The sequence below is a fragment of the Bombina bombina genome, chromosome 8, assembly GCF_027579735.1.
Source record: "Bombina bombina isolate aBomBom1 chromosome 8, aBomBom1.pri, whole genome shotgun sequence".
NCBI classification, from domain to species: Eukaryota; Metazoa; Chordata; class Amphibia; order Anura; family Bombinatoridae; genus Bombina; species Bombina bombina.
In genome coordinates this window covers 166,726,108-166,870,286 of record NC_069506.1, presented here as the reverse complement: position 1 = coordinate 166,870,286, position 144,179 = coordinate 166,726,108, and the positions used below count along the sequence as shown (strand labels likewise).

The 144,179-nt window shown below is 38.8% G+C and overlaps 1 protein-coding gene across 1 annotated transcript; it reads right to left on the bottom strand.

Moving 5' to 3' along the window:
* Nucleotides 1-84,933: 84,933 nt before the first annotated feature.
* Nucleotides 84,934-125,945, bottom strand: LOC128638061 (neuronal pentraxin-1-like). The gene is made up of 5 exons (XM_053689931.1): nt 125,130-125,945; nt 114,426-114,588; nt 110,332-110,579; nt 85,515-85,694; nt 84,934-85,367 (listed from the first exon to the last, which is right to left on the bottom strand). Exons 1-5 carry the CDS (start codon nt 125,943-125,945, stop codon nt 85,158-85,160), a joined length of 1,617 nt encoding a protein of 538 aa, XP_053545906.1. The 3' UTR covers nt 84,934-85,157.
* Between the last annotated feature and the right edge of the window lie 18,234 nt (nt 125,946-144,179).

The window sequence follows — 144,179 nt, the reverse complement described above, 5'->3', positions numbered from 1 at the left end:
AAACGTTTTAAGCAATTATATCCTGTGCCGTCTGACAGATTAGAATTTTGGGACAAGATCCCTAAAGTTGATGGGGCTATTTCTACCCTTGCTAAACGTACTACTATTCCTACGTCAGATGGTACTTCGTTTAAGGATCCTCTAGATAGGAAAATTGAGTCCTTTCTAAGAAAAGCTTATCTGTGTTCAGGTAATCTTCTTAGACCTGCTATATCTTTGGCTGATGTTGCTGCAGCTTCAACTTTTTGGTTGGAAACTTTAGCGCAACAAGTAACACATCGTGATTCTCATGATATTATTATTCTTCTTCAGCATGCTAATAATTTTATCTGTGATGCCATTTTTGATATTATCAGAGTTGATGTCAGGTTTATGTCTCTAGCTATTTTAGCTAGAAGAGCTTTATGGCTTAAAACTTGGAATGCTGATATGGCTTCTAAATCAACTTTACTTTCCATTTCTTTCCAGGGTAACAAATTATTTGGTTCTCAGTTGGATTCCATTATTTCAACTGTTACTGGTGGGAAAGGAACTTTTTTACCACAGGATAAAAAATCTAAAGGTAAAAACAGGGCTAATAATCGTTTTCGTTCCTTTCGTTTCAACAAAGAACAAAAGCCTGATCCTTCATCCTCAGGAGCAGTTTCAGTTTGGAGACCATCTCCAGTCTGGAATAAATCCAAGCCAGCTAGAAAGGCAAAGCCTGCTTCTAAGTCCACATGAAGGTGCGGCCCTCATTCCAGCTCAGCTGGTAGGGGGCAGGTTACGTTTTTTCAAGGAAATTTGGATCAATTCTGTTCACAATCTTTGGATTCAGAGCATTGTTTCAGAAGGGTACAGAATTGGTTTCAAGTTGAGACCTCCTGCAAAGAGATTTTTTCTTTCCCGTGTCCCAGTAAATCCAGTAAAAGCTCAAGCATTTCTGAAATGTGTTTCAGATCTAGAGTTGACTGGAGTAATTATGCCAGTTCCAGTTCCGGAACAGGGGATGGGGTTTTATTCAAATCTCTTCATTGTACCAAAGAAGGAGAATTCTTTCAGACCAGTTCTGGATCTAAAAATATTGAATCGTTATGTAAGGATACCAACGTTCAAGATGGTAACTGTAAGGACTATCTTACCTTTTGTTCAGCAAGGGAATTATATGTCCACGATAGATTTACAGGATGCATATCTGCATATTCCGATTCATCCAGATCATTATCAGTTCCTGAGATTCTCGTTTCTGGACAAGCATTACCAATTTGTGGCTCTGCCGTTTGGCCTAGCTACAGCTCCAAGAATTTTTACAAAGGTTCTCGGTGCCCTGCTGTCTGTAATCAGAGAACAGGGTATTGTGGTATTTCCTTATTTGGACGATATCTTGGTACTTGCTCAGTCTTTACATTTAGCAGAATCTCATACGAATCGACTTGTGTTGTTTCTTCAAGATCATGGTTGGAGGATCAATTTACCAAAAAGTTCTTTGATTCCTCAGACAAGGGTAACCTTTCTGGGTTTCCAGATGGATTCAGTGTCCATGACTCTGTCTTTAACAGACAAGAGACGTCTAAAGTTGATTACAGCTTGTCGAAACCTTCAGTCACAATCATTCCCTTCGGTAGCCTTATGCATGGAAATTCTAGGTCTTATGACTGCTGCATCGGACGCGATCCCCTTTGCTCGTTTTCACATGCGACCTCTTCAGCTCTGTATGCTGAAGCAATGGTGCAAGGATTACACGAAGATATCTCAATTAATATCTTTAAAACCGATTGTTCGACACTCTCTAACATGGTGGACAGATCACCATCGTTTAATTCAGGGGGCTTCTTTTGTGCTTCCGACCTGGACTGTAATTTCAACAGATGCAAATCTCACAGGTTGGGGAGCTGTGTGGGGATCTCTGACGGCACAAGGAGTTTGGGAATCTCAGGAGGTGAGATTACCGATCAATATTTTGGAACTCCGTGCAATTTTCAGAGCTCTTCAGTTTTGGCCTCTTCTGAAGAGAGAATCGTTCATTTGTTTTCAGACAGACAATGTCACAACTGTGGCATACATCAATCATCAAGGAGGGACTCACAGTCCTCTGGCTATGAAAGAAGTATCTCGAATCTTGGTTTGGGCGGAATCCAGCTCCTGTCTAATCTCTGCGGTTCATATCCCAGGTGTAGACAATTGGGAAGCGGATTATCTCAGTCGCCAAACGTTGCATCCGGGCGAATGGTCTCTTCACCCAGAGGTATTTCTTCAGATTGTTCAAATGTGGGAACTTCCAGAAATAGATCTGATGGCGTCCCATCTAAACAAGAAACTTCCCAGGTATCTGTCCAGATCCCGGGATCCTCAGGCGGAGGCAGTGGATGCATTATCACTTCCTTGGAAGTATCATCCTGCCTATATCTTTCCGCCTCTAGTTCTTCTTCCAAGAGTAATCTCCAAGATACTGAAGGAATGCTCGTTTGTTCTGCTGGTAGCTCCGGCATGGCCTCACAGGTTTTGGTATGCGGATCTTGTCCGGATGGCCTCTTGCCAACCGTGGACTCTTCCGTTAAGACCAGACCTTCTGTCACAAGGCCCTTTTTTCCATCAGGATCTGAAATCCTTAAATTTAAAGGTATGGAGATTGAACGCTTGATTCTTGGTCAAAGAGGTTTCTCTGACTCCGTGATTAATACTATGTTACAGGCTCGTAAATCTGTATCTCGAGAGATATATTATAGAGTCTGGAAGACTTATATTTCTTGGTGTCTTTCTCATCATTTTTCTTGGCATTCTTTTAGAATACCGAGAATTTTACAGTTTCTTCAGGATGGTTTAGATAAGGGTTTGTCCGCAAGTTCTTTGAAAGGACAAATCTCTGCTCTTTCTGTTCTTTTTCACAGAAAGATTGCTATTCTTCCTGATATTCATTGTTTTGTACAAGCTTTGGTTCGTATAAAACCTGTCATTAAGTCAATTTCTCCTCCTTGGAGTTTGAATTTGGTTCTGGGAGCTCTTCAAGCTCCTCCGTTTGAACCTATGCATTCATTGGACATTAAATTACTTTCTTGGAAAGTTTTGTTCCTTTTGGCCATCTCTTCTGCTAGAAGAGTTTCTGAATTATCTGCTCTTTCTTGTGAGTCTCCTTTTCTGATTTTTCATCAGGATAAGGCGGTGTTGCGAACTTCTTTTGAATTTTTACCTAAAGTTGTGAATTCCAACAACATTAGTAGAGAAATTGTGGTTCCTTCATTATGTCCTAATCCTAAGAATTCTAAGGAGAAATCGTTGCATTCTTTGGATGTTGTTAGAGCTTTGAAATATTATGTTGAAGCTACGAAATCTTTCCGTAAGACTTCTAGTCTATTTGTTATCTTTTCCGGTTCTAGGAAAGGTCAGAAAGCTTCTGCCATTTCTTTGGCATCTTGGTTGAAATCTTTAATTCATCTTGCCTATGTTGAGTCGGGTAAAATTCCGCCTCAGAGAATTACAGCTCATTCTACTAGGTCAGTATCTACTTCCTGGGCGTTTAGGAATGAAGCTTCGGTTGACCAGATCTGCAAAGCAGCAACTTGGTCCTCTTTGCATACTTTTACTAAATTCTACCATTTTGATGTATTTTCTTCTTCTGAAGCAGTTTTTGGTAGAAAAGTACTTCAGGCAGCGGTTTCAGTTTGAATCTTCTGCTTATGTTTTTTGTTAAACTTTATTTTGGGTGTGGATTATTTTCAGCAGGAATTGGCTGTCTTTATTTTATCCCTCCCTCTCTAGTGACTCTTGTGTGGAAAGATCCACATCTTGGGTAGTCATTATCCCATACGTCACTAGCTCATGGACTCTTGCTAATTACATGAAAGAAAACATAATTTATGTAAGAACTTACCTGATAAATTCATTTCTTTCATATTAGCAAGAGTCCATGAGGCCCGCCCTTTTTTTGTGGTGGTTATGATTTTGTATAAAGCACAATTATTCCAATTCCTTATTTTATATGCTTTCGCACTTTTTTATCACCCCACTTCTTGGCTATTCGTTAAACTGAATTGTGGGTGTGGTGAGGGGTGTATTTATAGGCATTTTGAGGTTTGGGAAACTTTGCCCCTCCTGGTAGGAATGTATATCCCATACGTCACTAGCTCATGGACTCTTGCTAATATGAAAGAAATGAATTTATCAGGTAAGTTCTTACATAAATTATGTTATATATATATATTGTTTTTTAAGGATTATAAGCTACGTTCTTAATTTCCATATAGATTTAATGTTTTCTCTATACATTCAATGTTTTTTTAGTTTTTTTGTTTTTTTCTGGGAATGTTTTATGTTGCGCTCAAACTTCTTTATACTTCTCACAATTTGTAAAATGAGCGCCAATGGTCTTGCCTGAGCTCCACATTGAAAATATAGAGAGAGTTAAAAAAGAAAAGTCTCACATTAAAGGGACAGTAAATGTAAAAATGAATGTTACATAATTCTGCATTATGTGCATAATTATGTAACATTAACCTAGTGCCCTCAAAAATTTTTGTTGGGGATTTTAAATATTTAACCCCCAAAACTGTACTTACGTTACCTTCCTCGTCATCCTCTTCTTCTCCTCTGCTTTTATTCGAAACAGTGACATGAATGCACTGTCTAATCACAGTACGCCCAATAGTGACATTATACTAAATGTAGCGTGCTTCTATACAGAAAAAAAAGCTGTCTGCTGCTTTACCCAGCTTGGGAACGTGCTACATGTAGTTTAATGGTGTAAGCGGGCACAAACTGCAGACCTGTTGCATGATTTTGAAACAAAAACGGAGCATAAGAGGACGGGAAGGAAGGTAAGGTAAGTTCAATTTTGGGGGTTTAAATATTTAAAATCCCTCTTTCTTTTACAAAGATATGACGATTCCACAGATTTCATCCTTGTGGGATATTAACCTCCTGCTAACAGGAAGTGGCAAAGAGCACCACAGCAGAGCTGTATATATAGCCCCTCCCATCCCCTCCACCCCCAGTCATTCTCTTTGCCTGTGTTATACTAGGAAGACATGGTAAAGTGAGGTGTTAGTTTTAGTTTCTTCAATCAAGAAGTTTTTTATTTTAAATGGTACCGGTGTGTACAGTTTTCCTCAGGGGGATATGGAAGAAGATTTCTGCCCTGTGGTTGATGATCTTAGCATTTGTAACTAAGATCCACGCTGGTTCCCACAAGACTTCTGAAGGTAACCATGAGACATCTTCAGTGTGGAGACCGGTTTCATGCTACAAGCAGCATTAAGGTATGTGCAGCCTTTTTATTCTGAGGAGACTTGGTGTATCAGAACTGGCTGGCATTATTTCCCTGCATGTATATAGAGAGTCCACAATGTCATTCAATTACTAGTGGGAATATCACTCCTGGCCAGCAGGAGGAGGCAGAGAGCACCACAGCAAAGTTGTTAAGTGCCACTCCCCTACCCATAATCCCCAGTCATTCTATTTGTATTTGTCAATGGAGGAGGTGAAGTTTGGTGTCTGAAGAAATGAATTCCTTTTTTGGGTACTTTTCCCTGCAAGCAAGGATTTGGGTCTATTTCTTCAGTAGAGTAGTGGTGGCTTTTAAGCAGTTAGGAAGTTGTGAGGTAGGGCTTACTTTGTTTCCTAACATATTGCTGCCCTTGTTATAGAAAGCCAGAGTTGGTTACTGTGTTCTTTAGTTTTTTTTTTTCTACAGGCCTCTGTAAGGAGTTTGAAATAAATTAATGAACCTAAGACTCTGTATTTCTTTGTGTCTGTTTGCTATACCTTTAGTGATATGCTAATATTCCTCTTAATAATTCCTTATGAATTATTATACCCACTTTAAAATATTAACACACAATCACTAGCTTAATTAAACTAGCTGTAAGGACATAACTTACAACTCATGCTTTGAGCAATGCAAAGTTTTATTACGAGTCTATATAAACCTTAATACAATATGCAGATTAACTATACAGGTACATCACTGAATTAAAAATCAATATACATATGCCCATTTTATTATATATATATATATATATATATATATATATATATATATATATATATATATATATATATATATATATATACACACACACACACATATATACACACAGTACTGATGTAGCATCAATATCACACTAATACATATGCCCATTCTATTTGAAAGTATATGGTGTGTCTGTAATGGTGGTCTCAGTACTAAAGTATGTTGGTCTTTTATTAGCTTTTTCCTCCTTCCCCCAATGATAGTATCACTCATATCCAGCCCCCTTGTCCTGTTCAGGAATTGTTACCCAGCATGCTTGGGGAGATGGCACATGGTCACACAAAAGGATCTGTTATAGCTTTATCATTAACCAGATGGTTATCCTTAGCATAGGACTAAGGGTAATGTGATCTCTCTACATTCCAAAGTGACTATCTTCATCTCAGTACATCTGAATGAGGGGTTAACCCCTTCCTAGTTACACAGCTGAGTTCTTACAGTATTATGCCATATTACCCCTTTCTGACCACATCTGAGTTCTTACAGGTTATGCCATTATTACAGAGTTTGTGTCCTTTCATGTCTTGTGAGCTGTCTTTCTGCCGGACAGCTAGACTGCAGGTAAGTGTTAACTCTGCAGACTTTTGGGACTAATTTATTAACCGTTATGTTTAGGATTATTGTGGCAGTGGGCAGGCACTTTTGTATGTGAGGTGACTTATGGGTTAAATCTTCTCTTATTGGGGAATTTTTTTTCCCTATATGGCTCTTATTTATTATGTGTAAGTTTATTTGGGGCATGTTGGACAATTTCTTTCATGTAATTAGCAAGAGTCCATGAGCTAGTGACGTATGGGATATACATTCCTACCAGGAGGGGCAAAGTTTCCCAAACCTCAAAATGCCTATAAATACACCCCTCACCACACCCACAAATCAGTTTTTACAAACTTTGCCTCCCATGGAGGTGGTGAAGTAAGTTTGTGCTAGATTCTACGTTGATATGCGATTCGCAGCAGGCTGGAGCCCGGTTTTCCTCTCAGTGTGCAGTGAATGTCAGAGGGATGTAAGGAGAGTATTGCCTATTTGAATTCAATGGTCTCCTTCTACGGGATCTTTTTCATAGGTTCTCTGTTATCGGTCGTAGAGATTCATCTCTTACCTCCCTTTTCAGATCGACGATATATTCTTATATACCATTACCTCTACTGATTCTCGTTTCAGTACTGGTTTGGCTTTCTACTACATGTAGATGAGTGTCCTGGGGTAAGTAATCTTATTTTTTGTGACACTCTAAGTTATGGTTGGGCACTTTTATGTAAAAGTTCTAAATATATGTGTTTAAACATTTATTTGCCTGGATTCAGGATGATCAATATTCCTTATTTCAGACAGACAGTTTCATTATTGGGATAATGCATATGAATTATCAATTTTTTTCTTACCTTTAAATTGACTTTTTTCTCTGTGGCCTGTTAGGCTCGCGGGGGCTGAAAATGCTTCTTTTTATTGCGTCATTTTTGGCGCAGACTTTTTTGGCGCAAAAACTTTCCTTGTCATTTCCGGCGACATTCTTTGGCGCCGGAAGTTGTTCGTGATAGCGTAATTTTTTTGACGTTTTGCGCCAAAAGTGTCGGCGTCACCGGATGTGGCGTCATTCTCGGCGCCAAAAGCATTTAGGCGCCAATTATGTGGGCGTCTTTTTTGGTGCTAAAAAATGTGGGCGTCATTTTTGTCTCCACCTTTTTTTCTCATTATTTAAGTCTCATTTTTCTTTTGCTTCTGGTTACTAGAGGCTTATTCATTGGCATTTTTTTCCCATTCCTGAAACTGTCATGTAAGGAATTTGATAGATTTTGCTTTATATGTTGTTTTTTCTCTTACATATTGCAAGATGTCTCAGATTGACCCTGGATCAGAAGCTACTTCTGGAAAAACGCTGCCTGATGCTGGCTCTACCATAGTTAAGTGCATTTGTTGTAAACTTGTGGTATCTGTTCCTCCGGCTGTAGTTTGTGATGAATGTCATGATAAACTTGCTAATGCAGATTCAATTTCCATTAGTAAAATTCCATTACCTGTTGCTGTTCCATCAACATGTAATACTCAGGATGTTCCTGTTAATATAAGAGATTTTGTTTCTAAATCTATTAGGAAGGCTATGTCTGTTATTCCTCCTTCCAGTAAGCGTAAAAGGTCTTTTAAAACTTCTCATTTCTCAGATGAATTTTTAAATGAAGATCATCATTCTGATTTGTCTGTTTCTGATGAGGATTTTTCTGGTTCAGAGGATTATGTCTCAGATATTGACACTGATAAATCTTCATTTAAATTTTTACCTAAGGTTGTGAATTCTAACAACATTAGTAGAGAGATTGTGGTTCCTTCATTGTGTCCTAATCCTAAGAATTCTAAGGAAAGATCATTACATTCTTTGGATGTAGTAAGAGCTTTGAAATATTATGTTGAAGCTACTAAAGATTTCCGAAAGACTTCTAGTCTATTTGTTATCTTTTCGGGTTATAGGAAAGGTCAGAAGGCTTCTGCCATTTCTTTGGCGTCTTGGTTAAAGTCTTTGATTCATCATGCTTATGTTGAGTCAGGTAGAACTCCGCCTCAAAGGATTACAGCTCATTCAACTAGGTCAGTTTCTACTTCCTGGGCATTTAGGAATGAAGCTTTGGTTGATCAAATTTGCAAAGCAGCAACTTGGTCTAATTTGCATACTTTTACTAAATTCTACCATTTTGATGTGTTTTCTTCTTCTGAAGCAGTTTTTGGTAGAAAAGTACTTCAGGCAGCTGTTTCAGTTTGATTCTTCTGCTTATAATTTCAGTTTTTTTCATTATAAGATTTAAACTTTGTTTGGGGGTGTGGATTATTTTTCAGCGGAATTGGCTGTCTTTATTTTATCCCTCCCTCTCTAGTGACTCTTGCGTGGAAGTTCCACATCTTGGGTATTTATTATCCCATACGTCACTAGCTCATGGACTCTTGCTAATTACATGAAAGAAAACATAATTTATGTAAGAACTTACCTGATAAATTAATTTCTTTCATATTAGCAAGAGTCCATGAGACCCGCCCTTTTTTTTGTGGTGATTATGATTTTTTTGTATAAAGCACAACTATTCCAATTCCTTATTTTTTTATGCTTTCGCACTTTTTTTCTTATCACCCCACTTCTTGGCTATTCGTTAAACTGATTTGGGGGTGTGGTGAGGGGTGTATTTATAGGCATTTTGAGGTTTGGGAAACTTTGCCCCTCCTGGTAGGAATGTATATCCCATACGTCACTAGCTCATGGACTCTTGCTAATATGAAAGAAATGAATTTATCAGGTAAGTTCTTACATAAATTATGTTTTTTCAATTTTCTAATTGGTGGTTCCTTTAAGATTTAAATGGCTTTCTTCTTTCAGCAGGGAGCGCGCACTTTTAGTTTTGCCCAGTTCCCTGTTTCTGCCAGTCACATGATCTTTTACACTTCCGGGAGCGGTGTGGAGTCACGTAGGAGCTGCCTTGTGTGCTGTGCCGGCTGTTGCGACAGTAGAAATTAAACTAGTCAGTCTCTGAGCATCCTTCGTTTTAGAGAGTTGCCAGCAGTTCCGGTGAAGTCATTTTGGGGATCCTCTCAATGTGGTAAGGGCACCTCAGTTTATCTGAGGTGTGGAGGTTGCTGCAGTGTTTAGTTCATCTGGGAAGTTTTTTTTGTCTATAGCGTATTAATGCATTTAGGTGTTTAAATTTTTCTTAAAGTGACAATAATAAAAAAAAAAATATATAAATAAATTCTCTTACCATCTAAATGGGAGAGTCCATGGCTTCATTCCTTACTATTGGGAATTAAGAACCTGGCCACCAAGAGGAGTCCGACACCCCAGCCAAAGGCTTAAATACCTCCCCCACTTCCCTCATCCCCCAGTCATTCTTTGCCTTTCGTCACAGGAGGATGGCAGAGGAGTGCCGGAGTTTCGGAGTAGTCTCTTATGGAGGGTAGTACTCCGCAGTGGAACTGGAGTTTTAAGTAGTCCTGTCCGGAGATGCAGGGAGAGTCTTTCTGCAAAATCATCCCGACTCATATTAACAGCTCCATAAGCAATCAGCGTTGACGAATTTCGCTGCCTGCTTTCTTCACTCAAGTGCATGTCAGGAGCGAGGCTACTAACTTGTCACACTTGAAGGGCCATGTTCCTGTTCCACAGCGTAGATTCTGGTAAGATTGTTTTATTTTTTATTTATAATAACAGAAGACAGGGTCACAGTGTGGCCCCTTCTTATCTTTACAGACTCAAGGGTTAATATTTCTGGAAGGGGGATTATTGAACAAGGGGGGTTTATAAATTATATTATTTGTGTTATTGCTGCGTTATGTGCGAGATGAGGCTCTGGCAATGTGTGGAACTTTCAGGTTACTTGAGTAAGCTTTGCCCGGCCATTTTTTGGCACGTTTTTCCCTAGTGCAGGGGCGGTCCTGCCAGGCATTCCATGGGACTCTGACGTGTTGGAAGGCTCTCCTTCCTTAATAAAGTCTCATTCCTGTGTTTATTGTGAGGAGGTTCTGGTGGATCAGCTTGCTCAACTATGTTCCACATGCCTTGATAAAGTTACATCTAAATGTAAACGGATGTCTAGTACTACTGAGCCGTCCACCTCTGAGGGTTCTTCGTCTCGGGAGGTGCGTTCCCTACATTCATCTCCGATTGCACATGCAGGGTACAACCGTTACTCCTTCGAGAGAGATTTGTTGGCCGTCAGACTTTGCGGACCAATTGGAATCGGTGGTTTCGAAAGTGAGCCATGCCTTACCACTTTCTGCTAAGCGCAAGCGTAGGGTTTATCATAGCGGCCCAGGCCCAGGGTTTGTCCTCGCCGATGGAAGATCCAGAGGCTCTATACGATTACGAGGCCCAAGCCAACTCTTCAGGGGAGGCCCCTTCTGGGTCGGAATCCGTGTCATCTAAACCTCCGGCGGCGGAGGAGCCTGGTTATAGGTTTAGGATGGAGAATTTGCGCTTTCTGCTATTGCAGGTGCTTGCAACTCTGGAGGTTCCAGAACCTAAGATACAGAAGGAACCTGTGATTCCTAAGCTTGACAAGGTATACAATGACAGGGTAGTACCTCAGACTTTCCTGGTTCCCGTTAAGATGGCTAATATTATTAAGAACGAATGGGAGCGATAAGGTTCTTCCTTTTCCCCTTCTTCTTTTAAAAAACTGTTCCCCATTCCGGACTCTCAGCTTGAGCTGTGGGGGACCATCCCTAAGGTGGATGGGGCTATCTCTACACTCACAAAGCGGACGATTATTTCCCTCGAGGATAGTTTGTCGTTTAAAGAGCCCATGGATAAAAAGCTGGAAAACATGTTGAGAAAGATGTTTCAGCACACGGGGTTTGTTTTTCAGCCAGCAGCGGTGGTTGCTGGAGCTGCGACATATTGGTGTGAATCCCTGTGTGAAATGGTCGAGGGGGAGGCATCCATCGACGAGATACAGGAGAAGATTAAGGCGCTGAAGGTCATCAATTCTTTCATCTGTGATGCCAATATGCAAATTATTCGCCTAAATACTAAGGTTTTTCTGTTTTAGCACGCAGGGCTCTGTGGCTAAAATCTTGGTCTGCAGACATGACCATGAAAATAAAATCAAGGTTTTTGTCCCTGCCTTTTTAAGGAAAGATCCTGTTCCATCCAGGATTGGATTCGATCATATCCACGGTTACGGGAGGCAAGGGAGCTTTCCTACCGAAGGATAAGAAGGCTAAGCCTAAGGGATCTACTTTTCATCCCATTCGTGTGGACAAGGTCCAGCACCAGCAACCCACCGCAAAAGCAGACCAGTCCAAGGGATCTTGGAACAAGTCTAAGCAGAGCAAGAAGCCCACCAAGATGAAATCAGCATGAAGGGGTGGCCCCCGACCGGTCTCCAGGTCATGTAGGGGGCAGATTATCTCTATTCTCAGACGCATGGTTGCAGGACGTTCAGGACCCTTGGGTTCTAGAAGTGGTCTCCCAGGGTTACAGGATAGGGTTCAGATCCCATCCGCCCGAGGGCAGATTCCTTCTGTCAAACCTGTCTTCAAGACCAGAGAAGAGATCTTGCCTCTCTGGGGGTTATCATACCAACACTCCTAACAGAAAGGGGTCTAGGGTACTATTCCAACCTTTTTGTGGTTCCAAAGAAGGAGGGCACGTTACGCCCGATTCTGGACCTAAAGTGTTTAAACAAGTTTCTGAGTGTTCCATCGTTCAAAATGGAAACTATCATATCTATTCTGCCCCTAGTTCAAGAGGAACAGTTTATGACAACTGTAGACTTGAAGGACGCTTACCTTAATGTGCCAATTCACAGGGAGCACTTCAGGTTCCTAAGATTTGCTTTTCTGGACCAACACTTCCAATTTGTGGCCCTTTTTTTTGGTCTGACGATGGACCCAAAAGTCTTCACAAAGGTTCTGGGGGCACTGTTTGCAGTGGCCAGATCCAGGGGCATTGCGGTGGCACCTTACCTGGATGACATCCTAGTTCAGGTGCCATTGCTCGGCCTCGCAGAGGATCATTCGAGGGCTGCTCTTCTGCTCCAATCTCATGGTTGGAAGATCAATGCAGGAAAGAGTTACCACTGTGTTACCACTTCTACCTCGCATAGTGGCACGCATCAAACAGGAGCGGGCCGTGGCCATTCTGATTGCTCCTTTATGGCCGCGGAGGACGTGGTTTGCGGATCTGGTGGGGATGTCATTTTCTCTGCCGTGGAGGTTACCCTGTCGCAGGGATCTGCTGTCACAGGGCCCCTTTCAACATAGAAATCGAGATTATCTGAGGCTGACTGCGTGGAGATTGAACGCCTAGTCTTAGCCAAGAGAGGGTTTTCAGAAAGTGTGATTGATACTCTAATTCAGGCAAGGAAACCAGTCACTCGTCGCATCTACCATAAATTGTGGAGGATTTACTTGTCCTGGTGTGAGAAGCATGGATATCCTTGGCATAAGGTGAAGGTATCCAGGATTTTGTCCTTTCTCCAAGATGGTTTGGAGAAGGGTCTTGCCGCTAGTTCCTTAAAGGGACAGATTTCGGCATTATCAGTTTTGTTGTATAGGAGACTCTCTGAGCTCCCTAACATTCAATCTTTTGTTCAGGCTCTGTCTAGAATCAGGCCTGTCTTTAGACAGTCAGCTCCACCTTGAAGCTTAAACTTAGTCTTTAAGGCTTTGCAGAGGATTCCATTTGAACCTATGCATTCCATAGACATTAAGATTCTGTCCTGGAAGGTTCTCTTCCTGTTGGCTATTGCATCAGCACGCAGCGTATCTGAACTAGCTGCCTTGCAATGTGATCCTCCTTATCTGGTGTTTCATGCGGATAAGGCTGTATTTCGCACTGGGTTGGGGTTTCTCCCCCAAGGTGGTGTCTAACCGTAACATCAATCAGAAAATAGTTGTTCCTCCTTTGTGTCCTAAACCACCTTCTTCAAAGGAGAGGTTACTTCATAACCTGGATGTGGTTCGTGCCTTGAAGTTCTATCTTCAGGCTACAAAGGATTTCAGACAGTCTACATCTCTTTTTGTGGTGTATTCTGGGAAGCGCAAGGGGCAAAGGGCCTCTGCTACTTCTTTGTCCTTTTGGTTGAGGAGCTTGATTCGCTTGGCTTATGAGACAGCGGGACATAAGCCTCTTCAGAGGATCACTGCTCATTCAACTAGAGCTGTGGCTTCGTCTTGGGCCTTCAAGAATGAGGCCTCTATGGAGCAAATTTGTAAGGCGGTTACATGGTCCTCCTTACAAACTTTTACAAATTTGAAGTTTTTGCTTCTGCGAAAGCTGTTTTTGTGAGAGAGGTTTTGCAGGCTGTGGTGCCCTCAGATAGGGTCCGCCTTTTACCCTCCCGGTTTCATTTAGTGTCCTCTAGAGGTTGTGTATATGTTCCCAATAGTAATGAATGAAGCCGTGGACTCTCCTTCCCTTTAGATGGAAAACATAAATTATGCTTACCTGATAATTTAATTTCCATCGAAGGGAAGAAGAGTCCACGGCTCCCGCCTGTATCTCCGTTGGGCGGCCCTAAATTTATTCATTTTCTGGCACCTTTGTTACCCTGATATTTCTCCTACTGTTCCTGGTTCCCTCTGCAGAATGACTGGGGGATGAGGAAAGTGGGGGAGGTATTTAAGCCTTTGGCTGGGGTGTCTTTGCCTCCTCCTGGTGGCCAGGTTCTTAATTCCCAATAGTAATGAATGAAGCCGTGGACTCTCCTCCCCTCGATGGAAATGAAATTATCAGGTAAGCAACAGATTGTTTTGCCCATGCAATTTTGTGCCACATGTTTAGCTAGAATGCTATAATGTAAGGACAAATTGTTGCCCTCTGAGCCTTTTGTCTCCCAGGATAATGCTGTTCAGGTTTAGCCGCAGCCTTCTCCTCAAATGTCCCAAGCCTCATTGGTATCACATGCAGTGCCCTGTGGTTCCTCTCAGCCTCCTGGAGCAGTTTATTTACCTGCAGATTTTGTTGCACAGGTATCCTCTGCGGTATCTGCAGCATTATCTGCTTTTCCTATGCTAAGAAAATGCAAGAGGAAAATTAAACATTCAGATAGTAAGGTCTCTGTTCCACCTACTGCTACGTAGGTTGCCCTCCCTCATAAGTCTGATGAGGTTTCGCGGTAGCTTCTGAGGGTGAAATCTCAGATTCTGACAGTATAATTCATTTATCTGAGGTTGAAGAAGTGAACTTCAGGTTTAAGCTTGAACACCTTTGTGTTTTGCTAAAGGAGGTATTGCCTACTCTGGACGACTCAGACTCTCCTGTCATGGTTAACCCTAAAAAATCTAGTTAGCTTAAAGGGACACTGAACCCAAATTTTTTCTTTTGTGATTCTGATAGAGCATGCAATTTTAAGGAACTTTCTAATTTACTCCTATTATCAATTTTTCTTCATTCTCTTGCTATCTTTAGTTGAAAAAGAAGGCATCTAAGCTTCTTTTTTTTGTTCAGACCACTGGACAGCACTTTTTTATTGGTGGATGAATTTATCCACCAATCAGCAAGAACAACCCAGGTTGTTCACCAAAAATGGTCCGGCATCTAAACTTATATTCTTGCATTTCAAATAAAGATACAAAGAGAATGAAGAAAATTTGATAATAGGAGTAAATTAGAAAGTAGCTCAAAATGCCATGCTCTATCTGAATCACGAAAGAAAAAATTTGGGTTCAGTGTCCCTTTAATAAATACTATAATGTTCCTTCCTGTGGAAGTGTTTCCTCTTTCCAGACCGTGTGATGGAGATTATTTCACAGGAATGGGAGAAGCCAGGGATACCTTTCTCCCTGTCTTCAGTCTTTAAAAAGAGGTTTCCTGTTGCTGACTCCATTAAGGATTCATGGCGCATGGCGCCTAAAGTAGAAGGGGCCATTTCTTCTATGGCTAGGAGAACTACAATCCCTATAGAGGATAGCTGCTCTTTCAAGGATCCCATGGACAAGAAACTGAAGGCTTATTTGAAAAAGATGTATGTTCATCAGGGTCTTCAATGGCAACCTGCAGTTTGTATTGCCGCAGTAGCAAGTGCAGCATCTTATTGGTGCGATGCCTTGTCTGAATCTATTTTAGAAGAGACTCCGTTGGAGGAAATCCAAGATAGGATTAAGGCTCTTAAGCTAGCCAATTCCTTTATTTCTGATGCTAACATGCAAGTTATTAGACTTGGGGCCATGATGTCTGGCTTCATTATATCTTAGCCCACAGGGCTTTGTGGTAAAAATCTTGGTCTGCTGATGTTACCTCCAAGTCCAAGCTTCTGGCACTTCCTTACAAGGGTAAAACTTTGTTTAGTCCTGGTTTGGCAGAAATAATTTCTGATATTACGCGTGGAAAAGGGTCTTTTCTACCGCAAGACAAGAAGAACAAACTTAAAGGACGTCAAAATAATTTCCGTTCCTTTCGTAACTTCAAGGGTCAAAGTCTTCCTCTTCCACCTCTAAGGAGGAGCAGTCCAAGTCTTCTTGGAAACCCAATCAGTCTTGGAGTAAGGGGAAGCAATCTAAGAAACCCTCAGCTTAGTTTAAGTCGGCATGAAGGGTCGGCCCCCGGCCTGGGATCGGATCAAGTGGGGGCAGACTTTCCCTGTTTTGTCAAGAGTGGATACGAGCTGTCCCAGACCCTTGGGCTGTGGATATAGTATCTCAGGGTTACAAAATAGAATTCAAAGGTTTTTCTCCCAGGGGCAGATTCCACCTCTCAAGATGCAGACCAGGTAAAAAGAAAAGCATTATAGAACTGCGTTCAGGACCTTTCCTCCCTGGGAGTGATTGTTCCAGTTCCGGTAAGGGAACAGGGTCTAGAATTTTATTCAAATTTGTGGTTTCCTAAAAAGAAGAAACTTTTCGACCCATTTTAGACATAAAGTGCCTCAACAAGTTTCAAAGGGTACCATCCTTCAAAATGGAAACCATTCTTTCCATTCTTCCTTTGGTCCAAGAGGGTTGGTTCATGACGACCATAGACCTGAAGGATATGTATCTTCATGTTCCCATCCACAGGGATCATCAAAAGTTCCTGAGATTTGCCTTTCTAGACAAACACTTTCAGTTTGTGGCTCTTCCGTTTGGCCTTGCTACAGCTCACAGAATTGTCTCAAAGATTCGGGGGGCTCTCTTGGCAGTAATTGGGTCTCGGGGGATTGCAGTCGCACCCTACCTGGACGAGATATTGGTTCAGGCGCCATCTTTTCAACAAGCAAACTCTCATACAGAGATGATCTTGTCTTTTCTATGTTCCCATGGATGGAAAGTGAATCTGGAGAAGAGTTCCCTTGTTCCAGCTACAAGAGTGGTTTTGTTAGGGACCATAATAGATTCCCTATCTATGAATATTTTTCTGACAGAGGTCAGAAAATCTAAGATTCTTTATTCTTGCCTCTCTCTTCAGTCTACTGTTCGGCAATCAGTTGCTCAATGTTTGGAGGTATTTGGTCTGATGGTCGCTTCCATGGACATTCCCTTTGCTCTATTCCATTTGAGAGCTCTGCAGTTATGCATGCTCAGGCAATGGAACGGAGAACATTCAGATCTGTCTGAGGCTAGATCTAGAGCAGTCGACAAGAGTCTCTCTCCCGTGGTGGCTTTCTCAGGAGCATCTGTCTCTGAGCACATGCTTCTGGAGACCTTCCTGGGTGATTGTGACCACGGACGCCAGCCTGCTTGGCTGGGGAGCAGTCTGGGGCTCATTAAAGATGCAGGGATTATGGACTCAGGAGGAGTCTGCTCTTTCCATAAACATTTTGGAGTTGAGAGCGATTTACGATGCTCTGATGGCTTGGTCTCAGTCCTTAGCCCGGTTTATCAGGTTCCAATTGGACAACTTCACCGCAGTGGCATATATCAACCACTAGGGAGGAACTCAGAGTTCCTTAGCCATGAAGGAGGTGGCTCGGATTATTTAGTGGGCGGAAGCTCACAATTGTTGTCTATCTGCCATCCACATTCCAGGGGTGGACAACTGGGAAGCGGATTTCCTGAGCAGACAGACATTTCATCCCAGGGAATGGGCTCTCCATCTGGAGATATTCTCCAGGTTAATTCTTAAATGGGGGGTGCCCGAGTTGAATCTGATGGTGTCTCGGCAGAACGCCAAGGTACAGTTCAAAGTTAAGAGATCCACAGGCAGCTCTGATAGATGCTCTGGGGGTTCCTTGGGTGTTCAGTCTAGCATACCTGTTTCCTCCGTTTGCACTCCTTCCACGAGTCATTGCTGGTATCAAACAGGAGAGAGCATTAGTAATTCTAATAGCTCCTACAAGGCCTCGCAGGATCTGGTATGCAGACTTAGTGAAGATGTCATCTCTTCTACCTTGGAGGTTACTTCTGAGGAAGGACCTCTTTCAGGGTCCATTCCTCCATCCAAATCTTGTTTCTCTGAAGCTGACTGCTTGGAGATTGAACGCATAGTTCTGGCTAAGCGTGGGTTTTCTGAGTCAGTCATTAAAACCATTCTGCAGGCTCGCAAGAATGTAACTCGTAAAATTTACCATAAGGTATGGCATAAATACCTTTCTTTCTAATGACACAGTGAGTCCACGGATCATCATAATTACTATTGGGAATATCACTCCTGGCCAGCAGGAGGTGGCAAAGAGCACCACAGCAAAGTTGTTAAATACCACTCCCCTTACCCTAAACCCCCAGTCATTCTCTTTGCCTTCAGCAAGGAGGTGGTAATGTTTTTAGGTGTCTGAAGATTCTTCAATCAAGATTTTTTTCTAAAAGCAGAGCTGGCTGTTCTGTTTTTTTACTGGGGGTCTAGCTTTGTTCCACATCAGTCTCTTCAGTAGAGCTGTGGTGGCTTTTGAGCACTTGGAAACTGGTGGTGGATTTTTCATTTCACTGTGCCTTCCATGTTTGGTGCTGCCCCATCCGGAATGCCTGATTAAGAGTAGTCAGTCCTTCATTTGTTCCACGGGTCTATGGGGGGAGGAAGCCTTTCCATATCTGTGAGCTGCCCTGATGCCGGGCAGATTTAACTCAGGTAAGTGCCGGTTTTTATTTTCTTTATTTTGTTTGTCACTTTGATGGGTACAGGGACTGTTAAACCAGTGTGGGTTTATGTTTGGACAGTGTGTGTTTTTTTAACCGTCTTTATTCTATAAGGAAAATAGCAATGGAAGCCAGCCGGACTTTTAGTGATGCCTACGAATGGGAGGGCCTTATTCTGAGGCGGCAATTCTGTTTGGTGTTTTTCCGGATCACTTCCTTGTTTGTTCCGGTGTGTGGAGGTTCTCTGGGAGCTAAGGGCTTCTTTTTTGCAGTTTGCATTTCGTTTCAAAGGCTGCTGGGTCCGGATCTGAGATAACTCATGTCCTGGTGGCTTTTCCTGCGTTGCAGGGGAAGCGTAAAAGGAGATATAAGGATTCAGTGAGGAAGGTATCTGAATCAGGTATGGCTATGTTGAATGTTTCTTCCCATTGGTCTGAGGGGTAAGATTCTTCCATGGCATCTGAGGGGGAAGTTTCAGACTCTGATAGTATAGTTCCTTCTTCTGATTCTGAAGTGGTAACTTTTAGACTTAAACATGAGCACCTCCGGATGCTGCTTAAGGAGGTTTTGGGAACTTTGGAGGACTCTGCTACTACACTAGTAGTTACTCCAAAGAAATCTAGTAAACTTAACAAGTTTTTTGATGTTCCCTCAGAGGTGGAGGTTTTTCCTGTTCCTGACCGTGCTTCTGAGATTATTGCATGAGAGTGGGAGAAGCCTGGGGCTCCTTTTTCCCCTTCTCCGATTTTTAAGTTGATGTTTCCTATTGCTGAATCGGTTAAGGAGTCTTGGCAGACGGTTTCTAAGGTGGAAGTAGCGATTTCCACTTTGGCTAAGAGGACCACTATTCCCATTGAGGATAGTTGTTCTTTTTCCTATGGATAGAAATTTGGAGGCATTACTTAAAAGGATTTATGTTCACCAGAGTCTGGAATGGCAGCCTGTGGTGTGTATTGGTACTGTTACCAGTGTGGCTGTGGCAGCATATTTGTTTGATTCTTTGTCTGATTCTATTCAGACGTATGCACCTATGGATGAAATCCAAGATAGGATTAAGGCTTAGGTTAGCAAATTTCTTTATCACGGATGCCTCTTTGCAGGTCATCAGATTGGGTGCAAAAATTTCTGGTTTTGCTATTCTGGCTCGCAGGGCTTTATGGTTAAAGTCCTGGTCTGCGGATGTGTTGTCAATGTCTAAACTTTTGTATATTTTTTAGAGGGGTAGGATTTTTTTTGGGCCAGGCTTAGCTGAGATTATTTCTGATATTACGGGAGGTAAGGGACATTCTCTCCCTCAGGATAAGAGAAACAAGTCTAAGGGATGCTAGAGTAATTTTCATTCCTTTCGAAACTTTTCAGGCAAGCCTTCCCCTTCCTCTGCCAAGCAGGAACAGTCCAAGTCCTCCTGGAAGTCCAATCAGGCTTGGAGCAAGGGGAAGCAGTCTAAGAAGCCTGTCTTTGAATCAAAGTCAGCATGAAGAGTCTGCTCCCAGTCCGGGAGCGGATCTTGTGGGGGGCAGACTTTCCCTGTTCGCTCAGGCTTGGGTTCGGGATGTTTTGGATTTCAGGGCGGTGGACGTAGTGTACCACGGATACAAATTGGAGTTCAAAAGTTTTCCTCCCAGGGGCAGGTTCCATCTTTCAAGGTTATCTGTAAACCAGATAAAAAGAGAGGCATTTTTAAAATGTGTTCAGGATCTGTCCGTCCTGGGTGTGATAGTTCCTGTTCCAATTCAGGAACAGGGTCTAATATTGTATTCCAATCTGTTCGTGGTTCCCAAAAAAGAGTGAACTTTCAGACCTGTTCTAGACCTCAAGAGTGTAAACAAGTTTCTCAGAGTTTCGTCTTTCAAGATGGACACTATTCGCTCCATTCTTCCTCTGGTTCAGGAAGGTCAGTTCATGACTTTTGTGGATTTAAAGGATTTGTATCTACATATTCCTATCCACAAGGATTTTTACAAGTTTCCGAGGTTTGCATTCCTAGACAAACATTTTCAGTTTGTGGAACTTCCTTTTGGCCTGGCAATGGCTCCCAGGATTTTCTCAAAGGTTCTGGGAGCGTTGTTAGTAGTTCTCCAGTTGCAGTGATGCCTTATCTGGACGATATTCTCAATCAGGCGTCATCTTTCTTCTATAAGGTACGACGAGTCCACGGATTCATCCTTTACTTGTGGGATATTATCCTCCTGCTAACAGGAAGTGACAAAGAGCACCACAGCAGAGCTGTCTATATAGCTCCTCCATTAGCTCCACCCCCCAGTCATTCTCTTTGCCTACTCTAAGTACTAGGAAGGGTAAAGCGAAAGAGGTGATAAAATATTAGTTTTTAATTTTTTCAAGCAAGAGTTTTTTGTTTTAAATGGTACCGGTGTGTACTATTTACTCTCAGGCAGCAGATGGATGAAGACTTCTGCCTGGAGGATGATGATCTTAGCATTTGTAACTAAGATCCAATGCTGTTCCCACAGATGCTGAGGGATACAAGAAACTTCAGTGTGAGGAACGTTTCCATGCTATATAGCAGTGAGGTATGTTCAGTCATTTTTTTCTGGAGAGACTGTGTATTTCAGAAAGGCTGACAGTATCCCCATGAGGGTAAGGGTAAGCAGTAATCCTAAGAGCTATAGAAAGGCATTACTAAGCTTGCATAAGGGGCTAATTACAAAAATGGTTGACACTGAGTTTTGAATGTTTGTGGGCAAACGTTTTATGAACGGGGAGTGCTGTTAACGTTTTTTTGGGCAACTTCATTGAGGGTACACTTGGCTTATTTTTTGGGTCTCAGAATCCACATGGCTAGTTTAAAACCGCTCTGGTGCGGTTCTTTGAGGCTGTAGAGACATCGAATGAGATGGGCGGGACCTGTTTTCACTCAGCAAGCTCCAACTCCTGAGGTCCCTTGTAGATGTTTTGGGCCAAATCGAAGCTTTAACCCCATATTTACTATCCCTAAGGGCAGGGCAGGGCAGGTAGGCGCCACAGCAGGGCTGTGGCAAGGTGCTGGGGGTGTTTTTTTCCGGATTTAGGCCTAATTTCAATCCGGTTTGCACATTAAAGGGTTAAATGTTAAATTTCCTTGTGGGGCAAACTTAACTACACATATTGAGTCTGCTTGCAAAAATTTGAAACATTTGGTGCATTTTAAAGCAGTTTTGCAGAACATGTATGCTTTTTTTCTCTTAAAGGCGCAGTACCGTTTTTTAAAATTGTTATTTTTTTTCACTAAATTAAGTGTTTTCATGCTTGTTTGTAGTCATTACTAGCCTGTTCAACATGTCTGACATTGAAGAAAGTCATTGTTCAATATGTTTAGAAGCCATTGTGGAACCCCCACTTAGAATGTGTCCCTCATGCACTGAAAGGTCAATAAATTGCAAGAACATATTTTAGCTACTAAAAGTATGTCGCAGGATGATTCTCAGTCAGAAGGGAATCAGGTTATGCCATCTAATTCTCCCCAAGTGTCACAACCATTAATGCCCGCACAGGTGACGCCAAGTACTTCTAGTGTGTCTAATTCTTTCACCCTGCAAGATATGGCCGCAGTTATGAATACTACCCTCACAGAGGTTTTATCTAAGCTGCCTGGGTTGCAGGGGAAGCGCAGTAGGTCTGGTGTGAGAACAAATGCTGAGCCCTCTGACGCTTTATTAGCCATATCCGATGTACCCTCACAATGTTCTGAGTTGGGGGTGAGGGATTTGCTGGCTGAGGGAGAGATTTCTGATTCAGGAAAGATGTTCCCTCAGACAGACTCAGATATGACAGCTTTTAAATTTAAACTAGAACACCTCCGCTTATTGCTCAGGGAGGTTTTAGCGACTCTGGATGATTGTGACCCTATTTTAGTTCCAGAGAAATTGTGTAAAATGGACAGATTTCTAGAGGTTCCTGCCTACACTGATGTTTTTCCGGTCCCTAAGAGGATTTCGGACAGTGTTACTAAGGAGTGGGATAGACCAGGTATTCCGTTCGCTCCCCCTTTCCCATATCAGACACCATGCGGGACTCGTGGCAGACGGTCCCTAAGGTGGAGGGAGCTATTTCTACCCTGGCTAAGCATACAACTATACCTATTGAGGACAGTTGTGCTTTCAAAGATCCTATGGATAAAAAATTAGAGGGTCTCCTAAAGAAAATATTTGTTCATCAGGGTTTTCTTCTCCAACCTATAGCGTGCATTGTTCCTGTAAATACTACAGCTTCTTTTTGGTTCGAGGCTCTGGAGGAGGCTCTTCAGGTTTAGACCCCATTAGATGATATTCTGGATAGAATTAGGGCTCTCAAGCTAGCTAATTCTTTCATTACAGATGCCGCTTTTCAACTAGCTAAATTAGCGGCAAAGAATTCAGGTTTTGCCATTTTAGCGCGTAGAGCATTATGGCTTAAGTCCTGATCTGCTGATGTGTCATCAAAATCTAAGCTTTTAGCCATCCCTTTCAAGGGTAAGATCCTATTCGGGCCTGAACTGAAAGAGATAATTTCAGACATCACTGGAGGGAAAGGCCATGCCCTTCCTCAGGATGAGACAAATAAGATGAGGACCAAACAAAATAATTTTCGTTCCTTTCGAAACTTCAAAGGTGGTCCCTCTACCTCTTCCCCTGCTGCAAAGCAAGAGGAGAATTTTGCTCAATCCAAGTCAGTCTGGAGACCTAACCAGACTTGGAACAAGGGTAAACAGGCCAAGAAGCCTGCTGCTGCCACCAAGACAGCATGAAGGGGTAGCCCCCGATCCGGGACCGGATCTAGTAGGGGGCAGACTTTCTCTCTTTGCTCAGGCTTGGGCAAGAGACGTTCAAAGATTCTCCTCCAAGGGGGAGATTCCATCTTTCTCAATTGTCTGTAAACCAGACAAAAAGAGAGGTGTTCTTATGCTGTGTAGAAGACCCATATACCATGGGAGTGATCTGCCCAGTTCCGAAAACAGAACAGGGGCAGGGGTTCTACTCCAATCTGTTTGTGGTTCCCAAAAAAGAGGGAAACTTCAGACCAATTTTAGATCTCAAGATCCTAAACAAATTCTTCAGAGTCCCATCCTTCAAGATGGAGACCATTTGGACTATTTTACCAATGATCCAGGAGGGTCAATATATGACCACCGTGGACTTAAAGGATGCGTATCTACACATCCCTATCCACAAAGATCATCACCAGTTCCTCAGGTTCACCCTTCTGGACAAGCATTTCTTGTTTGTGGCTCTTCCCTTCGGGTTGGCCACAGCTCCCAGAATTTTCACAAAGGTGCTAGGGTCCCTTCTGGCGGTTCTAAGGCCGCGGGGCATAGCTGTGGTGCCTTATCTGGACGATATCTTAATTCAGGCGTCGACTTACCAACTAGCCAAGTCTCACACGGACATCGTGTTGGCTTTTCTAAGATCTCACGGGTGGAAGGTGAATGTAAAAAAGAGTTCACTTATCCCTCTCACAAGAGTTCCATTCCTGGGAACTCTGATAGATTCGGTGGACATGAAAAATTTTCTGACGGTGGTCAGGAAATCAAAGATTTTAACCATCTGCCGAGCTCTTCATTCCATTCCTCAGCCGTCAGTGGCTCAGTGTATGGAGGTAATCGGACTAATGGTAGCGGCAATGGACATAGTTCCATTTGCTCGCTTGCATCTCAGACCACTGCAACTATGCATGCTCAGACAGTGGAATGGGCATTATGCAGATTTATCTCCTCAGATAAATCTGGATCAAGAGACCAGAGACTCTCTTCTTTGGTGGTTGTCACAGGATCATCTGTCCCAGGGAATGTGTTTCCGCAGGCCAGCATGGGTCATAGTGACGACGGATGCCAGCCTATTGGGCTGGGGTGCAGTCTGGAATTCCCTGAAAGCACAGGGTTTGTGGACTCAGGAGGAGGCTCTCCTCCCGATAAATATTCTAGAACTGAGGGCGATATTCAACGCGCTTCTGGCGTGGCCTCAGCTGGCTTCGGCCAGATTCATAAGATTCCATTCGGACAATATCACGACTGTTCCATATATCAATCATCAGGGGGGAACAAAGAGTTCTTTCCAAGATAGAAGCTTAATATCTATGGAATGCATAGGTTCAAACGGAACCCCTTCAAGAACTTTAAGAACTAAATTCAAACTCCATGGCGGAGCAACAGGTTTAAACACAGGCTTGATTCTAACTAAAGCCTGACAGAACGACCGAACGTCTGGAACATCTGCCAGACGCTTGTGCAGTAGAATTGATAAGGCAGATATCTGTCCCTTTAAGGAACTAGCGGATAGCCCCTTCTCCAATCCTTCTTGGAGAAAGGACAAAATCCTAGGAATCCTGATCTTATTCCATGAGTAGCCTTTGGATTTGCACCAATAAAGATATTTACGCCATATCTTATGATAAATTTTCCTAGTGACAGGCTTTCGAGCCTGAATCAAGGTATCTATGACCGACTCAGAGAAACCCCGCTTGGATAAAATCAAGCGTTCAATCTCCAAGCAGTCAGCCGCAGAGAAACTAGATTTGGATGCTGGAACGGACCTTGAATCAGAAGGTCCTGTCTCAGTGGCAGAGTCCATGGTGGAAGAGATGACATGTCCACCAGGTCTGCATACCAAGTCCTGCGTGGCCACGCAGGTGCTATCAAAATCACCAAAGCTCTCTCCTAATTGATTCTGGCAATCAAACAAGGAAGGAGAGGAAATGGTGGAGACACAAAAGCCAGGTTGAACGACCAGGGTACTGCTAGAGCATCTATCAGTACTGCCTGAGGATCCCTTGACCTGGACCCGTAACAAGGAAGTTTGGCATTCTGACGAGACGCCATCAGATCCAATTATGGTGTGCCCCATTGCTGAATCAATTGTGCAAACACCTCCGGGTGGAGTTCCCACTCCCCCGGATGAAAAGTCTGACGACTTAGAAAATCCGCTTCCCAGTTCTCCACTCCTGGGATATAGATTGCTGATATATCCCAGGAGAACTCTTTGTTCCCCCCTGATGGTTCGTGGACTCACTGTGTCATTAGAAAGAAAATGAAATTTATGCTTACCTGATAAATTTGTTTCTTTCTTGACATGGTGAGTCCACGGCCCGCCCTGTATTTTCAGACAGTTTATTTTTACATAAACCTTAGGCACCTCTGCAACTTACATTACTTCTTTTCTCCTTTCCCTTTAGTCGAATGACTGGGGGTTGTGGGTAAGGGGAGTGGTATTTAACAGCTTTGCTGTGGTGCTCTTTGCCACCTCCTGCTGGCCAGGGGTGATATTCCCAATAGTAATTATGATGATCTGTGGACTCACTGTGTCAAAAAAGAAACAAATTTATCAAGTAAGCATAAATTTAATTTTTATTGGTGTGAATCGAAGGGCTACTCTTGGAGTAGGGTCAGAATTCCAAGAATTTTGTTTTTTCTCCAGGAAGGTCTCGAGAAAGGGTTGTCAGTCAGTTCTTTGAAAGGTCAGATTTCTGCATTATCTATTTTGTTACACAAGCGTCTGGGGGATGTGCCAGATTGTCAATCTTTTTTTCAGGCCCTGGTCAGAATCAGGCCTGTGTTTAAACCTGTTGCTCCTCCTTAGAGTCTTAACCTTGTTCTTAAAATTTTGCAGCAGGCTCCGTTTGAGCCTATGCATTACATAGATATTAAGTTAGTATCTTGTAAGGTTTTGTTTCTTATTGCTATCTCTTCTGCTAGGAGAGTTTCGAAACTCTCGGCTTTGCAGTATAATTCCCCTTACCTTAGCTTTCATGTGGATAAGGTGGTTCTTTGTACTATATTGGGGTTTCTCCCTAAGGTGGTTTTGGTTAGAAATATTAATCAGGAAATTGTTGTTTCTCCTTTCTGTCCTAATCCTTCTTCTCATAAGGAACGTCTGTTGCACAACTTGGATGTTGTGTGTTCTCTTAAATCCTACAGCTGACTAAGGATTTTCGCCAGTCTTCTGCCCTCTTTGTTTGTTTCTCGGGAAAACATAAGGGTCAGAAAGCTACTGCTACTTCTTTCCTTTTGGTTGAAAAGTATGATTCATTTTGCTTACGAGACTGCTGGACAGCAGCCTCCTGAGAGAATTATGGCTCATTCCACTAGGGCTGTCTCATATTCGTGGCCTTTCAAATGAAGCTTCTGGGCAACTTTTTCAAAATTTTACAAATTTGATACTTTTGCCTCGGCTGAGGCCTCTTTTGGGAGAAAGGTTCTTCAAGCGGTGGTGCCTTCTGTTTAGGTCTTGTTCTCCATCCCTATTCAGTCTGTGTCCTCTAGCTTGGGTATTGGTTCTCACAATTAATGAATGACGTTGTGGACTCTCCATATCTTAGGAAAGAAAACTAAATTTATGCTTGCCTGATAAATTTCTTTCTTTCCGGATATAGAGTCCACAACCCCACCCTTAAGTTATTTTTTACTAAATCTCAGGCACCTCTACACCTTTGTGTTATTTCTTTTTCCATTTCCCTTCGGTCGAATGACTGGGGATTATGGGTAGGGGAGTGACACTTAACAGTTTTGCTGTGGTGCTCTTTGCCGCCTCCTGCTGGCCAGGGGTGATATTCCCACTAGTAATTGAATGACGTTGTGGACTCTCCATATCCGGAAAGAAAGAAATTTATCAGGTAAGCATAAATTTAGGTTTTGTTTTAATTGTTTTGTTTTTCAGTTACATTTCAAATTGTGGACAGTTAAATAATGTAAGTAGTTTATGTAGAGAATGTTTAAAATGACTTAAAATTTAGAAAAGAAAGTTTTAGAATGATAGAGACTATAGAAGCTTTGTGGTAAGTTTATAGCTTGCAAACTGTTTTTGACCTTGACTGTCCAGAGATAACATTAATACTGATCCTCTTGCTAATGAGATCAGCTGAGGTTTTGTTTTCAAGGAAGGATAAAAACAAAATCTTAAGTAGATGCTGAATTTGCAAGAGAGGCTTTTCCATTCAAATGTTCACTGGTAACAATGTTCTTACCTTTGCAGTACTCGCTACACACACAATAGGACTGTTGTCTTTTTAGCTTTTAATTTTTGGTCCAGTAATTCAAACAATTTTGGAAAAACCTGAGATATACTGAAGAGAGCACCTAACTCCCTTACAGCTTCCTTCTTGGTATCTTTGATATAGGCTTGACTAATACATATTGTGTCACTAGTATGAGAGATAACAGGATTTATATTTTCGATAAAGGCTAGCAATTTCTGCAAACTCAAAATGTAGACATATAAAACCTATAGATTTTATTTTGTGTTTTCTCATTTTTTATATATTTTAACTGAAATTGACAAATGTAAGTATAGGTAGAAGGTGGAAATACCATCAAATTTTTTTAAAGGATTTTTACCTAGTCTTAAAAAGCATAATGTAGTATACCTAATTAATACATAAATATTTATCTTGCCTCCAATGTGAAGAAGTTGATTTATTGGTTATTTACAATTGCTAACATTTGAGTATGGTAGTTTTTTTTTTCTCTTCCTGCTTAGAAAACTATTTTAAGGCACTACAATCCAAGAACATTCATATAGGTGACCGTTCTAGACCTTAAAGAGACAGTTTACACCAGAATTTTTATTGTTTAAAAAGACAATCCCTTTATTACCCATTCCCTAGTTTTGCACAACTAACACAGTTATATATATACAGTTTTTACCTCTGTGATTACCTTGTATCCAAACCTCTGCAAACTGCCCCCTTATTTCAGTTCTTTTGACAGACATCCATTTTAGCCAATCAGAGCTGGCTCACCTGAGCTCCACATGTGTGAGCACAGTGTTATCTATATGACACACATTAACTAACACCCTCTAGTGGTGAAAAACTGTCAAAATGCCCTGACAATACCAAGAGTACAAAGCAAAATTGGTGATAAAAGTAAATTGGAAGATTGTTTAAAATTACATTCTCTATAGAATCATGAAAGTTTATTTTGGACTAGACTGTCCCTTTAATTTGTTAATAACTTTGAAGTTTGAACATTCAATCCAGATTTGTATGTTTTCTTGCGACAATGGATTCTAAATTGTCATATAACAGCTAAGCCTTTTATTAGATGCAAAGTGACTGGTGACTGACTACTGAGCTGAGAAAACAAGGAATTACTTTTCTTTTACAAAGATATGACGAGTCCACGAATTTCATCCTTACTTGTGGGATATTAACCTCCTGCTAACAGGAAGTGGCAAAGAGCACCACAGCAGAGCTGTATATATAGCCCCTCCCTTCCCTTCCACCCTCAGTCATTCTCTTTGCCTGTGTTATACTAGGAAGACATGGTAAAGTGAGGTGTTAGTTTTAGTTTCTTCAATCAAGAAGTTTTTTATTTTAAATGGTACCAGTGCATACTATTTTCCTCAGGCGGATATGAAAGAAGATTTCTGCCCTGAGGTTTGATGATCTTAGCATTTGTAACTAAGATCCACGCTGGTTCCCACAAGACTTCTGAAGGTAACCATGAGACATCTTCAGTGTGGAGACCGGTTTCATGCTACAAGCAGCATTAAGGTATGTGCAGACTTTTTTTCTGAGGAGACTTGATGTATCAGAACTGGCTGGCATTATTTCCCTGTATGGGAATGGGGTAAACAGTAAATCTTATTTTAATAAGAGGGGTGTTACTGGAGTCCCTATATTTTATTTATCATTAGTTGATATTTGGGCATTATGTGACATGGGAGACAATGTAAAAAACGATGTTTTATGTTTTTAATTTTTTTGGCACTTAAAACTTATTGGTTTCATGCTTGAGGGTTGTATTGTGTGTGTATTTCTACTTTAGTGCAAAATCGCATTCCCATGCGGTGTTGTTTGGGCCTACTCTGATTTTTTACCTTAAGGAACGGAGCCTATTTTCGCGCGCTCAGATGCGCACTTCCTTCAGGCTTAGCAGCAGCAAACAGTGACTTGGTGGCTCCTGGACTGTGTAGCTGGTCTGAAGGGTTGGAAACTTGATTCAAAGTACTCTGGGGGCAGGTAGGCGCCACAGCACAGCAGTGGCGAGGTGCAGAGGGTATTTTTATCTATCTTTTGACTAAATGTTGATATAAGTACTTCTAAAGCCTTATTTCTGCCTTTGCTTCTGGGTGCAGTAATTTTTGGATTAACCAACGATATTAAGTTAAATTTGGGAATAATTTAACGATTTTTTGTGCTTTTGGAAAAATTGTTCACTTTTTCTTTTCTTAAAGGCACAGTACAAGTTTTTTCTAATGTTTATTTTATGCTATAAATAAGTGTTTAAACGACTTTTGTGGTATTACTAGTCTGTTCAACATGTCTGACATTGAGGTTTCTCATTGTTCTATGTGCTTAGAAGCTATTGTGCAACCCCCTTTAACATTGTGTAACTTTTGTACTGAAAGGGCTTTACAATGTAAAAAGCATATTTTAAATAAAGTAAGTGTGCCTAAGGATGATTCTCAGTCTGAATAGAATCAGGATATGCCATCCAATTCTCCCCAAGTGTTACAACCTTTAACGTCCACACAAGCGACGCCTAGTACTTCTAGTGCGTCTAATTCCTTTACTCTGCAGGAGATGGCTGCAGTTATGTCAACTACCCTTACAGAGGTATTGTCTAAATTACCAGTGTTGCAGGGTAAACGCAGTGGGTCAAGTATTAATGTTAATACTGAATCCCCTGATGCTTTCTTAGCTATTTCCAATGTTCCCTCACAGTGCTCTGAGTTGGAGATCAGGGAATTACTGTCTGAGGGTGAAATTTCTGATTCAGGGAATGTTTTGCCTCAGACAGATTCTGATGCTATGTCATTTAAATTTAACATCAATGAGGTAAGACACGCAAATAGTGTAAGTCGAAATGTACTCACAAGATTGCAGACACTTGAGAAGTGTCACAACAGCCTCCTGGATCCTCAGAGTCGTCCAGCTAACTCCCACTCCAGTGTGGTAGGATGCGTCCTCTCGTATAAACCGGCTGTGCTAGCTCCGGTGGTAGTCTTTCCTCCAGGCAGTCTTTCCAGCTGACAGAACTGCGATCAGCTTAGAATACAAGTGTGCGGTTATTGCTCACCCGTTAAGAGCCAATTGCCCAGATAACTGGATACCGGGTAATGTTGCAATAAAATAGTGGATACCAAAAGGTAAAGAATAAAAGTTTGTGGCAAAAATCTTAGTAGAATAAATAAGACTTTAATGGGCACAACGTTTCTCGGTCTGTATGTGACCGTTTCCTCAGGTGCAAAAGTGTATAATAAAATCACAAAAACCACGAACTTATACATCCCTAAACGGCGTCTTCCAAAACACACCGCGCATGCGCGTAGGTGTGTCCGAAATCTGGGAGTTCAGTTTTAGTCAAATAACCAATCAGGTGCTTGAAGTGAAACACACCTCTCTAATGCGTATATCGTGGGAGTTCGGTTATAATCAAAATAACCAATAAGGTGCTTGAAGTAAAACACACCTCTCTAATGCGTATATCGCGGTGATGATGTTGTTTGCAATGTAGTGTAGAGCCAAAATCGGCCCATATTACAACTAATCAGACTGTCTGTAAGAATATACTATAAACTGCCAGATCGGACATACCTACTGCCGTACTATGCTAACAAGTACTGAATATATACAAACATTCCTTAATGTGTTAAAAATGCATTTTTCTTGATACAAGCATATCATATAATAAAAATAAAAAACAGTAGAACCATAACAACATAATATGGCTACAACATAATATCAATCTAGCAAGTAACTTATGAGTGTTTTATTGCACCATCTTTAATATTCACTTATGTAGGAGTATTTATATTTTGTTCCTGTTATACAATAGGTGTTCTTTGACAGTCACTTATTTTATTTTATATGTTATTTACACATTAGCCACTTGACCGTTGGTGCACTGATTATTTTTTGCATTTTTGTTTTAGCGTACACTATTTTTGGAATTGATCAGGCAGCGACATGGTCCCATTGCACTTAATATTATTTTGAAGTGTTGAGTTTACTTTGATTACTGCTATCAGTCACGTTTGACACATACTATAGACCCAATTTATTATACTGGGATATCACTCGGTTTTTGGTTTTTACGTTTCACAATTAGGTATTTTTCTTTTTCTTTTTGCACAATTTAGGACAATAATAGACCACATCAATTTTCTATATCACTACACTTTATATTTTATTCACGTCACATATATTATATATATATATATATATATATATATATATATATATATTATAAATAAATAATTGAACCACTGAGCAGTAAGATGCAAAGCAAGGATCAGAGAATTAACAATAGGAAAGCATTGAGCTGTAATGAAAATATAATTGATATGTGTAGTGAATCCACCAGTGATTTGTCTATGGTACAATTATTTCATAAATTAGAGGAGGCTCTTAAAAATGAACACAGGCATTGGTGGGACATAGACACACTCCGAAAATATAAGGAAAGGGGGCATATACCCAGAGGTCTAAGGATATCTAAGCATTGTTCATTTAAACAGGATCCAGACCTCACAACCAAATGGCTTAGCATTTTAACTGAATGCTCTTTTAAACTTATAGATCTTTTAATTGAATTTAGGGAGATCCTTTTGAAAAAAACAGAGGTAGAGATCGAAGATATCCAAAAGACTCTAATTAAATTTGAGTCGAATACAGATTATGCTAAATTTACACAAGAAGTACAGGACAAATCTGATGCTTTCCAAAAGAAAATTGAATCGACTAAAATTAAAAAACTGGCTAGGGATGAACAAGATTACTTAGAGGATAGAGTTTATGACTCACACTCTAATAATAAAGCAGAGGAATCTGACAATCAGATGTCTACATCTGATGCAGCAGGGACGAATACCTGGGTCCAAGTAGAATATAGGAAACCCAAGGATAAAAAGAAAAATGTGCAGTTTAGGAACAACAATTTCAATCGAGATAGGAAGACATTTGCCAATAATAATAAATATTTTTCTAATCAACAGAACCAGACTTCCTATCAGGGCAGAGCTGGGGCTGGGTACAAGTCCATACATCAACAGAATAAATGCTTTGCTCCTTCATCGGAGATGGATAATTACAACCATAGGCCCAGCAGTAATTATAATAACGATTGCAGTCACCGGTCCAACAGGGATCATCAAAATGAATATGATCATCATCATTATAGACCCCACTATTTACCAGATAATTCAGGAGACCATAGTATGAATAGATCTAGGAATAATTATCCAAATGAGGTTAGGAGTCACATAGAGAACAATAGCAATTATGCACAAAGACATGAGAGTGAACACACCAATAGCGCGCAGGTTTTTCAGCAGGCCCAGAGAACAACATACAATTCCCCGCACGTGAGACACGCACCGATACGATTAAAACAACTAGAGAGAGGTCCAAAAAGAGAGCATTTAACAACCACTCCGAAAAAAAGATCATACGCCAATGTGGCAGCAGAGGGAGAGCTAAGTCATCCCAAAAGGAGAAATTTAAACGAATGAGGGAGAATATTTTTAATTTATCTGATCATGTCTTGACTAATGAGGAGGTGGGAGTTTTAAATAGGGGACTTTCTTTTTGTCCCTCCAAAAATCACAATTTGTTTGAATTATTCGTAGACCTGAACAAATTCGTGCGGAAGTTGTCAATTCAACGATATTTCTGCGACAAAAAATTAAAAGGTACAGGCCTTCAACCGATTCTAACGAATGAAATGGTAGAAAGGCCCTTAACAGATATTATATATTTTGAGCCTGAGACATTATGTGAGGAATTATTTGACAATTATTTACACTCAGATTTGATTCCCAAATCCAATTTTAACCCCCCGTGTACAGGAACTAGTTTGGAAATATTCCAAAATCTAGTCCTGGAAGAATTTAGTAAACTTTCTGACAATAACATTAAAAATCCCAATTTAAATGCTTATGAATTAATAGCTCTATCTAGACTGGCAGCGAACAAAAACTTAGCGATAAGACAGGCGGACAAGGGAGGAGGGATAGTAATACAGAACATTCAAGATTATATCAAAGAAGCCGATCGTATATTGTTAGACACTGAGTATTATAGATTATTAACATTTAATCCCACAGCCAAATTTCTCACTAATTTGATCAAAATGGTTGATTCAGGCTGGTTAGAGGGAATACTCACCAAGAAAGAGAGGGACTATTTAATACCCTATGCACCAAATCTGGCATATTACTATCCCCTCCCCAAGATCCACAAAAGGATAGTGGATCCACCCGGGAGGCCTATCATATCAGGAATCGGCAACTTAACATGCAATTTATCTGAGTATGTCGATTCATTTTTGAAAAAATCTGTAATAACCCTAAAATCTTATATTAAGGACACGCCAGATCTAATATATAAGTTATCAAACATCAAAAAAGAAGGGAGAGACCTGGTCTGGTTGACTTGTGATGTCTCTGCTTTATACTCTAATATTGCTCACCATTTGGGAATTCAAGCTATTGAGTATTATTTGAAGAGAGACATCTACATGCCAGTCAAACAGAGGGATTTTCTATTAGAATGTATTTCCTTTGTATTGGAAAACAATTATTTTGTTTACCAAGAAAAATTCTACTTGCAGATCAAGGGAACGGCCATGGGGACTAGGTTCGCCCCAAGTTTTGCTAATCTCTTTATGGGATTTTTCGAGGAACATTACATCTACCCTTCCTCGTATGGGGCGAGCCTAGTCTTCTATGGCCGTTTTATTGATGATCTCCTGTTTATATGGGAAGGCAATGCCCTAGAAGCTCAGAATTTCATAGATAGTTTTAATAATAATCCATTGGGTCTTGAGTTTACTTCCAAAATGGATGGCAATAGTATAGAATTTTTAGACCTGATATTGGCATGGGACACTGTAGGGAACATCTCCACCAAAACTTTTTTTAAGTCAGTGGATGCGAATAGTTATTTAAACTATAAAAGCAACCACCATCTACCTTGGAAGAAGAACATCCCCTACAATCAATTTTGTAGGATTCGTAGGAATTGTACTGACTTAGAAACTTTTGATTTACAGGCGACTGTACTGAAAAATAGATTTATCGAGAAACATTATCCCCTAGATCTGCTTGAAAAAAGTTATATGAGAGCAAGAAACAAGTGCAGAGAGGATTTCTTTACTAAGAATAAGGGAATTACATTAACTACAACTAAGGGATCTGGTAAGGAAAATGAGAAGGTCAGATTTATAACACAATATAACAACAATCATAATAAGATCAAAAAAATTCTAGGTAAATATTGGCACATTCTGACAGGGGATCCTTTGTTGAGGGAGAGTATAGGGAATTCGCCTGTTTGCACTTTTAGACGTGCCCCCACATTAAAAAATCTATTGGCTCCTAGTAAGATTGTAATGAAGAAGAATTGTCCAACTGGCAAAAAAATAAGTAAATTTAGCTTCCTAGGCAAATAGTTTCCTAGGCAAACCAGGTTTTTTAAATGTAATAGGGCCAATTGCGGATTGTGTCAATACACTAACAATAAGAGAATTGAATTTGTATCACATGTAAGTAAGGAAAAATGTCACATTAAAACACACTTTACGTGTGATTCAGCGTTTGTAGTCTACCTGTTGGAATGTAATTGTGGGGTTCAATATGTGGGGAGAACCTCGAGACCCCTCAAAAAAAGATGGGGTGAACACCTGAGAAATATCAGTAAAAATATTGCTAACCACAGTGTCCCTAGACATGCCAACCAGTGCCATATAGGTGCATCTAATTTGTTTAGTATTTTTCCATTAGAACAAGTGAACCCCAAATGGGGTAGGAACAGATATTTGCATTTAAGACAAAGGGAGACTTTTTGGATATGGAAAATGCGAACCTTGTCTCCTGGCGGCTTGAATGCAAATATTGATATGGCTGCTTTCAACTGAAGTATTCTAAGGCTCCATATATAGATATATTATACCACTATAATGCTAGATCAACTGTACTATTTTTGAGGTACACATCATGGCTAACTTCTTAGATTATTTTATCTATGAATTCATTTATATATTTGTATTCACATAAGAGTTATTTATTGATTTATTGTAAATATCAGTGGAGCCATTCACCCTGTCAGAGTACACACCACAATATCATATATATTTTTGGCTTTAAATAGGTTAGTTAGGGGGCTACACTTCAATATGTATATATGATGATTCCATTGCCACTTAGAAAATACAGTTATATGTGGCTGCGAAGTTTGATACCTATAGGATTTAGACATTATCACTCACTTTATTAACCACTAATATTGATATGCTGGATGGGATCGAGATCACACTGATATGTATATTCCACACACATACATCCATCTCCCAGCAACACTCTAAACCAGCATATGGACATCTAATGGTTTTCATTATACTAGTTTTACATGGAATGTGTTATCGATGCAGTCTTTTTAAGAAAAGTATTGAGGTCCACCATAGCCTTTCATGGACCCAGTAATGGGTGCCATTTTATCAGAATTTAGTTGCTCGTCAAAACTTATATTAGAGGCCTGGTTTTAATTTTAATTTTAATATTATTTTTATAAGTTTAGGTTATTAATTATGTTAGAACATTCTTTTAATTTTTCATAGGCATGGCATCCTACCATGTAGCTCTTTAAGATGACGGAATATGTATTACTAACATTTATAATTATTTTTATATATCTTATGTATATTATCTTGATACTTTTGAGTGACATGTCAATGTATACACTTACATGTAATGTATTTTATCTGTATATATATATATATATATATATATAGTTACTTGCTAGATTGATATTATGTTGTAGCCATATTATGTTATGGTTCTACTGTTTTTTATTTTTATTATATGATATGCTTGTATCAAGAAAAATGCATTTTTAACACATTAAAGAATGTTTGAATATATTCAGTACTTGTTAGCATAGTACGGCAGTAGGTATGTCCGATCTGGCAGTTTATAGTATATTCTTACAGACAGTCTGATTAGTTGTAATATGGGCCGATTTTGGCTCTACACTACATTGCAAACAACATCATCACCGCGATATACGCATTAGAGAGGTGTGTTTTACTTCAAGCACCTTATTGGTTATTTTGATTATAACCGAACTCCCGCGATATACGCATTAGAGAGGTGTGTTTCACTTCAAGCACCTGATTGGTTATTTGACTAAAACTGAACTCCCAGATTTCGGACACACCTACGCGCATGCGCGGTGTGTTTTGGAAGACGCCGTTTAGGGATGTATAAGTTCGTGGCTTTTGTGATTTTATTATACACTTTTGCACCTGAGGAAACGGTCACGTACAGACCGAGAAACGTTGTGCCCATTAAAGTCTTATTTATTCTACTAAGATTTTTGCCACAAACTTTTATTCTTTACCTTTTGGTATCCACTATTTTATTGCAACATTACCCGGTATCCAGTTATCTGGGCAATTGGCTCTTAACGGGTGAGCAATAACCGCACACTTGTATTCCAAGCTGATCGCAGTTCTGTCAGCTGGAAAGACTGCCTGGAGGAAAGACTACCACCGGAGCTAGCACAGCCGGTTTATACGAGAGGACGCATCCTACCACACTGGAGTGGGAGTTAGCTGGACGACTCTGAGGATCCAGGAGGCTGTTGTGACACTTCTCAAGTGTCTGCAATCTTGTGAGTACATTTCGACTTACACTATTTGCGTGTCTTACCTCATTGATTTTTGCACTATGTTGGCGCCTTCTTTTATCTCACTTTCTATCTAGTTACTCGTCTTGGGTCACCAACAGGATTCGTTTGAAGAAGCTGCTTGCCATCTGCTAGTTGGACACCATCCTTAATATCACTACTAACATAAGGACATTGTGTCCAAGATTTTTCCACCTTTTGCATACCTATCATTACTCTGTCCAGTATGCAATATCTATATTGTTGTTTATCAGCTCATCTTATAATGAGTGTTTTATTCCACCATCTTTAATATTCACTTATGTAGGAGTATTTATATTTTGTTCCTGTTATACAATAGGTGTTCTTTGACAGTAACTTATTTTATTTTATATGTTATTTACACATTAGCAACTTGACCGTTGGCACACTGATTATTTTTTGCATTTTCATTTAAATTTAAGCTTGAACACCTCCGCCTGTTGCTTAGGGAGGTTTTAGCGACTCTGGATGATTGTAATCCTATTGTGATTCCTCCAGAGAAATTGTGTAAAATGGATAAATATTTGGAAGTTCCTACTTACACTGATGTTTTTCCGGTTCCTAAGAGAATTTCAGAAATTATTAGTAAGGAATGGGATAGACCAGGTATACCGTTTTCTCCCTCTCCTAATTGTAAAAAAATGTTTCCTATATCAGATACCATTCGGGACTCATGCCAAATGGTCCCTAAGGTAGAGGGAGCTATATCTTCCCTAGCTAAGCGTACTAGTATACCTATTGAGGATAGTTGTGCTTTCAAGGACCCTATGGATAAGAAATTAGAGGGTCTACTAAAGAGATTATTTGTTAATCAGGGATTTCTTTTACAACCTATGGCTTGCATTGTTCCAGTAACTACTGCTGCAGCTTTTTGGGTTGAGGCTCTAGAAGAGTCTCTTAAAGTTGAGACTCCATTAGATGACATTCTACATAGAATTAAGGCTCTTAAGCTAGCTAATTCTTTTATTACTGATGCCGCTTTTCAAATTGCTAAATTAGCTGCAAAAAATGCAGGATTTGCTATTTTAGCACGTAGAGCATTGTGGCTCAAATCTTGGTCTGCTGATGTGTCATCAAAACATAAGCTTTTAGCTATTCCCTTTAAAGGTAAGACCCTTTTTGGGCCAGAATTGAAGGAGATCATTTCTGATATTACAGGAGGTAAAAGCCATGCCCTACCTCAGGGATAGGTTGGTTAAAATGAGGGGTAAACAGAATAATTTTCGTTCCTTTCGGAATTTTAAAGGAGAACCCCCCGCTTCTTCTTCCACAAAGCAGGAAGGGAATTTTTCCCAATCTAAGTCAGTTTGGAGACCCAATCAGAACTGGAATAAGGGTAAACAATCCAAAAAACCCACTGTTGGTCCTAAGACAGCATGAAGGGGTGGCCCCCGATCCGGGACCGGATCTAGTAGGGGGCAGACTCTCTTTCTTTGCTCAGGCTTGGGCAAGAGATGGTCAGGGTTCCTGGGCACTAGAAATAGTGACCCACGGTTATCAATTGGAATTCAAGGATTTTCTCCCAAGAGGGAGATTTCATCTTTCAAAATTATCTGCAAACCAGATAAAGAGAGAGGCGTTCTTACACTGTGTTAAAGACCTTTTTTTCTATGAGAGTAATCTGTCCTGTTCCAAAATTAGAACAGGGACAGGGGTTTTACTCAAACCTATTTGTGGTCCCCAAAAAAGAGGGAACGTTCAGACCCATTTTGGACCTCAAGTGTCTAAACAAATTTCGAAGAGTTCCATCATTCAAGATGGAGACAATTCGAACGATTTTGCCAATGGTTCAGGAGGGTCAATATATGACTACTGTGGATTTGAAGGATGCTTACCTTCATATTCCAATCCACAAAGATCATCATCGGTTTCTAAGGTTTGCCTTCTTGGACAAACATTATCAGTTCATGGCTCTTCCTTTCGGGTTGGCTACAGCACTTCAAAAAGGTTCTAGGGTCTCTTTTGGCAGTTCTCAGACTGCGAGGCATAGCAGTGGCGCCTTATCTGGACGATATTCTGATCCAGGCGTCAACATATCATCTGACAAAATCTCACATGGACACAGTGTTGTCTTTTCTGAGAACTCACGGCTGGAAGGTGAACATAGAGAAAAGTTCGCTTGTTCCACAGACAAGGGTTCCTTTCTTGGGAACTCTGATAGACTCGGTAGCCATGAAAGTATTTCTGGCGGAGGTCAGAAAATCAAAGATTTTGAATACTTGCCGAGCGCTTCAGTCCATTCCTCGGCCATCAGTGGCTCAGTGTATGGAGGTAATCGGATTAATGGTAGCGGCAATGGACATTGTTCCATTTGCTCGCTTTCATCTCAGACCTCTGCAACTGTGAATGCTCGGTCAGTGGAATGGGGATTATGCGGATTTATCTCCAAAGATAATTCTGGATCAAGAGACCAGAAACTCTCTTCTTTGGTGGTTGTCTCTGGATCATCTGTCCCAGGGGACTTATTTCCTCAGACCCTCGTGGGTGATAGTGACAACAGATGCCAGCCTTCTGGGCTGGGGTGCAGTTTGGAATTCCCTGAAGGCTCAGGGTGTTTGGGCTCAAGTGGAGTGTCTACTTCCAATCAATATTTTGAAACTGAGGGCAATATTCAATGCGCTTCAGGCGTGGCCTCAGTTGGCTTCGGCCAAATTCATCAGATTCCAGTCGGACAACATAACGACTGTGGCATATGTCAATCATCAGGGGGGAACAAGGAGTTCCTTAGCGATGATAGAAGTATCCAAGATAATCAGTTGGGCAGAGGCCCACTCTTGTCATCTGTCAGCGATCTACATCCCAGGGGTAGAGAACTGGGAAGCAGATTTTCTAAGTCGACAGACTTTTCATCCGGGGGAGTGGGAACTTCACCCGGAGGTATTTGCCTCATTGATTCTCAGATGGGGCAGACCGGAGTTGGATTTGATTTCATCTCGTCAGAATGCCAAACTTCCAAGATATGGATCCCGGTCAAGGGATCCCCAGGCCGAACTGATAGATGCTTTGGCAGTTCCTTGGTTGTTCAGCGTAGCTTATGTGTTTCCGCCGTTTCCTCTCCTTCCACGCGTGATTGCTAGAATCAAACAGGAGAGAGCTTCAGCGATCCTGATAGCGCCTGCGTGGCCACCCAGGACTTGGTATGTGGATCTAGTGGACATGTCCTCTCTGCCACCATGGAAACTTCCATTGAGACAGGACCTTCTCATTCAAGGTCCTTTCCAACATCCACATCTAATTTCTCTGCAACTGACTGCGCAGAGATTGAACGCTTGATTTTATCAAAGCGAGGATTCTCTGATTCGTAAAAGAAAGTAATTTATCAGGTAAGCATAAATTTAGTTTTTTCTTATTGCACGTCAGATTCATAATTTCAAACAGTGTCCTCCTCAGACGCTACCAGTTTATAAAATTATAAAAACATGTATACACACACACGCATCAGCTCCTGAATTCCTGTCTAGAATTTAACACCTTTTTTTGTATTTGTTTTTATTTAGAGTTTAAGTAAATGGAGAAGGCCGACCATTCCAAACTAAACTAATTGGTTGTATGTTCTGTTTTCTCCAAATCTGATCGTACTAGGAATTCTTTGCTCATGCCTGTAATAGCATTCACGAAGAACCCTTTTCCTTCTAGTGGCAATAAGAATCCACGAAAAAATTCTTAACCTATGGGAATTATTTGACCTGGCCACCAGGAGGAGGAAAAGACACCATAAACAAGACTATAAATATCCCTCCCACTTCCCCCCCTCCCCTCCAGCTGGGGATTGTATAACCATATAAATCCATGTAGAGTTTTGGTCCGTATACTACTGATTGACGCTGGGTCTCCCATGTCTCTTCCAGTTAAAGGGCTAGGCTAGTCAAAATTAAACTTAAATGATTCGGACAGATCATGCAATTTTAAGCAACTATGTAATTTACTCTTAGCAATTTTTATTTGTTCTCTTGGTATATTTATTTGAAAAAGCAAGAATGCTTAGGAGCCGGCCTTTTCTGGTTTAGCACCTGGAAGGTGCTTGCTGATTGGAGTCTTAATGTAGCCACCAATCAGCAAGCGATACCCAGGGGCTGAACCAAAAATGGGCTGGCTCCTTAGCTTACATTCTTAGTTTTTCAAATAAAGATACTAAGAGAAGGAAGAAAAAATTATTTTAAAAAAAGAGTAAAATAGAAAGTTGCTCAAAACTGCATGCTCTATCTGAATCATGAAAGTTTAATTTTGATTAGTCTATCCTTTTAACCCAATCCCCTGTCTGATAATGTGGTGTGTTTCACACTAAATTAGACATAGGCAACTTGTCTAATAAGTGAAAAGTGAAGGTGAAGAAACACCCAGGAGGTGGCGCACTAAAAATAACTAGTGAAAAAAAGGGAATTGATAGAAACGTTGGTAATGTGAAAAAAATGTTACAAAAATTTTTTTTTGGTTTTATAAGGTGTATGAATGATAAGTGGACTCTCAGGAATGAGTAAAAATTCGTGAAATTGTAAAATATTATTTAACATGATAAAGTAATAAATTAATAAATCCTTGTGACAAATGTGAAATTGGTTAACCTTAATAAATGACAGAAATAGTGTTCATGTTAAAGAAACAAAAGTTCAATTGCTGAAATTTTTTTCAATCCAAGTAAAACAGGAGTGTATCAGGCAGCTCCACATGGGGGAATGATCTCCGTTCACCTGAATGATCTAGGTTAGAAAGAAAATGGGCGCCTCATAGTGAAATCCATATGTGATATATAATAAAGAAGGTAAATAGTAAAACTCACAATTTTTGAAGGCACTAGATAGTGCAAACAGGCAGGCTGACACTTGCAGAAGTCAGCTAACTGGATACTGATCCTGTATCAAGGTTGAGACCAGTTCTCAGGTAACAGGTAAGATCACAAGGAAGTTTGAATCCAAGTATCAAACAATAGGCTGAAGATATTGTGCAGGCAAACCAATTGTGATGTAATGGTTTGTAAAGTTCTCTGTGCAGATAGAGCAAATTCAATCTGAATAATCAGGCAGAAAGACTTCTCCGTATTTGAATATTGAAAGACAAGTTTAATGTTGCTGCAACGCGTTTTTCGACCACACAACACGGTCGTTTCATAAGGCATAAAAATAAGATGAAAATACAAGTAAAAAAGCGCTTTTTTAAGCTGCCTCAATGTGTTTCATTGGTTATCCAGCACTTTCAAATCATCCAATGGACAACGGAGGGTTAAGGTGTGGAATCAATTATTCACTATTAGTACTACTGCAAGTGTCAACCTGTTGGTGCCTTCAAAAATTGTGAGTTCTACTATTTACCTTCTTTATTATATATCACATATGGATTTCACTATGAGGCGCCCATTTTCTTTCTAACCTATAACTTGTCTAATAAAGAGGTGTTTCTTTCCTAAGATATGGTGAGTCTATGGAATCATCAATTAGTGTTGGGAATATCACTCCTCGCCAGCAGGAGGAGTCAAAGAGCACCACAGCAAAGCTGTTAAGTATCAGTTCCCTTTCCACAAACCCCAGTCATTCTCTTTGCCTTCGGTGCAAGGAGGAGGTGAAGTGTTTGGTGTCTGAAGATTTGATTTATTTCACTTCAATCAAGATTTTATTATTTTGAAAGCCAGAGTAGGTTTGCTCTGATCTTTCATCTCAAGATTTGGTCTAGCCGTACTCCACGTTAGTCTTTTCAGTAGGGCTGTGGTGGCTTTAAAGCAGTTAGGAACTTATAAGGTGGGCCTTGCTGCGTTTTCCTAATATGTTGTTGCCCTTGGTATAGAAAGCCAGAGTAGGTTTGCTCTGATCTTTCTTTTTTCTCTACAGGTCTGTGAGGAGTAGCGTCCTTTCATACCTAGTAGCTGTCGTCCTGCCAGACGGCCAGACTGCAGGTAAGTGCCTTTGTCTTCTAGGTATGGGAGACTGTGCACTTAATAAGTTTACCCTGCAATATTACATGGGACATATACTGTATATCCTTTGTAAGGATCTCAACAGGAAGGGAGCAGGCACTTAATGGGGATTTGAGACAGGGGCTTTTTACTTTGAGTTTGTCAAAGTATATGCCCTTCTTTTTTGTGGGTTTGGCTAAGCAAACTTTATATTTGTGTTTTAGGCTTATGGTCACTATGGATGTATGCTTCATACTACATTTTAATGGTTCTGCTGAACAGACTGGTCTTGTGCGGTTTTAAAGTGTGCACTTTATGTGTGGATGCCATTTGGGATGTTATGTGGATTACACTGATTTCAGTCATTGGTCGTTAGAGGCTAAAGGTCAATCACAAGTTGGGCTTTCGGTTTGCTCCATATTGGCGAAATCCATGCCCTTTAGACTCATTAAGAGGCTAACTATCCTCCGCCATCTTAATTTTCTTTCCTGCAGATTGTGGCGGGAAGGAGCGTGTTAGAAGCACGCATGTAATTGCGGCGCAGTTTTCGCCAGTGGGTCATGTGACTCACTTCTCCGCTGTCGTTTCAGATTCTATCAGAGAAGGAGCTGATTAGCAGAGCAGCGTATAGTCTGTTTTTAGTTAACTCATTTGGCACTCGATCGGCAGGAGAGCTCCGTGCATTTGTATAAAGGGTCTGGAAAATCTGGGGAAGATGCAGTCTGGAGGGACTCTGCCTTCTCAGCCTATAACAACTCATCTGTTGGGTTTAAATAGTTAATTCCAGAAGTTGTGCAACCTTTTAACTCCTCAGTCTCTGAGGTGTAGGGATAATAAAAATTCTTGTTTTCCTAGCTTAGTACTTTTTTATGGAAGTTGATGGAAACGCATGCAATCTCTGAGACCTTTAAACTGACCGTATATAACGTTTTTTCTTTTCATCTCACAATATTAATATGTGTTTTATGTTTATGTATTTTAGCACATATTGTTCTTTTTTGCAATTCTGTGCTGCTTGCTTAATTAGATCTTTCTCTTGTAGAGATAGATTGTTGAGTTCTGAACCCATTGTCTCTCAGGTTGATGCTGTTTAGGCAATGCCACAGCTTTCTCCTTAATCGCCCCAAGCCTCAATGGTGTCACATGCAGTGCCTTACGGTTCATCTTTATCTCCTGAAGGAGTGTATTTGCCTGTAGATTTTGCCGCTCAAGTATCCTCTGCGATATCTGCAACTTTATCTGCTCTTCCTATCCTACAGGGAAAATGCAAGTGGACATATAAAGATTTAGATAGTAAGGTTTCTGTTCCTCATTCTGCTACACAGGTTGCTCTCTCTCCTAAGTCTGGTAAAGAAAATTTGCCAGTAGCTTCTGTGGGTAAAATCTCAGATTCAGACAGTATAATTCCTTCATCTGATGCTGAAGGGGTCTCCTTCAGATGTATGCTTGCACACCTTGTGTTATGTTAAAGGAGGTTTTGGCTACTTGGGCGATACCCCTGTCGTTGTCAACCTTTGAAAGTTTTGTGAACTTTATTATTTCTATGATGTTCCTTCCTATGAGGAAGTGTTTCTAGATAGTTTTTTTGCTGTAATAACCCTATTAAGGGATCGCTGTGTTAAAACAGTATTTGAGGCAAAAAATCTGAGTTTTTGCATATCTAAAATATTTTCACAGAAATAGGAGAAGCTAGGGATACTTTTCTCCCTGTCTCCCGTAATTTTAAAGGGACAGTCAACACCCATGAAAACTTTCTACCATACCTTAGATCAGGGCTTTCCAAACTTTTCATGTTGGTGACACACTTTTTAGACCTACATCATTTCGCGACACGGTAATTAATTCAGTTGTACTAGCAAAAAGAAGGTTAAACTAACTTGTTTTAAAATATACGGACACATAAATAAATTATATAATAATAATATGTATTTACAAGTAACAGTATGTATGTGCAAGATTTAAAAAAAAGTTTAATAACACCAATAGCTACTTACTATATTAATAGGATGTATGAGGTTGATGGGATGAACACAGTTTCTGAATATTTGGTGGAATATTAGATAAAGACACTCACATTTCATCATCAAGCATTTTTAAGCTTCCACTTCCTATCCATATATCAAGAGCAGGAGCAGCAATGCATTACTGGGAGCTAGCTGCAAAAAAAACCTCTGACTTCAGCTCAGCGTTTAAGCTGCCACCCTCAGAGCTCCATGAGCCCTACTGACTACTGCCCATGCTGCAAACACACTGCTGTCCCACTCACTGGCTACACTTGCAGTCACGAGCCAATTAAGGAGACTACCCGTGCAGTCAGGAGCCAATGTGCCGCCAAAGCCGCCAATGGGAATAGTTTCAGTTCCCACTGAGCTGCGCCAATTGGTTAAGATGATCTGTGACCCACTAGGTATCAATCATGTGTCAACCATGTGATATGCGTAGCAGGCAGGCAGAAAGTCAGAAACCAAAAAAAAAAAAAAAAAAAATATTGTGCTGAAGCAGCCAGGGACACACCTACACACTGCTGCTGACACACTTGTGTGTCCCGACACACAGTTTGGAAAGCACTGCCTTAGATCAACAAAAAAAAAATGAGCCTGCACCGCATCCCATCTTCAATAACACTAACGTTAGGTTGCTAATCTTCAATGAACATTTAGTTAACAGCGGCAGATATGGCCGCCAAACTTCTCCCCCTCCTCCGTACCTTTCTTGTTTTAAATAAATACTTGTTCACAGGGACACTGTTCTATTTCTAATGCACTATTAGGAATAGAACAGTGTCTCCGTGAACGCGGATAAAGAATCTAGCCGAGGATTTGATTTTTATTAGCTGAAGACTTGGAGAAGAAGCCTCCTACGGAGAAGTTTGGCGGCCATATCTAGCGCTGTTAACTAAATGTTCATTGAAGATTAGCCACCTAACGTTAGTGTTATTGAAGATGGGATGCGGTGCAGGCTCATTTTTTTTTTTTGTTGATCTAAGGTATGGTAGAAAGTTTTCATGGGTGTTGACTGTCCCTTTAAGTATTTTCCTCTCACTGTCTCCATTAAAATGCAAGGTGCCCTAAGTAGAAGGGAGCTTTTCTGCTATAGCTCAGAGGACTTTGATCCCTATGGAGGCTAGCTGTTCCTTTACAGATCCATGGATAAGAAGCTGGACTTTAATTGTTCATTTAAAACAATGCCTTGTTTTATTAGACTTGCTGTGCTAGTCCGCTGGGCATTGTGGCTTAAATCTTGGTCAGCTGAGAAGCCTACCTGTGGCTTAGTGATGCAGCCTAGGCTTTAAAGTTCTGCAGTTGCATGTTCAATTTTTTCCTCAAATCCACGCGTTTGGCGTTTACTTTCAAGAATGAGACTTTGTTTGGACTTGGTCTGGCAGGATTATCCTCTGTCTTTACGGGTGTAAAAAGGTTTTTCTACCTCACGTCAAGAGAGTATTACTAAAGGAAAGTTTTCCTTTCCTCTTTCTGCAGGGTCAGTCATGTCTTTTGGAGTCTTTTGGAGTCTAAGATTTCCTCCCAGGGCGGGTAGTTTTCTCCTTTTAGAGTATCTGCAATCCAGGTATGATGAGAGGCATTCCTTGAACTGGGTTCAGGATCTTCCTCTCTGGGAGTGATAATTCCGGTCCCAGTCGGGGAACGGGATCTAGGTATTTCCTCAAGTTTCTCAGGTTCTGACCTTCAAAGTAGTATTCATTTTCCTTTGGTTCAAGAGGGCATGTTCATAAAGAACATAAACCTGTAGGATGTGTATTTATTGTTCCCATTATTCGGGATCATCTCAAGTTTCTGAGTCCCATCATCCTAGAAAGACTTTTAGGTCTTGGGGTATTGCAAGAGTGATTTTCTGTACAATATATGGTTCAGGTGTCATCCTTCTTCAAGCAAACTCTTTCAAGAGATCTTGTCCAATCTACTTTTCCATGGAAGGGAAATTAATCTGGAAAAGAGTTCAAGGGAGTTTTATTTTAGGACCTTAATAGATTATCTAGGAGAAGATGTCTAACAGAGGTCAGATAATCAAGGATTTTTACCTGTTTCTGCAGTCTACTGTCCGATCAACAGCAAGCTCTTGTGGTCTGGTAAATAGCTTAGCTATTTTGCAACCAGAAGGTTGGGAGCTTGGATCTAGCTGCAGTTAATTTTACCTTCACTTTTCAGTGTCTCAATGTATAGAGGGAATTGGTCTGATGGTTTCCATGGACATCACTCCCTTTGCTAGTTTCCATAAAATTGAGAACTTCGGATCTGTCTTAGAGGATTGATCTAGATCAGTTGAGAAGAGTCTCTCTCCCGTAGTGGTTTTTCAGGAGTATCTGTCTCAGGGTACGTGCTTCTAGAGACACTCCAGGGTGATGTGACCACGGACGCCAACCTGCTGGGCTGGGAAGCAGCCTGGGTCTTGTTTAAGGCACAAGGATTATGGATTCGGTGTCTGCTCTCCTTTTTAACATCTTGGAGTTGAGAGCAATTTACAATGCTCTGATGTCTTGGTTCCAGTCGGACAATATAACCTTAATGGCTTACATCAACCACCAGGGAGGGACTCAGAGTTCCTTAGCCATGTAGGAGGTGACTTGGATTGTTCAGTGGGCAGAAGCTCACAATTTTTGTCTATCTGCCATCCACATTCCAGAAGTTTACAACTGGGAAGCGGATTTCCTGAGCAGACAAACTTTTCATTCTGGGGAGTGTGAACTCCATCCGGAGGGGTTCTCCTTTTAACCCTCAAATGGGGGGTGCTGGAGTTGGATCTGATTGTGTCTCAGCAAAATGCCAAGCTTCCAAGGTATGGTCCAAAGTCAAGAGATCCACAAGCCACTCTGATAGATACTCTGGCGGTTCCTTGGGTTCTCAGGCTGGCATACCTGTTTCCTTTGTTTGCTCTCCTTACGCGAGTCATTGCTCGTATCAAACAGGAGAGAGCATCAGTAATTCTATTAGCTCCTGCGCGGCCTCACAGGATCTGATATGCAGACCTAGTAGAGATGTGATCTTTTCCAATTTGGAGACTGTCTCTGAGGAAGGACCTTCTGATTCAGGGTCCCTTCTTTCGTCCAAATTTTGTTTCTCTGAAGCTGACAGCTTAGAGATTGAACGCTTAGTTCTGTCTAAGCATTGTTTTTCTTAGTCGGTCATAGACCATGATTCAGGCTTGCAAGCCTGTTACGAGAAAGATTTACCATAAGATATGGCATATATATTTTATTGGTATGAATCCAAGGGCTACTCTTGGAGTAGGGTCAGGATTCCTAGAATTCCTAGAAGGAAGGTCTGGAGAAAGGTTTTTGTCAGTCAGTACTCTGATCTGATTTCTGCATTATCTTTTTGGCTGCAAAAGCATCTGGCAGATGTGCAATCTTTTTGTCTGTTGCTCCTCCTTGGAGTTTTAACCTTGTTCTTAAGGTTTAGCAGCAGTCTCCGTTTGAGCCTTTGCATTCCATAGATTTTAAGTCATTCTATTGTAAGGTTTTATTTCTTATTGTTATCAATTCTGCTTGGTGAGTCTGTGAACTCTCAGCTTTACAGTGTGATTCGCTGTATCTTATCTTTCATGTTGATAAGGCGATCCTTCGTACTAAAGTTGTTTCGGATAGAAATATTACTCAGGAAATTGTTGTTTCTTCACTGTGTTGTAATTCTTCTCATAAGGAAAGTTTGTTGCACAACCTTTATGTTGTGCGTACTCTAAAATTCTATTTACAGGCGACTAAGGTTTTGTGCCAGTCTTCTGTCCATTTTGTTTGTTTCTTTCTTCAGGAACGTAAAGGTCAGGAAGCTACTGCTACTTCTCTTTCTTTCTGGTTCATTTGGCTTATGAGACTGCTGGACAGGGAAAATTACAGCTCATTCCACTAGGGCTGTTTTTCTTCTTCTTAGGTTTTTAAAAATGAAGCTTCTGTGGAACAGATTTGCAAGGCTGCAACTTGGTCTTCTCTGCATACTTTTTTTTACAAATTTTACAAATTTGATACTTTTGCCTGGACTGAGGCTTCTTTTGGGAGAAAGGTTCTTCAAGTGGTGGTGCCTTCTGTTTAGGTTCTCTGTCTTGTCCCTCCCTAATAATCTGTGTCCTCTGGCTTGGGTATTGATTCCCAACAGTAATTGATGATTCCGTGGACTCACCATATCTTAGGAAAGAAAACAAAATTTTTGCTTACTTGATAAATGTATTTATTTCTGGATATGGTGACTCCACAGCCTGCCCTTTATTTTAATGTTAGCAACCAATTTGAAGATATCACTAGGATTGTTAAAGAATGTCTGCCAATTCTTAAAGGAGACATTGATCTATTTGATGTAGTCAAAGATGGTTGCATATGTGTGTCAAGGAAGTACAAAACACTAGGTAATATACTAGCGTCTAGTGAAATTAGAATAGAACCTGAAAGAATAAACAGTTGGCTAGAATGTAAGAATGTAAGGGACACTACAGATGTGATGTGAACAAGTGCAAGGCATGTACATATACCCTACTGGGGAAGAGTTTTCAATCTATGACAACACCAAAAGTGTTTACTATCGATGCCTGCACTAATTGCAGAAACACATATGTAGTTTATCTAGTCACATGCTTTCAGTGTAGAAAACAATATGTTGGCCTCACTACAAGAGAGGCAAGAGAAAGAATTAATGAGCACCTTAATGGTGTCAAATCAGACTATACTGACTCACAAGTAGCCTGGCACTACAAGACATACCACAATGGCAAAACTAATACATTGAAATGGCAAATTATAGAACGTGTCAAGGTACCTAGAAGAGGTGGGAACCGTGATAGGATATTACGTACAAAGGGAGGCTTTCTGGATCTTTAAACTTAGAACCAGAGCCCCTGAGGGAATGAACATCCAAACTGATCTAATTAACTGTTGGCACTAATATAGACACCGAGTCAATGAGTCTATAGGCTAGATTAAACTGACTAATATATTCCCTTACAGCTAACAGTACTAAAACTTTAACATGCTTTTAATATACTAATATCCTTTTATTATTACTCATCACATCTTGGATACATAAGAGCATTCTCGTACATGGATAAAATCTTAGCATTTATTTTGTCTGACAGATATGAGTAATAGAATATAGGATATGAATTATGTTCTACTAACAGTAGATTATATTGATATCTTTTGAATGTATTTGGGAGAGCAGGTGTTCTAGACTTTAGATATATTGATATATTTACACCTAGTTTTCTGGAAATTTTTCCAATTTTTATCTTGTATACATAAGACTAACTGTAAGTTATAACTGTTATCAACCATTGAAATAGGAGATAATATTAGGAGTTTTAGTTTAGCTCATATATGCTGGGATTCCTTTAGTTTCCACTATTTCATTGTCAATCGCCACTAAACAATATAAAGTTAAATACTTTACCATCTATTGTTCACATTTTGGTATACTGTTGTTCAGATCTCACTTTTAATTTTAATTTGTGTTATCACTGTTAATAGATAGTGATAGGAGAGATGTTTATATTGAATTCACATATTGTATTGATATGTCCTTTTTTAATTGCAAAGTATGTATAGGGTTAAATTTGTATGATGCCTGTGCTAATGCCAGTACTCATTTACTAAATTTAAGAAGGCTGTGTAACCAGAGCAGCACGGTCTATGATTAAGGCAGTAGCTGAAACCCGTAAGACTGCTGCTGCTCTGGCAATTTTGGATTGTATTTACTGATTTTATGACGATTCCTTTTTTACTAGCCAAATAAATGCTATGTTTTATTAATCTTATCTGCTGCCCTGCCACACTTTTTTTCTTCTTTTTGGATATTTGTGCTGTTATTTACTGGACCGTGGGAAGGTCTGTGGGTGGTTTGCAGGGATCCGTAAACTGAGTTTGTTTAGAGGAAGGAGGTGGATACTGACCGGCGTTCATATGTAGAACAGCTGTGAGCGGCTACATACAGACTTGGTGAGTAGTGGAACAGCAATAGTAAAACAAGCTGTTTCCTGACAATGAGAGGAGACGTGTGCTGGGAGATGGATCTAGGATGCTGGTCACATGAATACAAGGTAGATCAGTAAATAGCTGGTATGCACTAAGCTTTGTTCCTAAAGTATAACATTCGTCACCCAGTATATGCACTATGCTTTCAAATATCCACGGACACCTACTGTTGAGTGCTACCAGGGGTTACTCTTTGTTTGTATCGTACACTTTATTTTAAGACCGTTATTTTTAATTTAACCTCAGGCACCTCTACACCTTGTATTATTCCCTTTTTCTCCGTTTTCCTTCAGTCGAATGACTGGGGTTTGAGGGAAGGGAAGTGATACTTAACAGCTTTGCTGTGGTGCTCTTTACATCCTCCTGCTGGCCAGGAGTGATATTCCTAACAGTAATTGATGATTCCGTGGACTCACCATTTTCGGAAATAAATTTATCAGGTAAGCATAAATGTTGTTTTTTAAGTCTTGTCCCAGAGTATTGAGAGTGTTATCTGCATACTTTGCCCTTTGATGACAGACAATATCATGTCACTTTCACCTAGAGTGCGGATGCCCAGCCATACATCTGAGAGGGGTGCACTTCATGCATGCTGACGGGCAAGACCTTGACAAGAAGTTCGCCACTAGTGGGATGTTATATCACCTACACATATGGCAGAGTTTATGTATGACCACTCTGGACATTGTTCCCGGTCCTCCGGTTACTCTTTCCAAGGTGTGCAGACACGCCCCCCTGGGGGGGGGTGTCATTAATACAGACCGCAGAACTGATTTTCTACAGGCCGCAGAGGGGCAGAGATGTTAATTCCTGCCATGAGTGCCTCTTTTGCGCTATTTCTGCTTCTGTTTCACTGCGCATCAGTCCTGTGAGAGAGCAATAGCAATGCGGTTTGGTCTGTCCAGAGGTGGTATGATGTCCTGAACAGGGCTTACAAGGGGGACAGTTGTTGGTGCAATGGGACTCAGATACCCCGCTCTATGGTTCACATTTGTTATTATAATTGTTATTACACTATACCCACAATGGACGACTCTATTCTAATAGAGAGTCTGGAGGAGTCTACCTCTATTAACGCCATTGACAACAGTAAATGCATGCTTTGCAAGATAATCACTTTAAACCCCTCGGCACAACTCTAATTGCTGCCTAACTTATGTCCTAACATATTATTTAGAAGGCCCAAGAGGTAGACCACGGAGGAGCTCCTGTCACCAGCAGGTCCTACTGTGGCTTATCAAGATTCAGCTGATGCAGATATCCCTTTACAACAGCCCATGAATGTGGCCTCAGTTGCCCCTGAGCTCTGTACAGAGAGCGGCCCGACCCTGACTGGGGTAGGCATTTTACCTGATGATCTCACGATCTGTATACAGGTTGCAGCCCTGAGTGCTAGCCAAGTATCAGGGAAGAGAAAGTTTAAGCATTGTTCTCCAGTAAGTAGCTGGGGTGCGGTGGCAGAGGCCACGACTGACAGTTTATGGGCAAGCTTCGGAGGATGAACCCTTAGCTCTGAAGCTGAACTTCCTTACTCTGACCACTCCGATGAGGAGTTGGAAAAGGATTTGTAGGAGGGTACAACTTGGTTCAAAGTGGAGCAGCTCAGGCTCCTGTTGAAGAGGGTTCTATCTACACTGGGGGTTCCTGCGGCAATGCCACCTGAGGAGGAACAGGTACACAGACTGGAATCAGTATTTAGACCTCTGCCTAGGGCCCCCTGGATGTTTTTCCTGTACCACCCATTATCTCCAAGATCATCTCCAAACAATGGGAGAAGCCAGGCACGCCGTTTGCCCCTTTGTCAGCATTAAAAAGGTTGTTTCCTGTTCCAGTTATCCAAAAGGCGAACTGGAACAGCGTACCTAAGGTGGATGGCTCTATATCCACACTAACCAATCGCACAACTTTCCCACTTGAGGACAACACTTCCTTCCAAGATCCTCTTGACAGAAAAGTCGAGGGATACCTCAGGAGAGTGATTCTCCAGTCTGGTGCCTTGTTTCAACTGGCAGTGGGAATTGCTGGAATCAGATTCTGGTGTGAGTCCTTAGCAAATCTGATTATGGTGGAAACTCCTTTAGAAGAGATCCAAGATTACATACAATCCCTAAGGTTGGCAAATGCCTTCATCAGGGCCTCCATTCTACAAATTATTTGCATTAACGCAAATAACTTTTGCAGTTCCGGCTAGGAGGGCCTTGTGGCTAAAATCCTGGTCTGTGGATTATGTATTTAAATCTAGACTGCTATCATTGTCCAGGGGCAAGTCTCTGTTCGGTCTGGGTATAAGCCTAATGGTCATCCGGCAGGACGTTTACATTCCTTTCGGAACAAAAATCAGAGGAACACAGAAGCGGATAAGACTGAGTCTCCAAGGGCTACCTTGAAGCCCACCCAGGGGTGGAATAAGAACAAGGAGCCCAGGAAGGTTTCTCAAAATAATAAATCAGCATGATGGGATGATCCTCAACCTGGGATCAGGTCGCTTGGGGGGCAGACTTTCTATGTTCCAGAGGGAATGGCTTCAGTCCATCCAGGACCCTTGGGTTCTGGACATTGTTTGCCAGGTTTACAGAATAAGCTTTCTGTCCCATCCCCCAAGGGACCACTTCTTGCTGTCAAGGGTGTCTGGAAACCCAGTAAAGAGAGCAGCATTGCTCTGCTGCGTGAAAGACCTCTTTGCCATGGGAGTGGTGGCTCCAGTCCCCTCACCAGAGAAGGGACAGGGATTCTGCTCAAATCTCTTTGTAGTCCTCAAGAAAGAGGGCGCATTTTTCCTAAACTAGACCTAAAAGGGCTCAACAGTTTCATAAGAGTTCCCACATTCAAGATGGAAACAAAAGATACATTCTTCCCCTGGTTCAGGAGGGTCAGTTCATGTTCACTAAAGACCTGAAAGACACATATCTCCACATTCCGATACACAAGGGTCACTAACCTTTTCTTCAGTTTGCTTTCCTAAACAAACGCTACCAGTTTGTTGCACTTCCTTTTGGATTGGCTACAGCTCCATGAGTGTTCACCAAGGTGCTGGGAGCCCTGCTGGCTGCGGTTTGTCTGCAGGGGGATCTCAGTGGCTACTTACCTGGATAATATTCTGGTTCAGGCTCCTTCCTTGCCAGTGTCTTTGGACCACACGCAGAGGTTACTCTTGTGATTTCAGACGCATGGTTGAAAGGTCAATTTGGAAAAGAGCTCCCTCATCCCAACTACGAGAGTAAACTTTTTAAGAAGACTCATAGACTGTCAGTGTGTGCATTTATCTCACAGACCAGTGCAGGGAGAAGCTTCAGAGGGCGTCACCTGCTTCAGTCCAATACTCATCCATCGGTAGCACACTGCATGGAGATGGTAGGTCTCATGGTTTGCGGCCTTGGATGCTATACCGTTTGCTCACTTTCATATGAGACCACTACAGTCGTGTATGCTCAGAAAATGTAATGGAGATCAGCAATTCCCCAACTCCTGTTCTTCTAGGAACAAGTTTTCATTGCTCCTCCTGGATTATAATCACCACAGATGCCGGCTGGGGCATGGTGGGGTGGTTCTCTGACAGCCCAGGGAACCTGGTGTCAGGAGGAAGTTTCTGTTCGGATCAAGATTCTTGAATTGAGGGCTATATACAACGCGCTTCTAGCGTGGCCTCAACAGGGTTCCGCCCGGTATATCCGATTCCAATTGGACAACATCACAACAGTGGCCTACATCAACCATTAGGGAGGCACTCGGAGCTCCCTGGTGAGTGAGGCAAGAGGTTTCTCGAATCCTGAACAAGTATAGGGAGCTATAGGAGCGCCACCAAAAAGGAGGATTGAGTGTGCTATATAAAAAGTATTCTTGAAATTCTGGTAAACTAGTCAGCTTCTTGTGAAACAGAACAGAAAGGGCAGAGATCTGATTTAAAAAATGATAGAATCCGGCTTAAAAAACTGTTAAAGGAAAAAGGTTTTTATTCTCTTTGGGACATTTTGTTGCTTCCCTGGGACATCCCCTCTATATATCGTATTTGGTCTTTAGGGCCCTGTGAGGTCCACATCTGAGCTCAGATCATTACTTAATGTTCTTTTTATACTGAATCTTACTGTATATATTTTTTTTTTTTTAGACTCATGTGTTTAGTTTTTATGTCGGATTAAACCTTTTTCCTTTAACAGGTTTTTAAGCCGGATTCTATCAGTTTTTAAATCAGATCTCTGCCCTTTCTGTTCTGTTTCACAAGAAGCTGACTAGTTTACCAGAATTTCAAGAGTTTGTTCATGCTCTGGTTAGAATTAAACCTGTTTTCAAACCTGTTGCTCCTCCTTGCAGCCGAAATTTAGTTCTTTAGTTTCTTCAGAGGGCCCTGTTTGAGTCTCTTCATGAGATTGATGTTAAAGGGACAGTCAAGTAAAAAAAAACAACTTTCATGATTTAAATAGGGCCTGTAATTTTAAACAACTTTCCAATTTACTTTTATTACCAATTTTGCTTTCTACTCTTGGTATTCTTAGTTGAAAGCTAAATCTAGGAGGTATATATGCTAATTTCCTAGACCTTGAAGGCCACCTCTAATCTGAAAGCATTTTGACAGTTTTTCACCATTAGAGGGCGTTAGTTCATGTGTTTCATATAGATACCATTGAGCTCAGGCACAAGAAGCTCCTAGGAGCAAGCACTGATTGGCTAAAAATGCAAGTCTGTCAAAAGAACTGAAATAAGGGGGCAGTTTGCAGAACCATAGATACAAGGTTATCACAGAGGTAAAAAGTTTATTATTATAACTGTGTTGGTTATGCAAAATTGGGGAATGGGTAATAAAGGGATTATCTATCTTTTTAAACAAAAATTCTGGTGTTTACTGTCCCTTTAAGTTACTCACGGGGAAAGGTGGTCTTCCTATTGGCTATTTCCTCTGCTCGCAGAGTATCAGTGCTTTCAGCTTTGATGTGTAATCTTCTGTATCTGGTAAACCATCAGGATAAGGCTGTGTTGAGGACTCCCAGGTAGTAAATACATCAATGTAGCAAAAAGTCACAGTTCCATTGCAAAAATAGGCAGGGAGAGATTTTAAAGTTAAAAGTACATTTTATTTATACTTGCATTAAAATGGTAATACAGTAGGGTGACCATATTGCCGCTTTAAAAAGGGACACATATGAAAAATACATATGTCAGGGCTGTTTTCAGGGCTGTTTAAAGAAATGTTTTGTATAAGAACCCTGACATATGTATTTTTCATATTTGTTCCTTTTTAAAGCGGCAATATGGTCACCCTATAATACAGGCACAGCACACTGACGAGATACCATTGGAGATAAGATCAGCAAGAATTTTAGTTCCAAATCTAGTATTAAAAACATAAACAAAAATAAAGGGACAGACACACTTGGTTAACTGGTACGGTGGGCTTCTATAAATGTGGGGGAAGACCCTGTAAGAGTTGTGAATATGCATGTGTTGGTGACACTTTTTCATCCAGCAATACAGGGTTAACTTACAAAATCCGTGAGCAAATTAATTGTAATTCCACCTTTATTGTTTATCTTATTACATGTACATTTTGCAATTTTCAATATGTGGGGCTCACCTCCAGGGGTCTCAAAGATAGGATTAGAGAACATATATTATCCCTGGAGGCTGACGAACCAAAAACACCAGTTGCCAAACACTTTTTCAATCATACTAATAAGTTTGACTTTTTTAAGTTTCAAGGTATAGAACAGGTTAAGTTAGGGTTAAGAGGTGGAGATAGGTATAAAGCTCTCAGCAAGAGACAAATTTATTGGATCTATACACTTAGAACTGGTTGCCCAATGGGGATCAACAAGATTAGTGATATTAAATTATATATTGATAGAGTTTGCTACATCTAGTCAATATGGAAATCCAGATGAAAATGCCCTCTGAGAGTTTACTTAGAACTACTATATATTCTTAGGAAGGTATTATTATCTTTGCTTTCTTACTCTGTTTTATAACAAAGTACTCTGATTCAGTGTAGCGCATTGTATTGTCTAAAGTTGGTCGCGCTTTAAATTGTATGTGTAAGTGCTTATTTTGATACATAATTGCATTTAACTTTTATATTGGAAAAGCTATTACTTTGCAAATAATTTGACGTGTGCAACTTAGTAATATACAATGTAGCGATTTTTTCTAAGGGTTCCGTCTATTTTCTATTTTTCACATGAACTTTTAACTTTTTGTGTTACTTTTATTGAATGATGTTTTTGTAATATTGTGAAGTATTTACTTATGACGGCTTGTTCTGGGATAGGGTAACTTAATGGTTAATGTCTGTTTGACCTCATACTGTGATTGGTTAATATTGAAGCTTATCCCGGTTATAACAGCTGTGTGTAACACTCAATCCTAAGCTCTGATGAACTGCCCGTGAGGCAGGAAACGCATCAGCCTTGGTGTCTGTCAGTGTGCTGTGCCTGTATTACCATTTTAATGCAAGTATAAATAAAATGTACTTTTAACTTTAAAATCTCTCCCTGCCTATTTTTGCAATGGAACTGTGACTTTTTGCTACATTTATATTTTGGAACCAAAGGGTTTGGAGAGCCCTAGCAGCTCCTGAGCTTGAAGCAGCTTTCACCTGAGTTACCAAACGGGTGTCATACAGAGGCTGCACGCTGTAAGCAATACTGACACTTCATTTCCTGCATCGTAAGGAACACGCTAGCTACTGGGATTGAAATAGCGTATATAGAGACGTCTCTCTTTGAGTTGTGTTGCTTTCTACAGGTGTAGTAAGTCCTCTGTTATCATTATTTATTTGGAATGTTCACGTATATATATCAGACTTGGTGAGATCCGTTACAGTGGGATTCCTGTTTGGAGTCGTCTGCACCAAGGTAACGCTTTTTTGCATTTACTGTTTTGTCACACTTCTACCAAACCACCAATACGTTTTTGGACATCATTCATTAGTAAATACATCAACCAGGAGAGATTGTGGTTCCTTCACTTTGTCCTAATCCATCATCCATCAAGGAAGGATTGTTACACAATTTGGATGTGGTCAGAGTTCTACCTTCACACCACTAGGGAGTTTCATCAATGTTCCTTTCTTTCATGTAATTGTCAAGAGTCCATGAGCTAGTGACGTATGGGATATACAATCCTACCAGGAGGGGCAAATTTTCCAAAACCTCAAAATGCCTATAAATACACCCCCCTCACCACACCCACAATTCAGTTTTACAAACTTTGCCTCCTATTGAGGTGGTGAAGAAGTTTGTGCTAAGATTTCTACATTGACATGCGCTTCTCAGCATTTTGAAGCCCGATTCCTCTCAGAGTACAGCAAATGTCAGAGATGTGAAGGGAGTATCACCTATTGAATGCAATGGTTTTCCTCACGGGAGATCTATTTCATAGGTTCTCTGTTATCGGTCATAGAGATTCATCTCCTACCTCCCTTTTCAGATCGACGACATACTCTCATATACCATTACCTCTACTGATAACTGTTTCAGTACTTGTTTGACTATGTGCTATATGTGGATGGGTGTCTTTCGGTAAGTATGTTTTTATTGCTTAAGACACCTCAGCTATGGTTTGGCACTTTATGCATTTATATAAAGTTCTAAATATATGTATTGTACTTATATTTGCCATGAGTCAGGTTCATGTATTTCCTTTTTGCAGACTGTCAGTTTCATATTTGGGGAAAAAATAACATATTAAGAAATATTTTTCTTACCTGAGGTTTTAAATTGACTTCATTTTTCTTTGCAAATTGCAGGCAGGATTAGGCCCGCGGGTGCGCCAAATGCTAGACTTTATTGAGTCAATTTTTTGGGCGCGAAAGTACATCCGTTGATGCAAGTTCATCATTTCTGGCGTCATAGTTGACGCCAAGTTCCTTACCAAAGGTTGCGTCATTAGTGACGCGAGTGTCCGGACGTTGTTGGCGCCAAAAATTTTTCAGTTACGTTGTGCGTCATACTTGGGGCCAAATTTTTTCATTATTTTTTCACCCCATTGCTATTTGCCTCTTGCCTTTTTCTATGTCAGAGGGCTATGCTATTTGCATTTTTTCCCATTCCTGAAACTGTCATATAAGGAAATTGATCATTTTGCTTTATATGTTGTTTTTTCTTTTACATTTTGCAAGATGTCTCAGTCTGATCCTGTCTCAGAAGTATCTGTTGGAACTTTGCTGCCTGATATCGGTTCTACCAAAGCTAAGTGCATTTGTTGTAAACTTGTGGAGATTATATCTCCGAATGTCATTTGTAATAGTTGTCATGATAAACTTTTACATGCAGATAATGTGTCCATCAGTAATAGTACATTGCCGGTTGCAGTTCCTTCAACTTCTAATGTACATGATATACCTATGAATTTTAAAGAATTTGTTACTGATTCTATTCAGAAGGCTCTGTCTGCTTTTCCGCCTTCTAATAAACGTAAAAGGTCTTTTAAAACTTCTCATAAGGTTGATGAAATTTTAAATGACCGACAACATAATGAATTATCCTCCTCTGATGAGGATCTATCTGATTCAGAAGATCCTTCCTCAGATATTGACACTGACAAATCTACTTATTTATTTAAAATGGAGTATATTCGTTCTTTGTTAAAGGACGTGTTAATTACTTTGGATATTGAGGAAACTAGTCCTCTTGACATTAAAACTAGTAAACGTTCAAATTCTGTTTTTAAACCTCCTGTGGTTACTCCAGAGGTTTTTCCTATTCCTGATCCTGATGCTATTTCTGATATGATTTCTAATGAATGGAATAAGCCGGGTACTTCTTTTATTCCTTCTTCAAGGTTTAAAAAATTGTATCCTTTACCAGCAATTTCAATAGAGTTTTGGGAAAAGATCCCCAAATTTGATGGGGCTATTTCTACTCTTGCTAAACGTACCACTATTCCTACGGAAGATAGTACTTCTTTTAAAGATCCTTTAGATAGGAAACTTGAATCTTATCTAAGGAAAGCCTATTTATATTCAGGTCATCTTCTCAGGCCTGCAATTTCTTTGGCTGAGTTGCAGCTGCATCAACTTTTTGGTTGGAGAATTAAGCGCAACAACAATTGGATTCTGACGTATCTAGCATTGTTCGCTTACTGCAACATGCTAATCATTTTATTTGTGATGCCATTTTTTATAATATCAAAATTGATGTTAGATCCATGTCTTTAGCTATTTTAGCTAGAAGAGCTTTGTGACTTAAATCTTGGAATGCTGATATGACATCTAAGTCTAGATTGCTATCTCTTTCTTTCCAAGGTAATAATGTATTTGGTTCTCAGATGGATTCTATTATTTCAACTGTTACTGGGGGAAGGGCGTTTTTTTGCCTCAGGATAAAAAACCTAAGGGTAAATATAAGGCTTCTAACCGTTTTCGTTCCTTTCGTCAAAATAAAGAAAAAAACCTAATCCTTCCCCCAAGGAATCTGTTTCCAATTGGAAGCCTTCCTCAAATTGGAATAAATCCAAGCCATTTAAGAAACCAAAGTCAGCCCCTAAGTTCGCATGAAGGTGCGGCCCTCATTCCAGCTCAGCTGGTATGGGGAAGATTAAGGTTTTTCAAGGATGTTTGGATAAATTCTGTCCAAAATCATTGGATTCAGAACATTGTCTATCAGGGGTATCGAATAGGATTCAGAGTAAGACCTCCTGTGAGAAGATTTTTTCTCTCACGCATACCAGCAAATCCAGTAAAAGCTCAGGCTTTCCTGAAGTGCGTTTCAGACCTGGAGTTATCTGGGGTAATCATGCCAGTTCCATTTCAGGTTTATTCAAATCTATTCCTTGTCCCAAAGAAGGAAAATTCATTTATACCAGTTCTGGATCTGAAAATTTTGAATCGTTATGTAAGAGTACCAACTTTCAAAATGGTAACTATAAGGACTATTCTGCCTTTTGTTCAGCAAGGACATTATATGTCCACAATAGACTTGCAGGATGCATACCTTCATATTCCGATTCATCCAGATCATTATCAGTTCCTAAGATTCTCTTTTCTAGACAAGCATTACCAATTTGTTGTTCTTCCGTTTGGCCTAGCAACAGCTCCAAGAATCTTTTCAAAGGTTCTCGGTGCCCTGCTCTCTGTAACCAGAGAGCAGGGTATTGCGGTGTTTCCTTATTTGGTCGATATCTTGGTACTAGCTCAGTCTTTACGTTCTGCAGAATCTCACACAAATCAACTAGTGTTGTTTCTTCGGAAACATGGTTGGAGGATCAATTTACCAAAAAGTTTCTTGATTCCTCAGACAAGGGTCACCTTTTTAGGTTTTCAGATAGATTCAGTGTCCATGACTCTGTCTCTAACAGACAAGAGACGTTTAAAATTGGTTGCAGCCTGTCGGCACCTTCAGTCTCAGTCATTCCCTTCAGTGGCTATGTGCATGGAAGTTTTAGGTCTCATGACTGCAGCTTCGGATGCGATCCCCTTTGCTCGTTTGTATGCTGAATAAATGGTGCAGGGATTATACAAAGATATCACAATTAATATCCTTAAATCCCAATGTTCGACACTCTCTGACGTGGTAGGTAAATCACCAGCGTTTAGTTAAAGGGGCTTCTTTTGTTCGGCCAACCTGGACTGTGATCACAACAGATGTGAGTCTTTCAGGTTGGGGAGCTGTTTAGGGATCTCTGACAGCACAAGGGGTTTGGAAATCTCAAGAGGCGAGGTTACCAATCAATATTTTAGAACTCCGTGCAATTCTCAGAGCTCTTCAGTTTTGGCCTCTGTTAAAGAGAGAACCGTTCATTTGTTTTCAGACAGACAATATCACAACAGTGGCATATGTCAATCATCAGGGTGGGACTCACAGTACCTAAGCTATAAAAAAAGTATCTCGGATACTTGTTTGGGCAGAATCCAGCTCCTGTCTAATTTCTGCGGTACATATCCCAGGTTTAGACAATTGGGAGGCGGGTTATCTCAGCCGTCAGACTTTACATCCGGGGGAGTGGTCTCTCCATCCAGATGTGTTTTCTCAGATTGTTCAGATGTGGGGTCTTCCAGAGATAGATCTGATGGCCTCTCATCTAAACAAGAAACTTCCCAGATACCTGTCCAGGTCCAGGGATTTTCAGGCGGAAGCAGTGGATGCATTGACACTTCCTTGGTGTTATCAACCTGCTTATATTTTCCCGCCTCTAGTTCTTCTTCCAAGAGTGATCTCCAAAATCATCATGGAACAATTGTTTGTGTTGCTGGTGGCTCCAGCATGGCCTCACAGGTTTTGGTATGCGGATCTTGTTCGGATGTCCAGTTGCCAACCTTGGCCACTTCCGTTAAGGCCGGACCTACTGTCTCAAGGTCCATTTTTCCATCAGGATCTCAAATCATTAAATTTGAAGGTGTGGAAATTGAACGCCTAGTGCTAAGTCATAGAGGTTTCTCTGACTCAGTGATTAATATTATGTTACAAGCTCGTAAATCTGTCTCTAGAAAGATTTATTATCGAGTTTGGAAGACTTACATTTCATGGTGTTCTTCTCATAAATTTTCTTGGCATTCTTTTAGAATTCCTAGAACTTTACAGTTTCTTCAGGATGGTTTGGATAAGGGTTTGTCTGCAAGTTCCTTGAAGGGACAAATCTCTGCTCTTTCTGTTTTATTTCACAGAAAGATTGCCAAACTTCCTGATATTCACTGTTTTGTACAGGCTTTGGTTTGTATCAAGCCTGTCATTAAATCAATCTCTCCTCCTTGGAGTCTTAATTTGGTGTTGAGGGCTCTACAGGCTCCTCCATTTGAGCCTATGCATTCTTTGGACATTAAACTACTTTCTTGTAAAGTGTTGTTCCTTTTGGACATTTCTTCTGCTAGAAGAGTTTCTTAATTATCTGCTCTTTCTTGTGAATCTCCTTTTCTGAATTTTCATCAGGATAAGGTGGTTTTGCAGACTTCATTTAAATTTTTACCTAAGGTTGTGAATTCTAACAACATTAGTAGATAAATTGTTGTCCCTTCCTTGTGTCCTAATCCTAAGAATTATTTGGAGAGATCCTTACATTCTTTGGATGTGGTGAGAGCTTTGAAATATTATGTTGAAGCTACTAAAGATTTCAGGAAGACGTCTAGTCTATTTGTTATATTTTCTGGTTCTAGGAAAGGTCAGAAGGCTTCTGCTATTTCCTTGGCTTCTTGGTTAAAGCTTTTGATTCATCAAGCTTATTTGGAGTCGGGTCAGGCCCCCGCCTCAGAGAATTACAGCTCATTCTACTAGATAAGTCTCCACTTCGTGGGCTTTTAAGAATGAAGCTTCAGTTGATCAGATTTGCAAAGTGGCGACTTGGTCCTCTTTGCATACATTTACTAAATTTTACCGTTTTGATGTATTTGCTTCTTGAGAAGCAGTTTTTGGTAGAAAAGTTCTTCAGGCAGCTGTTTCAGTGTGATTCTTCTGCTTATGTTTTAAGTTTTTCTTGTCATTAAAGAATAAACTTATAATTTGGGTTGTGGATTATTTTTTCATCGGAAAATGGCTGTTCTTTATTTTTATCCCTCCCTCTCTAGTGACTCTTGCGTGGAGTTCCACATCTTGGGTATTGATATCCCATACGTCACTAGCTCATGGACTCTTGCCAATTACATGAAAGAAAACATAATTTATGTAAGAATTTACCTGATAAATTCATTTTTTTCTATATTGGCAAGAGTCCATGAGGCCCACCCTTTTTATGGTGGTAATGATTATGGTGGTAATTATTTTTTTGTATAAAGAACAATTATTTCCAAATTCCTTTGTTGATGCTTTTTACTCCTTTCTTTATTACCCCACTACTTGGCTATTCGTTAAACTGAATTGTGGGTGTGGTGAGCGGTGTATTTATAGGCATTTTGAGGTTTGGGAAACTTTGCCCCTCCTCCTGGTAGGATTGTATATCCCATACGTCACTAGCTCATGGACTCTTGCCAATATGAAAGAAATGAATTTATCAGGTAAATTCTTAGATAAATTATGTTTTTCCATCCTGTATACTAGTAAGCGTAAGGGGCAGAAGGTCTCAGCTGTAACCATTTCCTTTTGATTGAGAATTATAATTCATATGGCATATCTGGAAGTCAGGAGGCCTCTTCAAGAATCACAGCACATTCCACTCATGCGCTATCTACCACTTGGGCCTTCAAGAATGTGGCCTCAGTTGATCAGATTTGCAAGATTGCAACTTGGTCTTCATTACACACATTCACAAAGTTCTATACGTTTGATGTTTTTGCTTCTGCAGAAGCTTCTTTGGTTCTACAAGCAGTGGTGCCTAGTATTTAGGACAGCCTTTCCTACCTTTCCCTCCTGATTATTCATGAACTCCACAGCTTGTGTATTGGTTTCCCATAAGTTATGAATGTTCTTGTGGACTCTCTCTGCCAATAGACGGAAAACAACATTTATGCTTACCTGATAAATTAATTTCCTTCTTGGCAGTGAGAGTCCACCACCCTGCTCGGGTACTAAATGTGTAGTGGTGGCAGTCGTTTTCTTGCACCTCTGTACCCCTTTTATCACTCTACACTTTTCCTTATCCTCAGCTGAACTACTGGTAGGGGAAGTGGGAGGGATATTTATAGTCTTGTTTGGGATGTCTTTGCCTCAGGTAAGTATACATTTTAATTTTGTTTCTAAATTATGTTCACAGTTAGACATTTAAGGTTTTCAGTATAAGAATGGGAAGAGGAAGTTACATTTTCATACAGAGTTGATATATTTTTTGTTTGGCAAATTTTATTTTATTTTTTGTGGGACGTTATATAGCGCACACTGTATGATATAAAGGAATGTAGTAGAATATATTTGCTTTTTAAATAATATTATGAATTAAAAATATTCAACTAATGGACAAGCTGTGTCTATTAGTGTTTCCTATTAGGATCAGGTTATAACTTTCCTGACTATAATGTCTTATCGGAGGAGGGAGATAAGTATAGCTCATATATAATTAAAATATATGTCATTTACAAATACAGGCCTTTTACCTATGCCAGAATTTGTTTATCGTTTCTGTTTCCAAGTATGAGAATTTTGCATGACTTGAAAACCAGTGGTATATAGAAAAGGTTTGAACCTTTTTCTTTTGCAAGATGTACCAAGTCCACGGATTCATCCTAACTTGTGGGATATTGTCCTTCCTGACAGGAAGTAGCAAAGAGAGCACCACAGTAGAGCTGTCTATATAGCTCCCCCCTTAACTCCACCCCCCAGTCATTCTCTTTGCTGGCTCTAAGCAGGAAGGGTAAAGAGAAGAGGTGTTAAACTGTTAGTTTTATTTTATCTTCAATCAAGTGTTTGTTATTTTTAAATGGTACCGGTGTTGTACTATTTGCTCTCAGGCAGGACATAGATGAAGATTTCTGCCTGGAGGATGATGATCTTAGCATTTGTAACTAAGGTCCACTGCTGTTCCCACAGAAGCTGAGGAGTACAGGAAAAATTCAGTGTGAGGAACGGTTTCTTGCTATACAGCAATGAGGTATGTTCAGTCATATTTTCTGCAGAGACTGTGTTAACTCAGAAAGGCTGACAGTGTCCCCATTAGGGGAAGGGTAAGCAGTAATCCTAGTGTTATCAGAGGTTTTTACTAGCTTGCATAAAGGGTTAATTTTTTGTAGGCACTCAGTTTGTTATGTGAATTTGGGACAAACGTTTTTGTGTCTGGGAGTAACATTTTCTGTTTTATGGGACATTTGCTTGAGGGTTCTTTGGGGTTGTTTATAACCCACATGGCTTTCAGGCAGGGTTTGTTAGTTTTGTGTAGTCCCCAGCAACATCGAGTGAGGTGGGCAGGGCCTACATTTACAAGCAGCAAGCAACTTCTCCTGAGGTCCTGATAGTCTTCTGAGGGACTAATTGAAGCTTTAAACCCCATATTATCGCTTCCTAAGGGCAGGTAGGGCCACAGCAGAGCTGTGGCAAGGTGCTTTAGGGGTTTTTAACTGGTTTTAGACAATTATCAATCCGTTTTCTTCATTTGGGGGTCGATTGCTTTTTTACTTGTGGTGCAATCCTTCTAAAGCTTAGTGGGTACACTGTTAAAATTTCGGAATTTTTGAAGCAATTTTAACTTGTTTTGCAGTTTGTGTATGCCTTTTTTTCTCTTAAAGGTACAGTACTGTTTTTGCAAATTGTGTTTTTTTCATTAAATAAAGTGTTTTCCAAGCTTGCTTGCTTCATTACTAGCCTGTTAAACATGTCTGACACTGAGGGAAAAAAAAAAAAAAACCCACCAAAAAGCACAAAATAGGGAGAGAGACCAAATAGCAGAAATAGTCCTCAGCTCTTTAGGGTCAAAATCTAATCTTTTAGACAGTCCACCGGTTGAAGGGGAATGACTCTAGAACTACTCACTCTGTTATACTTATGTACCAGCAAAAAAATCAAATGGTGTCTCACCACCAGCTGTCGAGTCCGTTATAACTTACGGTTATATAACAGAGTCTAGATCCGTGTTCATCCGTTGAATTCTGGTGTACCATCCCGCCGGACCAGGCAGCGGTCATGAAACAGTGAAAGCGTGGAAAGTTGAAAGTAGGCGGTGTAGAATGCTGAGTTCCCAATCGACCAGGCGAAGGGGCGTGTTGCATACACACTGACGTCCTATGCGTCCCTCAGCTAGAACCAGACCTTGTTGTCAGGGGCGTGTCGCCCACACATAGCCACACATTCCACCAATGAATGTTGTCGGATGTTCCGTCGGCTCATCAACGATAGCAGTAAGAATAAGGTAACCCCGTAACCAACCGGGAGCTCAAGGAAAATAGAGGACTTGTAGGCAGGGCGCCGTTTCGCTTAAGCAGGCAATAACCACTTCATCATCATAAAGAACTGTGAGAGCGAACGGCAGGATAAATATAAAATCAAATCTTTTATTTCAGAAAAGTTAAAATCCGATGGTACAAACAGCAGAAGAGATGCACACACGCACCTGGGGTAGGCAAGCTTACGCGTTTCGGCTGTTAAGCCGTAATCATGACAGCCGAAACGCGTAAGCTTGCCTACCCCAGGTGCTTGTGTGCATCTCTTCTGCTGTTTGTACCATCGGATTTTAACTTTTCTGAAATAAAAGATTTGATTTTATATTTATCCTGCCGTTCGCTCTTACAGTTCTTTATGATGATGAAGTGACACTGAGGAAACTCATTGTTCAATTTGTTTAGAAGCCATTGTGGAACCCCCTCTAAGAATGTGTCCCAATTGTACTGATATGTCTATAAATTGCAAACAGCATATTTTGACTTATAAGAATTTAGCATTAAATGATTCTCAGACAGAAGGAAATCAGGTGTCGCCATCTAGTTCTCCCCAAGTGTCACAACCAGTTACGCCCGCACAAGCGACGCCAAGTACTTCTAGTGCGTCTAATTCTTTCACCTTTCAAGATATGGCTTCAGTTATGAATACTACCCTCACAGAGGTTTTATCTAAACTGCCAGGGTTGCAAGGGAAGCGCAGTAGCTCTGGGTTAAGAACAAATGCTGAGCCTTCTGACGCTTTAGTAGCCGTATCCAATATTCCCTCACAATGTTCTGAGGTAGGGATGAGGGATTTGCTGTCTGAGGGAGAGATTTCTGATTCAGGAAAGATGTTCCCTCAGACAGATTCAGATATGACGGCATTTAAATTTAAGCTAGAGCACCTCCGTTTATTGCTCAGGGAGATTTTAGCTACTCTGGATGATTGTGACTCTATTGTCGTTCCAGAGAAATTGTGTAAAATGGACAAATATTTAGAGGTTCCTGTTTACACTGATGTTTTTCCGGTCCCTAAGAGGATTTTGGACATTGTTACTAAGGAGTGGGATAGACCAGGTATTCCATTCGCTCCCCCTCCTGTTTTTAAGAAAATGTTCCCCATTTCTGACACCATAAAGGACTCATGGCAGACGGTCCCTAAGGTGGAGGGAGCTATTTCTACTCTGGCTAAGCGTACATCTATACCTATTGAAGACAGTTGTGCTTTCATTGATCCTATGGATAAAAAGTTAGAGGGTCTCCTAAAGAAAATTTTTGTTCATGAGGGTTTTCTTCTTCAACCTTAAATTGGCTAATTCTTTTATTACAGCCGCCGCTTTTCATCTTGCTAAGTTAGTGGCAAAGAATTCAAGTTTTGCCATTTCTTTCATGTAATTAGCAAGAGTCCATGAGCTAGTGACGTATGGGATATACATTCCTACCAGGAGGGGCAAAGTTTCCCAAACCTCAAAATGCCTATAAATACACCCCTCACCACACCCACAATTCAGTTTTACAAACTTTGCCTCCCATGGAGGTGGTGAAGTAAGTTTGTGCTAGATTCTACGTTGATATGTGCTTCGCAGCAGGCTGGAGCCCGGTTTTCCTCTCAGAGTGCAGTGAATGTCAGAGGGATGTGAAGAGAGTATTGCCTATTTGAATTCAATGGTCTCCTTCTACGGGATCTATTTCATAGGTTCTCTGTTATCGGTCGTAGAGATTCATCTCTTACCTCCCTTTTTCAGATCGACGATATACTCTTATATACCATTACCTCTACTGATTCTCGTTTCAGTACTGGTTTGGCTATCTACTATATGTAGCTGAGTGTCTTGGGGTAAGTAAATCTTATTTCTATTTATGACACTCAAAGCTATGGTTGGGCACTTTATATGTAAAGTTCTAAATATATGTGTTTAAACTTATATTTGCCTTGATTCAGGATAATCAGTATTCCTTATTTCAGACAGTCAGTTTCATTATTTGGGATAATGCATATGAGATATTTTTTTCTTACCTTAAGAAATTTTTTCAATTTACTTTTTTTCCCTGTGGGCTGTTAGGCTCGCGGGGGCTGAAAATGCTTCAATTTATTGCGTAATTTTTGGCGCAAAAATTTTGTCGTTTCCGGCGCCTTCTTTGATGCCGGAAGTTTGCGTATGGTTGCGTCATATTTGACGTTCAGATGTTTTTTTGCGCCAAAATTGTGGGCGTCGTTTTTCGGCGTCACAGGATGTGGCGTCATTCTTGGCGCCAAAAAATATGGGCGTTGTACTTGGCGCCAATAATGTGGGCGTCATTTTTGGCGCCAAAAAATGTGGGCGTCATTCTTGTCTCCACCTTTTTTTCACATTATTTCAGTCTCACTTTTCATTGCTTCTGGTTGCTAGAGGCTTGTTTATTTGGCATTTTTTCCCATTCCTGAAACTGTCATTTAAGGAATTTGAGAATTTTGCTTTATATGTTGTTTTTTCTATTACATATTGCAAGATGTCTCAACATGATCCTGGATCAGAATCTACTTCTGGAAAGACGCTGCCTGATGCTGGTTCTACCAAAGTTAAGTGCATCTGTTGTAAACTTTTGGTAACTGTTCCTCCAGCTGTTGTTTGTGATAACTGTCATGATAAACTTTCTAATGCAGATTGTATTTCCATTAGTAATAATTCATTACCTGTTGTTGTTCCTTCAACATCTAATGTTCAGGATGTCCCTGTTAATGTAAAAGAATTTGTTTCTAAATCTATTAGGAAGGCTCTGTCTGTTATTCCTCCTTCCAGTAAGCGTAAAAGGTCTTTTAAAACTTCTCATATTTCAGATGAATTTTTAGGTGACCGTCATTATTCTGACTTATCTGTTTCTGATGAGGATCTATCTGGCTCAGAAGATTCTGCTTCAGATATTGACACTGATAAATCTTCATATTTATTTAAGATGGAGTTTATTCGTTCTTTACTTAAAGAAGTGTTAATTGCATTAGATATGGAGGAGTCTAGTCATCTTGATACTAAATCTACTAAGCGTTTAAATTCGGTTTTCAAACCTCATGTAGTTATTCCTGAAGTTTTTCCAGTTCCTGATGCTATTTCAGAAGTAATTTCTAGGGAATGGAATAGTCTGGGTACTTCATTTACTCCTTCTCAAAGGTTTAAGAAATTGTACCCTGTGCCATCTGATAGATTAGAATTTTGGGATAAAATCCCTAAAGTTGATGGGGCTATTTCTACTCTTGCTAAATGTACTACTATTCCTACGGCGGATAGTACTTCCTTTAAAGATCCTTTAGACAGGAAGCTTGAATCCTTTCTAAGGAGAGCTTATTTATGTTCAGATAATCTTCTTAGACCTGCTATTTATTTGGCTGATGTTGCTGCAGCTTCAACTTTCTGGTTAGAGGCTTTAGCGCAACAAGTGTCAGACCATAATGCTTATAGCATTGTTAAACTTCTTCAACATGCTAATAACTTTATTTGTGATGCCATTTTTGATATCATTAGAATTGATGTCAGGTATATGTCTTTAGCTATCTTAGCTAGAAGAGCTTTATGGCTTAAATCTTGGAATGCAGATATGACTTATAAGTCAACTTTGCTTTCTCTTTCTTTCCAAGGTAATACATTATTTGGTTCACAGTTGGATTCTATTATTTCAACTGTTACTGGGGGGAAAGGAACCTTTTTGCCTCAGGACAAAAAAATCTAAAGGTAAATACAGGGCTGCTAATCGTTTTCGTTCCTTTATTCAGAATAAAGAACAGAAGCCTGACCCTTCCCCTAAAGGAACGGTTTCCGTTTGGAAACCATCTCCAGTCTGGAATAAATCCAAGCCTTTCAGAAAGTCAAAACCAGCACTTAAATCCGCATGAAGGTGCAGCCCTCATTCCAGCACAGCTGGTAGGGGGCAGGTTACGATTTTTCAAAGATGTTTGGATCAATTCGATTCACAGTCTTTGGATTCAGAACATTGTTTCTCAAGGATACAGAATAGGTTTCAAGATAAGAACTCCTGTGAGAAGATTCTTTCTCTCTCGCATTCCAGTAAACCCAGTGAAGGTTCAGGCATTTCTGAAATGTGTTTCAGATCTAGAGTTGGCTGGGGTAATTGTACCAGTTCCAGTTCTGGAACGGGGTCTGGGGTTTTACTTAAATCTATTCATTGTACCAAAGAAGGAGAATTCCTTCAGACCAGTTCTGGATCTAAAAATATTGAATCGTTATGTAAGAATACCAACATTCAAAATGGTGACTATAAGGACTATTCTGCCTTTTGTTCAGCAAGGGCATTATATGTCCACAATAGATTTACAGGATGCATATATTCATATTCCAATTCATCCAGATCACTATCAGTTCCTGAGATTCTCTTTTCTAGACAAGCATTACCAGTTTGTTGCCCTTCCGTTTGGCCTAGCAACAGCTCCAAGGATCTTTTCAAAGGTTCTTGGTGCCCTTCTCTCTGTAATCAGAGAACAGGGTATTGCGGTATTTCCTTATTTGGACGATATCTTGGTACTTGCTCAGTCTTTACATTCAGCACAATCTCATACGAATCAACTTGTGTTGTTTCTTCAAAGACATGGTTGGAGGATCAATTTACCAAAGAGTTCTTTGATTCCTCAGACAAAGGTAACCTTTTTGGGCTTTCAAATAGATTCAGTGTCCATGACTTTGTCTCTAACAGAAAAGAGACGCCTGAAGTTGGTTTCAGCTTGTCGAAACCTTCAGTCTCAATCATTCCCTTTGGTAGCTTTTTGCATGGAAATTCTAGGTCTCATGACTGCTGCATCGGACGCGATCCCCTTTGCTCGTTTTCACATGAGACCTCTTCAGCTTTGTATGCTGAACCAGTGGTGCAGGGATTATTCAAGGATATCACAAATAATATCCTTAAATCCCAATGTTCGGTCTTCTCTGACTTGGTGGTTGGATCACCATCGTTTAATTCAAGGGGCCTCTTTTGTTCGCCCAACCTGGACTGTGAACTCAACAGATGCGAGTTCCAAAATGTTGATTGGTAATCTCGCCTCCTGAGATTCCCAAGGGGTTTGGGAATCTCAGGAGGCGAGATTACCAATCAACATTTTGGAACTCCGTGCGATTTTCAGAGCTCTTCAGTTCTGGCCTCTTCTGAAGAAAGAATCGTTTATTTGTTTTCAGACGGACAATGTCACAACCGTGTCGTATGTCAATCATCAAGGTGGGACTCACAGTCCTCAAGCTATGAAAGAAGTATCTTGGATACTTGTATGGGCGGAATCCAGCTCCTGTCTAATTTCTGCGGTTTACATCCCAGGTGTAGACAATTGGGAAGCGGATTATCTCAGTCGGCAGACGTTACATCCCAGAGGTATTTCTTCAGATTGTTCAAATCTGGGGACTTCCAGAAATAGATCTGATGGCCTCTCATCTAAACAAGAAACTTTTCAGGTATCTGTCCAGATCCAGGGATCCTCAGGCAGAAGCAGTGGACGCGTTGTCGCTTCCTTGGAATTATCATCCTGCCTATATCTTTCCTCCTCTAGTTCTTCTTCCAAGAGTGATTTCCAAGATTCTAATGGAACGTTCGTTTGTACTGCTGGTTGCTCCAGCATGGCCTCACAGGTTTTGGTATGCGGATCTCATTCGGATGGCCAGTTGCCAACCTTGGACACTTCCGTTAAGACCAGACCTTCTATCTCAAGGCCCATTTTTCCATCAGGATCTCAAATCATTAAATTTGAAGGTATGGAAATTGAACGCTTGATTCTTAGTCATAGAGGTTTCTCTGACTCAGTGATTAATACTATGTTACAGGCTCGTAAATCTGTGTCTAGGAAGATTTATTATCGAGTCTGGAAGACTTACATTTCTTGGTGTTCTTCTCATAAGTTCTCCTGGCATTCTTTTAGAATTCCTAGAATTTTACAGTTTCTTCAGGATGGTTTGGATAAAGGTTTATCTGCAAGTTCTTTGAAAGGACAAATCTCTGCTCTTTCTGTTCTTTTTCACAGAAAGATTGCTAATCTTCCTGATATTCATTGTTTTGTACAGGCTTTGGTTCATATCAAGCCTGTCATTAAGTCAATCTCTCCTCCTTGGAGTCTTAATTTGGTTCTGAGGGCTTTACAGGCTCCTCCGTTTGAACCTATGCATTCTCTGGATATTAAATTATTTTCTTGGAAAGTTTTGTTCCTTTTGGCCATCTCTTCTGCTAGAAGAGTTTCTGAGTTATCTGCTCTTTCTTGTGAATCTCCTTTTCTGATTTTTCATCAGGATAAGGCGGTGTTGCGGACTTCATTTCAATTTTTACCTAAGGTTGTAAATTTTAACAACATTAGTAGAGAAATTGTTGTCCCTTCATTGTGTCCTAATCCTAAGAATTCAAAGGAGAGATCTTTACATTCTTTGGATGTAGTAAGAGCTTTAAAATATTATGTTGAAGCTACTAAAGATTTTAGAAAGACTTCTAGTCTATTTGTTATCTTTTCTGGTTCCAGGAAAGGTCAGAAAGCTTCTGCCATTTCTTTGGCGTCTTGGTTAAAGTCTTTGATTCATCATGCTTATGTGGAGTCGGGTAAGTCCCCGCCTCAAAGTATTACGGCTCATTCTACTAGGTCAGTTTCTACTTCCTGGGCTTTTAGGAATGAAGCTTCTGTTGATCAGATTTGCAAAGCAGCAACTTGGTCTTCTTTGCATACTTTTACTAAATTCTACCATTTTGATGTTTTCTCTTCTTCTGAAGCAGTTTTTGGTAGAAAAGTACTTCAGGCAGCTGTTTCAGTTTGATTCTTCTGCTTATGATTACAGTTTTTTTCATTATTAAGATTAAAACTTTTAATTTGGGTTGTGGATTATTTTTTCAGTGGAATTGGCTGTCTTTATTTTATCCCTCCCTCTCTAGTGACTCTTGCGTGGAAGTTCCACATCTTGGGTATCTGCTATCCCATACGTCACTAGCTCATGGACTCTTACTAATTACATGAAAGAAAACATAATTTATGTAAGAACTTACCTGATAAATTCATTTCTTTCATATTAGCAAGAGTCCATGAGACCCACCCTTTTTGTGGTGGTTATGATTTTTTTGTATAAAGCACAATTATTCCAATTCCTTATTTTTGATGCTTTCGCTCCTTTCTTATCAGATTAAAATGGAATAAAATTTACATAAACATACAATTGCATGGATCCATGTTGACAAATAAACACAATAAACAATAAAATCAGTAAAATAGAGTAATATGCGCTATAAAACCAAGGTGGTTGAACCAAGGTCTATGGTATATAATAGGATGAAGCCTAGGTGTGTAATCAAGCAGGGTATGGGGGGTGCAGAGTAATGTGTGTGTTCTTAATGTGTTTAGCAGTATCAAATAATATTACAAAACCTTAAACTTAATACAGTTGGTCAGTGTAGCATAATTACACAGCAATAACATAACAATAAAGTGCTAGATGTGACAAAATAACACAGCATTAAATTAACACGTCGACATATATGGTGAGTTACATTTCAATTACTCAGAGTGTATCATAGACGTTACTACTCTATGTTGTATTATTTTCTTTTACAGATTGGCTATTTGTGTCCTAACTGGAGCATTATGAATCTATCTCTACGTATTGCACACATTTTTTAATCCACATTTTTATCCACCTTAGTTTTTCGTTTTTTGGCTTGATATCATTATAATTTGAAGTTGTTTGGACTATTTTTTACGCAACCTATTTTTTACACACTTTTTGTTCACTTGGAGTAACACCACACTACTGGAACATTTGGATTATTTGGACGACTATTTGGACACTTTTTGTACAATTGGACATTTTTTTCATTTGGAACATTGGTCTTTACACTTATTTTTTTATTTATTTTTTTTAGATTTTTTGGGAATTTTTAGGTAGCATTTTTAATTTAATGCTGTGTTATTTTGTCACATCTAGCACTTTATTGTTATGTTATTGCTGTGTAATTATGCTACACTGACCAACTGTATTAAGTTTAAGGTTTTGTAATATTATTTGATACTGCTAAACACATTAAGAACACACACATTACTCTGCACCCCCCATACCCTGCTTGATTACACACCTAGGCTTCATCCTATTATATACCATAGACCTCGGTTCAACCACCTTGGTTTTATACCGCATATTACTCTATTTTACTGATTTTATTGTTTATTGTGTTTATTTGTCAACATGGATCCATGCAATTGTATGTTTATGTAAATTTTATTCCATTTTAATCTGAGTTTTATTCTACCAATAAATCTTTATTGTACTAAAGATACTTACACATCTGACCTGGCCTTTCACTTAGGCGCCCCTTACACCTCTTTTTTGCATATTCCTATTTATGGGTAACTAGGGACCCATCTGTTTAGGGAGCTAAAGTCACTATAGTTAGCGCTGCCGGATTAACATTGTTGTGGCTCCTTTCTTATCACCCCACTTCTTGGCTATTCGTTAAACTGAATTGTGGGTGTGGTGAGGGGGTGTATTTATAGGCATTTTGAGGTTTGGGAAACTTTGCCCCTCCTGGTAGGAATGTATATCCCATACGTCACTAGCTCATGGACTCTTGCTAATATGAAAGAAATGAATTTATCAGGTAAGTTCTTACATAAATTATGTTTTTAGCGCGAAGAGCGTTATGGCTTAAGTCCTGGTCAGCTGATGTGTCATCTAAATCTAAGCTTTTGACCATCCCTTTCAAAGGTAAGACCCTATTCGGGCCTGCACTGAAAGAGATCATTTCAGACATCACTGGAGGGAAGGGTCATGCCCTCCCTCAAGATAAGTCAAATAAGACAAGGACCAAACAAAATAATTTTCGTTCCTTTCGAAACTTCAAGGGTGGTCCCGCTTCCTCTTCCCCTGCTGCAAAGCAAGAGGGGAACTTTGCTCAATCCAAGCCAACCTGGAGACCTAACCAGGCTTGGAACAAGGGTAAACAGGCCAAAAAGCCTGCTGCTGCCACTAAGACAGCATCAAGGGGTAGACTTTCTCTCTTTGCTCAGGCCTGGGCAAGAGACGTTCAGGACTCCTGGGCCGTAGAGGAAGTGATCTGCCCAGTTCCGAAAACAGAACAGGGGCAAGGTTTCTACTCCAATCAGTTTGTGGTTCCCAAAAAAGAGGGAACCTTCAGACCAATTCTAGATCTCAAGATCCTAAACCAATTCCTAAGAGTTCCATCCTTCAAGATGGAGACCATTCGGACTATTTTACCAATGATCCAGGAGGGTCAATATATGACTACCGTGGATCTAAAGGATGCGTATCTACACATTCCTATCCACAAAGATCATCACCAGTTCCTCAGGTTTGCCTTTCTGGACAGGCATTACCATTTTGTGGCTCTTCCCTTCGGGTTGGCCACGGCGCCAAGAATCTTCACAAAGGTGCTAGGGTCCCTTCTGGCGGTCCTAAGGCCGAGGGGCATAGCAGTGGTGCCTTATCTAGACGACATCTTAATTCAAGCATCGACTTTCCAACTTGCCAAGTCTCACACCTGACTTAATGTTGGCCTTTCTAAGATCTCATGGGTGGAAGGTGAACGTGAAAAAGAGTTCTCTTATTCCTCTCACAAGAGTTCCATTCCTGGGAACTCTGATAGATTCGGTGGACATGAAAATATTTCTGACGGAGGTCAGGAAATCAAAGATTTTAATTACCTGCCGAGCTCTTCATTCCATTCCTCGGCCGTCAGTGGCTCAGTGTATGGAGGTAATCGGACTTATGGTAGCGGCAATGGACATAGTTCCGTTTGCTCGCTTGCATCTCAGACCACTGCAACTATGCATGCTCAAACATTGGAATGGGGATTATGCAGATTTATCTCCTCAGATAAATCTGGATCAAGAGACCAGAGACTCTCTTCTTTGGTGGTTGTCACAGGATCACCTGTCCAGGGGAATGTGTTTCCGCAGGCCAGCATGGGTTATTGTGACGACGGACACCAGCCTACTGGGCTGGGGTGCAGTCTGGAATTCCCTGAAAGCACAGGGTTTGTGGACTCAGGAGGAGGCCCTCCTACTGATAAATATTCTGGAATTAAGAGCGATATTCAATGCTCTTCAGGCGTGGCCTCAGCTGGCTTCGGCCGGATTCATCAGGTTTCAGTCGGACAACATCACGACTGTAGCTTATATCAATCATCAGGGGGAAACAAGGAGTTCCTTGGTGATGATAGAAGTTTCCAGGATAATCCGATGGGCAGAGACTCACTCTTGCCATCTATCAGCGATCTATATCCCAGGGGTGGAGAACTGGGAGGCAGATTTTCTAATTCCGGAGGTGTTTGCTCAACTGGTTCAGCTATGGGGCACACCAGAATTGGATCTGATGGCGTCTCGTCAGAACGCCAAACTTCCCCGTTACGGATCCAGGTCAAGGGATCCTCAGGCAGTACTGATAGATGCTCTAGCAGTACCCTGGTCATTCAACCTGGCTTATGTGTTTCCACCATTCCCTCTCCTTCCGCGTCTGATTGCCAGAATCAAACAGGAGAGAGCTTCGGTGATTTTGATAGCGCCTGCGTGGCCACGCAGGACTTGGTATGCAGACCTGGTGGACATGTCATCTCTGCCACCATGGACTCTGCCACTGAGACGGGACCTTTTGATTCAAGGTCCATTCAAGCATCCAAATCTAATTTCTCTGCAACTGACTGCTTGGACATTGAACGCTTGATTTTATCAAAGCGAGGTTTCTCTGAGTCGGTCATAGATACCTTGATTCAGGCTCGAAAGCCTGTCACCAGGAAAATCTATCATAAGATATGGCGTAAATATCTTTTTTGGTGTGAATCCAAAGGCTACCCATGGAGTAAGATCGGGATTCCTAGGATTTTGTCTTTTCTCCAAGAAGGATTGGAGAAAGGATTGTCCGCTAGTTCCTTAAAGGGACAGATATCTGCTTTGTCTATTCTGTTGCACAAGCGTCTGGCAGATGTCCCAGATGTTCGGGTTTTTTATCAGGCTTTAGTTAGAATTGAGCCTGTGTTTAAAACTGTTGCTCCGCCATGGAGTCTCAATTTAGTTCTTAAAGTTCTTCAGGGGGTTCTGTTTGAACCCATGCATTCCATAGATATTAAGCTTCTATCTTGGAAAGTTCTGTTTCTAGTTGCTATCTCTTCAGCTCAAAGAGTTTCTGAACTATCTGCATTACAATGTGACTCGCCTTATCTTGTTTTTTATGCTGATAAGGTGGTTTTGCGTACCAAACCTGGGTTCCTCCCTAAGGTTGTTTCGAACAGGAATATCAATCAGGAAATTGTTGTTCCTTCTCTGTGTCCTAATCCTTCTTCTAAGAAGGACCGTCTGCTGCACAACTTGGACATGGTTCGTGCCTTGAAGTTTTATTTGCAGGGAACCAAAGATTTTCGCCAATCATCTTCTTTGTTTGTTGTCTATGCTGGAAAGTGTAGAGGTCAAAAGGCTACGGCTACCTCTCTTTCTTTTTGGCTGAAAAGCATCATCCGTTTGGCTTATGAGACTGCTGGACAGCAGCCTCCTGAAAGAATTAAAGCTCACTCCACTAGAGCGGTGGCTTCCACATGGGATTTTAAAAATGATGCTTCTGTTGAACAGATTTGTAAAGCTGCGACTTGGTCTTCGCTTCATACCTTTTCCAAATTTTACAAATTTGATACTTTTGCTTCTTCGGAGGCTATTTTTGGGAGAAAGGTTTTGCAAGCAGTGGTGCCTTCCGTTTAGGTTCCCTTCATCCGTGTCCTAAAGCTTTGGTATTGGTATCCCACAAGTTAGGATGAATCCGTGGACTCGGTACATCTTGCAAAAGAAAACAGAATTTATGCTTACCTGATAAATTTCTTTCTTTTGCGATGTACCGAGTCCACGGCCCGCTCTGTCTATTCAAGACAGATAGTATTTTTTATGTAAACTTCAGTCACCTCTGCACCTTATAGTTTCTCCTTTTCTTCCTTGGCCTTCGGTCGAATGACTGGGGGGTGGAGTTAAGGGGGAAGCTATATAGACAGCTCTACTGTGGTGCTCTCTTTGCTACTTCCTGTCAGGAAGGACAATATCCCACAAGTTAGGATGAATCCGTGGACTCGGTACATCGCAAAAGAAAGAAATTTATCAGGTAAGCATAAATTCTGTTTTTTTGTGCGCTGTCTTAAACACAGTGGCAAGCCCTGTCTCTTCCGGCCTCAATTGGCTGCTCCAGTTAGAGTTATGGTAAATCCGAGCATTTAAAAAAAGCATTTACCATCACTAAAAATAAACAGGATTTCTTTCATGTAATTAGCAAGAGTCCATGAGCTAGTGACGTATGGGATATACATTCCTACCAGGAGGGGCAAAGTTTCCCAAACCTCAAAATGCCTATAAATACACCCCTCACCACACCCACAATTCAGTTTTACAAACTTTGCCTCCTATGGAGGTGGTGAAGTAAGTTTGTGCTAGATTCTACGTTGATATGCGCTCCGCAGCAAGTTGGAGCCCGGTTTTCCTCTCAGCGTGCAGTGAATGTCAGAGGGATGTGAGGAGAGTATTGCCTATTTGAATGCAGTGATCTCCTTCTACGGGGTCTATTTCATAGGTTCTCTGTTATCGGTCGTAGAGATTCATCTCTTACCTCCCTTTTCAGATCGACGATATACTCTTATTTATATACCATTACCTCTGCTGATTCTCGTTTCAGTACTGGTTTGGCTTTCTACAAACATGTAGATGAGTGTCCTGGGGTAAGTAAGTCTTATTTTCTGTGACACTCTAAGCTATGGTTGGGCACTTTGTTTATAAAGTTCTAAATATATGTATTCAAACATTTATTTGCCTTGACTCAGAATGTTCAACATTCCTTATTTTTCAGACAGTCAGTTTCATATTTGGGATAATGCATTTGAATTAATCATTTTTTCTTACCTTCAAAAATTTGACTCTTTTTTCCCTGTGGGCTGTTAGGCTCGCGGGGGCTGAAAATGCTTCATTTTATGCGTCATTCTTGGCGCTGACTTTTTTGGCGCAAAAAATCTTTTCCGTTTCTGGCGTCATACGTGTCGCCGGAAGTTGCGTCATTTTTTGACGTTATTTTGCGCCAAAAATGTTGGCGTTCCGGATGTGGCGTCATTTTTGGCGCCAAAAGCATTTAGGCGCCAAATAATGTGGGCGTCTTATTTGGCGCTAAAAAATATGGGCGTCGCTTTTGTCTCCACATTATTTAAGTCTCATTTTTCATTGCTTCTGGTTGCTAGAAGCTTGTTCTTTGGCATTTTTTCCCATTCCTGAAACTGTCATTTAAGGAATTTGATCAATTTTGCTTTATATGTTGTTTTTTCTCTTACATATTGCAAGATGTCTCACGTTGCATCTGAGTCAGAAGATACTACAGGAAAATCGCTGTCTAGTGCTGGATCTACCAAAGCTAAGTGTATCTGCTGTAAACTTTTGGTAGCTATTCCTCCGGCTGTTGTTTGTATTAATTGTCATGACAAACTTGTTAATGCAGATAATATTTCCTTTAGTAAAGTACCATTGCCTGTTGCAGTTCCTTCAACATCTAAGGTGCAGAATGTTCCTGATAACATAAGAGATTTTGTTTCTGAATCCATCAAGAAGGCTATGTCTGTTATTTCTCCTTCTAGTAAACGTAAAAAATCTTTTAAAACTTCTCTCCCTACAGATGAATTTTTAAATGAACATCATCATTCTGATTCTGATGATTCTTCTGGTTCAGAGGATTCTGTCTCAGAGATTGATGCTGATAAATCTTCATATTTATTTAAAATGGAATTTATTCGTTCTTTACTTAAAGAAGTACTAATTGCTTTAGAAATAGAGGATTCTGGTCCTCTTGATACTAATTCTAAACGTTTAGATAAGGTATTTAAATCTCCTGTGGTTATTCCAGAAGTTTTTCCTGTTCCTAATGCTATTTCTGCAGTAATTTCCAAAGAATGGGATAAATTGGATAATTCATTTACTCCTTCTAAACGTTTTAAGCAATTATATCCTGTGCCGTCTGACAGATTAGAATTTTGGGACAAAATCCCTAAAGTTGATGGGGCTATTTCTACCCTTGCTAAACGTACTACTATTCCTACGTCAGATGGTACTTCGTTTAAGGATCCTTTAGATAGGAAAATTGAATCCTTTCTAAGAAAAGCTTATCTGTGTTCAGGTAATCTTCTTAGACCTGCTATATCATTGGCTGATGTTGCTGCAGCTTCAACTTTTTGGTTGGAAACTTTAGCGCAACAAGTAACAGATCATGATTCTCATGATATTATTATTCTTCTTCAGCATGCTAATAATTTTATCTGTGATGCCATTTTTGATATTATCAGAGTTGATGTCAGGTTTATGTCTCTAGCTATTTTAGCTAGAAGAGCTTTATGGCTTAAGACTTGGAATGCTGATATGGCTTCTAAATCAACTCTACTTTCCATTTCTTTCCAGGGTAACAAATTATTTGGTTCTCAGTTGGATTCTATTATCTCAACTGTTACTGGTGGGAAAGGAACTTTTTTACCACAGGATAAAAAATCTAAGGGTAAAAACAGGGCTAATAATCGTTTTCGTTCCTTTCGTTTCAACAAAGAACAAAAGCCTAATCCTTCATCCTCAGGAGCAGTTTCAGTTTGGAAACCATCTCCAGTCTGGAATAAATCCAAGCCTGCTAGAAAGGCAAAGCCTGCTTCTAAGTCCACATGAAGGTGCGGCCCTCATTCCAGCTCAGCTGGTAGGGGGCAGGTTACGTTTTTTCAAAGAAATTTGGATCAATTCTGTTCACAATCTTTGGATTCAGAACATTGTTTCAGAAGGGTACAGAATTGGTTTCAAGATGAGACCTCCTGCAAAGAGATTTTTTCTTTCCCGTGTCCCAGTAAATCCAGTGAAAGCTCAAGCATTTCTGAAATGTGTTTCAGATCTAGAGTTGGCTGGAGTAATTATGCCAGTTCCAGTTCCGGAACAGGGGATGGGGTTTTATTCAAATCTCTTCATTGTACCAAAGAAGGAGAATTCCTTCAGACCAGTTCTGGATCTAAAAATATTGAATCGTTATGTAAGGATACCAACGTTCAAGATGGTAACTGTAAGGACCATCTTGCCTTTTGTTCAGCAAGGGCATTATATGTCCACAATAGATTTACAGGATGCATATCTGCATATTCCGATTCATCCAGATCATTATCAGTTCCTGAGATTCTCTTTTCTGGACAAGCATTACCAGTTTTTGGCTCTGCCGTTTGGCCTAGCTACAGCTCCAAGAATTTTTACAAAGGTTCTCGGTGCCCTTCTGTCTGTAATCAGAGAACAGGGTATTGTGGTATTTCCTTATTTGGACGATATCTTGGTACTTGCTCAGTCTTTACATTTAGCAGAATCTCATACGAATCGACTTGTGTTGTTTCTTCAAGATCATGGTTGGAGGATCAATTTACCAAAAAGTTCATTGATTCCTCAGACAAGGGTAACCTTTCTGGGTTTCCAGATAGATTCAGTGTCCATGACTCTGTCTTTAACAGACAAGAGACGTCTAAAATTGATTTCAGCTTGTCGAAACCTTCAGTCACAATCATTCCCTTCGGTAGCCTTATGCATGGAAATTCTAGGTCTTATGACTGCTGCATCGGACGCGATCCCCTTTGCTCGTTTTCACATGCGACCTCTTCAGCTCTGTATGCTGAATCAATGGTGCAAGGATTACACAAAGATATCTCAATTAATATCTTTAAAACCGATTGTTCGACACTCTCTAACGTGGTGGACAGATCACCATCGTTTAATTCAGGGGGCTTCTTTTGTGCTTCCGACCTGGACTGTAGTTTCAACAGATGTAAGTCTCACAGGTTGGGGAGCTGTGTGGGGATCTCTGACGGCACAAGGAGTTTGGGAATCTCAGGAGGTGAGATTACCGATCAATATTTTGGAACTCCGTGCAATTTTCAGAGCTCTTCAGTTTTGGCCTCTTCTGAAGAGAGAATCGTTCATTTGTTTTCAGACAGACAATGTCACAACTGTGGCATACATCAATCATCAAGGAGGGACTCACAGTCCTCTGGCTATGAAAGAAGTATCTCGAATTTTGGTTTGGGCGGAATCCAGCTCCTGTCTAATCTCTGCGGTTCATATCCCAGGTATAGACAATTGGGAAGCGGATTATCTCAGTCGCCAAACGTTGCATCCGGGCGAATGGTCTCTTCACCCCGAGGTATTTCTTCAGATTGTTCAAATGTGGGAACTTCCAGAAATAGATCTGATGGCATCTCATCTAAACAAGAAACTTCCCAGGTATCTGTCCAGATCCCGCGATCCTCAGGCGGAGGCAGTGGATGTATTATCACTACCTTGGAAGTATCATCCTGCCTATATCTTTCCGCCTCTAGTTCTTCTTCCAAGAGTAATCTCCAAGATTCTGAAGGAATGCTCGTTTGTTCTGCTGGTAGCTCCAGCATGGCCTCACAGGTTTTGGTATGCAGATCTTGTCCGGATGGCCTCTTGCCAACTGTGGACTCTTCCGTTAAGACCAGACCTTCTGTCACAAGGTCCTTTTTTCCATCAGGATCTGAAATCCTTAAATTTAAAGGTATGGAGATTGAACGCTTGATTCTTGGTCAAAGAGGTTTCTCTGACTCTGTGATTAATACTATGTTACAGGCTCGTAAATCTGTATCTAGAGAGATATATTATAGAGTCTGGAAGACTTATATTTCTTGGTGTCTTTCTCATCATTTTTCAGGTAAGTTCTTACATAAATTATGTTTTTCAGTCATCAGTTTGTAAAAAAGTGTGCTTAACTTACTCTTTCTGTGCCGTGTCCTCCTCACTAAACTGAGCAGCTCCGGCCACCCTCAACACAGCTCTACTTTTCTTAATGAGGTGACTTTTCCACCTCTAAACCAATAGCGATGCTAGTCATATGACACTGTTCTGTATGCTAGCACAGCTATTGGTTTAGAGGTGGAAACCCCACCTTATTAAAAAAAGAGCACTGTGCATGGACACCCAGAGCCGCTGAGTTTAGCAAGGAGGCCGTGGCACAGAAATGGTAAGTTTAGCGCCCTATTTATTTTTTAATAAACTGATCACTGAAAGTCTTGTTTATTATTTTTTTAGTGATGGTAAATCCTATCATTTTTTAAAAAAAAATGCTTGGCTTTACCATCACTTTAAGGAAAATGGTGGGTAGAACTAAATCATTGAAAAACAACTGCAGCAAACAAGATGTTAATCTGTTCTAATAAAGTTCATGCTCTGCTGTTTTGTTAATCTATTGGAAGACTGTGTGTTGTTGTCTTTTTTAACACATGCATCACAGTTAATTATTTATAATGGTTTTAAATCTGCAAGAATTCCATGAAGCAATATGAAGACAAGTAAAAAAAAAAATAAAAAAATACATATCTCCTGTCTAGTGTCTGGTTGAAGATTATATGGAGTGCTATACCTTCACATTCCTTAAATGTAAAAGACATAAAATGCGTCTATTGATTACAATAATTTTGTCTTATTTCTTTGTCAGCAGTGAATCTTGACAAAACAGACTAAAGATTTCATGGCAGCAAACAAGCTGCTAATTTGTTTTTATATAAACAGCAATGCAGGTTGATGAGATACAGAGCAAAACAATGAACTGATACCTTTGTAAAATAATATACTCAATATGCACAATATACATATAAATAAAATACATGGATAAGTATCCTCCACATTGCAGTTACTCCTGTGCCAGCACTCAATGGCTGTAGGAGTGTTTGATAGACGCCCATCAGAGCTCTGTTATAATCCCCCAACATGCAAATACAAATATAATAAATGCAACAAAATGTACAAACCACAGCAAAAAGCCTTATGACACAAAAACTATATAAAATAACAACAACAAAAATTATTAACACTGATCTATTTTAAAACAAAGCTGTCATATTTGTGTTTCCCAAAAGTGACTATTTTGTAGAGATGGAAGATAAAGGTGAGATAAGCAAATTAGATCTCCTTTCAAAAGCATTATAATGTATACAGTAACTTTTGCATTTTACCAACTTGCTGTTAGTAAACTACGGTGTATTTTTTAGAATGTGTATACAAGGGACCCATGTGTTTGGTAGGCTGTAGAGATGTCTATTGCACCATTCCGGCAGAGCATCATCTGCTTACATTAGATAAAGGGCTAAACTATCTAGTGAGCACAACCTGAATCCTTTTTTTTTTAAAAAATCATCTATCAGCCTGTAAAACCACCCGCCCATTAAATTGTATTTTCTAGGAATAATATGCTATGTAACATAAGAGAAGAAATATACAGCACACACCTCTCTAGTAGACCATAGAAACATCATGTTATTAGTGATATAATGTATTGTATATTAAACATTAGTTGAATTGTAGATGTAATCACACAAGCAATACAAAGATAAATAAACCATACATATACAGGGGAAATTGTGCCATAGGCAGGATTTCTACTCCATCTGAAACAATTGTAGTTGGGGTGTTAGAAACCCAATCCATGTCTGGGTTCCCTAACAGAGCATACTGCTGGTGGAGGGACTCCTCATGTCAATGGCAAGAGTTAAACGGGAGTTTAGTTGCACCACCATGAAGCTCCATGGATGATTCTGCCCATTCTATGACATCACCAGTTGAGTGACCAGCACAAGAAGCCAACTTGAAAATTTCACCAGGTGTCAGGATATGACTCCACATGTTAAAGTCTGAAATTTCCCCCACAAAGGCCTGGGTGGCATCAAATCTTCCTCCCAGCGTGTCCTAACAGATGGGGGAAAAGTTAGCATTCAGTATTCTCAAAAATGTTCATCAAGATAAACTTTTCTGTAAAGTCCGTAATATTATGTGTCAGCATTTGTACAAACACATTTGTAAGACATTTCAGTATGACGTGTGTTATGAGCTCACCTGTTCCTGTCCTAATATGAACACTCCTCCTGGTTTTATTGGGTGCCATGGTGCCAGGCTTTCACCACTTCCCCGTCTCACTCCATCTAAGTAAGTTTCCCACGTGCCATCTCTCGTTGACCAAGTAATGCAAACATGGTGCCATTTTGCATCATTAACAGGCAGTGGTAAAGTAACAGCCTAAAGGGATTATTGCCGTTAATAAAGCAGTTTGTGCACATTAATACCATTTTAACAATCATACCTTAAGCGCAGTATTTTACTAAAGAACCTGTCCAAAGACAATAATAAAGCCAATCACTTTTTAGTCTGTTTTCTATATTTGATTGAGAGCAACCAACTCACAAATACATTACCAATAAATGCTTATTTCATGACTTCTATCTTTGTATTTGCAAAACTCCCCCCTTTCTTTCCCAAAGTCTTACTATTTAATTAAAAAAAATATTATTACATAAAAGATATTGCCTCTCAAAATCAATAAAAACGTGTGTGAGACCCCAAACATCACAATTTCTTTCATGTAATTAGCAAGAGTCCATGAGCTAGTGACGTATGGGATATACATTCCTACCAGGAGGGGCAAAGTTTCCCAAACCTCAAAATGCCTATAAATACACCCCTCACCACACCCACAATTCAGTTTTACAAACTTTGCCTCCGATGGAGGTGGTGAAGTAAGTTTGTGCTAGATTCTACGTTGATATGCGCTCCGCAGCAAGTTGGAGCCCGGTTTTCCTCTCAGCGTGCAGTGAATGTCAGAGGGATGTGAGGAGAGTATTGCCTATTTGAATGCAGTGATCTCCTTCTACGGGGTCTATTTCATAGGTTCTCTGTTATCGGTCGTAGAGATTCATCTCCTACCTCCCTTTTCAGATCGACGATATACTCTTATATATACCATTACCTCTGCTGATTCTCGTTTCAGTACTGGTTTGGCTTTCTACAAACATGTAGATGAGTGTCCTGGGGTAAGTAAATCTTATTTTCTGTGACACTCTAAGCTATGGTTTGGCACTTTGTTTTTAAAGTTCTAAATATATGTATTCAAACATTTATTTGCCTTGACTCAGAATGTTCAACATTCCTTATTTTTCAGACAGTCAGTTTCATATTTGGGATAATGCATTTGAAATTAATCATTTTTTCTTACCTTCAAAAATTTGACTCTTTTTCCCTGTGGGCTGTTAGGCTCGCGGGGGCTGAAAATGCTTCATTTTATTGCGTCATTCTTGGCGCGGACTTTTTTGGCGCAAAAAATCTTTTCTGTTTCCGGCGTCATACGTGTCGCCGGAAGTTGCGTCATTTTTTGACGTTATTTTGCGCCAAAAATGTCGGCGTTCCGGATGTGGCGTCATTTTTGGCGCCAAAAGCATTTAGGCGCCAAATAATGTGGGCGTCTTATTTGGCGCTAAAAAATATGGGCGTCGCTTTTGTCTCCACATTATTTAAGTCTCATTTTTCATTGCTTCTGGTTGCTAGAAGCTTGTTCTTTGGCATTTTTTCCCATTCCTGAAACTGTCATTTAAGGAATTTGATCAATTTTGCTTTATATGTTGTTTTTTCTCTTACATATTGCAAGATGTCTCACGTTGCATCTGAGTCAGAAGATACTACAGGAAAATCGCTGTCTAGTGCTGGATCTACCAAAGCTAAGTGTATCTGCTGTAAACTTTTGGTAGCTATTCCTCCGGCTGTTGTTTGTATTAATTGTCATGACAAACTTGTTAATGCAGATAATATTTCCTTTAGTAAAGTACCATTGCCTGTTTCAGTTCCTTCAACATCTAAGGTGCAGAATGTTCCTGATAACATAAGAGATTTTGTTTCTGAATCCATCAAGAAGGCTATGTCTGTTATTTCTCCTTCTAGTAAACGTAAAAAATCTTTTAAAACTTCTCTCCCTACAGATGAATTTTTAAATGAACATCATCATTCTGATTCTGATGACTCTTCTGGTTCAGAGGATTCTGTCTCAGAGATTGATGCTGATAAATCTTCATATTTATTTAAAATGGAATTTATTCGTTCTTTACTTAAAGAAGTACTAATTGCTTTAGAAATAGAGGATTCTGGTCCTCTTGATACTAATTCTAAACGTTTAGATAAGGTATTTAAATCTCCTGTGGTTATTCCAGAAGTTTTTCCTGTTCCTAATGCTATTTCTGCAGTAATTTCCAAAGAATGGGATAAATTGGGTTATTCATTTACTCCTTCTAAACGTTTTAAGCAATTATATCCTGTGCCGTCTGACAGATTAGAATTTTGGGATAAAATCCCTAAAGTTGATGGGGCTATTTCTACCCTTGCTAAACGTACTACTATTCCTACGTCAGATGGTACTTCGTTTAAGGATCCTTTAGATAGGAAAATTGAATCCTTTCTAAGAAAAGCTTATCTGTGTTCAGGTAATCTTCTTAGACCTGCTATATCATTGGCTGATGTTGCTGCAGCTTCAACTTTTTGGTTGGAAACTTTAGCGCAACAAGTAACAGATCATGATTCTCATGATATTATTATTCTTCTTCAGCATGCTAATAATTTTATCTGTGATGCCATTTTTGATATTATCAGAGTTGATGCCAGGTTTATGTCTCTAGCTATTTTAGCTAGAAGAGCTTTATGGCTTAAGACTTGGAATGCTGATATGGCTTCTAAATCAACTCTACTTTCCATTTCTTTCCAGGGTAACAAATTATTTGGTTCTCAGTTGGATTCTATTATCTCAACTGTTACTGGTGGGAAAGGAACTTTTTTACCACAGGATAAAAAATCTAAAGGTAAAAACAGGGCTAATAATCGTTTTCGTTCCTTTCATTTCAACAAAGAACAAAAGCCTAATCCTTCATCCTCAGGAGCAGTTTCAGTTTGGAAACCATCTCCAGTCTGGAATAAATCCAAGCCTGCTAGAAAGGCAAAGCCTGCTTCTAAGTCCACATGAAGGTGCGGCCCTCATTCCAGCTCAGCTGGTAGGGGGCAGGTTATGTTTTTTCAAAGAAATTTGGATCAATTCTGTTCACAATCTTTGGATTCAGAACATTGTTTCAGAAGGGTACAGAATTGGTTTCAAGATGAGACCTCCTGCAAAGAGATTTTTTCTTTCCCGTGTCCCAGTAAATCCAGTGAAAGCTCAAGCATTTCTGAATAGTGTTTCAGATCTAGAGTTGGCTGGAGTAATTATGTCAGTTCCAGTTCCGGAACAGGGGATGGGGTTTTATTCAAATCTCTTCATTGTACCAAAGAAGGAGAATTCCTTCAGACCAGTTCTGGATCTAAAAATATTGAATCGTTATGTAAGGATACCAACGTTCAAGATGGTAACTGTAAGGACTATCTTGCCTTTTGTTCAGCAAGGGCATTATATGTCCACAATAGATTTACAGGATGCATATCTGCATATTCCGATTCATCCAGATCATTATCAGTTCCTGAGATTCTCTTTTCTGGACAAGCATTACCAGTTTGTGGCTCTGCCGTTTGGCCTAGCTACAGCTCCAAGAATTTTTACAAAGGTTCTCGGTGCCCTTCTGTCTGTAATCAGAGAACAGGGTATTGTGGTATTTCCTTATTTGGACGATATCTTGGTACTTGCTCAGTCTTTACATTTAGCAGAATCTCATACGAATCGACTTGTGTTGTTTCTTCAAGATCATGGTTGGAGGATCAATTTACCAAAAAGTTCATTGATTCCTCAGACAAGGGTAACCTTTCTGGGTTTCCAGATAGATTCAGTGTCCATGACTCTGTCTTTAACAGACAAGAGGCGTCTAAAATTGATTTCAGCTTGTCGAAACCTTCAGTCACAATCATTCCCTTCGGTAGCCTTATGCATGGAAATTCTAGGTCTTATGACTGCTGCATCGGACGCGATCCCCTTTGCTCGTTTTCACATGCAACCTCTTCAGCTCTGTATGCTGAATCAATGGTGCAAGGATTACACAAAGATATCTCAATTAATATCTTTAAAACCGATTGTTCAACACTCTCTAACGTGGTGGACAGATCACCATCGTTTAATTCAGGGGGCTTCTTTTGTGCTTCCGACCTGGACTGTAATTTCAACAGATGCAAGTCTCACAGGTTGGGGAGCTGTGTGGGGATCTCTGACGGCACAAGGAGTTTGGGAATCTCAGGAGGTGAGATTACCGATCAATATTTTGGAACTCCGTGCAATTTTCAGAGCTCTTCAGTTTTGGCCTCTTCTGAAGAGAGAATCGTTCATTTGTTTTCAGACAGACAATGTCACAACTGTGGCATACATCAATCATCAAGGAGGGACTCACAGTCCTCTGGCTATGAAAGAAGTATCTCGAATTTTGGTTTGGGCGGAATCCAGCTCCTGTCTAATCTCTGCGGTTCATATCCCAGGTGTAGACAATTGGGAAGCGGATTATCTCAGTCGCCAAACGTTGCATCCGGGCGAATGGTCTTCACCCAGAGGTTTTTCTTCAGATTGTTCAAATGTGGGAACTTCCAGAAATAGATCTGATGGCGTCTCATCTAAACAAGAAACTTCCCAGATATCTGTCCAGATCCCGGGATCCTCAGGCGGAGGCAGTGGATGCATTATCACTTCCTTGCAAGTATCATCCTGCCTATATCTTTCCGCCTCTAGTTCTTCTTCCAAGAGTAATCTCCAAGATTCTGAAGGAATGCTCGTTTGTTCTGCTGGTAGCTCCGGCATGGCCTCACAGGTTTTGGTATGCGGATCTTGTCCGGATGGCCTCTTGCCAACCGTGGTCTCTTCCGTTAAGACCAGACCTTCTGTCACAAGGTCCTTTTTTCCATCAGGATCTGAAATCCTTAAATTTAAAGGTATGGAGATTGAACGCTTGATTCTTGGTCAAAGAGGTTTCTCTGACTCTGTGATTAATACTATGTTACAGGCTCGTAAATCTGTATCTAGAGAGATATATTATAGAGTCTGGAAGACTTATATTTCTTGGTGTCTTTCTCATCATTTTTCTTGGCATTCTTTTAGAATACCGAGAATTTTACAGTTTCTTCAGGATGGTTTAGATAAGGGTTTGTCCGCAAGTTCCTTGAAAGGACAAATCTCTGCTCTTTCTGTTCTTTTTCACAGAAAGATTGCTATTCTTCCTGATATTCGTTGTTTTGTACAAGCTTTGGTTCGTATAAAACCTGTCATTAAGTCAATTTCTCCTCCTTGGAGTTTGAATTTGGTTCTGGGAGCTCTTCAAGCTCCTCCGTTTGAACCTATGCATTCATTCGACATTAAATTGCTTTCTTGGAAAGTTTTGTTCCTTTTGGCCATCTCTTCTGCCAGAAGAGTTTCTGAATTATCTGCTCTTTCTTGTGAGTCTCCTTTTCTGATTTTTCATCAGGATAAGGCGGTGTTGCAAACTTCTTTTGAATTTTTTCCTAAAGTTGTGAATTCCAACAACATTAGTAGAGAAATTGTGGTTCCTTCATTATGTCCTAATCCTAAGAATTCTAAGGAGAAATCGTTGCATTCTTTGGATGTTGTTAGAGCTTTGAAATATTATGTTGAAGCTACTAAGTCTTTCCGAAAGACTTCTAGTCTATTTGTCATCTTTTCCGGTTCTAGAAAAGGCCAGAAAGCTTCTGCCATTTCTTTGGCATCTTGGTTGAAATCTTTAATTTATCTTGCCTATGTTGAGTCGGGTAAAACTCCGCCTCAGAGGATTACAGCTCATTCTACTAGGTCAGTTTCTACTTCCTGGGCGTTTAGGAATGAAGCTTCGGTTGATCAGATTTGCAAAGCAGCAACTTGGTCCTCTTTGCATACTTTTACCAAATTCTACCATTTTGATGTATTTTCTTCTTCTGAAGCAGCTTTTGGTAGAAAAGTACTTCAGGCAGCGGTTTCAGTTTGAATCTTCTGCTTATGTTTTTCATTAAACTTTATTTTGGGTGTGGATTATTTTCAGCAGGAATTGGCTGTCTTTATTTTATCCCTCCCTCTCTAGTGACTCTTGTGTGGAAAGATCCACATCTTGGGTAATCATTATCCCATACGTCACTAGCTCATGGACTCTTGCTAATTACATGAAAGAAAACATAATTTATGTAAGAACTTACCTGATAAATTCATTTCTTTCATATTAGCAAGAGTCCATGAGGCCCGCCCTTTTTTTGTGGTGGTTATGATTTTGTATAAAGCACAATAATTCCAATTCCTTATTTTATATGCTTTCGCACTTTTTTATCACCCCACTTCTTGGCTATTCGTTAAACTGAATTGTGGGTGTGGTGAGGGGTGTATTTATAGGCATTTTGAGGTTTGGGAAACTTTGCCCCTCCTGGTAGGAATGTATATCCCATACGTCACTAGCTCATGGACTCTTGCTAATATGAAAGAAATGAATTTATCAGGTAAGTTCTTACATAAATTATGTTATCTAAAGAAAACATGTTTGTATTTAAAGGGACGGTATACACTAAATACAGTTCATGCACCTTCTTCTTATTGTGGTTGCTGCCATTTTAGAACCTAGGTTACACTGTGTCTGAAGGAGAGCTACTGCACATGTGCAAACAGGTCAGTGAATGTAGTGAAGGACAGAGGTAGCACCCCTGACTATAGTGAGGCATGACATAACCTCAATTCTTATAAAATATATTTAGTGTTTAATGTGTTTAAATCCTCTGCTGCCAAACATATATAATAGTGTTTTGTATTTATGAAATTTGGGGATATTCAGAATTATTTATTTATTTTAAGTTATTTTTAAAATATTGAAGCTTTCTGCCATATGTTAGTGCACATATTAGTAGGATAGACTCTAGATACAGTATAAAAAAAGATAGATACATAATTTGGATGGATTTCTGAAGACGGTCGTTTGATGTAAATAATTGTTCCTTTCTTGTGTTCCCAACGGCTTTATGTACCAGCTGCCAGAGATGTGCATGCGGAAGAAAGCAGCCCTTTGTGCCATTCATGTGCAACAGCAAGATGCTAATATCTAGATTTGCACAGATTTTTGTTGCACAAGAGTGAATTTGTCAACAAAAATAGCAGAGGGGAATGAAGGATCATCTTCTTCCGCAATCTAAGGTTCACGAAACCGCCAAATGCACATCTCTAATGCACATCTCTAATGCACATCTCTAATGCACATATGTAATGCACATCTCTAATAGCAGTATAATATTACATTGTTCCTTTCGGTATATTGTTGCAATTTAAATTGATGGTTTTGCTCATAGGAACCACGTCCCATAATGAAAATGTTAGTACCTATGTATTGGTCTTTGTGTATAGTGGGGGTGATAAAATAAGCAACTCTACTCTTCCTGCAGGTTCAAACCATTTGAATGGCCATCTTCTTAAAACAATGGGTTATAGTTTAAATGAGCAAACACAACTATTTAAAAAAAAATGAAACCTAAAGGAACAATTTGCATACATTTATTCTATGCAGCTCGTATTACAAACTTTTTCCAGTATGTTGTTCCTTTGATGACTTAAAATATTTTCACAGATCAAGATTTATTTTATTCATTATGTTTGTGAGCTCTCACACATCTATATACATTTCAGCTTCACTAATAATGATTCTGCATTATGTTATTAGATTATCTTTCTAGCACCTACTAATTAATGTTACTTAGTCACAACTGGTATATCATTTGGCATATAGGAAACATTTTTTTATAAAATAGTTATCAGAGGTATTTACTCATATAATACACCATATATGAAAGTAAATAACTGTATATTATGGCTAGTCATAATACAGAGCAGTAAGGAACCAGATTAAAGGAATAGTATACACCAAAAATGTTATTGTTTAAAAAGCTAGATAATCCCATTATTTACCATTCCCTAGTTTTGCATAACCAACACTTTTTACCAATGTGATTACCTTTTATCTAAACCTCTGCAGACTGCCCCTTATCTCAGCTCTTTTGACAGACAAACATTACAGGCAATTAGTGCTGACTCTTAAATTACTCCCTGTGCATTAGCACAATATTATTTATATGACACACATGAGCTGCGAAAAACTGTCAAATGCATTCAGATAAGAGGTGGCCTTTTAAGGGCTTAGAAATTAGCATATGAGCCTACCTAGGTTCGCTTTCAACAATGAATACCAAGAGAACAAAGCAAATTTGATGATAAAAGTAAATTGTAAGTTCTTTAAAATGACACGTCCTGAGTTCCCGGGGGAGGAGCGTAAGCGGAATGTCACGTAACACTTGCTCCTCATGTTTCCAGAAGAGCCGTTGGTGGAGAATTCCTGCGCCAAAAACCCTTGGACGGCTACCTTAGTGCATGTATCATCGCTGCCGGAGCTCTACAGTGCCAATCCATCGCACTGGTCTGCTTTTTGCAGCAACCTAAAGGACTGCCTTTATTTTTTCCCCTGAGAGTACAGTTGAGAAGGGCACAGCCATTTAATCCCCCCCACTGGGGCTGCGTGAGGGGGGTTGACTGCTTGACTGAAACAAAGAGTCATTGTTTGCGCTATTCTATGGCGCTTCCACCGAGCTGTGTGTGTACACATCGGCGGTCCACCAGGGATTAAGACGACATTCGCCTGCTTCCCCCTCCTACTGGTGCTGCGTGAGGGAGGTCTACTATTTTGTCACCACAGAGCCCCCATACATGCTGACCGGAATTTGGCTGGGCCCCCAAGAATCACTAGCATCGACTGGTGATTGCCTGCTTCCCCCCTCCCACTGGTGCTGCGTGAGGGGGGTTACTATTCTTCCAGCACAGAGTTCCCACACCTGTTGTCCCAAAATCGACTGGACTTCAAGAATTTCCCTAACAGGGCACTAGCATCGACTGGCAGTCTGAGTTATGGATGTGTGGGGTTTGTTGCTTCCCTGAAATTGTACTGATAATTGAGCCCTAAAAGGCTTGGAAGGAGCTGAGCTGGGGAACAGTGTGGGCTACTGCAGCCAACTGAGGGTGAGGATTTTGCTCTCTCTTCAGCGTCGACCATCTTTATATCTTTGTGTCCTCTGAAATCAGCTTGGTACTGTGTCTATCAAAATACACTGTTCTTAAGTCCATCAGGGTCTCCTGGTCACCGAAAGGTACTCTGAGTGTCGGTCCACAATCTCTTCTGTTTGTATACTACACCCACCTATCAACCCTGGGGGAACATTTTTCCCTAAAATTTACATAGCCACTCTCAGTCTCGAAGTTTTGGCTTTGTAGTATAACAGCTGCTGACTTTCTGTTTCTGCCCAGTTTGAATGGGATTTTGAAGAAAAAAGTAATATAAAAGAGACTGATTGTAAATACAAATAATCTTACCTATAGAATGCTCTATTTGCAGGAAGGAGGACATGGGAATTTGCTTTAAAAACAAAATGTCTCCTTACTTTTTGGAATAAGATTATTTATAAGTATAAAACCTTGAATAACAGGAAGGTTAAGAAAACCATAGTTGTACTAATAACTAATTTCACATGTGTGGTTCTTCTTTGTTTTGTCTTTGGCTGAATGATGTTACTGGAATTTCTCCCCTATCTAGGAAAGCCTCCTATTTACATTATATTTAAACTATGTGTATGAGGAACTGCTAAAAAAATTAAATAGAACCTGGCAGATCGGTACTTTTTTGGGTGAGATAATCTTTCTACCTGTTGTGTGTCACAAACCTCTTTTGAGGCAGAAAGGTAACTCTGAGATAGAACCCCTTATCAGCTCTGTTATTACATAAATCTCTCTTGAGGCAGAAAGGTAACTCTGAGACAGAACCCCTTATTCCCTCATAAGCTCTGTGATCACATAAATTTCTTTTTTTGGGAGGCAGAAAGGCAGCTCTGAGACAGAACCCTTTACCCCTACATAAGTGCTGCGATTGCAAGATACTGGATTTGACAATTGTATTGTATTAACATAATCAAGTTTATTCTTTCTGGTATTTCCTTTGCATGTTTTTCTTAAAGCTTGGTTAAGTGATACTGTCGGAGCAACTTTTCAGTTAGTTTATATAATCATTAATGGTGGATTCAAAACTCTGTAACGAAGTATTAAAGATTGTCAGAGGGTCTGGGTTTAAAAATTGGTAGTCTTAAACTGCTTTAGGCAGAGCTAACCAATTAGCCTGTTGTCTTTTATAAATTTCTGTAAAAAAACGAAAGGTAATATGGAGACCAAACCCTGAATATCTTTATCATTTTATGAATCTACTGGACCCTTTAACCATATTGTGTCAATTTTATATAGGACTTCTTTTACTCTGATAAATACTTTGGTAAAGTTTAAAAGAGTCCATATATAGCTGAAACTAAAAATAACAGAGCTTAGGTAGGGACTACCTTTTTATGTGATGTCTATAGAAATGTTCAATTAAAGATAACTGGGTGCCACAACATCTAGCCCCCCATTGAGAATCATTACTTTTATTTTCTACTTTTAAAGAAAAGGGAAATGAGGGGGCTCATCTTTTTTTTGGCTCTAGTGCCAGACTCTATACTTAATTTGATCTCTCGCTCAAATTTGTCCTTACAGAATTTACATTAAGTGGACCTCCAAAAAACTCGAATTTAAACTATTTTGCATTAAATGACTAGAACGACACTTGCCACCAGGGCCTCAATCATTGTTCTCATCTCTATTAGAACTTGTCAAATGATTTGTCACTCTCCATAACTGGTTTAAAATCTTCTCAAGAATTGCACTTTTGAACACAGTCACACCACACCCAGACACATAGTCACCTCCCCCTTTTTTTTTTTTTTTTTTTTTGTTCCCTTCCCTAATTTCACTTTTGTATTTATTTCACCTTTACCTTGTCAGGGTTTTTTCCCCCTCCTATTTTTTTTTTTTGGGGGGGGGGTTCCCATCTTCTTCACTTGCTCACATTATATGGATACATTTCTTAACACTCACTCAAAAACTCCCTCTCCAGCTATGGTGGCCAAACAAAGAGATAGGAAAACCAAAGACACATTGGAGACCCTGGCAGATATACACCCAGCTTCCACCAGTCTTTCACATTTTAACGAGTTGCTGGACACTCAAGCACTGGTGGTTAGCATTTCTGAAGCTCTGGCTCCTAAATTTGACACTCTAAAACTTGAGATTAAGCAAGACATTTCGTCATTAACAAGTTAAATCAGACAATTCTCCAATAGGTTGCAAGAGGCAGAATAAAGAGTATCGGACTTAGAAGATCTCAGTCTAAATCATAGCTCTAAACTTGAAGTCACCAATTCAACACTTTCAAAAATCCAGATTAAAGTTGAGGACCTAGAGAATTGCTCTAGGAGGAACAATTTTAGAATAAATTGGGGTCCCGGAGGAAAAACAGTATGATGACCTGTACAAATTTATTTCTGTCACCCTAGTGCAACTTTTAAAGATCCCACATTCACATCCACAAATTGTTTTAGAAAGAGCGCACAGACTAGGCAGACCATTAACTGATAATAAGGGGAAAGTTAGACCAATTATTGCCAAATTGTTAAACTTTCAGGACAAAGTTACTTTATTTCAATATTTTCGGGGGCCATCGTGCCACTGTAATTTACCCAGCTAGGCTGAAGATTTTCATCAATGATGAAGTACATTTGTTTCACTCTGCCAAGGAAGCAGAGAAGTTCTTAGCTGAATTAAGACCCCCAGACCAGTAGTTGAATTGGATATTTTTGAGTTTTATATTACAGTCCTTTTACTTGGCTTTGCATTCATGGGCCTAGGGAAGATGTGGGTTATGAGGTGGCCCATGGGTTCTTTTTGTTGTGTGTATCCTTCTTTCCCTTCTATGTTCCTTCCCTCCCTCCCTATTTTTTTTCTTCTTTCTGTGAAAGATGCATAAGGTAGACAGGTTAAAGATAGTTTCCTGGAATATCGGTGGCATCACCTCCCCTATTAAAACGGAAGACATAAATACTGACATAGCTTTTCTTCAGGAAACCCACTTAAAATTAGAAGAGGTTTTAAAATTAAAATGTTCATGGGTCAAGGAAGTTTTTGCCTCTCCAAGTATGGAGAGGAAAAGAGGTGTTGCTATTATTATAGGGAAAAGGATTGATTTTGAAGTTTTACATATCAATGTGGATCCAGAGTCGAGATACCTAATGTTGAATATTAAAGTAGCTAAAACTCTAAACACGTTATGCAATGTTTATGCACTAAATGTATTTAACCCAGTATTCTGGGAGGCCTTGCAATCAAAAATGTTATTATGTTCAGAAGGATATCTGATAGTTGGGGAGATTTCAATATGGCACCACAATACCCCTTAGACAGGCTAAGGCAGAATCCTAACCACCTTAAGAGTAAACGAGATCACTTAGAGACAAAGATGCTTGCAGGAGGAGTAAACAGAGGGCATCTTACCTAATCCTGTACGGACCTGTTACCCGAATCTGTTTCACGGACCAGATATAACTCAGGCACATTTTCTTTACGTTCTTGTAAGTGCAACAATTTGTATGCTCACAATAAAATTGTCTTTACATTTACAGAAAAAAAAATCTCAAAAGAAAGTATTGAGTTCTTAGACATTGAATTGTTCATAGACCCCACATCAAATTCCGTGATGGTAAGAAATTACAGGAAACCAACCGATAGTAATGATTTTCTTAATGCCAAAAGTGAACATTTGAAGAATTGTAAACAGAATATGCCCTATGGACAATTCCGCAGAATCAGGCAGAATTGTTTGAGACTAGAAGACTACTATAAGGAGGCAGATGTGCTCCAAAATAAATTTACAGAAAAGGAATATGACGGAGAGCTAATCAATCAGGCAAGAGAAGTCAACGCTACATGTGAGCGTAGCGACTTGTTATATCCCCTCAAAGAGAAGGACGAAACACAAAAAAAAAGATCATCTTAATAATAGTGTGAGGTTTATCACGACATTCAGTGAGGGAGCAGGTTTCATCAAAAGAACCCTTCATAAGCTTTGGGGGATCTTAAAAACTGATCCCCTACTAGGATCCATCAGTGAAGAGAAACCTAATATTGTATTTAAAAGAAGTAGAAACTTAAAAAACATATTGGCCCCCGTCTAAATTAAAGGGATTAATACAAACAGGGTAGGGACTCTTGATCAATGGGTCACAGGGAAACCAGGAACCTTCAAATGTGGACATGTCAATTGCTGTATGTGTGCCCATAGTTGGAATCGTGACTTTATCATGCATTGGAACAATACCAAAAGCGTGCCCATTAAAGCCAGGGGCAACTGTCACTCCACATTTGTAGTTTATGGTTTAACCTGCGGCTGTGGAAAAATTTACATCGGGAAAACAAAGAGGAAAATAGAAAGGAAATGCTATGAGCATATTAATAATATAGAGATAGGCTTGAAGACACATAGCGTTTCTGAACACTTCAGGCTATATCATCGACAGGATCCTAGTAGCCTTTGAATTAGCATTCTGGAGATTGTTCCACTAGATACAAATCCACACCAAAGGTTAACTATTTTAAGACAAAAGGAAACAAAATGGATCCATGAGTTGGAGAGTTTAAAACCTAAGGGTCTTAATATTGATTTGGACCTACAGGCCTTTATGATCTAGGTAGGGTATCATCTATTTGTGTATCTTTCCCCATATGTAGTCTAAGTTTTCTGTTTAGTTTAATACTTCTAGCTTGATGAGGTTTTTAATATGATACAGTTTTTAATATGATACAGTTTTTAATATCATGATATAATTGTTTACTGTGATATATAATCTAATGTGATTTACTTTTTAATATGATACGCTTCTCTAATATGATACGCTGTTTAATATGACATTTTTGTTTTTAATATGATGTATGAAAGTGTATGTTTAGCTATTTTATATGAAAGAAAATTTATTGAAAAATGGTATGTTACATTAGAAGATAGGGTGTCTTGTACATGTGTTTTAGAAGTAATAGAAATGATGTTTTTATGTATTAAGATGTTTTTATGTATTAAGATGTATTTATATATTCATATATTTTTAGTTTTACTGTGTTTTTAATTTGCACTTGCATAAATTAATGAGGCATGTACATAACCTATTTAGAAGAATACCTTAGCTGTACAGGATTGCCGTGAAGTCTATATGGAGGCTTGATGGTTAAAACCGCTCCTCTGCATGCCGGATACACATGGCCAAAGAGGTGTGTATGTAAACAAAGATAGCATCATCATGCACCATAACGGAGGAGTGGCCAGCAAACATATATAAGAGAGGATCACGCCGAAAAATGTCAGTCGCCTTCAGAGTCTTGAAAAAGTCTGATAGAGCAGGATGAAATGCGTAGACGATAGGAAGGTTCATCAGAGCAACCATCAGTATTTTGGAAAAGCCGTGAAAGAGACTGAAAAAGTTCTTAGTGACAAAACAGAGCGCAGGGCTTGCAGGAGGAGTAAACAGAGGGCATCTTACCTAATCCTGTACGGACCTGTTACCCGGATCTGTTTCATGGACCAGCTATAACTCAGGCACATTTTCTTTATGTTCTTGTAAGTGCAACAATTTGTATGCTCACATTAAAATTGTCTTGGATTCACCTTGAGTCATGGATGCGCTCTGTGTTCTATCTTTTCAGTGTATTCGTTGTCAGTGCACTCCTTAGTGCTCTGGGAAAAAGAAGCAGCACCATCGACTCAGTAGCACGGGAGAATTACCCAGAGGAAGTGAGAACGCCCAGTGGAAGTGATGTTACTGACATTAGTTTTTTACCATACTCCTAGAGCCATGAAGTATCTATGTGAAATTTGATTTTAATAGATTTTATTGTTTATTAATTATTTTTGTAGTATATATACTATATAAGTAACCACATACAAAATAGAACATTGGAAACACTCATAATTGAAATGGTTTAATGGTTGAATGTTATAGTATACGTATAGGAATATTTCTAATCAATTACGTTTTTGTATATAGAACGGTACATACGGTCAGCGCAGTATTTTGGTGTGTTTGTTATTTAAGTATTAAAGTTGGTAACTAATTCATATAATCACTATCTGCTAGAAAGAACACCAGAGAGCTGGGCAAAATACACTAGAGCGAAAAAAGAGAGGGATACTTTTCTAGTATATGTAGCGACACAGAAAGATCTAAAATTTCAAGCTAAACGCTATAGATATGGAAATAAAGCAGGGAAACTTCTGGAAAATCTAGTAAAAAGAGATAAAGGATCACCACTGATTGAATCACTTCAAAATTAAGGTATAACTCTCATAAATTCAGGAGATATTTTAAAGGCTTTTTCAGATTATTTTCAAGAACTGTACTCTCTTAAAAACTCAAATAAATCTCAGTGTGACAAAATTTGGAGCAAAATTATTTATCCAACTCTCACATCTGAATGAACTGAAACTTTGAACTCCCCTATTTCTGAGTCAGAAATTTTGAGAGCTATTCAAGATCTCTCTTTAAATAAAGCACCTGGACCCGACACGCTACCTAATTAATTTTATAAGATTCTTTCCCCACTCATTGTCCCACATTTAAGTAAGCTCTTTAATGAAATTTATATTGATAGCAATCCGTTCTCTCCTTACTTGACTGCTTCATATACTACTCTAATTCTCAAACAGGGGAAGGATCCTAGTAAAAAGGAGTTTTATAGACCTATAGCTCTCTTGAATTCTGCCTACAAGATACTTTTCTAGTGAAAAGATGACTACAAGATTCTTTTCTAGAGAAAAAATTACAATCTCTTCTTCCTAGCATTATACATAAAGATCAAGCCGGGTTTCTTTACAAGTGGAACTCCTCAGCTAAGATAAGGGAAGCTTTGGTTACTATTGATCACTTCAAGACTCTGGAGAGGTCAGAACTGGGGGGGGGGGAGATGGCACCCCTGACTTAGCAATTATTTCAATAGACGCCGAAAAGGCATTTGACTCAGTTCATTATGACCATTTACTATTTTCTCTATCTCAATTTGGCCTTAAAGGTAAGTTTCTTAAATTTATAGACAATTTGTACGATAAACCACACATGAAGAAGATAATCAATAATATAGTATCTTCGGAAATAATGTTAAGAAGAGGAACTTGTCAGGGGTGCCCTCTTTCTCCTCTCCTTTTGGATATTTCCATTGAACCCTTGGCAATTGTGATCAGAAAACAATTGGAAGGTATAAAAACAGATAAGAAGGAGCTTAAAATAGCTCTTTATGCTGATGATATCCTTCTCAACATACCAAATGAGTAGTCTGAGCTACTTTGGATTAGGAATAATAAGGACTCCCTATTAAATTTACCCTTTAGAATAGTCTCTGAATCATTTAAATTTCTCTGTGTAACTATTTCTTCTAACCCCGACAATTGGTACAATCTCAACATTCTTCCAGTATTAGCAAAAATCAAAGAAAGTTTGAAAAACTGGCAAAACCTCCCGCTCTCTATCTCAGTCCATATTGCACTGTTTAAAATGATTCTCCTCCCAAAATTGTTATATGTTCTTCAAAATATCCCAATAATTCTTAAAGGGAAGGGTATAAAGATGTTTAATACTGCATTGAGAAGCTTTTTATGGCAGAGTAAAAAACCTAGGATCTCCTTATCTAAACTTTCCCTACCTAGAAAATTCAGGGGGCTTGCATTACCAGATTTGCGTTTATATAATTTTGTCTGCGCGTATAGCGGCAAATTGGATTTTCACCAGGGACTACGTTACAGATAATGAAATGGAAGAAAATGTAATCTATCCATTTCTTCCCATAGCTTTTATTTATTGTAACCCTAAATTAGTACCCAGAGAAGTGAAAAGACTTTAAACAATATTTAACCCACTACAGGCTTGGTGAAGGATCTGTAATCTATTAGCCTTGGGGATAGCAAGGTATCTAACTATCTACCACTCTTGGGGAACCACAAATTTCAAGCAGGTTTGCCATTGGCACTTTTCCAAAGATGGCACAATTTGGGACTCAATAATGTTTCTCATCTAATAGATAAGGACAGGCAATGTGTTAAAACCTTTGGTACTCTTAAGGGAGAATTTAATCTTTCCAATAAGGAATTTTTCGCCTATTTACAAGTAAAACATTTCATCCTTAAATGAATCTGGCTGGAATTGGTCTTTGGGAAATCTGGAGAACTGGCTTGTTCTGGTTAAAAAGGGCATATGTCAATTTCCCCATGCTATCAACTTTTAAGTTCCCTTTAAGGTGTACCTAACTTAGAGAAGATCTCCTTTAATTGGAATGCACTGATACCTCAAAACAATATTGACACCAGTCTCATTCAAGCTTCTATTTCAAAAGTTATGCAAGTCACTCTTTCTACAACATGGAGGGAATCTCACATCAAATTACTATATAAGACCTATTATACCCCTGATTAAGGCTCTAGGTGGGGGAGCTTCAACTTTAATAAATGCCCAAAATGCTTGTTTCCTTCAGCTAACAAACATATGATTGGGGACTGCCCAAAAATTAGACACTTTTGGTTGAAACTAGAAAACTGGATCAACAAGATACTGAGGTTTCTCATCTGGTACTATCATTGGTTCGTCTAGTTTTCCGTTGGAAGGATACAAAGGAACTTCAGGAAAATAACAACATTATTAATATGATCATCTTAGCAGCTAGATATCTAATCTTTAAAAAATGAAAAGAGAAGGTGATTCCTAATATTTTGGAGATCAAAAATTGTTTGAAGAAACAATTACCTAGATTACGAGTTTTGCGTTAGAGGCTATGCGGTGCTAACAAGCAATTTTGTCTCACCGCTCACTTACCTGCAGCGCTGGTATTACGAGTCTTCAGAAACCCGTCGTTAAAAGACAAGAAGTGAGCGTTGAGCAAAATGTTGCTCCTTACCGCACTCCAATACCAGCGCTGCTTAAGTCAGCGGTGAGCTGGTCATACTTGCTCGTGCACGATTTCCCAAAAGGAATCAACGGGAAGAGCTGGCTGAAAAAAAGTCTAACACCTGCAAAAAAGCAGCGTAAAACTCAATAACGCAGCCCCATTGATTCCTATAGGGAAACTAAAGTTATGTCTACACCTAACACCCTAACATGAACCCCGAGTCTAAACACCCCTAATCTTACACTTATTAACCCCTAATCTGCCACCCCCGACATCGCCGACACCTACATTATATTATTAACCCCTAATCTGCCACTCCGGACACCGCCGCCACCTACATTATATGTATTAACCCCTAATCTGCTGCCCCCAACATCGCTGCTACCTACATTATATTTATTAACTCCTAATCTGCCGCCCCAGACATTGTCGACACCTGCATTATATTATTAACCCCTAATCTGCCACTCCGGACACCGCCGCCACCTACATTATATTTAATAACCCCTAATCTGCCGCCCCCAATGTCGCCGCCACCTACCTACACTTATTAACCCCTAATCTGCTGCCCCCAACGTCGCCGCCACTATAATAAACATATTAACCCCTAGACCGCTGCACTCCTGCCTCGCAAACATTAGTTAAATATTATTAACCCCTAATCTGCCGTCCCTAACATCGCTGCCACCTACCTACATTTATTAACCCCTAATCTGCCGTCCCCAACGTCGCTTCCACTATATTAAAGTTATTAACCCCTAAACCTAAGTCTAACCCTAAACCTAACACCCACTAACTTAAATATAATTTAAATAAATCTAAATAAAATTCCTATCATTAACTAAATTATTCCTATTTAAAACTAAATACTTACCTGTAAAATAAACCCTAAGCTAATAGTTACATTGTAGCTATCTTAGGGTTTATTTTTATTTTACAGGCAAGTTTGTATTTATTTTAACTAGATAGAATAGTTATTAAATAGTTATTAACTATTTAATAACTACCTAGCTAAAATTAATACAAATTTACCTGTAAAATAAAACCTAACCTAGGTTACAATAACACCTAACACTACACTATAATTAAATAAATTAACTAAATTAAATACAGTTACCTAAATTAAATTAGCTAAAGTACAAAAACAAACAAACACTAAATTACAGAAAATAATAAACAAATTACAGAAATTTAAACTAATTACACCTAATCTAATAGCCCTATTAAAATAAAAAAGCCCCCCCAAAATAAAAAAAAACCCTAGCCTAAACTAAACTACCAATAGCCCTTAAAAGGGCCTTTTGCGGGGCATTGCCCCAAAGTAATCAGCTCTTTTACCTGTAAAAAAAAATACAAACAACACCCCCAACAGTAAAACCCACCACCCACACAATCAACCCCCCAAATAAAATACTATCTAAAAAAACTAAGCTCCCCATTGCCCTGAAAAGGGCATTTGAATGGACATTGCCCTTAAAAGGGCAGTTAGCTCTTTTGCCACCCAAACCCTAATCTAAAAAATAAAACCCACCCAATACACCCTTAAAAAAACCTAACACTAACCCCCTGAAGATCGACTTACCGGGAGAAGTCTTCATCTAAGCCGGGGCCGAAGTCCTCAACGAAGCCGGGAGAAGTCTTCATCCAAGCCGGGCGAAGTAGTCCTCCAGACGGGCAGAAGTCTTCATCCAGACGGCAACTTCTATTTTCATCCATCCGGCGCGGAGCGGCTCCATCTTCAAGACATCCGACGCGGAGCATCCTCTTCTTCCGACGACTAAAACAGAATGAAGGTACCTTTAAGTGACGTCATCCAAGATGGCGTCCCTTAGATTCTGATTGGCTGATAGAATTCTATCAGCCAATCGGAATTAAGGTAGAAAAAATCCTATTGGCTGATGTAATCAGCCAATAGGATTGAATGTTCAATCCTATTGGCTGATCCAATCAGCCAATAGGATTGAGCTTGCATTTTATTGGCTTTTCCAATCAGCCAATAGAATGCGAGCTCAATCACATTGGCTGATTGGATCAGCCAATAAGATTGAACGTCAATCCTATTGGCTGATTGCATCAGCCAATAGGATTTTTTCTACCTTAATTCCGATTGGCTGATAGAATTCTATCAGCCAATCGGAATCTAAGCGACCAAATCTTGGATGACTTCACTTAAAGGTACCTTCATTCTGTTTTAGTCGTCAGAAGAAGAGGATGCTCCGCGTCAGATGTCTTGAAGATGGAGCCGCTTCGCGCCGGATGGATGAAGATAGAAGATGCCGTCTGGATGAAGACTTCTGCCCGTCTGGAGGACCACTTCTGCCCGGCTTGGATGAAGACTTCTGCCCGTCTGGAGGACCACTTCGCCCGGCTTGGATGAAGACGTCTCCCGGTAAGTCGATCTTCAGGGGGTTAGTGTTTTAGGGTTTTTTTTTAAGGGTGCATTGTGTTGGTTTTATTTTTTAGATTAGGGTTTAGGCGGAAAACGAGCTAACTGCCCTTTTAAGGGCAATGCCCATCCAAATGCCCTTTTCAGGGCAATGGGGAGCTTAGATTTTTTAGATAGTATTTTATTTGGGGGGTTGGTTGTGTGGGTGGTGGGTTTTACTGTTGGGGGGGTTGTTTGTATTTTTTTTTTACAGGTAAAAGAGCTGATTACTTTGAGGCAATACCCCACAAAAAGCCCTTTAAGGGCTATTGGTAGTTTAGTTTAGGCTAGGGTTTAGTGTAGCTTAGGTTAGGTTTTATTTTGCAAGTACTATTGTATTTATTTTAGCTAGGTAGTTATTAAATAGTTAATAACTATTAATAACTATTCTACCTAGTTAAAATAAATACAAACTTGCCTGTAAAATAAAAATAAACCCTAAGCTAGCTACAATGTAACTATTAGTTATATTGTAGCTAGCTTAGGGTTTATTTTATAGGTAAGTATTTAGTTTTAAATAGGAATAATTTAGTTAATGATAGTACATTTTATTTAGATTTATTTAAATTATATTTAAGTTAGTGGGTGTTAGGTTTAGGGTTAGACTTAGGTTTAGGGGTTAATATGTTTATTATAGTGGCGGCGACGTTGGGGGCTGTAGATTTGGGGTTAATAAGTTTAGGTAGGTGGCGGCGACATTGGGGGCGGCAGATCAGGGGTTCATAAGTATAATGTAGGTGGCGGCGGTGTCTGGAGCGGCAGATTAGGGGTTACATTTTTTATTATAGTGTTTGCGATGCAGGAGGGCCTCGGATTAGGGGTTAATAGGTAGTTTATGGGTGTTAGTGTACTTTTTAGCACTTTAATTATGAGTTTTATGTTACGGCGTTGTACCACAAAACTCTTAACTACTGACTTTTAAATGCGTTAGGACTCTTGACAGGGTAGGGTGTACCGCTCACGTTTTGGCCTCCCAGGACTCGTAATACCGGCGCTATGGAAGTCCCATAGAAAAAAAGACTTTACGAAGTTTACGTAAGTCTTTTTGCGGTAAGGCCAAAGAAGTGTGCGGTGCCCCTAAACCTTCAAGACTCGTAATAGCAGCGGGCGTAAAAAAGCAGCGTTAGGACCTCTTAACGCTGCTTTTTTACCCTAACGCACAACTCGTAATCTAGCCGAATGTATTTTAGAACAGATTGATACTAGCTTGAATAATGAACGTAACATTTGGCAGTTTTTTAAGAAATGGTCAGTATTTATTAAAACTCTCCCCTAATGAGATAGATTATTTGATTCACCCATTCAGGAACTCAGAGTTAGTGTTGTTGGGGCTGTGGTAATCTACCATATCCACATTTTTTTAATTGTTTTTCCCCCCTGCTTTCTTTCTCTCCCCTGTCCCTTCCTTTCCCCTCCTTTGTCTAAAAAGTAACCAATAGATCATGTGGTATTAGGTGTTGATAAACAGAGAAATATGCTATCTGTGGTTCAGTACTTAGCTTTACGCCCTGCGAGACAGGAAACTCTGTGACTTACTTATTAATATGCCCTGTGTATGTATTGTTCTAATTATTTAATTTGCTATCTGAATCATGAAAGTTTAATTTGGACTTTACTATCCCTTTAACAATTAATAAGGAAAGGAAAAGTGAAAATAAAAACATTTAAACTGTAGGAACTAGATGGAATTTCACACACTAGACAAAAAAATTCCATTATTTTAATCAGTTTTTATAAAGTTCTGATATATTACACAGCACTATGACTTTATGTATAAAACTACAAAGTACAACAATCAAATACATTTATGTCAAGTCCAAAGTGTAGTGGACCCTGCACATGAGGCACTAATAGCAGTAAACCTTTTCTTGCATGAGACCTATGAGCTCACAATCTAAGTTTTATCACCTGGGCAACTGTTTTTTTATTTCTTGTTCCTAAATATTTTATGACTTCCTCCCTAGTTAATAATTATTTATATATGGCTTCCTACTCTTCTGTATTTGCTTCCACCATAATTTTACTGGGAGTTATTATTGAACAGCAACAATATTGTTATTGCTTTATGTATTCTGTGCTTTATAATATGAAACATTACACAAGATGTTATATTAATAAAACCATGCTAGAGAGGGATATAGATCTTTTGTTTGAAGGTCATAGAGATATTGCTTGAGAATATTGCTAATCTATACCTGAGCAACAGTATGAAGCATTAGCAAATGGGGAATAAAAAACAGCATTATTTATGGTTCGCAATAAATCAGCTGCAAACCCCTAGTATGGGTTTGTATTAAAAAAGTAACAATGAACAAATATAAAATGTAAAAGGACAACAAAGTCAAAATTAATCTTTCCTGATTCAGATAGGGCATGCCATTTTAAACAACTTTTCAATTTACTTTTATAATCAATTTAGCTTTGTTCTCTTGGTATTCTTTGTTGGTAGGCTCAAATGCTAATTTCTAAGCCCTTGAAGGCCACCTCTTATTTCAGAGCATTTTGAATGTTTTTCACAGCTAGACAGTGCTAGTTCTTGTGTGCCATAAAGATAACATTGAGTTCACCCCAGTGAAGTTATTTATGAGTCAGCACTGATTGGCTAAAATGCAAGTCTGTCAAAAGAACTGAAATAAGGGGGCAGTCTGCAGAGGCTTACATACAAGGTAATCACATAGGTAAAAAGTATAATAATATAACAGTGTTGGTTATGCAAAACTGGGGAATAGGTAATAAAGGAATTATTTATCTTTTTTAAAAAAAACACTAAACTTTGCTTAAAGGACCGGTAAACAAAGTAGATTTGCATAATCAACACATGCAAGATAACAAGACAATACAATAGCATTTACTCTGAATTTCAAATGGGTAGTAGATTTTTTTTCTAACAAATTTCAAAGTTAAAGGGACAGTGAACACCAGAATTTTTGTTGTTTTAAAAGATAGATAATGGGGCCTATCTATCAAGCTCCGAATGGAGCTTGATGCCCCGTGTTGCTGGCGAGCCTGCAGGCTCGCCAGAAACAGCAGTTATGAAGCAGCGATCACAAAAACTGCTGCTCCATAACCCTGTCCGCCTGCTCTGAGCAGGCGGACAGACATCGCCGGAATTCAACCCGATTGAGTACGATCAGGTTGATTGACACCTCCTGCTGGCGGCCCATTGGCCACGAGTCTGCAGGGGGCGGCGTTGCACCAGCAGCTCTTGTGAGCTGCTGGTGCAATGCTGGATACGGAGAGCGTATTGCTTTCCGTATTCAGCGAGGTCTGGCGGACCTGATCCGCACTGTTGGATCAGGTCCGCCAGACTTTGTTAAATAGAGGCCAATCTCTTAATTACCAATTCCCCAGTTTTGCATAACCAACACAGTTATAATTATACATGTTTTACCTCTGTAATTACCTTGTATCTAAGCCTCAGCAGGCTGCCCCCTTATTTCAGTTCTTTTGACAGACTTGCATTTCAGAGCTGTCTCCATGGTAAATTCACGAGCATGAGCTCAATGTTATCTATATGAAACACATGAACTAATGCCCTCTAGTGGTAAAAACTATCAAAATGCATTTAGATTAGAGGCGGCCTTCAAGGTCTAAGAAATTAGCATATGAACCTCCTAGGTTTAGCTTTCAACTAAGAATACCAAGATAACAAAGCAAAATTGGTGATAAAAGTAAATTGGAAAGTTGTTTAAAATTGCATGCCCTATCTGAATAATGAAAGTTTTTTTTGGACTTGACTGTCCCTTCTACTCCCCCTGAACCATGTGATAGCAATCAGCCAATCACAAATGCATATACGTATAGTCTGTGAATTCTTGCACATGCTCAGTAGGAGCTGGTGACTCAAAAAGTGTAAATATAAAAGACTGTGCACATTTTTTTTAATGGAAGTAAATTGGAAAGTTGTTTAAAATGACATGCTGTATCTGAATCTTGAAAATTTAATTTGACCTGAGTGTCCCTTTAATGGAAAATTTAGAGTTTTGCCACAATAGGTATAAAATCTAAATTGTTATAATATTAGGCATAAAATCTAAATAAATATATGCCCATTATGCTGCTACTCTCTTCTGCTTCTTGCCCTTCTGCATCTATTTTACACTGAATGCACCCTTATGGTGTAAGCCAAAGGAAAACACTAAACAGCGTGGAACCCGGGATACTCAAGGAGTTGTTTTTATGAATAGGGACCCTAGAACATACATTACAAATAAATGCAAATTATTACAAAACTAGAGATTATCCCAGAGGTATATTTTGCTTTGGTGCTGCTCTGGGCAATGATATGCAGCAAAATCCCACCCAACAATTTTAGCTCATGTTACATATATTTCTCAAAAACAAGTCAGTGATACGGGATTGGGCATCATGCCATAGAACAACCCTATTTATATAGATAGATAGATTAATTTTATGTGTATATATATATATATATATATATATATATATATATATATATATATATATATATATATATATATATATATATATAAATATAATGACCTTTTTATCACTGTGAAATACTTTCCTTATTTCTACACTGTGTGTGGGGCATCTCCCTCCCTGGTTTCAGATTCATGGATCTCAGTAACTTTTCTCCCTAGGGGAATGTAGTTCCTTGCATGCACTTCCATTAGCAGAATCTATATTCTTTTTTGTAGTTATATATTTACCTTGTCATTAATAAGCAATTCCATGGGGTTGTTTCCCCACTCAATCAGCACAATCTCATTTGCTTGCCCAGGAACCGAGTATGAGAAGGGTGTGCCCATCCCTGGGGAAGAGTTAGACTTAAGCCACAAGCAGATGGTGAAGGCAAAAATCTCATGGTGAAGAGTCCTTTTCACCTTGGCATACATGTAATTTGTTCTGAAGGGAAAGCTGACTCTGAAGTCATTTGACTGTTTATCAGCTTTGTGCCCTGTTTAACAAAGATAAGAAAAAGAGGAAGAATAAAGTTTCACACATCACAAAACTGCACCTTTATTAAAGTAATATTCCAGTTGTGTAGCGTGAGAATAGTCTGCCAAGCAATTCTGCAATAAACATGCTGTTATAATGCATTTTAAGCATTTGATTGGTTCACACATACCATGCTTAAAGTATAAATAAATCCTAGACAGAATAAAGCATTCAAAGAAAAGATGAGTCTGAGAATAATATGTAGATGGGTTTTTAAAAAAGTTTAATTAGTTGTTTAAATATTAGCAACATAAGTGTAAAGTTTTAGTGTCTATAAAGCAATGGGAGCTGCCATGTTGTAACTTAGGTTTCTTTCTCTGCTGAAACCAATTAGAGAGAGTTATAAATATGTCACTAGAGTGTGCAGCCAATGACGGTGTGGAATATAACAGTGTTCTGCACTTCCATTTCTAACAGGAACTAAAGAGCACACAATTTTTAGAATGAAATGACAGAAAAAGGGGGAATAAATCATGAAAGTATATTGCAAAGGTTTTTTTTTATATACAATTTATAATTTTATATTACCACCTCAAAGTGTTTAATGTCAATTTAAGTGTACAAATCAATCTGAATGTTAGAATTCTCCTAGAATGGTATTATTTGTTCTGTCTTTTTTTTCTAGTGCATTCTTTTGTGCCAATTTTGGAGATTTAAAAAACAAACAAACATTTCATTAATTGCAGAGTTGCTAAGAAAACTATTCTGGGGCTATACAACAGATTTATTTGGAATGTCCCTTTAAGACACACAACAGTTTGGTTAATAAATACAACTATTTAGGTTAGTTGCTGAACTGAGGTGCACCAGTTGTGTCTGACTTTTTTCCTTATGTGACAGGATATCATTTAAAGTTACTCTAACACACATAAAGCAAATGCTAGACGTGTATATATATGTATGTGGTTCATGCTAGCTGGGCAGACATGAATGTGGTCACTTAAAAAATATCACTATATATTAAGTGTGGTTTATAATTTTGTGGGCGGTAGAGAGAATAAACAAACTGAAGTGGCAGCATAACAAAAATATTGGATAGTAAACTTTAATCACTGTATTTTTTTACTTTTGTAATGAAATCAAATTTAAAATAAATAGCTATTATAATGATATATTTCAACTTTTATTAATAACATACATATATTGCAATAAGGACATTGCCAATATTACCAATCCCAGATGTAACTTTATATGTATTTATACCTGAGATTCCCAGTGCAATTGTTCTTGTTGGCACACCATCAAGCCAATGTTCAAAGCCAATAATGTGGAACAGTATAAACACATGAAAAAGGCTGTAACTACTGGGAGTGAATCATAACATGAAGTATAAATAACTAGCATCTCTGAGTGCTTTATTTTAAAACAAACATTATAGTTAAGAAACTCCAGCTCCACACCATTGCCTTTAAAATATCAGTAAATACAGTAGATTTGCACACTTAACAAACACATAATAACAAGACAATACAATAGCACTTAGCTTGAACTTCAAATGAGCAGTAGATTTTTTTCTGACTAATTTCAAAGTTATGTATATTTCCATTCCTCCTGTATAATGTGACAGCTATCACCCAATCACAAATGCATATATGTATATTGTATGGATTCTTGCACATGCTCAGTAGGAGCTGGTGATTCACTATCAAACACTATCCACAATTAGTTAATAGAAGTATATTGCAGACTTGTTTAAAATTGCTGCTCTGTCTGAATCATGAAAGTTTAATTTTGACTTAAAGGGACAGTTTACTCAAAAATGTTCTCCCATTTAATTTGTTCCCAATGATCCACGCTACGTGCTGGAGGGTATTAAATTATTTATAAGTATTTCCATTACCCTTATATTGGCATATGAAATAGTTTATTTAGCCTGTGGTTTTCCCACCCATCCTGAAAGTTTTTGGCCTTAAGGCCAAGCTGTGTTAACACAGCCAGTAGAAGAAATTACACTCCCAGTGGGTTATAGAAGAGATAAGGTGATAAAACATTAATTTTCCATTGTTCTCTCCAAGTATTGGTGATTGGTTTACGGACAGATATAAAATAAAGAAGCATGTATATGTACACAATGTGATAAAGTAATGAGATCTGATTATACCTACAAGCTCAACCCATTTTATTAGTTTGTGGCTTCAAAACACAAAATCATCTCATTCATATACACAAATAAACCTTAAAAAAGCAAATCTCATAAATGTTATACTCTGCAGCTGGTAAAACAAGGAATTGGATACACCTTAAGGGAAAAACTATTTTAAAGTGTACTGTCCCTTTAAGTGCTGCTTTAATCTTTCTCTAAAGTGATGAAATTTGGACATAGTCCAGATAAAACATGATGCTGTGCAGTTGGAGTTTCATACATTAAAATGGTTAAAATAATATAGCACTCACACCGACTTGTTACAAAGTTGTGTGTCATTTTCTTATTGACTCCTAGTGGTTAAAAATAGAAATTAAATTTACAAAAAAATAAAAAATTAAAAGGGATAGCAAGGTAAAAATTGAAATGTGCACGGACGCATTTTTATTAGAAGCGTTTCTGCTAATGGAAGTATTTTGCAAAAATGATTCTATGTAAAGGGACATTAAACACAAATATTAAAATAGAACCCCAGAAAATTGGAAATCCCACAACTGTTACAATGAAATTACAGGAAAGGAGGACAAATTAAAGAATTTTGCAAAGTGTTCTTAAAGGACCAGTCAACACAGTAGATTTGCATAATCAACAAATGCAAGATAAGAAGACAATGCAATAGCACTTAGTCTGAACTTCAAATAAGCAGTAGATTTTTTTTCTGACAATTTTAAAAGTTATGTATTTTTCCACTCCCCCTGTACCATGTGACAGCCATCTGCCAATCACAAATGCATACACGTACCATGTGACAGCCATCAGCCATTCACAAATGCATACACACTTATTCTTGAACATGCTCAGTAGGAGCTAGTGACTCAAAAAGTTTAAATATAAAAAGACTGTGCACATTTTGTTAATGGGAGTAAATTGGAAAGTTGTTTAAAATGTAAATTGGAAAGTTGTTTAAAATGGCACGCTCTATCTGAATAGCGAAAGTTTAATTTTGATTGAGTGTCCCTTTAAGGACCAGCAATATACCCTGTACATGGCTGGTCTTGCTATGGGGATTTAATTTTTAATAGTGAATTCTTATCTCTAGCAGCAAGACCGCACTATTTCCGGGGGCCAGCAGGAAGGAGGGAGGGTACAATGACACGGTCACATCGCTTGCACCAGGACTTGCGCTATTATACCCAAGAAAACCCTTAAAGGGACAGTATACACCAATTTTCATATAACTGCATGCAATAGACACTACTATAAAGAATAATATGCACATATATTGATATAAAAATGTTACTGGAACACCCACTGCAAGTGGGAAATAGCAGACACTCCCCCTTCCTCTGCATATGAAAAGACCATTTACACAAACAGAACCAAGCTGGAGTAGGTATACGTCGGTATTCACCTAAAACTTTGGGGTTTAGTTAGGAGTCTGACAATCAGAGCAATGTTATTTAAAAATAAGCAAAACTATCCATATAATATAAATGGATAGTCTACAAAACATGTTTGCAAAGAAAAATCTAGTGTATAATGCCCCTTTAATGACCAGCGACGTACAGGGTATGTTATGGTCGTTAAGGGATTAATACACATAATAAAATATTTTATATTGATTGTAATCTCTGTATTTAATGGTTTAATGTGTGTTTTTTACCTACAAAGCAGAATATATTGATAATCTGGATAAAGTTACATGTTTTTTTTTTTTTTTACCTTTGTCCCCACCGGGCAGTTTGTGCCTTATAGGGTCTTCAGAAGTCTGATCCACATGATCCGTATTGTTATGTTTTTCATGAATCTGTCGTTCAAGGATGCTGATCTTTTTTTGCAGGGTGTCCCTCAGAGATGTTGAAAACAATGATGTGTTTCTGGTCGTCTGAAGAACAAAAGAAAGATGTCATCATTTATGTAGGAAGAAAATGGTTTAGTATCATTGTGCCTGATTTACTCAGTAGCCTTCAGCTAGATACAAAAAATCTTTTTGCTTTTGGATTTTTTCTAATATAATTTGTGATGTGGCAAGTACCTGCCAGAGGCTATTTTGTGTCTGGAATGTGACAACTAGAAATTTACTGGAGATTTTTGTACTATGGGGTATGTTCTAGTCCCTTAGTTACACTAAAGGTTTATCTATAACACATCCCATAGACTTTACTCCTATTATCACATTTTCTTCATTCTCTTTGTATCTTTATTTGAAAAAGCAGGAATGTGAGCTTACGAACCGGCCCATTTTTGGTTCAGACCCTGGACAGCAATTGCTAATTGGTGGCTTCATTAAGCCACCAATCCACAAGTGTTACCCAGGTGCGGAAGCAAAGATTGGCCGGCTTGTAAGCTTACATTCCTGATTTTTCAAAAAAAAGATACCAAGATAACGAAGAAAGATTGATAATAGGAGTAAATTAGAAAGTTGCTTAAAATTGCATGCTCTATCTGAATCATGAAATAAAAAACATTTAGTTCAGTATCCCTTTAATAGTGAATTCTGTAGAAAAAGCTTTTCTTTCCTGTTTTTTCCCTTTTACAAAACTTGTTTTTTAAATGCCTTTTAAAACAGTATTTTATCAATGTCATTTAGGAATTCAGTATCTTGCTCAAGATCTGATACACACTTCCGATATACGCGTTGGTTAGAAAGTTACTAGCTTTCTGATTTAGTTGCACCTGGTCCTATGACTAATAATTGGGGTTTTCCTTTAGAAAAACATTTAAAATGATTTATCTTCAAAAATATAACTAAATGCTGATTAGTTAAACTTGTGTACTGTATTGTGATTGACCCCAATATGTTCTAATATTATGTATAATCAAACCAATAAAAATCTGTTTAAAAGGAAATACAAGTACAAAACAATACTCTGTGTTCCTGAGATCATTTGTATTTGTTTAAGCCCTGCTCTACTGGAACCTATCTGAACACCTGTGGAAGTGCATTGTTGCTTCTGAGTCTACCAAGGTGTATGTTTCAAATTAGGAAGCCTAGAAAACAAAGAAAATTTGATAACAGAAGCAAATTCATCAGTTCCTTATAATTTCATGCTATTTGTACCATGAAAATGTAATTTTTGTATTTCAAGATCTTAAACACACTTGAGCAGACATGGCAGCATCCCTCTAAATGACTGTTTCCCTAGCAACTTACATATGAACCCTTATGAGATATCTACTTCATACTCATTTGTACATATACAGTATGACATTGCATTACATTAAAACTATTTTTAGGTCTAAGGGGACATGTTCAGAAAGAATGTAAAAATATTTAGGGAAATAATTTATATTAAAGGGGCATGAAACCCAAAATTTTACTTTCATGATTCAAATAGAGCATACAGTTTAAACAATTTAAAGGAATATTAAACCCACGTTTTTTTCTTTAATAATTCAGATATAACATGTCATTTTAAGCAACTTTCTAATTTACGCATATTATCAATTTGTCTTCATTCTCTTGGTATCTTTATTTAAAAAGCAGAAATTTAAGCTTAGGAGACGGCCCATTTTTGTTTCAGAACCTGAGAACCACTTGCTGATTGGTGTAGCCAATGTACCCACCAATCAGCAAGCACTAACTAGGTGTTGAGCCAAAAATGGTCCGGCTCCTAAACTTACATTATTGCTTTTTCAAATAAAGATCCCAAAAGAACAAAGAAAAATTTATAGTAAAAGTAAATTAGAAAGTTGCTTAAAATTGCACGCTCTATCTGAATCATACAAGAAAAATTTTTGTTTCATATCCCTTTAACAATTTACTTAAACTATCTTGTTTTGTTCTCTTGGTATCCTGTGTTGAAAGAACAGCAATGCAGTATTGGGAGCTAGGTTAACATGTCATATGAGTCAATAACAAGAGGCATATACCATATGTGCAGCCACCAATCAGCAGCTAGCTCACAGTAGTGCCTTGTTCCTAAACCTACCTATGCTTTTTAACAAAGGATACCAAGAGACCAAAGCAAATTAGATAACAGAAGTAAACTTGAAAATTGCTTAACGTTGCTGTGTCTGAATCATGAAAGAAAAATGTTAAGTTTCATGTCCCTTTAAACAATTCAACAACTTTTTAATACACATGAACTATTTTCCTTAATCTCTTTTCCAAATAATTTTGTATTTTAAACTACCCCGAAGAGGCAGAGGTGTGTCCTGTAAATTCCAGAAGCCTAAGCAAGCAATTATATATAGTGATTGCTTGATTACTGCAGGAGCTCACTTCCTTAAAGGGACACTGAACCCAAATTTTTTCTTTCGTGATTCAGATAGAGCATGAAATTTTAAGCAACTTTCTAATTTACTCCTATAATGAAATGTTCTTTATTCTCTTGGTATCTTTATTTGAAATGCAAGAATGTAAATTTAGATGCCGGCCCATTTTTGGTGAACAACCTAGGTTGTCCTTGCTGATTGGTGGATAAATTCATCCACCAATCAAAAACTGCTGTCCAGAGTACTGAACCAAAAAAAAAAAAAAGTATAGATGCCTTATTTTTCATATAAAGATAAGCAAGAGAATGAAGAAACATTGATAATAGGAGTAAATTAGAAAGTTGCTTACAACTGCATGCTCTATCTGAATCATGAAAGAAAAAAATTGGGTTCAGTGTCCCTTTAAAGGTCTACAACATAATTTTTGTTGTTTTTAAAAGATAGATAACCCCTTTATTACCCATTCGCCAGTTTTGCATAACCAACACAGTTATATCAATATACTTTTTACCTCTGTGATTACCTTGTGTCTAAGCATCTTCTGACAGCCCCCTGATCACATGACTTTTTATTTGCATTTAGTACTGTATTGTTTAAAATTGTATGTTCAATCTGAATCCCAAAATAAAAAAAAAATAGGTTTCATGTCCCTTTAATTTGTGGTTGCATGCCCCCCCATAAGAGCTGCGCTGCAACACCCCAGAAACTGTGAATGCAGCTTGCTACATTTTACCCATAGTATAATTAAATTGCCAGTTTATTGATGAGTATGTTTCCTCAGCTTGGGAAACGATCCATGTGCGGTTACATTACACCTGATAGCTGTTGTTTTTCATGCTGTACAAGCACAATTGATTTTGAATTTAACTACTGAGTTCAGTAGCACTTTAGATAACATATAATGAAGTGGTGTCTATAGGGTTGTAAACTACCATTGACAAAGCACCCGTCCTTTCTGTCTATAAGTCATTATTTATTCCTAAAATAAGATAATTTTGAAGGACAGTTGTATCACATGATGTCCTCAAACTCCTAACTCTACAAATGTTTTACTTATTACATTTATTATAAATTAAAGGGACAGTCTAGTCCAAAAAAAACTTTCATGATTTAGATAGGGCATGTCATTTTAAACAATTTACTTTTATCACCAATTTTTCTTTGTTCTCTTTGTATTCTTAGTTGAAAGCTTAACCTAGGAGGTTCATATGCTAATTTCTTAGACCTTGAAGGCCGCCTCTTAAGAATGCATTTTAACAGGTTTTTCACCACTAGAGGGTGTTAGTTCATGTTTTTCATATAGATAACACTGTGCTTGTGCACGTTAAGTTACCTGGGAGCCATCACTGATTGGCTAAACTGCAAGTCTGTCAAAAGAACTGAAATAAAGGGGCAGTCTGCAGAGGCTTAGATACAAGATAATCACAGAGGTAAAAAATATATAAATATAACTGTGTTGGTTATGCAAAACTAGGGAATGGATAAACAAGGGATTATCTATCTTTTAAAACAATAACAATTCTGGTGTAGACTGTCCCTTTAAGGATCCCCAGTAATTTAGTGAGGATGACCCCTCTGTGCATCCGTAGCCTCATATTGTGAGGAAATATATGAGGTAAATGTGAGATCAAATTGTACTTAATGCACCACTAGTAAATATGTTTCAGTCCTTTAGCAGGGTTTAAAAGTATAGTAGAAACTTCTAAAATAAATAGATATAAATACAAATTATAGTGCATTTTATTTTTCAACTAAAATTGAACTTTTTTAAGTGCATCATAAATTTTACAAAAGACGACTCCACCTAGTCGTCGGTCACTGACACCTTAAATCACCGGTGCTGCCATTTTGGAACCTAGGTTACATGGCAGGTATCTGAGGGAGAGTTGCTGCACATGTGTAAACATGTCAGTTCTGGAATGCAGTGAAAGATAGATTTTAACATAGCGGCACCAATGATTAACCTTAATACTATGTTAAAAGCACAATAAAAAGTGTGCTTTTCTTTCATACAGGTGGTGAGAGTCCACGATCAATTACTCATGGGAATTACCCTTCTTTACCACTAGGAGGAGGCAAAGAGTTGCAAACCCCAAGAGCTCTATAAAACCCCTTCCATCTCACACATACCTTAGTCCTTACTTCTGGAGGTGGTTGAAGAATGAAGATGTGCATGCTCTAAAGCAGTGTTTCCCAAGCCCAGTCCTCAGGACCCTTAACAGGCTAGATATGCATTATATCTTAACTAGAGCACAGGTGAAATAATCATCTGAAGGGTGAGAGCAGGTTGGTAACCATGGTTACTGATCAGCTGTTTATTTCACCTGTGCTCTAGTTAAGATATAATTAATATCTGGCTTGATAAAGGTCCTGAGGACTGGAGTTGAGAATGAGAAACACTCTAGAGGGGCAGTTTTTTTCTTCTTTTTCAGTGTTGTTCCACAGAAAGATTTTAAATCTTCCTTATGTTCATTGTTTTGTAAGGCTCTAGTTCATATTTATCTATATGCTTAGCCTATTTCTCCTCCATATAATAATGTTCTGGTGTTAATGGTATTGCAGGCTTTTTCTGAACCTATGTATCAACTGGTCTTTATTCACTTTCTTGGAAAGTGTTATTTCTTCTGCTAGATGAGTTTCTGAGTTACCTGCTCTTTTTTGTGATCCTTCTTTTCAGATGTTTCATCAGGATAAGGCTGTTTTTTTCTTTTTGATTTCTTTCCTAAGGTGGTTTCTTCAGATAACTTTAGTTGAGAGATGGCTGTTTCTTCTTTGTGTCCATTTTATAGGTATGCTTCTGAGAGATCTTTGCATTACTTGGATAATGTTTGGGCACTTGAATATTTCATTGCTGATACTAGGATTTTAGACATTTAGTTTGTTCTTCGGGTCGGAAAACTTCTGCTGTTTCTTTAGCCTTTTTTGTTAACTTGTTTATCAAAGCTTTTTTTGGAGGGAGGTCTGGATTTCTGCTCATTCTACTAGGTCAGTTGTATATATATATATATATATATATATATATATATATATATATATATATATATATATATATATATATATATATATATATCATAAGGTAAAAAGAGAGAGAACATCCAGGAATGAAATCCAGGATAAAAAGACAGGGGATTCAGCATTCTTTTGAAAAAAATATAACTCACAAGTACAGTATATCCAATAAATGCTTTAATCGTGAAAAATGTGGTCTCTCTCACTGTGAGAGCACTGAGACGCAGGCAATGGTATCAAAGGGCAGTATATACACAAAAGGGTAAATACCAGAGCAATAAAAATGTTGCAAAAGTCAATCAGACAACTTACAAACATTAAAACCTGACCGGTCAGGGATGAGCACAAGTATCGATGTTAGAATTACCTGCTAACAGCCATATATATATAAAATCGAGATTAGTACTAAACCTTCTACACCCTGCTGCACACCGCACCCCCTGAGGTATACCCTCAGTACATGGAGGTCTATACTGGGCAGGAAACGTATGGGATCTAAGAGATGTATAGCAATCTCCAAGTATGTAGGCAGGTAAATTAGACAATGAGTAATGAAAATATAGAGTACATATAGTGACGTATATAGAGGGGAATCGCCACTCAGACTAGCTACACCCAGCACCTCTAGACAGAGGTATAGAGCTGGGCAGGTAGAGATCGGGATCTAAGTAGCCTCAGTGGACGTGCCCCCTAAATATGTACAGATCAGCAATAAAGAGCAAAACATGCATGTAAGGCAAAATACAGAAACATCATCAGGAGTCCATATGAATAACTTTTGGTGATCGTATGTCAAAGTGGTTAATAAGCAAACAGTTCAAGATTTGCAGATGTAGCAGTTAGTATCCAAAAGCCAAGCAAGAGGAAAACATGTAGAAACAGAAGCTTGTCAAGCATGTAGACGCATATATCTGTCGTAATTATTACAAACCACTGTAGAGTTGTGCAGGCCCCCTCGACAGGGAGAGTCATATAAGAGAGTGCTCAGTATGATAGGTGGTAAACAAAGTTCTTTGCAAATTAACAGGTAAGAGCAATACGACCTTAACTTCCTGACAGCTATCCGTTATTCATTGTGCCGATTCATGCTTGTCTAAGTTGTAGGCAAGTTAGAGCTAAAATCATTCTCCTTGTCTGGCATCTTTCACACCGTATCTCCGTAAATGGAACCAGAGCACACCGGTACAAGCGTACATCACATGGTCCGGTCGGCTAAGCCAATGCTGATGCGCATTTCACCCGCTCGTCCAAAATTCAGACTGGGCTTCGTCAGGGATATAGAGTGAACAAAGTCCCAAATTAGTGCATATAAAAAATCCAAAGGGACAAAGAAAGAATCCCAACAGTTCAGTGAAGTCTGTAATCTTCTGTGTCCTGATCCAGATCTATAAAACCAAAAAATAATGTCCATATTGTCTTAAGAAATGCCCAGTTGAACCCAAAACGCATAGACGATCGATCTCTCCATGGGAAATCGCTATTCTGGTAAATATTTTTTTCTGTGTGCACGAAGGGTTAAATCCAACAATATTGTATAACATGCATTTTTATTTTTAGGTACATGTCCTTTGCTCTGTCAGAACAAGTATCAAAGGCATATGAAAGTCAAAATTAAACTTTCATGTAATTTTAAGAGGCCTTCTACCATCAAACTTATTTAATCTTCTTGATATTCTTTGTTGAAAAGCATACGTAGGTAGGATTTGGAGCAGTACTATACACTACTGGGAGCTAGCTAGTGATTGTTGACTGGCTACATATATATGCCTCTTGACATTGGTTCATCAGATTTGGAGCTGGCTTTAACTAGTCGTTTAATCAATTTGCAGTAGGCAAACATAGTTATATACAAGCAATAGTGGAATAATGAAATGCTCTAATACATTGAAGCATTTTATTTATTGCACTTTATTTCCCTTTAAATTGGGGCAAAATAAGTACACTTTATTTAAATAACAAAATCAGGAACAACTAAGAGAAACGTATGCCCTCCAGCCTTTAAACATAGTTTTTTGGAATAACACCCAAGTCTAGAACCCCCTTGGTTATAATTACCTCTAATCCTCTTGTTAATATAAGGTGGTGTGTACCAAAAATCTATATGTCACTCTCCAATCAGAAATTGGCTAAAACAATTTTCACTATATTCTTCTCCCAAGTATAGGTCTAATTAATCCTCAGGGTAACCTACTGTTTTATCCTTGCATTATTTTAATACTGTTTACTGTACTGGCACCAATACTCCCACTAGAAACCTGTTTTTATATGTCAACAATCTTATTTATAAAAATCTACTTCCCTTTAACTTCAGATTTTCAGGCCTGCCAACTATGAAAAATATTTCATAGCCTACACTCATTTATATATCTGATGTCACAGAAAGTCCTGTCAGAGAAAAAAATACTGTAATATACAACTTGTTTCAAGATTTAGGAAATATTTTTATTTAATTTGTATTTTCTTCCCTCTTTTCCCTTCTGCCTAATTTATTTTTGTAATGGTTATAGCATAGAGATATGTATAATTGACTTATGAGTGTTAGGTTAAAGATGAGTGAATTGTTTTAATGAGTTCTAGAATATTTATATTTGTTAATCTTTTTTCTTTCTTCTTGATGGATTTATGTTTTCTCTTCTGTTTGTTAGAAATTGGAAAATTTCATTAAAAAATAATAAACAAAATATTTTTTTTTCTGTGAAATAATTCAAGAGCATTTTAAACTGTATTAATTTAAGACCATATTTATACTCTTTAAAAATGAATTAAAAGTTACAAAGTCTTATAATGTAAATTAAATATAGTTTTTGAGGTGTCATATATTAAAAATTAATGCAGTTTTCTTATACTTTCTGTAAACATCATCTATTTTACCTTTCCAAATCATCTGTTTGAAGATATTTATTTATTCTGTATACATAAAGATTGATAAAAATAATTTGTTTAAAGTTATTTAATTATTTTTAAATTATTTAAATTATTTAAAAATGAATTAAAAGTTTATGAAATATTATAGAGTAAATACATTTGTTTTTAAAGTGTTGTTACATATTAAAAAAATAATGCTGGTTTCTTATACATTTGATAAACATAATCTATTTTGCCTTTTCAAATAATCTGATGCTAGAATATTTACAATAATTCTGTATACTTAAACTGAATATATTGCATAAAAATATTTTGTTTAAATGATTTAATTAGTTAAAAGTACTTTATTGTTTGCTATGGGACAAAAATGTTCGTTATTATTATTATTATTATTATTATTATTATTATTATTATTAGTTATTTGTAGAGTGCCAACAGATTCCGCAGCACGGAAGTTATGATACATTTTTAAATTTGTTGAAGATTTCTAAGTCTAAGTGATCATACCATTTTGACTATTTTTATTATCTTTTGAATATTATTTTATAGCGCTATTTTGCTGAGCCAAAGAGTGATCTGGAGTATAGACCTTAATTAAAGGGACACTCAAGTCAAAATAAACTTTTATGATTCAGATAGAGCATGTAGTTTTAAGACACTTTCCAATTTAATTCCATTATCACATCTTGCACAGTCTTTTTATATTCACAATTTCTGGGGAACAAGGTCCTACTGAGCATGTGCAGAAGCTCACAAGGTATACGTATACTAGTCTGTGATTGGTTAATGTCTGTTAGATGATACAGGGGGCTTGGAAAATGGGAGAAAAAATAAATTTGAATTTCAAATAAGCAGTAAGTGCTATTGAATTGTCTTTTTATTATGTACATGTTAATTATGCAATTCTACTGCATTGATTGCTCTTGCTATCTCACAGAGTGATTCAGAAGTGCAGCATTATAGCCCTTTGTTCTAGCTCTTCTCTGAAACATAAATGATCACGTTCTTTCTTTGTAAGTTTTGTTAAATCATTTATTATTCTAGTAGCTATCATTTGAACTTTTTTTAAGTTTATATCCTTCTGGAGACACACACATGCTTCCTCACAATAAGCTTTTACTTCATGATTTTCCTGTTACAACAATGCTGCCCTCTAGTGCTCATATGACTCAGCTACATCCTCACAATACACTTTTCTACAGCCTTTCTCCTTTTGCAACACACACAGACAGCACTTTTATTTTCAACTGACTCATATATTTTGTGTTTAGGCAATTTACATTTTCTACTCCAAAGTAAATTTGTGCCATGTATCTTAATTATTTAAAGTTAGTCAATATGAAATAATTGTTGTTTTCATTACCATTAAAAACTTATGAATGAAAAGAACTAATACACTGATAGACTATATATATATATATATATATATATATATATATATATATATATATATATATATATATATATATATATATATATGCATTTTGTGATTGGCTAATGGCTGTCACATGATATATTAGGAAGGAAAATGTAACTCACTGACATTTTTCATTAAAAAAAATCTACTATTCATTTAAAATTTAAACTAAGTGCCTCTACATTGTTTTTATTATGTGTTTATTGATTATGCTATTATATTGTGTTTTGTGCTCCTTTAAAAAGAGGGAAATGTGTGTGCACCAAATTAACAGGCTTCTATAATTTAGTTGTATACCTTTCTTAAATACATAAAATCATAAATATATACAGTACATAAATCAATAATACATAAATCAATAATGCACAAATAAATAAAAGACACTCACGACACATGTATACTATATCATTTCATTATGAATATTATTGCAATGTACTGTTGTAATTAGAAAATGTCATTAATAGATATTTGGAAAAGAGATATGAGGAGCTATCATATATTTTATTAGACTTATATAGCATTTTCACAATTCTAGATACATGATAAAAGCCATTCTCAAGTTATAGATCATACAGTTTCAACACCTGTTTGGTACAATACTTGGTATATTACTGCTCCTTTTCCCCTGCTGTAATTTTATGTACACTTCTTTTTGTACTGCATAACCAAAGTAATTTAATTATTTTAACATTTATGCATATTAAATAAATTACAACATAAATGAATAGGACAGACAGACACACAGACAGGTAGATAGATAGACAGATTAATCGACTGATAGATAGATTGATAGATGATTGATGCATAGATAGATAGGCACATATATGTTTGTTTCTGGTAGGTAACATTTGTTAAATCCAGCATCAGTTCGGTTATATAAGTAAAACACGGAATTAGTAAAATGATCAGTTTATTACCTGTATATGATGCAATCTCTCTTTCAATGATTCCAGCATGCTTTCCATCTGATGAATCCCAGCTGATGTAACCTCCGGAGGATCTTCCATTGTATTTGGTGGAGCACTGGGTTTGTGATAAGAATCATGTGTCTGTTGTTCTCTGTACTCACGATGGGTGAGATGATGATACTCATGGTCTCGATTATGCCCATGGGTATCTTCGTGCCCTCCATGAACATGTTCCCTATCATGCCCATGCTCACGTCCATGTTCTCTTTCATGCCCATAGTCTCTTTCATGCCGGTCTTCCCAATCTTGACCATGTTCTCTTTTGTGTCCATGCTCCCGTTCATGACCATGCTCTCTTTCATGCCCATGTTCCCTGTCATGCCCAAGCTCCCATTCATGGCCATCTTCCGACTCATGCGCATGCTCCCTTTTATTTTCCCTCTCATGCCCATGCAAATTTTCATGGCCATAATTTTCTTCATGCCCATGTTCTCTTTCTTGCCTATATTCACCAGAATGTATATGGCCCTCTTCATGCCCCCTATTCTGGTGGTATCCCTCACAACGGCTGAGTTTAACAGTGAGTTCTCTAATTGTCTCTCTCTGATCTAATATTGTTTCCTTCTGGTGTACCACTGTTTCTCGCAGATGTAAAATGGTTTCCTTAGCCTCTTCCTGCATGCTAATCCAGTGCCCCCCACCACTTGCACTCTGTCTCTGCATGTTTGAATGGCACTCCATATCCAAGGGCATTGGGGTGCAGATAAATTTTGGATGTGACATTTCCCCAGCACAATTATGTACCAAAAACAGACCAATCACCATAATAAATGATAAAAGCTTCATTTTGTAAAATAAGTGTTTTGAGTTGTCAAAGCTAAGAATCCAAGTCTTGTCTGACTGTCTCTACCTGTCCTTCTCTTGAGTTGTCCTTCTTAGCTGATGATTGACATTAAATCGGATCTGCTGTGTATTTAATGTCACCTCTTTCTGTATTTAACAAATCCTCTTCAGCTTCTATTTCATCGCTCACATTCTGGCAGCCTGGTCTGGAAATGGTATTAATCATTAATGCTAATGTCCTTTAACAAGTGGGAAACTCCTCCTCCAATCTAAGTGTCCTACATGCAACTGGAACAGATCAAATGCTTACTTTAAACTTAGCTAATAGACTCAGGAGGTTTTTAAGGAGATGATGCCCTGGTAAACTATTCCTGCCCTGAAATCACTTCCAGACAGCCAAGTTAATCCATCAGGTCCTATTATTACGAGATGCTCTTGGGGAGTGTTTTTAGTATTGCACCTAATAGATATATTGCATTCTGCAAGCATTTAAATGAAGCTAAGCATCATTTCATTTGTACTTATGTTTAAAATTGTCCAAATGGCTTGTATATTGATACATGAAATACACCTAAAACAAGATACTTTCATAAAATGATTTTATTGTGTTTGCTTAAAGGACCAGTTAATACAGTAGATGTGCATAATCAACAAATGCATGATAAAAAGACAATGCAATAGCACTTAGTCTGAACTTCAAATGAGTAAGATTTTTTTTCTGAAAATGTTTAAAGTTTTGTCTATTTCCAGTCCTATTGTATCATGTGACAGCCATCACCCAATCACAAATGCATATAAGTATAATCTATGAATTATTGCACATGCTCAGAAGGAGCTGGTGACTCAAAAAGTGTAAATATAAAAATAGTGTACACATTTTGTTAATGGAAGTAAATTGGAAAGTTGTTTAAAATTGCATGCTCTATCTTAATCATGTAAGTTTGAGTGTCCCTTTAAGTTAGTGAACTCCATAGAGACTAGGGTAACGTTAATTTGACACAAATCTTGATTTAATAAAATGTATGTGAAAAATTAAAGTAGTTTTCTGCATACCGATAACACACTGAAATTAAAGGGACAGTCTAGTCCAAAACAAACTTTCATTATTCAGATAGGGCATGTCATTTTAAAAAAAAAATTAATTTTACTTCTATCACCAATTTTGCTTTGTTCTCTTGGTATTCTTAGTTTAAAGCTAAATCTAGGTGATTCATATGCTAATTTCTAAGCCCTTGAAGGCCACCTCTTAGCTCAGGGCATTTTGACAGTTTTTCACCACTAGGGGGTGTTAGTTCATGTGTTTCATATAGATAACACTGTGCTCACACACGTGGAGTTCCTAGAAGCTCGCACTGATTGGCTAAAATGCAAGTCTGTCAAAAGAACTGAAATAAGGGGCAGTTTGCAGAGGCTTAGATAATCACATAGGTAAAACGTGTATTAATATAACAGTGTTGGTTATGCAAAACTAGGGAATGGGTAATAAAGTAATTATCTACCTTTTAAAACAATAAATTTTCTGGTGTAGACTGTCCCTTTAAATTAGAGGTAACAATATGTTTTACAGACATAGACCGTAAATGTATTAGTTATTTGAGATGCTTTATTTCTAACTGAAAAAAAACAAATTCATCTAAAAATAGCAAAGATACCAACCATATACAAATATTATATTGCTGTAGCTGAAACATTTTTAATTTTATTACAAGACCAGAGACTCCTATTTTGCATAATCTTTCTTTACTACTCATATGCAGCCTTTTAAAGAATAACAAGAATAACAAGCTATTAAAACAGAACAGATATTGAAATAAGAATAAGTAGCTGATACTAACTTATAAATGCAGGAAAAAAACAGCCAATCAGAGAAGGGAATTGACTATAAACTGACCCCTATGCTGTCAAACCTCCTCTTTCTTTTGCTGCTCATCAATAAGATAAGTCATAGCAAAATGTTTCTAACTGAATTTATTTATTTTTATTGTTATTATTAATTTTGTATTATTGTCTACCTATATTTTTTCCCTTTCTATTTATTTTACTTTTTCAGTCCGGTTTTATTCTTTATTGGTATTTCAAACATTATTTCCCCCTTTCTTTTTCATATTTTATTAATATCTCCCCTTGCCTGCAAATCTGTTCTCTATTTGCCCGGGTAGTACGGTCCTTTTACTTCTTTCACCCTCCGGTTTGTTTTTCTGAGCCTGCAAGCCATTATCGGTCTCTTCTCTGTGTAATGATATTTTCCTCTGTCAGATGTGCACGGCTTCCGTCGCCATTTTGGGGGCCGTCCTGAAACCTTTTTCCCGCCCTCTCCCAACTGACGTCGGAGAAAGACGTTTTCACTCTGGTCTAATAGTGATTACTTTGTTGCTATTTGGCTGTATTTTCAATACGTTACCTCATAAACTTGTCAATCTTCATTATATTTACAGCTTATGCTGATATCTTTGCCTCCATTGCCACTTTGTGGCTAAATATATTAGTTATATCAATCTAATGTTTATAAAATTCTTGCTGAGCAAAAAATTGTTATTTATACTGTAGATTATCTGTTTCTTATATAGTAATTGCTATATTTATTATTACTTAAGTTATTTTAAATTTGTTATAATTAATTTCTTTATTAAATACTTTATTAAATACTTTATTAATTATAATGTCAGAACCTGCAGTATGTTCTAACCCATTAACTGCAATCTATGATAGATTCTTCTATGAATAATTTATTTAATAAAATGTCCTCATTAATGGGCAGAAAAGAAACTAAAAAGTTCTTAAAGAGAAAGAATCCATCTATTGCTATTAAAGCAAGTAGAAAACTTATTTCAAAATCACGTCAGTTACTTTCTGACACAAATATTCCTCACAGCAAAGGAACTAAAACCGCTGTTAAAAGAACCCTGCACCCCAAGTGTACCCAAATAGGGGGACATTACCTTAATTTCAAAAACAAAATCTAAACTTAAATCTGTTGAAAAAATACTTTCCTCAAATTCTAACTCTTCTGATGAAGAAGATTATACTGACATCAATTCAGATTCCTTATATGATTCTGACGATTTTAATTATTCTCCAGCTGTTAAAAGACATAAGAAAATGTCCAAAAAATGTATACATTTTGAGGAGGTAGAAAAGGAGTTTACAGACTGTTTAGGTAACCCCAGATTCAATCCAGATGAATTACATCATCCCCGTTCTGCGGAATGGTGTCCGTCTATTGACTTTGCAAAATTTATAGATTCCCAATTAAGAAAACTTTTAAAAAAGAAAACCCGAAATAATATGAGGGCAGAATGTCCTCGCCCCTTACTTCCCAAAAATGCTGCCCTTACCCCTGAGGTTGATCCTAAGATTTTAAAATTTATTGGTGCCCCAGGGTATAAACTCAAAGCGTTGACAGATTGTGGAGGATCTGCCAAGATAAGTTACTGGATACTGTGGGTCCTTTATCTAAATTATTCGAAATGTCAGAAATGGGAGTTCCACAAAATTCTCCTCTAGACCCTTACATTGTCCGAGAGTGGGTCCAAAGACTCCTCTGTTTTATAGGCAACACTAATACAGCTTTATCCCTGGAAAGACGGCGCAATATTATGCGCAAGATTGATCCAAAAATATGTGATTTTGCCTCTAACGAGATTGCCTCAGATGTCAATGGCCTCTTATTTGGGGATTCTTATTTAAAAGAATTAAGCCAATATGTCAATACATTCTCTAATTTGAATAAAGTTAAGACCTCGGTTAAGAAAAATGTTTATTCAAACCAAAATTTCTCTGATCGGGCCAGAGAGGCAGAGGCCGCTTTCCCGGCCGTCAACCATTCTTATCCAGGTCTCATTATTTCCAATCCCATCAGTCCCATTATCCCTCTCAATTCCAAACTCAATACCAAAGGAATTTCCAAGAGCCATCAACCTCTTCCTTTTTCCCATCAAGAGGACGTCCATGGAATCAAAGAGGTTTCAGGGGCAGAACAAGAGCAAGACAAGCTCCAGGTAAATATGTTATTTTCTTCCCATGTTCTTTTTTCCCCAGACAGAATTGGTGGCAGAATCGCCCTGTTCGCCCAAAATTGGATTTCAATCACCACAGACCCTTGGGTTCTTCAAGCGGTGTCAGGCATTCATATAGAATTCATTTCCCATCCCATTCAAATAAAATTTCCTCAGCCTATTCATTTTTCTCAAGAGGACAAAATTCTGGTCCAAAACAAAATTTCAACTCTTTTTTTCCAAAAAAGCAATTCTCCCCATTCATCAACCTCTCAATATCTATTTAAGCAACTTATTTCTAGTAAAAAAGAAAAACAATCAATTCAGACCAGTTATACATTTAAAATCCCTAAATGCTTATGTTGCATACCATCATTTCAAAATGGAGGGTATTCACTTATTAAGAGAATGCCTAAGAGAAAACGATTGGTTGTTTCGTATAGGCCTCACAGACGCTTATCTAACTGTTCCAATCGCCCAAGAACATTGGAAGTTTTTAACCTTCCGTTGGGAGGATTTATTTTGGAATTTCACCTGTCTTCCTTATGGTCTTTCATCCGCCCCTTGGATTTTCTCCAAATTGATGAAACCAGTAGTGGCTTGGTTGAGACTTCGGGGTGTTCGTCTGATAATTTATTTGGACATCTTAGTTATGGAGTGAAAAAGCCCCCCTAAATACCGGGATATGACTGAAACCTGTCAGGCTTTTCCATTAACAACAAACTATGTTTTTAAATAAATAAATTTCACTTACACATAATATTTATATGTGGTAAATTTAATAAACAATAGGCAATTACAATAAGAGTAAGAGAAGCGTCTGATGTAGAAGGCTCTATTCGTCTAACCTGTCTACACTATAAACTAATGCCTGTGGGTGGGTGCATGCGAAGATTGCTGCAGTCTGTCTATTACCTGTTGGTGTTATATGTCCTTCCTACCTGTCTGTTCTTTCCACAGCATATTTAAAGAAATATAGCCCCACCTTGAAGAATGTCTTAGCCAATCAAATGCTTAAATGTCCAGTTGATAATTGCTTAAATGTCCAGTTGATAAGTCCCAGCAAAAGTAGCCAGCTACCTGTAGGTGTCACTGTTGTCCAAGAAATGACATTTGACAGGACTCCAGGACATAAGCTGTTATTGCTTAAATGTCCAGTTGATAAGTCCCAGCAAAAGTAGCCAGCTACCTGTAGGTGTCACCGTTGTCCAAGAAATGACATTTGACAGTACTCCAGGGCATAAGCTGTTAACCTCCTTTGATGTTGGACAACACACTTGACAGGACTCCAGGCGTACACTGTTTGATGTTGGACAATGCTGTTTATGATCCTTTGAAGTTCCAGGAATGTGTTGGACAATGGTGTTTATGATCCAAGGACTTCATAAGCCTTTATCTCTGTGGTGATTGTGAAACGACATCATTTGAATTTCTGTTCAAAGATACAATCTGTTGTATTTCAGTCTAGTACATATTTGCAATGAGATACCACTCTCTAGTTAGTTCAATTTGTTCCTAGAAACTGGTTTAGATATTAAGTCTGAATTCAACAAGAAATTGTAATCCAAATTATACTTCTTACATCCCCTCTTTGTGTCTGAATGACACACGAGTATTTGTTGTGTTAGAACAGTAACATTTCCTTTTCAGACCTGTGGTTTTATCAGTGTGGGTTATGGATATGCTGGCCGAACAGATGAGTTATGATTTCAACTACCTTAAGTGTATATATCTAACTTCTCTAATCATGTGTCTAGCCTTGGATGTCATACGCTTAACTTTTGTACAAAGAACAATTTGTATAACAAAACATACAATAGAACAAATAAAGATAATAAACATAGGATGAATCAAATAATATGCAAAATTATTTACAGTGGAAGATTGTCCAAATATGCGATGCCAAATATTCGTGTTAGAAACTGATTCGATGTGGGGAATAAGTTGCTCAATTTGACCTTGAAAATGTTGAATAACTACTTTAGTTTGCTCGTCAGAGTCTTTCATCTGTTTGAGGAGCACAATGTCTGATTCAATTATTTTACCCCATTTTAGTAGAACAGATGCATTCCTTATATTTAGAGGTACTAAAGAAATATTTATACTAGGGCTATACCCAACTGAGTATTGTGAAATAAATGGAACCGTAAACACCATTCCTGAAATATTCAGTAAATGCAAGTTATCCCCACAATAAAGTCCCCTTGGCAAATCCTGATTCCCCTGACACCCATTGTAAGACAACCATTTAATTTGACTGAGCTCATTTAAGAGTATAAAACACACCCTACCATGTCCCATATAAGACACAATGTTATTAGAAGAGACTGTTTCAACAACCACTTGACATTGAGAATTGTTATGCCAGCATGATGTATATACTTCTCTGTACTGGCCAGGTGTACACACATATGTTTTAGTAATGGGGTGTTGGCCACAGAGAGACAGGTCCATCTGTGTCCATTCCCCATTCCTAAAGATAAGAGTGTCGTATTTCAGTTTGCAAAACATAGCTTGAGTGTCAGAAACTGGAATTCCTAAAGAAACCAGTCTCTGAAGCTCAGTTCTGACCCCTGCCACAGGAATTAGAGAGGATGCAGTACACATGCTATTATTACATCCATGCCAGTCATTTACCCATAGTTTCATATTGTTTAAAGCAAAATTAGTAAGACCATGTTTAACATTAATAAACATTAAAGGCACATGACCATCAGACAATGTTTGCATCATAATTTTGAAATTGGCTGATAGTTCTGCCTGTGCCTGTGTACATGCCAAACCAAATGAAATGTCTGATGTTGTATTGATTTCACTGTTGATTAGATCATTTACAACCCCTAGCAGATGTGAGTCTATGTTTACTATGGTTTGAGTGTGTCTTTCACTGATCTCAAGCAATAGATTATTTATCTGAGATTGTACCTTTAGACCCTCTGCTGTATCAAATCCCAAGGCTTGGATTTTACTATAAACTTCTTGTAAATCTACAGAGTTAAGCAGCCCTATTCCTGTTCCTACACCTCCCAGAATTCTATCAATTGTGTCCCTTTTCTTCCTATTCTGTTGCATACCCCATTGATCATACAGTTGTAAGCCAGTTTTTATTAAACTTTTGCATTTATAATAATAATTAGAAATATCCCACCTCCTTCTATCAAAGGTCCAAGTGACCATAGCCCAAGAAACATCCAAAAATATGGGACCTTTATCTGTGAGTTTGGGTTGAAAGGGTGTTGTTACCTTCTGGGGTTTTACACATTTTATATAGGAACTGGGTGTGGTGGGGACTTCAGAAATAGATATTTTAGGCAAAGATGTAGTGTTTGTATAGAGGTGCATGTTAATTATTATAATAGTTGTGCCTAATCCCTGTGCAAATAGAATGTGCCTTACTTTAGATGGATGTGTATCTAACCTGTCAATAATTGCTTCTACCTGCAATGTTATTTTCCTTATTTGACCATTACACTCAAAGTAATTATAAGATATTCCTAGAGCTAAAAGCCTTTTGGTGTTAATGCTCTCTACCTGATACAGGTTCAAAGGTAAATCAAAGAATTGTGTGGATTTTACCCAGTTTACACAACATTCACTATCTGTTACTGCAACATATCCTTGTACATTATATCCACTCCTGTCCCAACAGCTCTGATATGCTGAATACAAATAATAATCTTCAGATGCAGGTTTTAGAGACTGTATGCAATGGAATAGCCCCACAGCTATTATGAAAAGAACTGTATTCATTATGAAAGACTTCTTTTAGTTGACTCCTTAGTAGATTGCTGTCAGTATCTGTAAAATAAGGAGGAAGAGAGAGAGAAATAATTAATACAAAGTTATGCATTACTGTACATCACTTATTGGAACTAATTTACATTGGTCAATGTGTACCCATTTTGAAAGTTGTTTCCTTTTCTTTTTGCTTTTCTGCTTGCTTTCTACCTGTATTACAGTAGAACCAAGTTTTTTTGTTATTACATAGGGTCCTTCCCAGTTTGCACTCCATGGTGCTGTGGGGCCTAATCTTTTGACCATGACAAGCCTGCCTGGTCCAAATAGGTTTGAGGGGTCTGTAATTTCAGCACCCTCTTTACATGGTATTGCCATGTTGTGTGCTGCAAATATCAGATTTTCTTTCACCTGGTCTTGCACGGCTTTAAGAAACTGTTCTTTAGATATTGCTTCCCTAAGAGGAGTAGAAAGTGAAGGTTCATTGGGGTGTGAGAGATTCATGACTCTGCCTGTCATTAACTCATAAGGGGAAATTTTGGTAGTGGTAGAAGGCAGCGCTCTTATAGCCATGAGAATAGCGGGCAGATGTTGTACCCAAGTTCCCCCTGCATCCTGTATCATTTTTGCAATGCGAGATTTCAGTGTACGATTCATTCGCTCTACTATACCTGCTGACTGTGGGTGATAAGGTATATGAAACCTCTGTTGTATGCCTAGCATGTCACATAAATTTTGCATAATTTTCCCTGTAAAATGTGAACCTTGGTCGCTTTCAATTACACGTGGGAATCCCCATCTGGAAAAAACATGTTCCCACAGTGCTTTGGCTGTAGCCAATGCAGTATTGTTGCGTAACGGAATAACTTCTACCCATTTTGAAAATATGTCAACTACCACTAGGGCATATCTGAGACCTGACGAAGCAGATATAAGAGGGCCTATAAAATCAATTTGTAAGGACTGCCATGGACCATTTGCTAAAGGAACTCTTTGTAATATGGGCCTTTGTCCTTTTGGTCTGGGGTTGTTTTGGACACAAATTAAGCATTCCTGTATAACCTTATTAACAGTGTCAATCATTTTCAGCCAGTGAAATGATTTTTGAAGAATGTTAAATGTAGACTGGATACCTAAATGGCCCCAACGTGTGTGTGCGTCCTGAGCTATAGGGTGTTGTAAGTGTTCAGGTACTACAAAAACAATGCTGTCCTCTGTTCTATAGAACAGAACTTTGTCTTGAACTTCATACTGAGGGAACTCTGCTATGTGTGTTATTATATTTGTTAGTGTTTCATCTTTGAGCTGTTCCTCATGTAAGCTGAGGAGAGCTATGTTGGCCTTGTCAATTTTAGCTATAGTTTGTTCAGGAGGGGTAAGTGTGCCATTTATGGCCGCCTCTTTGGCTGCTTCATCTGCCTCATGATTGCCACGTGAGAGGTAGTCAGTTGCATTACAGTGTGCTTTAACTTTAACAATGGCTATTTTCCCTTTATGTTTACGGCCTAAATCTATGAGATGTGTCAGCTGTTCAGAATGTATGAGTGGTTTGCCAGCTGCATCAATCATACCTCTTGCTTCCCACAGTGGCAAATGTATTGTTAGGGATTTGGCCATGTAAGAACTATCAGTGTAAATGGTTAAATCAGTGTCTGCAAAATGTTGTATAGCCAAAGATATAGCCTCTAGTTCTGCCCGCTGCGCTGAGTAGTATGGTGGGAGTTTTATTAAAAGGCGACATTCTCTGGAAATGCAGACGACTGCGCTGCCAGTGTAAAACTTACCCTCCTTCCAGTAGCGAGAACCATCTACAAAAACATGCAAAGAATCAGAAAGAGTGTCAGCATAAAATATTGTTTTACATTCATGAATATCTAATTGTTCACACTGGTGCTGCATTCCCTCGTACTGCATCAGTTGAGGTAAGATATATTTGGCATTGTGCTGAATATTGATGGGCCTTTCCTGTAAATCTACTAGCCACTTTGCTATGCGTTGAGATGATATCCCTGCCAGTGGTTTTTCTAATAGCAATTTTAGTGGTGTATGTGGTGTTTGAATCACTAATGGGGAAAAACCTATCAGATGGTTGGATGTAGTGATAACCCAGTGGAGTGCAAGCAAATGCTTTGTACAGGCATCAAATCCTTTCTCCACAGGACTTAATAGTCTGGAAAGATAGGCCACAGGCCTGTGTGTTTTATGTGACTCTTGTAATATCACTGCTATTATGATCTTATCATCTGCAGCAACTTGAATATAGAAAGTTTTAGATGGGTTAGGATTTAACAGGGCAGGGGCACTTGCTAAAGCTTGCTTTAAAAAAATAAAGGCCTGTTGTGCTTCTGTGTTCAAATTGATTGGATTACTCTCTGGTTCTGTTCCTTTAAGAAGGTCATACAGAGGCTTTGCGATACCTGCAAACCCCTCAATGAAGTCCCTAGAGAAATTGGCTAAACCCAAAAATTTTCGTATTCCAGATTTATTGGTGGGCTGAGGTGTATTGAGGATCCCATTAACTCTATCCTTTTCAATTGCCCTTTGACCTTGTGAGATACGTATTCCCAAAAATACAACTTCATGTTGCACAAGCTGAACTTTACTAGTATTAAGCTTTAGGCCTGAATTTTGGATGAGTGACAATAGTTCAGCTAACAATTGTACATGAGAAGCAATATCTGATGTCTGAAGCAATAAATCATCAACATACTGTATGAGATTGTCTGGGCATGAAAATGATTGTAATACCTCTGCCAGACATTGGTGAAAATATGTGGGAGAAGAGTGAAAACCTTGAGTTAAAGTAGTGAAAGTTAGCTGTTGTCCTTCAAATGAAAATGAGAATTTATATTGGCAATCAGGGTGTAATTTAACACTGAAGAATCCATTACTTATGTCCAAGACACTGTAAACTGATGCTTCAGGGTTAAGTTTGGAAATTATATCAGGTGTTCTAGCCACAATGTTAGTGATGGGTGGAGTATATTTATTCAACATACGGTAATCAATAGTCAGTCTATATGTACCATTTTTCTTCTTTACCGGCCAAATGGGGCTGTTGTTTGTAGAATTGCACGGCCGCACAATTCCTTGCTCCTGTAATTGTTGTAATATTTCCCTAACTGGCTGAATAGCTTCACTAGGAAACCTGTATTGTCTCTGTGGTGGAGGGTCAGGTCCCTGAACCAAAATTTCACTTCCTTTAAGCACACCACAATCATTTTTACCTTGGGCCCACACATATGGGAATTTTTCTACTAAAGTCTTAACTGTTTCATTATCTGTAACAGGGAATTGTAAAGGGGCATCTTGTATCAAATGAATTGGTGGAATTGGGGCTAGGTGTTCAAAATCCAAAATAACAGGTTTGCGATTACATGTGTCTTTCCATAGCATACCATTACATAAATCAATAAGCATCCCAGCAGTGCGCATTATATCGGCACCAAGGATTGTTTCATCTCCCTGTGAAGTACACCAAAAAGGAAATGTGCCACTCCAAGATTTTAGCTGTATGGTTACTGAGGGTGCAAGCAATGCTTTTGTATGTGCCCCGCCTAGCCCTACTAAGTGAGTATGTGGTGTTGAGAGTGGAACAGAGAGTGGTAATGATGTTAGGCTAACGGAAGCACCTGTGTCCAGAAGTATATTTGTGTGATGGCCCCCAACCACACCTGAAACACTAGGTCTACCGCTATGGTCCTTCTGCAACTGGCAGATAGGTACCATTTTAACAGGGGCCTGACACCCCTATTGTGAGAGCACATCATGTCCTCCATCACTGAGGTCAATTAGGGGTGCAGTTGGAATTTTAGCTGTATCTTTGTCATAGGATTTAGGATCCTCTACGGTTCTGACCTGAGTGGTTCTGGGATCATAGTATCCCTTTTTAAGCTGCTCTCTTAATGGTGTATATGGATTGGGATTGTGCCGTCTAAAGGTGTGGTATACCCCAGCATGTACTTGGCCCCTCTTTTCATTACTGTTTTTGCGTTGCCAGCAGTGTTTTTTAATATGTCCTATTTTTCCACATGCATAACATATACGGGATGTGTTGAATTTATCTGGAAGTGTATTGTTACCCTCATTTTTAGTTATTAGGGAAACTTGTGGAAATTTAACCTTAAGGGCTTGATCTTTCCTCCATTCATCTAGCATTCTGAGAAATTCATAAAAGTTACATGCTGTAGCTAGTAAATTACGATTAGTAGAATCCATACCCTTATATTTCCCTGCTAATATGCGTAACATTTTTGGATCTCCAATTTGTAGATCTGGTCTTTTATAAACTTTACAGTAAACCTCATGAAATCTAGTGCAAAATGCAAATGGGTCTTCATTTGGCTGGGGCACGATTGTGTCTAGGAATGATGTATCAGTAGTGTCTATATTAGTAAGACCTAAAATTTGATTACTGCGTTCCTCCTTGTCAGCCCAATATCCATACTCTAGCTGGAGTTCTAATGAGTTACTGTAGTGGGGGGGTAACCAGATTTTAAGAAGCTGACATGCAGTGTGGTCATCAAGGCTATACTGGGTAACAAATTGTTCAAAGGTAACTAAATTATCTACAATATGTGCATTTGAATTAAAGGGTGGAATAAGTGTCTTGATTTCACGAGCATATTTTTTATATGGGTCCTCTGCTGAGGAGGTACGTGTGGGGAAGTTATGTGTTCTGGTATGTGTGTTGGGGCTAGCTTCAGATCTAGTAAAAAGTGGACGTTGCAATTTATCCTGGCTATTTGTATGTAATGGTGTGTGACATTGTGCTTCTTCTCCCCCTGTTGCAGTGTAAATAGGAAAGGGTGTAAAATGTCTAAGACGCTCTTCTTCTAATTTTTGTGTCAAAGTTGCTATTGTGTGTCCTCTTTGTACAAATTGTTCCCCTAGACTTTCTATATCTTCTTTACTTAAATGGCATGTGGGACAAATGTCTAGATCAGTAACAGAAACATTTACAGGCATTACTACTGCTGTGGTAAAAACTTTTCTCTTTTCTAAAGCACACTTATATTGTAAAACTAGCTGAGCAAGATTAGCAATATATTTTTTTCTTTTATTCAGCACAAATTTCCCTATTTTATTATTAGCCTTCTCAAATTGCTGCAGCAAATCATCTAGCAAATCTAATTCAGTTAAACCATCTTTGCATACATATTCAACAGTTGAATCATCAGCAAAATTATTAATAGCTTCCATCTTACCTTATAACAAGTGGTCCAGTAATCTTGTCCTTGTACGGCCCTCTCCAGATCCCTCACGTCTGAGTCCTGCTGCAAGTGCAGCCGCTTGTATTGGGCTCCACAAGCTCTTGTATTCCAAAAAAAAAAAAAAAAAAAAAAAAAAAAAACTGGAACGCTAACCTGCCTGGCTTCGCCAATGTGAAAAAGCCCCCCTAAATACCGGGATATGACTGAAACCTGTCAGGCTTTTCCATTAACAACAAACTATGTTTTTAAATAAATAAATTTCACTTACACATAATATTTATATGTGGTAAATTTAATAAACAATAGGCAATTACAATAAGAGTAAGAGAAGCGTCTGATATACAAGGCTCTATTCGTCTAACCTGTCTACACTATAAACTAATGCCTGTGGGTGGGTGCATGCGAAGATTGCTGCAGTCTGTCTATTACCTGTTGGTGTTATATGTCCTTCCTACCTGTCTGTTCTTTCCACAGCATATTTAAAGAAATATAGCCCCACCTTGAAGAATGTCTTAGCCAATCAAATGCTTAAATGTCCAGTTGATAATTGCTTAAATGTCCAGTTGATAAGTCCCAGCAAAAGTAGCCAGCTACCTGTAGGTGTCACTGTTGTCCAAGAAATGACATTTGACAGGACTCCAGGACATAAGCTGTTATTGCTTAAATGTCCAGTTGATAAGTCCCAGCAAAAGTAGCCAGCTACCTGTAGGTGTCACCGTTGTCCAAGAAATGACATTTGACAGTACTCCAGGGCATAAGCTGTTAACCTCCTTTGATGTTGGACAACACACTTGACAGGACTCCAGGCGTACACTGTTTGATGTTGGACAATGCTGTTTATGATCCTTTGAAGTTCCAGGAATGTGTTGGACAATGGTGTTTATGATCCAAGGACTTCATAAGCCTTTATCTCTGTGGTGATTGTGAAACGACATCATTTGAATTTCTGTTCAAAGATACAATCTGTTGTATTTCAGTCTAGTACATATTTGCAATGAGATACCACTCTCTAGTTAGTTCAATTTGTTCCTAGAAACTGGTTTAGATATTAAGTCTGAATTCAACAAGAAATTGTAATCCAAATTATACTTCTTACATGGACCAGGATTTTCTCTCTCTTCAGAACCATCTCTCTTCCACAATTTCCTTACTAGATTCGTTAGGTTTTGTTGTGAACAAACAGAAATCAATTTTGTCTCCTACCAAATCTTTAACTTTCTTAGGTTTCCAGATAGATACAGTTCTTTCCACCTTGAGTCTTCCTTCGGACAAGGTAAAGAACATCAAGAAAGAAATGTCAAAAACCTTATCCAAAGATTCAGTACCAATCAGGACTATAGCCAGGATAGTAGGTTTACTATCATCCTCTATTCAGACTATATTCCCCGCTCCCTTACATTATCACGAACGTCAAAGGTTGAAGATCCTTCATTTGAGAAAAGGTTTTTCTTATTCTCTTTTGATTTCTCTTTCATCACAAGCCAAAGACGAACTCTCTTGGTGGCTTTCTCACTTAGAAGCCTGGAATGGGAGAGCCATTTTTGGCAAAACCCCAGATTTCGTTATCGAATCTGACGCCAGTCTTTCAGGCTGGGGAGCTCATTGTGGCCCCTCCATCACAGGTGGCAAAAGGACTCTGGAAGAGAAATGCTTTCATATCAATTGTTTAGAGTTATTGGCTGGCTCATTTGCAGTCAAAAGTTTTGCCAATTTTTCTTCTCCAGTCTCTATTCTCCTGCGTATGGACAATATTTCTGCGGTGCAGTATCTCAATCATTTGGGAGGCACCAAATCCAGAGACTTATCCAATATCACCAAATATTTTATTCATCTTTGTTTGGACAGGAATATTTAGATCAAAGCAGAATACATTCCAGGTCAATCGAATTCAGCGGTGGATTGGGGTTCTTGTCATTTGACAGATCTCAGCGACTGGAAATTGGACAGGAGTTTATTTCTCTCTCTCTCCAATCTCTTAGAGGTCCCTTTTGTTTGGATCTTTTTGCGTCCAGGACCAATTTTCAGGTTTGTGTTTTCTTCAGCTGGCATCCGGATCCGGAGGCAGCAGCCATAGATGCTTTTCTTCATCCATGGCCTCTGCAGGGAGTTTATGCATTCCCTCCATTTTTGATGATTCCAAGGACAATTTCAACTGTTCACAGGGATCTTCTCTGCTTAACGATTGTGACCCCCCTTTGGCCGACTCAGTCATGGTACCCCTCTCTCTTGGAGATGTCCATCAATCTTCCAGTTCATTTTCCACTTCTTCCCCATCTTCTCACAGATCTGGAGGGCAATTGTCACAATCTAGTTCTCCAAGGCTCTCTTCTCCTAGTGGCATGGATGATCTCAGGGGACCCTGGACTCTCCAAGACCTTTCGGAAGGAACTAAGTCTCTCATTCAAGAGTCTTGGGCCCCAGGTACTCATAGATTTTACTTCGCCGCCTGGTCTAAATGGTCTGGCTGGTACCTGCAGAGAAACTTGGATTCCGTTTCTTCAAATTTAACGGAAATTATCAACTACCTGTCTCATCTTTTTGATTCAGGTCTGGCTTACAGAACTATTAACGTTCATCGTTCAGCTATTTCTGCCAGACATAATTTGATTAATAACCTTTCCGTCGGTAAACACCCTTTGGTTTGTAGGGTGCTCAAGGCCATCAGATTAAAACGTCCTCCAGGCCCTAAACATGATTTTTTTCTGGGACGTGGATCTAATTTTTTCCCTGTTCAAATCTTGGCCCGATAATGCTTCCTTATCTCTGAAACAACTTTCGTCTAAACTTGCTACTCTTCTTTGCTTAATTTCATTTAGAAGAGTTTCTGATGTTAAAGCTTTAGATTGGAATTGGGAGTTATACTTTTTCTGTCTCGTAGAACTAAAACTATTTCTACCTCTATTTTTTATCCTTATCTTCCTTCCGAACCTTCTTTATGCGTGGTTGAATGTTTGAAATCTTATGAGTTAAGAACTTTAAATTTCAGAAAACCTTCTTATAATCAGCTTCTGATTTCTTTTGTCCCTCCTCACGATCCTATCACCTCTACATCTATCGCAAGGTGGGTTAAATTGGTCATGAAAGACTGGAATTGACATTTTTTTCGGCTTATTCAGTTAGAGGTTCTGCTGCCTCGAAGGCCTTTTTAAAATCTGCCCCTCTTCAGCAAATTTTGAGTGCGGCAGATTGGTCTTCTGACTCCATTTTTAAACAATTTTATTTCAGACCCATTCAACATGCCTCTCTTAATTTATTTTTTTAATTCTTTTCTTAATATGCTTTAAACTTGCAAAATAGGAGTCTCTGGTCTTGTAATAAAATTCAGATTATCCTAATTCTTTGAAGGTATAATCTAGATTTTATTAAAGACACAGAGACGAGTATTTTCCCACCTCAGATATGCTGTTATACCTCTCCCTTTTGTTGATATATATATTATTAATATATTTCTTCTTTAACAGTTTCCATCTGAATATAATCCTTTCCTCATTTCTGTATTTATACCTTCAATTCAAGAAGACCGCCAATCATCAAATGGATCCTGGGTTTCTTTCCTTTCTTCAATCAAATTCATCAGTTCCAAGAGTTTCTTCAATCAATTCTTCAATTCGTTGGCTTTTATAATTTTATGTTGTTTTCGACTGTTTGTACTTTTTATGGTTCTTAATATTTTGTTCTTTGTGAGCATCAGTTAAGAAAGAGGAGGTTTGATAGAATATGGGTCAGTTTATAGTCAATTCCCTTCTCTGATTGGCTTTTTTTTCCTGCATTTATAAGTTAGCTCACATATCAGCTACTTATTGTTATTTCAAAATCTGTTCTGTTTTAATAGCTTGTTATTCTTGTTATTCTTTAAAAGGCTGCATATGAGTAGTAAAGAAAGATTATGCAAAATACTTGTCTCTGTGTCTTTAATAAAATCTAGATTATACCTTCAAAGAATTAGGATAATCGGAATTTTTCCAAACTGTATGCAAATAAAGCTCACACACACTTATGCTGCGTTCCATAAAAACACGTACATTGACATTAAAGGGATAGTGTACTGTACAATTAGTTTCCATTAAATGTGTTCCCAGAGACATGTAGTGTTATCTGCAGATTATAAAATGTATGGGAAATTGTTTTGTTAGGTTTATTTTTGCATATGAAATAACCTTTTTTGCTGATCAAAGCCACAATCAATTGTCCTCTAGAACATCTTTGGGCTAGATTTCAAGTGGCGCTCGCACATAAACAGGCAAATTTGCATGATAACTAACCAGCTATTACAAGTGCCTGATGAAATGGCCAGTTCATAATGGCCCAGAAACGCGTTGCATGAATAGGGGAGCATTGTGATGCCTCAGCACTCTAGATGCATGGTTTTTAACCTGTTTTTTAATTGGATTTTATTAAACATGTTTTGCTAATGTACAGTAAGCTTAGTGTTGAAAGAGTGTTTCTTCAAACAGCTTTACTTTGATTGGTCCTTTGAAGCATTCCAGTCTGCTGGCTATAGGTGAACTGATACACCTGAATTTATCAGTCTGCTTCCACAAGCACACAAGGGTGCTTCTACCAAATATAAGTACCCATTTGCTTGGTGTGTTTCGCTGACCTTGGACTGATATGCACATGAAGTGCCCCTCTATCTTTTTACTTTACACCTGTGCCTCTGGAAGTGTGAAGAGGAGAGCAGCTGATTTTGGACACTAAAAGATCATTGTGGACTTTACTTTATTGTAATATCTACATAGGACATTCTTGTCTTTTTTATTGTTATTATTATCGGTATTTGTAGAGTGCCAACAGATTCCGCAGCGCTAATTGTCATATTATATTAGGATTATCACAACAGCTTTTTCTATATATTATATATATATAGTTTATTACATGTGTACCAGAGCTCCCAAGTTTGATTACGCTTAATGTGTTTAATCATTAGAAGTGGTAGCAATTAGCACTCCAAAAATTAACCAGAGGTCAGACCATTGGTTCATTTTAAAAATATACCCCAATTGCCCCAAAAATATAGTGTTTGTTTCCTTTTTTTTTAAAAAAAAAAAAAAAAACAGCACAAAACAGTTTTTAAGGTTTAAAGTTATATATATATATATATATGTATATGCTTAATATATATATATATATATATATATATATATATATATATATATATATATATATATATATATATATATATATATATATATATATATACAGGGAGTGCAGAATTATTAGGCAAATGAGTATTTTGACCACATCATCCTCTTTATGCATGTTGTCTTACTCCA

What these genes read in the sequence shown, in the direction of transcription:
- LOC128638061 (XM_053689931.1), bottom strand. Translation starts at nt 125,945, where the DNA reads ATGGTGATTGGTCTGTTTTTGGTACATAATTGTGCTGGGGAAATGTCA. An exon ending in AGAGATTGCATCATATACAG is followed by an intron (nt 114,589 to 125,129) that starts GTAATAAACTGA and finishes TTTGTTCTTCAG; the next exon opens with ACGACCAGAAACACATCATT. An exon ending in TCATATTAGGACAGGAACAG is followed by an intron (nt 85,368 to 85,514) that starts GTGAGCTCATAA and finishes CCCATCTGTTAG; the next exon opens with GACACGCTGGGAGGAAGATT.